We start from the raw sequence: 144,179 nt of genomic DNA, 5'->3' as shown, positions 1-144,179 counted from the left end.
TGTGTATAAATCCAGAAAACATTTTCGGAATATATTTTCAATGCTTATTGGAGTCATAAAGATATTCTTTAGGGGGGAAAAAACAACCTAAAAATTAATTGGAGTGCTTCAGTTTAGTGTCCATTCTGTATTTCACAACTTTATTTCATGCTAGTATAACACCTAAGAAATAATCAGCATTTTAAAATTTAATCTGTACATGTTATTCAGAGCACTTAGCATGCTTTTACTGACATGCAGATGCACTGTGAAGACCATGTTAGTGAACCCAGTAAGTTTTTTGTTTTTGTTCATTAAATATCAGTATAAAGTGATAGGTTACTTGATGTATTGAGATTATTGGTTGTAGTTTTTCAGCCAGGTTTCAGAGGTTGATAAATATCCCCCAAAACTCAGTTTTCTTTTAATCATTGAACCTATTTATATTTTTAGTCAGTACAACCTATCTCCCTTTGTTTTTTACCATCCCACCTCCTATTTCTAACGAGAGTATTTTATTAAGATCTGTGAAGCTGTATCTGACTTAACTCATTTTCTCCCCCTTGGTTCACCCTTAGGATTTTGTATTTCTTATAATTCTTATTGTATAATCTTATTTTCTATACGAAGAATTACTTTAAAGTTTTTTTGAACCGCCGGTGCTTCATCAGTAATTGTTCAAGTGGACTCACATCTCACTTAAGCTTTGTGAGGGGATTTCATTATAATTAACGATATGTGCTAATAGGACACTGAGGCACAGAGATCCTCAGTGACTTACCAGGATCACATAATTGGTAAGTGAAAGATTGGAGTTTCTTATCCTCGACTTGTGACTTCAAATCTTGTATTTTTTCCACCTAAATTGTGAGGGTTGGTTTTTGGGTTTTTTTTTTGTTTACATTGACATTAACATGAAAAGAGATGGTGGTAGAAGTTCTGGACCCAGGTATATAGGGAGGACACATTAAAAAGTTGTGTAATAAGATTTTTTTAATTATATAAGTTTACTAGATGTCTGTATAAATTTTTTTTACTTTATTTTCAGATGTGGAAATGTAAACTTTGCTAGAAGAACTAGCTGTAATAGATGTGGTCGAGGTAAGCATTTAAGGAAGCTTCCTTTAAGACTGTGTATACAGATCATTTCTTTATTTTCCCAGATTCATACTTCATTTTTCTATTCTTCAGAGAAAACAACTGAGGCTAAGATGATGAAAGCTGGAGGCACTGAAATAGGAAAGACACTTGCAGAAAAGAGCCGAGGCTTGTTTAGTGCTAATGACTGGCAGTGTAAAACGTATGTGTTTCAAATTATCGTCCTCACTTTTTCCCATAATAATATATATCTAGCCACTACTTGTTAATATTACCTACTCTTACTAGTCACATTGACAAGCCAAAGTAACCTTTAAATTAAAGGTCTGTTGATTATTATTAAGTATATATCTGACATAGTTTAAAGAACTTTTAAATTCTGTTTTTTAATGGTAATATTAGTTGTTACTAAGATGAATTATGTATACCAGTAAACAGATGCTTAAGGTGAGCTAACATTCAAAAAAAAGAGAGAAGGGTATTTAAAAGCACTAAAACCTATTTCTGTTAAAAAAAATCTCAAAAACTTTTAGCCTGTATCATTAATGTGAAATATACCACAAAATTTATTTTTCCTGTTTGCACAGTAATTTTAGAATCATAAGTTGCATACCGTAGATAATTATTCCTAATTAGGTAGGTTTCTTAATATTTCTGGTTTTCACATGCTGTATTGATTTTTCCAATATCCATCTTTTCTGTTAAGCAGATGAATCAAATACACATGAAAGGAGACTGAATCAGAAGAGGGTCTTACACAAATTTCTGGTCTTACAGATACTAAGTTAGTATTAGATAACTTTCCAGCAAGATTAGTTGCTGAATTTGGGATCCAGTGCTTGAACTGATTCTGCAAAACAAATTTTTTTTAACATTATTTGGAAGGTATAACCTCACTCTTGAGGTGAATTTGGAGACTGGGAAATTAGTAGAACCTTTCGTTTAAAGTGGTATCTTTTCCCCCCTATGATGGCAGACTCTCTATAGATATAATTTGTCATTGATTTCTCATAAAATGACAAAGGCAGTCTTCATGCTGTATAGGTTTTGCTTCTCTGCTTAAGTAGTTCAGTCTGTTGGAACCATACTCTCTCCAGAATACGTACATTGGTACATATTCTTTGTAGCATCCTTAGTACACATTCCTTTATGATAGTTTACTCTACTTTTTATTTTAAAATTTTAAAAATTTACTATTTGTCTTACGTTATAGTCTACTAATTTGATATTTTTCACTTTTAAAGTTGCAGTAATGTTAATTGGGCCAGAAGATCAGAGTGTAACATGTGTAATACTCCAAAGTATGCTAAGCTGGAAGAAAGAACAGGTAATATTCAAACACAGTCCAACTAAATGATTTTAAAAGAACTAAACATTGAAATTAATAATTGTACCACTTCATAAGAGCACAGTAAATGAAGATTGTTTATTCTGCCCTTTTTTTTGTGAGGGGGGGCCGCCACGTTGGGTCTTCGTTGCTGCACGCAGGCTTTCTCTAGTTGCAGCGAGCGGGGTCTACTCTTTGTTGCGGCGCATGGGCTTCTCATTGCGGTGGCTTCTCTTGTTGCAGAGCACAGACTCTAGGCACACGGGCTTCAGTAGTTGCTGAGCATAGGCTCAGTGCTTGCCGCACGCAGGCCCTAGAGTGTGCAAGCTTCAGTAGTTGCAGAGCATGGGCTCAGTAGTTGTGGCTCACGGGCTCTAGAGCGCAGGCTCAGTAGTTGTGGCGCACGGGCTCAGTTGCTCGGCATGTGAGATCTTCCTGGATCAGGGATCAAACCCGTGTCCCCTGCATTGGCAGGCAGATTCTTAACCACTGCGCTAGCAGGGAAGTCCCTGCCCTTTTTTTTTTTACCTTGTTTTTTTTCCCCTCATCCACAAAGTCATCTTTTGTTTGATAATTTCACAATTTACAAAGTACAGCATCAGGAGGCCTTATCCTTACAAGTAGTCAACATTAAGATAGTTTTAGAAATGTTTTATTCCTCACTCTTTCCTCTGCTGGTCTAAATGTTTGTTATTAGTAATGATAGAGTAGTACCATTTTTTTTAATTCATTTGATATCCTAGTATGACAAAAAAGAGCATGGGGCACCATTTAAAGTAATTGTCTAAAGTTTAGGCAATAATTATCAAATTTGGCTATACATTAGAATCATTTGAGAAACTCTAAAAATCCAGATTCCAAAACAGAACTATCAAAGCTCTTTCCGGGTGAGTCCCAAAAATCTTCAGGTGATTCAGATAGTGTTTGGTAATCATTGGCCTAAATAATAACCTATCATCTGTGTGTTGTCAGTAGTGGGGTGAAAATATTTGCTAAATAGAATATAGTTAGTTTTCCCATTATCATCAGTTAGTGCAACCACATTATCAGTGTACTTCACATCTGATTTTATCATTCAGCAACTTGTACAATCAAAGGCTCCATTCTATATATAGTCACCTTGTCAGACCTAGACTTAGTAAACTATTTCCCTGTTTTATTTTCCTCTCTGACTTTAGACAATTCCATGCTCTGTATAGACTAAGACCTTTTAAATAAGAGTCTCCCTTTTTTTCCTTCCCTTACCTCTTTAAGGTTTACATTTTTTCCCCTGTATTTTTAATCTATCCCCCCCACACCCCTCTGGTTGTTTTTTCTGTCTCCTTTTTGGTTTTATTTTCGTGGCCGCAGAATGTTGGGGTTCTTCAAGGTCCAATTCCTGAGGTCTCTTTTTTGCTCTATATTTTCTAGGCATTTTCTTCTAAGCCCTAAGTTTAAGTGAGCATTGGCACACCAATGAGAACCAAATTTATGTCTCTAGCTCAGACTTCTTTGACCTGTATATTCAGCTGCCTATTCAGCATCACCATGTAAATGTCGGACTCATTATATCCAAACTGAATTCATGATTTTCCCCCAGGACATGGCCCTCTTTTAGTGATCTCTTTCTCATGATTAGTACCACCCACCATATGCTTGTTACATAAACCAGAAACTTAGGTGTCCTTCTTAATAACTCCTTCACCTCTCCTGTACCCCCAAAAGTCCTTTCCATCATTACCCTGGGCAGAGATACCACTATATCTTGTTTCTTGGAAAAAGAGCCATCTTGTTGGTGTCTGTACATACTCCCCTCCTGCTCAGTTGCAGCCAGGGTTTTTTTTTTCCAAACTAAAAACTCCATTTGTGTAAAACCGTTTTGATTGCTTTTAGGATAAAGTCCAAAATCTTTTAACAGTTTTAAAAATTGTAATTCCTAAAAGCCTTTTATTTATTCACATTCTCTTTGACCTATTTTGTGACTCCTTTAAAAGTTTCACTAATGCAAGAGCTGTAGTCTAACAACTGAAGTTGTCAAAGTTTGTTTGATAACCTCACTTTCCTTTACTCATTATCTTTTTTCTGTCATTCCGGTGTCTTGACTCTTTCCCATCTCCCCATATATAAGTAGTTGTCTTTTGCTGGTCACTGTTGAAGATGTGAGCTAATACATACTGTTGCTCTCTAGTTTCTCTTTACTATTTGTTCTGTTTACTAATTAATCAAAATACAGAATCATAGAATTTTCAAGTTAGTGTATCAGTTCTTCCTTTGAAGTACATGTTATATTCATCCCCTTTTCTCTCTTCATTTCCATTGTCACAACCCTAATTCAGGCCAGTTTTAAATCTGTGTTTGATCGTTTACTGGTCCTTGCTCATATTTTTCATTTTTTGAGACAAATTTTAAGATATGATTTTTATTTTAACACTTGCTAAAAACATACAGAGGTTCTTGGTAGCTTGTGTCATCTAAATAGTATTATAAAGCCTTTTAAAAAAAACAGCAAAACTCATTCTTTAAATGGTACCAGAATTGTGGCATTTCCTATACTAATATATTGAAGAAGTATTTTTTGGCCATTGGGCATGTGCTGGGGATACTTGAGTGAGCAAAACAGACATGTAAAGGCAAGGATCAATGAAGTCTTCTTTGAGAGAGCAATGTTTAAGCTAAGAAGTGAAAGTAGCAAGTTGAGAGATCACTTGTAAGCAAGAACAAACAGTTTGTGTGAATCAGGCCCTGAGACTTGAAAGAATTTAGCATATTGGATGAATTCCTAGGAGCTCCAGAAATCACTTCAGAAATAGGCAAAGGCCATGTAAATCATGGTAAGGAGTTTTATTTTATTCTAAATATAATGGGAAGTAACTGAAGGATTTTTAGCAGGGAGTGACACGTCTAATTTTCTTTAAACATTACTGGTTTATGGAAAAAGAATTAGGGGGTAGGAGTGGCAAGAGTGGAAGCAAGAAGACCAATTTTTACAATATTCCCTGAAGAGCTTCAAACCAGTAGAATGAAGGAAACACACATAAATAAGCCAGTTATTCCTCTAACTCACTGATCCTGAAGTTTTTTTTATGATAGAGCTATATTTCCCACGTATAGAGAAAGAGTTTGTGAGGTGTATTTGTTGTATGGGTTCAAACAGCATACCTTAATAATCTCTTTATTGTTAGCAGATTGTTTAGGTTCTTTTTTATGGCCTATGTGAGTGAACATGAAAATAGCTTTGTATTTGCTATCAAACTCACTTTAAAGTAATTTTACTTACATACCTATGCAAAATCTACCTATATGAGTTACAGTTCACTTTCTAAATCTTGGTATAATTGATTCTTTAGCTCCCCATATTTGCCATACCATTTTTTAGCTTTAGATTACTGACTAAACAAAGATCTCTACTAAAAGCCTTTTAAATAGGATTTTAATATAGGATTGTTTTAATATGTTTACATTTCCACATATAAACAGTCCAGTTTATCAGGCATTTTTCTGCACTGGCCTTAAAAACAATCATTCTGTTGTATCGTATTTTTTCTTTCTTTTTCTTATGTGAATCATTTTCCATCTAGATCCCGTGAATATTTTTGTCTTAATTTTTCACCAACTTCAAAGTATTTTAAGGTTTAGGCCTTTACTATTAGTCATCTCTTACAATTTGTTTATCAAACAACTCGTACCTTAGTCTCAGGACATACTGATATAATATTAAACATATATGTAGAGACAGGAAGTTGTATTGTTGAATTATAACTTTCTACAGTGTTTATATTCCAGAATTAACTTTGAATTTGAGCTGTTTTGAGGTGAATATATACCCAGTTGTACTTGTTTCTGTTTCTTTATATTTGATACTCTGAAAAACTAGAGCCAAGAGTTTACTAAGGAAAAGTTGTTATTGGTATTTAAGACACTTTTCACTTTTGTATCATATTCATAAAAACAAAAGGAAATTCTTGTGTATTACAGTTGGAGTCTGTTTTGTGTCCAGAACAAGGGTGGAGGAGGAGGAAAAAAGGGATGATATAAAGTGATATCCAAGGATAAACACTGATACATTGCAGTTTTCACTGGTACAAAGTACAGTGAAGAAAGGAAGGATTTTGTATTAATGTGATTTTTTTTTTTTTAAGAAAGTTAATTTTATTACATTATTTTGTTGGGGCAATTACATGCTCTCTACTATTTGTTTGTGGCTCTTTTATGAAATGATGAGAGGGTAAATGATGAGTTTTTTTTTTTTTTTTAATGTCCGTGATTGACAGATTTAAAGTCACAAATCTTGAATTTTTAAAAAATACTTTTTTATCTATAAGTTTATTTAACGTTTTGCTGGTTCATTAAATCCAGGAATCACTCTGTGTGCTGGTACTGTTCTGAAATATGAGGTAGTTAGATTATGTTACTTTTAACCACATCTCCATCTGTCAGTCTAAATTGTAGATATTAGTTGTGACAGCAAACAATAATGGTTTGCTGATCCTGATTGCTTTTTAGTAGCGTATTTTCAGTTGGGAAGTTACTGGCTTCTTCAGAAAACCTGAGTGACTTTTAACTGTATTTAAAACCAATTTGGATGTCCTTTATTGTGTCATTATATTTGTCTATATAATTAAAAATTTTCCAAGCTCTAGCTACATTTTAGCCCAGCAAAATTTCAGTTATCAAAAGATTTCAGACCATTTTCAACTAGTAAACAGTAAAATTTGATAGTTGGTTCTTATTGAACCCACTTCTCCCAGAAGAATTAGGATAAACTACAGAGGAAAGTCCTTTTAAAAGTTGGTTATAGCAGAGGTTTAAGGAGCTGTTTTCCACTCATATTACATGCATTACTAAAATCATATAGGACATTTTGAAATTGAGAAGAGCTGTAAGTGTAGCCACGGGACTTTTCCAGCTATGGTATATAACTTGGAGACTTCTCTATAGTGATTTGGTGGTTTTTTTTTTTTAAACCAGTAATTTATTAAAGGGATAGACAAATGTCTTTGATAAGATTTTCTTTTTTTCTATTGCTTGTAAGTGATTCTGACATGTTTTTGTTACTTTGATGAATTCTTATAACAGCATATGCCCCCCCTTTTTTAGGATATGGTGGTGGTTTTAATGAAAGAGAAAATGTTGAATATATAGAAAGAGAAGAATCTGATGGTGAATATGATGAGGTAAGCTATACATTAGTGTGCAGGTTGAAAGCAGCTTAGAGAAACATGTTAGAAAATACCTTGCAAAAGGAAACTGTTAAATGTATCTCATTTTTGTAAGTACACTTTGAGTCTTTTACAGCAGCTTACCATTTTGTAGGAAATCCTAATGGATTTAAAACATATAACTGACATAAAAATGTATGTTAACCAACATAAAAATGTACATTAACCTAAATATATAAAAGTAATTTGTTTGAAAAAAAGTATTTATATTAACAGTTTCAGCTAACAGAAGTGTTATGAAACTTTTTCTATAGTTTGGACGTAAAAAGAAAAAATACAGAGGGAAGGCAGTTGGTCCTGCATCTATTTTAAAGGAAGTTGAAGATAAAGAATCTGAGGGAGAAGAAGAGGATGAGGATGAAGATCTTTCTAAATATAAATTAGATGAGGTAAATTATTTCCTTATATTTCCCCTTTGTCTTATTCAGGCTATGGGATAACATGTGAATGTCTTTGACAACCTTTGGCCCATGGTGAAGATGCGTTCTCCAATGTAATCATTTGTTTTCACAAAGATTTTGAGCTTCTGCTCTGCCAAGCATTATTCTGACTCCGGAGATACAAAGTGACTGAGACACAACCACCCTTCTCTTAAGGGAACTTAAATTCCAGAGGGGGAAAGGCATAAATGAAAGATAATTTAAATAGCAATACTGTGGTGTAGACACATGTTGTGATAGCAGAGCATTAGAAGAGCTACTTTGTTTTTAGTGGTTGGGGGATTTCTGAGGCAGTGGAATGTGAGCTGAAATTTGAGTGACAGAATGATATGAAGGAGCCTGCTGTAAGAGCTGGGGTCGGAGCACTTTTAAGGCAGGGAGGACAGCAAATAAAGTTTCCCCTAGCAGGAAACAAGCCAGCACCATCCAAAAAATCATACATAGGCTAGTGTGGTTAGAGCAGAGGGAAGAATGTAATGGGGGGGTCAGCAGCCACATTAGGTCTGGTGATGTTTTTTCTGTGGGGCCTGAGTGTAAAATGTTATGGATGAATAGATCCAGATTAAGGGTACTTTGGGGACTGAGCATTAGGATGCCCTTGAATGCAGCTGAACAAATCAATGCAAAACAAGTTTTAAAAACAAACAAATAAGGTATATTTATCTGATCTGTGTTTTAGAGTGATGACTGTCAACATATTGAGATACTTGGGAGGCAGAATGGATTCGCGGTTAGGGAGACTACCTAAAAGGTTATGGTAGTATACTAAAGAATGAAGTTCTGAACTAAGACTGAGGGAGCTGGATTCAAGAACTTTTAAGGGAGTAAAACTGAAAATTCTTGACAGCTCATTTGGAAATACATTGTGATGAAAAAGAAAATAAGTATGACTTCTACATTTACTTCTTTAACTGTCTGAGACAGTCATTAAGTCTCTTTAGCTGAGGTGAGGAATGTAGTAGTCAGATTTCAGGACTGAGAATGAATTTGCTGAGGTGTTAGCTATATAATAAATCCATATGGAGATGTCCAGTACATAGAACTATCCATCATTCCTAGATAGCATGGATATCTAAATGTCTAAATATAATTGACTCTGAGTTTTCGTTAGGATGAGGATGAAGATGATGCTGATCTCTCAAAGTATAATCTTGATGCCAGTGAAGAAGAAGATAGTAATAAAAAGAAATCTAATAGACGAAGTCGCTCAAAGTCTCGGTCTTCACATTCACGATCTTCATCACGCTCATCCTCCCCCTCCAGTTCAAGGTCTAGGTCCAGGTAAACGGGTACAGGTCAAGGGTAACACCAGTCAAAATGTCAGTATCTAACTTCTTTACTTATAAATTTTGTTTTTCTTGACTAAATAAGCTTTCCTTTTATTTCAGAGTTTTCATTCAAGTCATCTTTTATAAGATAATTTTTTCTGTCTTAGTGCCATGAAGTTATTGTCCAGTATTTTCAGAAATACAAAATTTTAATATGAAACTTCCTTAGTTCCATTTTAACACCATGCCTTTTATTAAAATAGACTTTAAAAATTCAATTAAATCATTATATATAGTGATACTGAGTTATCTAAGGAGATGGTTTACATTTAGAAATTTTAACGTAAATAAAGTGAAGATTTACATTTCCACTGATGATTTTAAACACTAGTACAAAAATTTTCTAGGCATTTAAGTTGTTGCTTACTATTACTACACAGTGTTTTATTTGGTATATGTGTTCTGAATAAAGAAGCAAATTCATCTGTATTCTATTATCTTAATGCTTATACTTTAGAGCTGTCCAGGAATAAATCAGAAGATTTAATTTGTGTTGTACTTGAATATTATTTTGTTAGTAATGTAAAGTTTTAATTGAAAAGTCCCTCATTGTGCAGTCGACAATAAAAATGAAGTTTTGGTTGAGAAAAAGCAATACCTTATGTAAGCAATCTTCCCTTGAAGAACTATTTAGTTGAGTGAAACTATGTGCAATGAATTTTAACTGTATTGGGGAATAAAATATTAGCTAATTGAGTAATTAATAATTAGATAATTGTTAATTGAGTACTGTAAAGCCTGAAAATTTAAAAGAGTGATTATAAAGATAATTTTAAGGTAAAAATTATTGTTTTTCTGCAGATTATTATTTTCAGGGACAAATTAAGTATATAAATTAAATGAAATTTATTTCATTTCTTGACTTTTTAAATTCAAATGGACCATATCTCCCCTATGTCATTTTTCAGTAATATAATTACGTAAAACAGTGACAGGATTGTCAATGTAGTTTCTCTTTAATTCTCTAACCTTTGAGTAGACAGAAAAACCTGTGGATTTAAAAATGTACACATATCAACATTTAAGCTTTATGCTAGATAGTGACTAAGAAAATAGAAGGATTTTTAAATTGGAAAAGGGAAATTGATGGAAATATTTCACAGAAGTTAAATGTAAACTGCAACATCCAGTATTTCTGGATGTGTAAGTCCCGGGATACTTCTAAATATGTGTGAACATATAAAGTATTCAGTGTTAATAAAGTGATAATGCTGGACGTTTTTATTTGTACAATCTCGAATGATTTTTAGAGAAGTTTTGTCAAACTTGGAAAGTAATAGTTGATTATTTTCAAAAATTATTACCTTAAGTTTAGACATAAGTATTAATACAGAATAAAAGTTTAAAATAAACCTTAAAATACTGTATTTTGAAAATATATGTCCCAAATAGTATTCTTACTATATGAAAATGAATTCTAATACATATTTTTCTTTCAGTGTTCGTATCACAAAGCTTAATTAAATGGTCCTGGAAAAAAAAAATCCTTCCATGTTGTTCCAGGTCCCGTTCAAGAAGTTCTTCCAGTTCGCAGTCAAGATCTCGTTCCAGTTCCAGAGAACGTTCGAGATCTCGTGGGTCGAAATCAAGGTGAATGAGGTAGCTTCTCTCTGTAAAGCAGAGAGAAAAAATATTTAAAGGCTGCAGAAGGCGTTGCTTTTTTTCCTCTTATTTTGCTTCTACTTGTCAATTTTATTTTAGCATTAGAAAACTAATGCACTTGCCTCAGCTTAATTTTCTCACCGTGAGACGTTTCCATTGCCAGCAGTGTGCCAAGACATTCCCATGATTGAATTAACATGGTTATTTTGCATTATGCAAGGTTTGCTATTTTTGTGCTAAACTGTGATGAAGTAGGAAGATGGAGCCAAGTTTTATCACCAAATGTCTGTTCATTAAAGTTATTTTGCAGTGGTAGTTAAAATAAATTGAGATATGCAAATAAAAAGTTTACTCCATATTTTAAAAGGAAGAAAAAGAACTGCCTCAAAACAAATTTTGTTTTGCATGGCAATTGTTTAAATATTTATAGAAACAATTTTTTCATTTATATTAGATGAAGTTTCTGGAGGGTTTTATTTTCATTTATCTGTAATATAACACAGAATATTGTACACAGTATGTATAGTATGTAAGAAATATAGACACTTCTTAAATTCCACAAATTAAATCAAGAAGTTTGGTTGGTTAGTCTAAGTAGGATGTGATCTTAAAGTAAGCATTCTTGTTAACTTCAGGTTGCATTTAGTTAGACCTGCAGAGGGAAAAAAATTTGTAGAGAAGCAAGTGAGAAGCTAGTTTTTAGTCTCTTGAAGTTTTTTCTAGTCTTGGTCAAAATATACTGCCTTTCTTTTTAATTTAATTTGTTTATCTATTAAAGGCAGCTAACATGAATAAGAGAACAACGAAAATTCCACTTGTGTGGAAAACACTGAAGTGTAGTGGTAGCTATTTTGGTAAAAATAATTGTTTAATAGCTTATTTTAGAGCCAATCTGTAGCATTAGAGGGCAACTGTAATTTGAGAACATTAAGGAGAAAAGAATGATATGCACACTTGTATTAAGCCAATACAAAATAGAGAGTAAGTGAGATTATTGTTATTATTATGTATTATCAATGTTTCATTTCTTTTATTTGAGTGCTTCTTAGGTGAAGATCCTTAAGTCCTAGTTCCCTTTGGGAAGCACTTTAATTAAGGTTTACAGAACAGCCTTCATAATTCTTTTCAAACATTTTTTTCATTGCTTATAACTTTCCAAAGAATTCTCCTTTTGGGCTTTCTGATTTTATTTTAAGCCCAAAGGTGAATTTTTTGGGAAGTTTGAGCTAAATTACTTCAACCAAAAAATGTAAATGAAGAAAAAAATTGTATTTAAACATTTGTGCATTTACCTCTGCCTGAAACATGTGAATGTCAACACTTCATACTTCATGGATAGTAATCCTTCATAAAAATAAATATTGTTAATATAAATCAAGTTTTAAAGTTATTCATTTTATTTTCCTTTGAATACTTAGCAATTTAATAGCTACTGTTCTTTGTCATTTTGTTCCCCTATCCCTGCTTTTTCTACAGCAGCTTAACTAATAAGTTGCATAATTCCACAGCAAATTGTTATGCTTACTTTCCTCAGGAAGTTGTATGATACATATTTTTTCCCCAAATGGAAGGATGTAGTTTCTAGACATAAAGTCATGCAAATGCCCACCTGTTAGCTTTGCTATTTATGTATACTTTAAAATGAAAGCCTTAAATTTTAAAAGAAGTATTTAATTCTACTTTAATACATTAAGCTGGTTTTTAATTGTAAGTAATGAGCACTTATCTTAGAATTTTTTAAAGTGATGAAATTAAAGTAAATTGTTTAAGTAGAATTATTTCATGGTTGAACCAGAGGTCTTCTGTTGAGTAAGCAGTAAGTATTCTTCCTTATAAAATTTTTATAGTTATAAATTCTGTTTGTTTATTTTTGGAGCTATTAACTAAACCGTCTGCCTGACTTCTTCTTTTAATGAAATGTTTGATTTGTTTCTCAATCAATGAAGATCCAGCTCCAGGTCCCACAGGGGCTCTTCTTCCCCACGAAAAAGATCTTACTCAAGTTCATCATCTTCTCCTGAGAGGAACAGAAAGAGAAGTCGTTCTAGATCTTCTTCATCTGGTGATCGCAAAAAAAGACGAACAAGATCACGGTCACCTGAAAGGTTTGGGTTTCTGTAGAAATAAGAATGGGTGTTCTTAAGTGTGTTTAATAGAGTAACTGAACTTCTCAGTCAAGGATTAGATTTTCGTTATCTCCTTCGTTCCCACTTCAAATTATTCTTTTCAACTTTGGACTTCAAAAAACAGATAATTACTTTGTTTATCCTTTGTTCTTTGATCAGGTTGTTTAGAAAAGATCAAACCACTCTCTTCCACTATTTGATCATTTTGTTTAAATTTTTATTTTCATATATAATTATTATAGCCAACTCTCGGTTATTTCTGTCTCTTCAGATTTTAATTCAGAAGCTGTGTGTTGACGTAATTTAGAGGTTGATTTTTATCGGTATTAGTTTATGCTCTTGATTTTACATTAAATATTAGAAACCGTAGGATTCTAGGGCATCTAATAAAAAAATTAACTATTACAGATCATTGGAAATCTGTCCTAATTTAAATATGTATCAATGCATTTCCACAACAAATTATTGTTTCATGCCCTTTATAAGGAAATTGTTCTTGTAGCTAATACATTTTTCATCTTTCAGTCCAAATCCTTTTTTTTTTGTAGAGAAAGACCTTTACTAGATTACTTTATCTGTGTTGACATTTTTAAAAGTGGGAAAGTGTGTCATCTGTCAGCCTTTTCTGCAGCAGGCTAATTATTCGGATTTATTATTTTTCTCTTGGTTCTCAATGTCTACATAGTCATTTTAATGGCTTCCTTAATAATCTTTACAAATTTTTATATCCTTTCAGCTTGTGAAAGTAAGGATTAGATAAAATCTGATTTTTGCTGTGTTCAGTGCTAGGATTACCTCTCCTTGTACATAATGACTGGTTTTGCATCTTCCCATTTTGGAGTTTAGATGTTAAGGTTACACACAAGTAGTCTCATTTCTGTGCATTTGTTCCTTTGTAAGAAAATTACTCCATACTTCAATGAAACTCATTCTGTTGCTTTTTTTCCACGTCTGCAAATTTTTATCTTAGCCACATATAATCCCCCTAGTTTGTTGTCATCTAAACTTAATGAACATGTTCTCTATTCCATAAGCCAGGTGATTGGTGAAAACACTAAACAACCCTGAGCCCAGGGCCAACCCCTCGGAACACCACTACTTTACCCAGGTTGATATATTGCCTTATTCATATTAGCTGCATGAATATAATCCTGTAACTAATTGTACAATCATCTTGTGTGACCTAGATTTCCAAAACATAATTATTTATGGATATATATTTGCATACACAGAAGCCTTGCTATATCTATTTTACATATAGACTTACCACATTATATACAGTGTATCACAGAGAACGATTAAGTCACGCTGCCATCACCAAGTTTATATGTCTTTGTTGTATTAATCTGTAGTTTTATACAATTTTGCAAGGCTTTCTTTCATTACCTTAAATAATTGAGAGGTGGCTATATCGAGAGATTTTTAAATTATGATTGCACTGCTACTGGGCTCATATCCAAGGTCTAAGTACTAGTTAATTTTATATGTATAAGTTTATATCTCAGATTTTAATTATTCCTCTTACCAGTGTAATGAGGTTTAATTTTTCATATTCTCAAAGTTTTACAAATGCTGATATTCAGCTCCAGCTTACCAGATTACCTGCTTTCTCCATTATGTCTTACAGGCACCACAGGTCACCTTCTGGATCATCCCATTCTGGTTCCCGTTCAAGTTCAAAAAAGAAATAATGAATTAAAATTTACATCTTAAAAAAAAAAAAAAGTACAGTGCATGAAGCATATTTTTTAAGAAGTTGGTGTCTTACTTGGTCAGAAGTGCTAAATCTGCTAGTAGAGGTGCATGCCTTTCATTGCTTTTCAGAACAATACAGCTGTGTTTATTTGTGAAATTAAAAGTAAATGGTATTTTAAGCCATAATGTCCCAAAATAGATGCTTTGTTTATCATTCGTTATTTACAACCATTTGCTTCATTTAAAACCATCTCAGCTATAACAAAGTACTTTGTTTTTTAATTTGAACTCTTGTTTTTCTCATCTCCAAATATGAGCATTACCTAGGCTTGTCTGGACTTTGGGCATGGAAGCAAGACTGTGGTAAAGTAGTTGGAAACAATCTGTTTATGTTAATCCGGGAAAAAGAGTCAACCTGTTTATGTTAACCTATGTCGAAGTGATTCTTATTAACTAGTTGTAAAACAGTCAACTGGAAATTTCTTTATTTTAAAATTCCCTATTTTAAGGGTGCCTTAGAATCGTTGTTTCTCTTTTATCCAGTTTTACTTTTTGCACCACCAAGTTTAATACAGAAAAGTTTTGTGAATTGGAGAGGAGAAAGGTGTTTATTTCTCCTTTCCTGACACGTAATTTGGAGCAAGAATGCCAAACAGTTCATCTCTACTAATATGGTTGATGAGAAAAACATCTTACTTTAAAATGTTTAATATTTTTAGGAGCTTTGTGTGATATCCTTTAAAAATCTAGTTATCACATTATAGGGTAGACAGTTAAATCATAGTTAATGAGGGACAAATTGAAGAAAGTTTTTGAAGTATATTTCTCTTTGGGTGAAAGACCAACAGACATTGTGAATTTAAGTGAACATTTGCTTTGAGATGTTTAATTTTAAACACATTGCATAAAATTTTCTTCTGAGTTAAAGATGAATGCTTATTTCCTCATGACATAAGCAGAAATAATTGTTCCTATTCACTTGAAATTACTTATGGCTTAAAATACTTTCAAGGTTTATTTCTCAAAATTAAAATCTGGTCATTTGAGCTCTGTTCTGTCTTCTGGTTTTAAAAATGGTTTCTCTTAACAGTATCTTCAGTGACAATGCAAGGTAAGTATATTAAGGGAAGTTGACAATTGTGCTTGGGAACTTTTTGTCATGGGGATCAGTATCCACATTTTTTGTTTTGGGTAGGGGGTTTGTTTGTGTTTCCATAATATTAATGTCTACTGCAACTAAAAATTAAAATGTTTTAAGGTACTTAGTAGACAGAGCAAAATGATATTTGTTTTTTTATTTTGAAACGAGTGATTTTTCTCTTCAACTCATCTAAAGATGAAAGCGAAATAGCTTAAGTAGAAATATTTTGATAATATTTTTACAATGAACTTCCCCTGCTTTTTTTATGTCTTAAAATTTTCTTTGCTACATTTACTGTAGGTTGCACAAGAACTTTACTCTCTTGTAATTGTGCCTCAGACTTCTTGAAAGTCCACCTTCTAAATTGCCCATATGATCTTCTAGATTCTACATGTTATCGTTGGTTTATTCTTGTGCTTTCTGTATTTAAAACTTTGGCTGTACTAATAAGTAAATGCAAGGTTATAAATTTAGCTAATAGTAGTTTACAGACAATTCAAATGATTATGATTTTATTTGGTTTAACTAAGCTGTACTAGTTCATTTCGTAAGGAAATGATGCTGTAGACAAATGTAAATAAAGCTTGTGAGTCGAGCATCAAGTGGTGTTTGTTAGAAATAAATTAGAATTTTTAAGCTCTGATTTAATGTTCATTTTTAAGCTATTTACAGTCTGGTTTGTTTTTTGATTGTGCATCTTAAACTCCCTATATTCACTTACCCTTTATGTAAGGTCACCTTATTTTTATATATGAATGCTTGGTTTAAAACATTCCAAAGCCATGATCACTATAACCTTGGGCACTGAACAATTTTTGTGACTTTTTTAAACAGAAGAGTACCCAAATTAGTTGAATATTTTATACCAGAACATAACCTTATTCCATGTGGCAAAAAACATGGCATAGTGTGCTTCCATTAAAACTGTCACTTTATAGCACTCAACAAGTATCCCTTTTAACTGCCAAGGGTTCTTAAATTTCCATGTAGAATCCTTCATCTAAACAACATTGAATGGTTGGTATCTGATAACAAATGTTCAAGTTCAGAGCAAGCTCTAAGCATAAGACCATCTCTAGGCATACTTACCAAGGTAAAACTAATCTTTGATTTTTTTTTTTTTTTTTTTCTCATGTCTTCTTGATATTTGGCATCCACAGCTAGTGTTGTAGATGCTGGTGAGAAGGTAGGGAATTTCTCCCTTCTGCCCCACCTAACAATTTTGACATAATCGTTAGTTGTTTTGTTTTGTTTTTTAATAGAAATAGCATTATAGCTTTCCTGAACTGGAAATAGTTTTATTTCTGGAAAACAGTGGAGAGTTTTAATTTAAAGACAATTTAAGGTATATAATAGTGATTTGCAGGCTAATTCTTCCTGTCACCTTTATACACTATAGTATATCATCCCCTGTTTTACAAAAAGGAAGATTACAGTTTAAGGAAATTAAAAACTTGCCCAAGGGAGCCATAGGAGTAGCATAATGGGGATTCAACCCCAAGTCTGATGGCAGATTTCAGTATTACCTCTAGTAACAACCAAATAGCATGTTTGAGAAGATAAATGTTAAGCCAAAATGGTCAGATGTTTTTTAATCTGATTTAGTAAGAAGGTGTTAATTTCAGTCATTTATAGGTAGGTAGATTGGTAGACAGGCATACTATTTTGAAATATCTTTAAATATACAGGAAAGTTGCAAAGGTTGTATGGAGAGTTCCCATATACTCCCACCGAGTTTCCACCATGGTTAGCGTATTACCCTGTGATTTTTGTCAAAACTAAGAAACCAACATTCATGTATTACTGTTACTTACAATCCAGATTTTGTTTGAATATCAGCATTTTTCTATTACTCTAATCCAGGATACCATATTACACTTTTTTGTCACGTTTCTCCAGTCTCCTCTGGTCTGACAGTTTTTCATTCTTTCCTTGCTTTTGATGACTTTGACAGTGATGAGGAGTACTGGCTGGGTATACTTTAGAATGTCCCTCATTCTGAGTTTGTCTGGTTTTTCTTGTGATTAGACTGGAGTTGTTGGTTTTTAAAGCAAATACCACAGAGGAAAAGTGCCCTTCTCACTACATCATGTCAGGGATACATGATATTCATATGACATCACCGGGGATGTTAACCTTCATCACTTGATTAAGGTAGGAATTGCCTGAAATCACCGTTGTAGTTCATTTTTTTCCCTTAATTTATTCCATTCTTTGGAAGCAAGTTACTAAGTATAGCCCACCTTCAGAGTAGGGATAGGGAGAATTCAACTCTACCTCCTGTGGGGGAAGGCTGTCTACTCATATTTGTAATTCCTCTGTTACAAAGATTTGTCTCCTATTTATTTACATCTGTATGGACTTCCACATATTTATCCTTTAAGTGAAAGTTCAATGCTATGTTGTTTTATTGCTCAAACTGTTCCCAGCTTTGGCCGTTGAGAGTCCTTTGACATGCCTCCATTCTCCAATAGAATGGAAGGAAGAAAAGGAAGAATTGTTGAAGAGGGAGGTTTATCATCAAGTAGGTGAGGGAATAGAATCTAGACCTGTGGTGGTGGTAGTAATGATAGCTTTGACCTTATAGTATCAGGAAGGATGAATCCAGGTAGCATTAGAGCCAAGTTTATAGTCACTGAGAGTGACCAGTAAACACAGTTGTTTTTATTTCCCCAGCCACATTGAACCACATGGATACTTACAGGAGGGTAGAGGGTGTTGAAGCATTGCACACAGATAAAAGATGAACGTGTGATAACTCATAGTTCCCAAATGCCTGTATTTAGCAAAATAAAAGGTACTAGCATAAGAAAAATATTTACAATAACTGGTAAATTCCTAAATACATAAATGAATGATTAAAGTGTATCTAAGATGAAGAATGCTATACAGCATTATCCAAGAGAATAAGAAGACCTGGGGTTTGAAGCTAAAATAAATATATGACAACCCCTTGTGGGGGAGTGCTCTTATAAAAATACTTCATGGTAGAAATGAAGTCTGCTAAAGTGGGAAAAAAAATCAGTCTTGTCTGAATGAAGAGGCAAACTCTTAAGGAATTGACTTGAGCAGTCTTGAAGGACAAGTTTATTGATGAATAAGGTGAGCTTTAATTTCTTTGACTCCCCTGGAGTCAAAGAACCAGATTTGAATTTTTACATCATGGTACCTGTATGACCTTGGACATCGTTATGCCTTGCACACAAGTATACAGCAAATATTGGCTATTAATTTCACTCCCTACTTAATGTTTTCAGTTATTTCATATATACTAATACTCAAATGTTTATTTCCTACTTACTCCTTTCTACAGCACCAGATCCATTTCTCTCACTGCCTACTGTGTATCTCCTTTTAAATATCAAACAATTCCACCATACCTAAATTCTCCCCATGCAATCTCTCCATCAAAACTAGTATATTTCACATCGATAAACACCATTATCAGTGACTTTGGGGATCCTCTTAGATTTCTCTTTTGCCTCCCAACTCCATACCAAATAAATCTGAGTTACCCCAGAATCGATAGTTCTTAACCCTCAAGCCTGCACTGCTCCATTACTACTATCACTGCTTTGGTTTATGGGCTAAGATAACTACAGTTGCCTCCTAAATGGTCATTTGGCCTCCAGTCCTGTCTGGCATATATAGTAGGTTTTCCACAGTATTTGCTAAATGCTATTTAACCAAGCAGTGATCCTTTCATTACTCATACCAGAGTGGTCTTATTAACAAGCAGTTTCTGTTCATGTAATTTCCTTGCTTAACATCTTTCCTATGGGTTTCAGGATTAAACTGAAATCCTTTGTGTCACCGTCCCTTCCCCCAGCCCTGTCAATTCCAGCAAGCTTGGGCACATAGCCTATATAGCTAGCCACATGAGCCATGCTGAACTACTTGTGATAGATTTTCATCCACGTACAGGCTTCCTATGCCTGAAATGCCCTGCACACTCCTCATTACCATCCCTTTTTCACTTGGCCTTCATGACAATTCAGAACACTAGGATGCCGTCCCTGGTTCCTGAGTTTCCATAGGAATTAGGTGAATTTCTTGAAAGGCCTTACCCAGTATTTCTGGCCCTTTCAGTGTTCTCTCACAGCAAGCACTTGGTGTTTGGCAAGGGTGTCAATATCTGTCATGTTTCTTACAAGGTTTTAGTAATTTGTTTTCATCCAATGCTACTAATGAATGCTTATTCTTTACTGGAAAACATTTGATTGCAGGAGTTTTTTCCTGAAGTTGTATCATGACAGCCAGTTACCAAACAGGTCTCAATTTTTTTTTTCTATTAAAGTTTAATAGGTCCATTTCTTCACAAGCTGATAAGGTTTGAATTTACTTATCCAGCTATGCTTCAGTGTAGTATAGAATCTAGAAATTGCATGTAAACACTGTTCATTGTCCTCAATGTTCTATTTAAAGTATGCCAACTTACGTTTATTGTAAACAGCTTAGGTAAGGTTGGAAACAAAGCCTCACTGGTATACATTTTGAAATCTGTTTTAGTTTCTTTTTATATCACCAAGGACAGAAGCACTAAAAATTTTTCTGGAAGTAAGATTTTTTTTGTCAATTATTGGTTTTTTCCTAACATGTCTCTGCAAAAATACTAACCTAAGCAACTTTGCTTATGAATTGGTAAATTGAGTTCCTTTAGAATGTATGACTCTTGAACTAAGTGCATTGGGGTGCGTCATATGCAAAATAAGCAGTGAATTTAAAAATTAGCCTTAGTGTTCTGGTGTAGGACCAGATAATAGAGGTCAAAATGGTTTAGTGTGTATTAAAATAATGTCATAAATGTACTTGGGTATTTAGAACAGTAAACGTATTACGTACTACTTATAACCATGTTTAATAAGTATGGCTTTAAGGCCTTAAAAACTTTTAGTAGAAGAAAATAGTGTAAAATATTATTCATTGATAACTACACCAGTGAAGTTCAATTTACTGGCAAAAATGATTTGGACATTTATTATTAGAAAAGTAAATTATGAGTTATTTGCTCATTAGTGAAATGAAAACCTGAAAATCAAAAATGGAAGTGGTTTGGATGAAACGAGTGTGACAAATTAGTCTTTAATTATATTAATCCTCTTAGTGACATTATTATCTCTGTATACAATCTACCTGTTGACTTCAAGCCTGCTGAAAATGTTGCCTTTTCAATGATTAGATACTTCACATCAGAATTCTGAGCAGGAGGATAAATCATCTGCATTCTTGTAATTTGGAATCTGCGGCTATTAGAGCTTAAGAATTTTAATGTGATTCTAGTGACCATGATCAGAGAAAATGAAATATTTGCAACTCTGTAAATGGTGTGGTTGGAATCACAAAATTGCGTTGCCCTATATTACACTGTTCTTAATACATTGGAATCACCAAAAAGGAAAGGTCAAAAAGTGTTTAGTTCATTTTCTACCAGAAATGAAGACCACATAAGTACTTCTCAGGCTACGTATTCAGTGCTGCAGTACCTGTAGTACTAAAACCCTACAATGGAAAAAATGCTGAGAGAAGATTGGGACGTTTCACTTGCAGTAGTTATGTTTTAATATTTTCCCCAAATTAATAAATGAGTTTAAATCCTTTCAATTAAGTTAAATCCTTGAGTTTAAATGCTTCTCACAAAGCATTCCATATCAAGGTCTAAGCATAGACATGAAGAAAATTAGAGCAGAACTATTCATAATCAAATTGTTCAAAGCCTGTGATAAAGATGAAAAGCAGCCAGAGAAAAAGATGTTTATACAGAAATGGTAAGAATGACAACCAACATTGTCAGAGCAATGCAAACCAGATCGTGCAATTATCAGCCTATTCTATATTTACTCCTTCAAGAATATAAAAACACAAACTTTTCAGCTACTCAAAAGCTTTATCTCTAATACAAAGTATTGAGATTCTTTTGGCAGAAGAAAACTGGTATCAGATGGGAATTGGGTCTACACAAATAGCACAGAAAGTGCTATGTGGCTAAATATAGTTATGGGGTTTTTTCCCACTTACTATTTAAGTCTCTTTAAAAGGTAATTGTTTAAAGCAAATACACTGTGAGACTTCTATGTACGAGTAAAATATACAGCAAAAATTGCTCGCAGGTCCAGAGGGGAGAAATGGAAGTGAGCTATTGTAAGGTTATATACAAAGTTGCAGACATCTTGAAGGTAGTCTGGTTAAGAGAGATGCTATAAAAGCAACCACTGAACATAACGAAGAGTTATACATAATACACTTATAAAGGAAGGAAAAAGTGGAATCACAAATACTCAATGCAAAAGGAGGTAGAAAACAAATAGGCTTGTAGGTTTAAACCCAACCACATCAATGATTGCATTAAATATAAATGATCAAACACCCTCAATTATAAAGTATTGATTGTCAAACTGGATAAATGAAGCAAGACCTACATGATCTTACAAGAAACCCACTGTAAACAAAGACAAATAGGTTAAAAGTGGAAGGGTGGAAAATACTATAATTCTACTAAAAACTGAGAGCAAAGAATAGAGGTAAAGAATGTCACGTCATATTAAAGTCAATCACAAAAGCATAGCAATCTTAAACGTTTATGAATGTTGTAGTCTTAAAAAAATATATGAAGCAAAAATTGATAGAACTGAATGGCAAAAATAGGGAAATCCACAATTACAGATTTCTACACTTCTCAGTAATTGATAAAACAAGCAGGAAAGTCAGGATATAGAAAATGACAAACTATCAATCAACTTGACCTAGTTGATATTTATAGAACACACTACCCAATAACAGAAATCATTCTTCTCAAATACACGTGGGACATTTATGGAGATAAACTATCTAGAGCACAAACAAGTATATACATACTGTATGATTCCATTTATATGAAGCCCAAGAACAGACATTTAACTGTTGTGATGGAAGTCAAAATAGTGATTACCTTGTGGGGCATTGTGCTGGTTATTGATTGGGTCGGGGCACAAGAAACCTAGGTTGCTGGAATTGTGTATAAATCTGGATGGTGGTTACAACTGTGTATATATGTTTTTAACAATCACTGATCTATAGAGTTAAGATTTTTGCACTTCGTGTATGAATGTTATACCTCAAAATAGTATTCACCTAGAAATACAAATAGCAGAATAGAATAAGGAATTACAGAGAAGAATACACACGTATATAGGAATTTTAAATATATTTGGGGAATAATTTTAGATATATAGAAAACGTACATACCCTTACAGTGTTAATATTTTACATTACCATAATACATTTGCAAAAACCAAGAAATCAATATTCAAACATTACTGTTAACTCCAGATTTTTTTTGAATTCCTCCAGTTTTTCCACTAATGTCCTCTTTCTATTCCAGGATCCAATAGAGGGTGGTACACTGCATATAGTTATGTCCCCCATTTTCTTCTGGTTGGTGACATTTTCTCATTCTTGTTTTTCATGACATTAACAATCTTAAGGAGTACTGGCCAGGTATCCTGTAGAATGACCCTCATTTGGGATTAATCTGTTACTTTTCGTGATTAGACTGGAAAGATTACTACAGGAGTGAAGTGCCCTCTCCTCATCACATATCAGGAGGTGCATAATATCCACATGACATTACTGGTGATGTTAACCATCACTTGGTTAAGATAGTGTTTGCCAGACTTCTCCATTGTAAAGATACTATTTTTTTCTTTTCATACTATATCATTTAGAAGTACAGGCATACCTTGGAGATGCTGCAGGTTCGATTGCAGACCACCACAATAAAGCGAATATCACAGTAAAGTCAGTCACACTAATTTTTTGGTTTGCCAGTACATATAAAAGTTATGTTTATGCTATACTATAGTCTATTAAGTGTGTGGTATCATTATATCTAAAATAAAATGTACATACCTTAATTTTAAAATACTATATTGCTAAAAAATACTAACCATTCTCTGACAATGCAGGATTGCCACCAACCTTCAATCTGTAAAAAATGCAGTATCTGCAAAGCTGAATAAAACAAAGTACAATAAATTCCTGAAAGTCATGAAAGTCAAGCATACCCTCAAGGCACAAGGGGAATTATACCTCAGTTCTGGAGGGGGGAATATCTACATATATTAAGGAGGTTTGCCTCCTCTTTCCCATTTATTTAATAAATCAGTATGGACTTAATGTATATTTATTTTATATCTGGATTACATTCAATATTACATTATATATTTTGTTGCTCAAATTGTTCCAGTTGGCCTTTGGGAATTCTTTCAGGTTGGCTTCTGTGTCCCTTGCACATGTCCCCATCCTTTTGTCTTTTGAGCACTTCTTTAATTTTTGGTAATACAAGATGCTCTAGGCTCATGTTATATTTTCCCTGCCACAGCCATAAGTCAGCCATTTCTCCAAGGAGCCCTGGTTGTTCTTACTGGAGAATGATATTTAGAAAGCAAGATCTAGATTCTAGGCTATATGGAAATGTATTATTTGATAAAATGGTATTTCAATTAAGAGAAGAATTATGATTTAGCTAATAAATGGTGCTAGCTATTCATATAACCCATCAAAAAAATTAAGCTTCTTATTGTAAGAATTTAAATCTATCTGATTAAAAGGTATGACTATTAAAGCAATATTTTACAAAATGTAACTTGAGTGTAGAAATTAAGAAGGAGAAACTTTCTTTCTTAAGCAGTAATTCTAAAAATCATAAAGGAAAAGATGAACATTTTTCTGAATAAATTTTTTAAATATGGTAATAGACAAAAAGTAAAAAAGGAAATGATAAGGTAGGAAAATGAGAAACAGGCGGTGTCTAACTATCCAAGGAGCTCCTGCAAATTAATAGCATAATGATAATCCAATAGGAAATGCACAAAGATCAATTAGTCGAAGAGGAAGTTAATAGACATGTGAAAATGGATTTACCTTCACTAGTTAGGGAGATCCAAATTAACCGTAAAATATATTTCATTCAGATTGTAAGTATTTCAGACAGCAATAATATACAGAGCTGGCAAACAGAGAAGCAGAAACCCATGTATTTTGAGTGGATATATCTTTGTATGAGCATGAAGAAAAATCTGAAGGAATATACCCCAACCTGTTTATATCGGTTAATTTGGGAGTGAAAATGAGGACGAAGTAGAAGATATCATTAACCTTTAAAAATGTAATCTACATGCTGTTTAAACTTTTTTTGGTTAGCTTATTTTGTTAAAATTTAAAATGATAAAATCAAGGTAATTAAAAAAAAAAAAAAAGATTGCAGTAGATTAGGTAAACGATGGTAGTGACCTGAACCAGGATAGTAGCTGTGGAGATGGAGACAAGTGAATGTACCTGAGATATATTTTGGAATTAGAATTAATATTACTGGATGATGGATTGGAAGACAGTGATAATGGAAAACAGACTCAAGGATGGCCATTGGATTTCTGGCTTGAGTAAGTGGATGGTATTATTATATACTGCAGTGGGGAATCCTCAGGTAGAACCAGGAGTGGGGAAGAAAATTTGAAGTTCCGTTTGAACATATTGAGGTGTCAATGGGCTATCCAAATGGGATGACAAATAGTCAGTTGGATATATGAGGCTGGAATTCAAAGGAGAAGTACAGGCTGCAGATATAAACTTGGGACACATCAGTCCTCTTCTAAGGATTTATCATGTAAAAATAAGCCCCACAGATATATACACCAATATATACAAAAATGTTATTGTACCATTGCTGCTTATAGCAAAAATTATAAATAACCCAAACATTCAGAAAAAATTTGTTAGACTATTCTTGGTATTTAAAAAGATTATGAAGAATTTCTATACAAACTGACCAAAGAGATAATCACATTTTGTTAAATTTTTAAAAGCAAAGGACAAAAAGTAAGTTGTAGAGTACTTCCAGTAACAATGGGTAGGTAAAGAAATCACAAGGATTTTTCTCCTGTTTTAATCTAGAAGATTTATAATTTTAAAATTAAATGTAATTACACTTAATGTATAACCCATTTTGTGTGTGGTGTAAAATAAGGATTGTATTCATTTTTACTTGCATATAGGTACTGTATCCAGTTTTTCCAGCACCATTTGTTGAAAACATTTTTCTGTGTTGAATTACCTTAATACTTTGCTGAAAATTAATTGAATTTGTATTTACATATGTGTGTATACATATCTTTGTATCAATATCTCTGTATATATTTATGTATCTATAAAAACATATACTAAGAAACAGCAGCAGCTGTCTATCACAGGAGAGAAAATGTTGGCATTTTGAATCCAGGCACTGCCAGAAGAAGCCCCCCAAATCAATAATCCTCAGAAGAAAAAAAGTGGAATCCACGGTCACTACAGTATACGAACTTCAATGTCCAGTTTTCAATTAAAAATTACTAGGCATGTAAAGAAACAGGAAGAAAAGTTTGGAGAAAAGGCAGTCAATAGAAAAGGACTCAGGGTACCCAGATGTTTGATTTAGAAAAGACTTAAAGCATCTCCTTTATTTTGTTGAAGTGCTAATTATATTGATTAATGTTTGAGTGCTACATCTACCTTGGGTTCCTGAGATAAATCTTATTTGATCATGAAAACTACATATTTTTTCCACTTTTTCATGAAAACTGTACATTGTTTTTAAAATTGTGTTTCATATAAGATCCTACCTCCATGGCAAATCACAAAAGCCACTGAGATTAGCATTCTTTCTTCTGTTATTTTGGGTAAAAAAAAAAAAATCAAGAGTTTTGCACTAAAATATCAGCTCCATAAATGTAGAGACTTTTGTGTTTTGTATCCCTAATGACTAGTATAGTGTCTGACATAAGAGTAGGTGCTCAATATTTATTGAATAAATGACTTAAAAACATGCTGAAATTAGTAGTTGGCTCTGTGGAGTAAGAATTGCAGAAAAGGGCCTGATTGTATGAAACTAGTTATTAATTTTTTATCTATATTTTAAGATTTCTTAATAGAAGTTCAGTAGAAGTAAATAGAATAAATTCATCAACACTAGCTAAATATTGACATATGTCGTGAATTTTTAAATTTATTTATTTATGGCTGTGTTGGGTCTTCGTTTCTGTGTGAGGGCTTTCTTTAGTTGTGGCAAGCGGGGGCCACTCTTCATCGCGATGCACGGGCCTCTCACTATCGCGGCCTCTCTTGTTGCGGAGCACAGGCTCCAGACGCGCAGGCTCAGTAATTGTGGCTCACAGGTCCAGTTGCTCCACGGCATGTGGGATCTTCCCAGACCAGGGCTCGAACCCATGTTCCCTTCATTGGCAGGCAGATTCTCAACCACTGCGGCACCAGGGAAGCCCTGTCGTGAATTTTTAAATGTAAGATACAAGAGGGGATTTAAATTTATGGATTAAAATTACTTCTAGGGCATAATATCAGTTAAAAATATATAATGGGTGACTACATGGCTTTAAAATATTTTTTAAAGTTTTTGAATATGTGGTCTTTCACTTATCTGACTCTATAACTTTATAGTTATAGTCTATTGATATTATAGTTATAGTCTATTGATTAAGCAGACACTCAAAGGAAAACAATGACCACAGTTACGTATTAATGATTTAGGCCCCTGCGAAAGATATCAGAGGTTGCTAAGCAAAGCATATATTTGTTATTTACAGATTGCATAGCATGTTATTAACCTTTTGGTCACTAGAGGGTACTGGTGTTTCAGACCAACAATTCAGACTTTTTCTACTCTGACACCAAAAAAATGCCAATCAGAATCCAACTGCCAGCATTCTATTGTGTGACTCTTCAGATCCCCCATTACTTGTTTCCAAAGTGAATAGCTACAACTTAGGATGGGATGAAGCAAAAAGGAGGAAAGTGTTACACAAAAGATCTTAAATGCAACACATTTAAAGCATTGGTGTAGAGGTGAGTTAAGAGAGGCTAACATTAATTCTTCGATAACTGTATGTTCTTATGCTTGTATCTCTTATGAAATCTAATTTGTGTATACTGCAATGGGGGAAACAAGTTTCAAAGAAGTCAAATATTCATAAAAATGAGAATAATTTTTGATGTAACTGGCTTTGCTTTCTTTGATGTATGAATCATAAAAAGGTCTTAAATTTTAAAATAAAATACATAGTCACACTAGAATTTTATTGCTGTAACATTAAATTTTGACATGTACTTTCATCCCATTGTTTTGGATAAAGCTTGTACCTAAAAATACCATCAAAATTATTTTACTTTTCAAAGGACATTTTAGAAAAACATTTTCCCAAGTATGGGTTTGAGAGTAATTGAAATTAATAAGACAAAAGTTTGGGGAAAGATTTAAAAGGCAAACCACTTCATTCCTTCCTAGCTATTGTTTTCATTAGAAACATGACATTTTAAAAGAGAAATAAATTTCAAAAGTGTAAAAAAATTTTAACAGTAAAACACAAAGTGAAATTAGTGATATGATTAATGTATGTTGTTAAAATAGAGTTTACATTACATTTTTGCTTTTTTCTCCTTTAAAAACTATATAGCCCTATAATGATTTTTTCTTTTTTCAAACTCTCATAAAGAATCAAAACAACAGCACAGAAGGAAAGAATGCAGGTGAACATATTCCATTCTCATTTCCTACCACTGATTTACACCCAATAAGAATATCAACATGAAGAACTGAACTGACCGGGGCTTGCTCTGAAAGTCAAGCTGAAGTCTGAGTAATGGTCTTCATAGTGCTATATGATTAGGTCTAATTTCTTAAATATGAGGAAAAATGAAGTTTGTAAATTTTAAGATCTTTTCATTTCCCGGTCAAGAGGCAGAAAAACCAGGCTTTCCCTAGATTTGAGAACAGCTGGTCTTACCACTGATTTTCACCTGTTAAGAGTGGTTATGGTACCTATGTAAAGAAAACTGTGCTTCAAATAAGAAGATGGAGAATGGAGAATTGCTGAAAGACTTGGGCACATCCTTTAACTTCATGGAGCCTCAGTTACCTCACCTTAAAAGGGGAATAATAATAATAGCAACAGGACCTTGGAGGATGTCTGAAAAAGAATGGGAAAATGGTTGTGAAACATAAAATATTGGCTTAGTAAAAGATGTTACTAGGCGATTATGCCCACTTTCACTAAATGTGAAGGCCTACATAACATCTAAATGCAGTTTCCAGTCCTAATTGCATAGGAATGGGCCAGGGGTGGAGAAAGATAGTTGGAGACTTTGTAAGAACTCGCCTTTTCCCTCCGCCCCACCCTGCCTTCACTCCCAAGGGCAAGCAACCTTTGATTTCAATATCTCAGATGCACTGAGATAGTGGAAGAGTGAGGTAGTGAGTGGCTGCCACCTGCCTCTAGTCACTTTTGCCCTAGCTAACTTTTTTTTTTTTTTTTTTTTTTTAATGAAGGGGAAGAATTTAGGCGGGGGATGGGGGTAGGTTTGTAGTTGGGATTTCTTTATTTTTGAATTCGACCATCTGATTTTATTTTGTTTTCCTGTACCTATCCCCTTAAATCTCAAGGCACTATTAGTTTTATAGTTTCAGTGTGCCCCTGGGGACAGAGCAGCTTGGTCCGCTCATGATCATGCTAGAGTCCCGAAGCAGAAAGGGAAAAATGTTCAGGCTCATCTATGCAACGGGAGAGTGTTCTGCTTAGATTGCTCAGCGTCAGGTGAATGACACTTGCCAGGGTTACAAAAGAGCTTCAGGAGGAAGACCTGGTCCTTGCACAAGCTTCTGTGGATGGAGAAGGGGGAGGGCCGGCGCTCAGGTCCGCCTTGGCAACTTGGCTGAGGTGGGGTAGACCAGGGAGACACTGTAGCCCCCGCCGCCCACGGACGCTCCTCTGGCAGAGAACCGGAGGAGGCGCGGAGCCGGGCACGGCGGCCTGGCTGGGCGTCCGCTCTGGCCAGGAGTTGGAACATTTCGAGAGGAGTCCTTCGGGGGATTTGCCGAGCCCAGGCGGCCAAGGCATTGGTCGCGCAGCAGCCGAGAGAGGCGCTCAGTTTCTGCCGCATCCCCTCCCACAGCACTTTGGCCTACACCCACGGGCGCCCCGCCCCACTCGGGCTTATAGGACCGGCCGGGCACCTCCACACGCCTGGGAGCCGGACGCATCCCGGAGCCGACTGCGCGGCTGCCTGTGTCTCCGGAAAGACCCGCCGCCGCTGCCGAAGTGGCGAAGTGAGGCGGCGGCTGAGCCCCGCATCATGGAGGGCAGCTCCGCCGCGGCCCCAGCCCCAGCCCCAGTCTCCACCGACAACCGCCGCCTCCCGCGTCCGGTCTGCCGGCTCTCGTCGCTGCTCTCAGGGCTCCGTTCCTTCCTCACCTCGAAGACAGTATGAAGGAGACGCGGGGCCATGAGAGTTCCCCTTCCTGCACGCGCCTCAACCAATCCTACCCCGGCATCTGGGCGGCGCAGCGCTCCGCTGAGACGCGGAGCAACCTAACGCGTCCCGTGGGGCCCGGCGAGGATTTCGGCTCGGTGTCTGTAGCCTTCCCGATGACCATGCTGATCACTGGCTTCGTGGGCAACGCGTTGGCCATGCTGCTCGTGTCTCAGAGCTACCGGCGCCGGGAGAGCAAGCGCAAGAAGTCGTTCCTGCTATGCATCGGCTGGCTGGCGCTCACCGACCTGGTCGGGCAGCTGCTCACCAGCCCGGTCGTCATCGTCCTGTACCTGTCCCACCAGCGCTGGGAGCAGCTTGACCCGTCTGGGAGGCTGTGCACCTTCTTCGGACTCATCATGACCGTCTTTGGGCTCTCTTCGCTCTTCATCGCCAGCGCCATGGCCGTCGAGCGGGCGCTGGCCACCCGGGCGCCGCACTGGTACTCGAGCCACATGAAGACGAGCTCCACCCGCGCCGTGCTGCTCGGCGTGTGGCTGGCGGTGCTCGCCTTCGCCCTATTGCCGGTGCTGGGCGTGGGTCAGTACACCATCCAGTGCCCCGGGACGTGGTGCTTCATTAACACCGGGGCAGGGGGCAATGGGACTAGCCCTTCGCACAACCGGGGCAACATTTTCTTCGCTTCTTCCTTTGCTTTCCTGGGGCTGTCAGCGCTGGCAGTCACCTTCGCCTGCAACTTGGCCACCATTAAGGCCCTAGTGTCCCGCTGCCGGGCCAAGGCCACGGCGTCGCAGTCCAGCGCCCAGTGGGGCCGGATCACGACCGAGACGGCTATCCAGCTCATGGGGATCATGTGCGTGCTGTCGGTCTGCTGGTCGCCGTTGCTGGTAGGTAGTTGCAGGGCGTGGGGAGTTCGGGGTGGGAGCGTGCGCGCCGGCGGGCAATGGAGACTTTTGGAAATGGCAGCACCTGCAGGGATGTGTTTGCAAGCACAGAAGTTTGGAGAGGGCTCTGCCTGTGCCATCTTGGTCGCGGGTTCAGAGCTGAGCTCCTCACTTACTTGCTGAGCCCCTTCCAAGTGCCAGGCATCGCATTAGGCTCTGATTGTACACGCATGGGGACCACAGGGCTGCTCACGTTCTAACCGGAGAGAGTAAGAGGATACCCAGGTATCATTTCAGTGCTTGTGCAGAAATAGAGGTTTCTCCCGGGTGCATTGGGAGCAGGATGGCGATGACAACGGTAGCTCGGTGCTCTGGGTGTTCTCCTATTTCAAATACCTCTCGCAGGTTGAGTCGATTTTCAGTCTGCAGAAGTACTTTACCTGCGACCCACTGCAGACAGGCACAGCCGTCTTGCAGTCTCTGAGCCACTGCTTGCCCTCCCGGAGCAGCCAGCGCTCACGTTGCTTACAGGCTCACTCCTGAAGGGAGGCAGGACAGTGAAGAAGCATCCTGCCGCTCAGGCAGCCTCAGCCCCTTCGAATTGTGCTGCATCCTCTCCCTCTAGGAAATGCTTGAACCGACAGTCAGCCAGTGGGCCCTGAGACTTGGTAACTCCCCCTGACCAGCCTTTGCTTGTCCTTGTGGCTACCGCGCAGGGCTGATGGCAAGGCCAATCCTGGGATAGGAAGTAGAGGTTCCTGCACTTCTTGGCTCCCCACGAGGGCCACAGCTCGGGAGCAAGTGAGTTTCCACATGCTCCTAGTCTAACGCTTTCTCTTACATTCGTACTTTCCATGTTTTCCTCTGGGATACTTTTAGCTAGACATTTTGTGTAAGTGCTGTTTACTAATTCCTGATGAATGGTTGCTTTTTTAGGCCCCAAGCAGCCTGGTTTAGTAGATGTTCCTGAAAGAGCGATCTGGTCACTGTGACAGGGTTATAACAGGTGATATATTGGACCTGGAAATTTATTAGACAGTTGTGAAAAACTCCTGAATCCCATGGCACGGTTTTCAGAACCCACCCATGTATATTTTTTCTTTTTGTTTTCTTTTCTTTTCTTCTGTGTTTTAAATTGTTTGGACAGGCACAGCGGCACCCAAGATCTTACTTCCCCCCACCAGGGATGGAACCCGTGCCCCCTTCATTGGCACCATGGAGTCTTAACCACTGGACTGCCAGGGAAATCCCATAGTTTTCTTTTTTTAATTGTGATAAAATACACATAACATGAAATTTGCCATTTTAATCACTTTTAAGTGTACAGTTAAATGGTATTAAGTATATTAACATTGTTGTGCACCATGTATAGTTTTAAATCCCTGCTATTTTATAAGAGAACTGTAGTTCCTTTTCCCTCTCACCCTCCCCTGCATTTGACAACAAAGATATTATAAAATACCTGTATTTAACTGGTGTAATATATCTAGAGCAGGAGTCTTGGCTCCCAATCAGTAATAGATGGTGACAAGGAGAGTTATGTTGGAACCTCATAGCCCACAAATCGCTGTAAGGTCTCAGTTCTGCATTCCGGGAGCTAGAACCTAGGCTGATGTCATCACCATGGCTTATCAAAGCCAGCACCAATTTTAGACATATTTACTTCTGTAGTGTGTAGGTGGCCAAATAGAAGGAAAAAAAGTTCTAAATAATAAGCACTTTGCTAAAGTTGATAATTAACATAACTTTAAAGGCAAACAGAGTATTTGAATTTTTCACAACAGTCATTTGAGGCCGACATATCTGAGTTTGTTCTATCACACTCTTTATATCTGTACTCTATATATCCAAGAAAAAAGGTAAATGATACAAATAAAATGCTTACTCATACAGTTAACCAGACTTATAGTTGATTTTTTTTTTAAGTAGAAGAGAAACTATGTAGTGTGGTTTTTATTTCAAAACTTTTGATCCTAATATGATAAGCATAGCAACCTTAGGAAGACTTTAGATAAGTTCTGAAAATTGCAATCTAGGATGGCCAAACTCACTCTCTTAAGAAAGACTGTATTTGGAATTCATCTTATTTAATTTCAATTAATAGCTGCAATTAAAATATTTGTTGGTTTGCTGCATTTTATCAGATACTTTATTCATTCAGTTCTCATAAAAACATTAAACTTAAATTCAACATGTCATCGTATCAAAGAGAAGAAATTCGTGGTTTCCAAAATAGGTATTTTTTAAACTAAAGGAAATTATTCTATCTTCTGTTTTGTGCACCATTGAAATTAAATCTCCAACTATCTTCAGAAAGATATACAGTACAAAGTTGGAATTATTTCAAAGGAAAGAAGCTGGCAAAACTGCTTTCTTAATAGGTTAGGGAATTATAAGAATGAAAACACTAGAATTTAGTGAATTGAATTTTCAGTGTATTAATGTTGAAGTGAGAGATTGTCTTTTATACTTTTTTCTAACTATAAAACATAGATTCCCTATTAGCTTTCTCTGAATTGGGCATAGGATACTAATCTAATTATCCAAACTCCTTACTTAAAAAGACCCTGAGTATATCTTATCTTGGAAAACTATCATGACTATAATAATATTCAGTTGTCATTGCTGAAAAACTTAGCAGAGTAGAGATACCATAATAAGAAAACATCCCAACTGCTACAAGTTCCTGCTATGCAAATACTTAAATTGAGGGTTTATCTACGGTGCAAACAAAAGCTTTTTTACCTTTTTTTTTTTCCAGAAACTTTACAAAGTACAATAGAAAATGTGAAATTAAGTGAGACTACAGTGGGAAATGATGTCACCGTTGGTAGATGGACTACAGTTCTTAGTCGATATTTATATGAGGCATCAAATTCTGTTGGAATCAGACAGTTGACTCAGCAATGCAATCTGTTTGACTTATTATTTTCGTTACATTTTTTGATGAACTCACCAAATAGTCCAGCTGTTTGACTTGAAGCCAAGTTTCCAGAAGCAGGAATAACCTGAGGCTGTTGTTTAGAGGAAGCCATGACTACATTTTATACTTTTGTACACCTGGTACTCCTCAAACAGGTAGAACGTGGGCTGTAGCTGTCTTAAAAATAGTAGATGTAAAGCTAACTATCAACATTGTGAAAAGAGAGGTATGAGGAAGAGTTTCTTGTCTACAACTTTGGAACTGGATAAAAGCAGTCTTAGAAACTTTTGCCTTTAATCTTGAACTAGCAAATTCCCTGCTCAACATCCACAGATGCCGACAGGGATGCTTTGATTCAAGGAGATGTTTTGCAATATAGATGTAAGTTTTCTTTTAATTTAAGGTTATATTTTGACAAAGGAAATTTGTCTTAAATATACTTCATGTGATAAATAGATGCAATACATTATTTTACAGAAGTAATGCTATTTTATAGTATTAAAAATATTATCAAATTGCTAATTTTCTCTGCCTATTAATTTCTGCCATGTTCAGGATGTTGCTTCAGGGAAAATGATTAAACACGTGAATCGACATTATAGGAAAAAACTTCTATAATTTGTTTTTATAAGAATTGAGATTACTCAGACTTTTTTTTTTTTTTTTGAGTTTACTACAATACATTTTAAGCACTATGGAAGGGATATTAAGTAGACTTATTAACAACTGGTCAAAGCGTTATAATCTGTTCAGAGAAGTAGAATTCCTACATTTATGAGTGAAAAACTTAGAGAACAATACAAGATTGGATGTAATTAATAGTGCCTTTGGCTCTGGGAAGAAAGTCTCTCTGAATTTGCCAGAGTAGGCTTCCAGGAAGAACTGGGATGGCATAGCTTGACCTCATGGCTGAGAATGTGTGTGTCTGTGGACCCAGCCCATGAATACAGAGGGTGCACACTGGAACCACGGGAGGAATGGTTTGAAAAGGTTCCTGTGGCCGGATTGAGGTAGTTAGGATGAACACAGGATGAGGACTGTGTTCTCTTGCCAGTAGGCCATAGAACCTTTATTTTGGGTTTTTGAATAGGGGGATGAGTTTTGAAAACATTGGCAGGGCTGTAGTGTGTGGATAGATTTGGACTGGAAGATGGGAAAGTGAGATCAGTTACAACTTGCTTCTGCAGGTGGGTTAGGCTCTAAGAGTAGATACTGTGGGAAGAGATAAGTCAGAGAAAGAAAGGTAAGAGAGAACTAATGCTGTTAGAAATGGTCAATTTAAGGAGTGATTGATTCACCAAACATTTCTTACACATCTACTGTGTCCTATTCTTTGAGGTGAATATTTTCACATATATTACCTCATTTAACTGCATGCTGTGAGATTGCCACTATTTTCTACATCATTCAGATGAAGAACTCAAGTATAAAGAATATTAGAACCAGATTTCTAATTCAAGATATCTGACTCTGAGTTTATTTTTAATTTTTTATTGTTGTCGTTGATCTGTTTGTTTAGCTTAGATAAAGGCCAAGAATTCTGATCCTAATAGTAGTACTGGGCAAGTTATGTATCCTCTTATCTGTAAAGTGCAAAAGTAGAGCTAATATCTAAGGTCTTTTTCCATTTGTTATGCTCAGGAGAATTATGAGAGATTTGGGAGAATCATAGTTTAATGATCCAGAATGAGAAGTTTGGGAAGGAGACTGCTTGGTCAATTGTTTTTTTATAAGAATGGGGGCTTCTAGGGTTTTGGGACACCATGCATATGGAGATGGCAGATTATCTAAATGATATGTCCAGAAGCAAGTATAACTTGAAAATTAATGGCATAAATCAGGGCTTAAAAATGTAGATTTTTTAAATTTTGAGTTTGTCAGAGAGAGCCAAGAATTAAACAAATTCTTAAGCCATCATATTTGAAGAAATTCAGATGGTCTAGAGTTGTAGCATAATTGTGACTCCCTGGCCTTTCTCTTTTGAAAAAGCTGTAAAGGTCAATAACTCAATTATGAAAGTTTCCATAGGATCAGTTTTCTGGGAATAACACTCAGGAATATGCACTACAGGCATTTGTAACAGAGGATGATTGATGATTCGTCTGGGGGAGCCGAGAGGTAGTAGTGAGGGGTACTGGGTGTCGTGTTTCAGTTTTTAGTCCTTGCCTTACAGTGTGGGAAAGCAGGGAGGGAAGTCCTCCCTCAAACTCCTCACATACGGGTAGCATTTTTATAATCCACCAGGATTCGACATGCATCTCATTCTTGCCTTGCAACTCTTAAGATCTACAACTGTAGCATGTCACATTCTGAATCCCCCTTTTCCCCTCAATTCCTTATCATAGAGGTAAGTAAGAAGTTTGTATTTCAACTCCTACCATGCTTCTTGAGGATTATTAGATGGCCTCTCAAGTCCCCATTTTCCCTAGAATATTCCAGTTTTCATAGATTAATGAAAGTAACCAAAGAAGGAACCTAATTTTGGGGATTCCTCTTATATCTTGTCTCTTGAGTATATGTCAACTTTTTAGAGTAAACATAGTAATTCATTCTTACATAGAAATGACAGTTGAACAATGTGTGACTTTTTTCATGAGAGGGACACATGCACACGGAAGTAGCACTATGGAATGATGAATCTGTTCCCTTTACTCAGAACACTTTTGTCTCCATTTTCCCACTTTACACTTCACCCCTCAATCATTCAGCTATTGCTGCCGAGCAGTCACCCATCTTGGACTGGTTAAGTTCCCAAGTTAGCAGTCACTTTGTTAGAGGAGCCTTGATTGATCCTCTCTAGAGGATCTTATTAACTGAATATCTGAGCACGTAAATCAAAAGACAGCGTCTGGTCCCAGTGACATACGTAATTCATTGTGTGACCTTAGACAGTTTACTTGATATCTTTGGGAACTATTTTCCTTTTTTTTTTGTAAAATAAGAGTAAAAACACCTACTCAGCCTATTTCACAAGATTGTAATGAAAACCAAAATAAATGTATGTGAAAATAATAGGGAATATTTCTTCCATATTAGGAATACTACTATGATGTTTTACTGGATGATAATGTTGACTTCTTGTCTTCAGATAGAACTTCCCCCCAGGAAACTGGAGAAAAGAGACAAGTGATGTTTCATAGCTTGATTAGTTATAGTTAACTGGTGGGGAAATGTGGTGGAGAATGTGACTTTTGAGAAAAAATAGAGAAATGCAAATCAAAACTACAATGAGATATCATCTCACACCAGTCAGAATGGCCATCATCAAAAAATCTAGAAACAATAAATGCTGGAGAGAATGTGGAGAAAAGGGAACCCTCTTGCACTGTTGGTGGGAATGTAAATTGATACAGCCACTGTGGAGAACAGTATGGAGGTTCCTTAAAAAACTAGAAATAGAACTACCATATGACCCAGCAATCCCACTACTGGGCATATACCCTGAGAAAACCATAATTCAAAAAGAGTCATGTACCAAAATGTTCATTGCAGCTCTATTTACAATAGCCCGGAGATGGAAACAACCTAAGTGTCCATCATCGGATGAATGGAGAAAGAAGATGTGGCACATATATACAATGGAATATTACTCAGCCATAAAAAGAAACGAAATTGAACTATTTGTAATGAGGTGGATAGACCTAGAGTCTGTCATACAGAGTGAAGTAAGTCAGAAAGAGAGAGACAAATACCATATGCTAACACATATATATGGAATTTAAGAGAAAAAAAAAATGTCATGAAGAACCTAGGGGTAAGACAGGAATAAAGACTCAGACCTACTAGAGAATGTACTTGAGGATATGCGGAGGGGGAAGGGTAAGCTGTGACAAAGTGAGAGAGAGGCATGGACATATATACACTGCCAAACGTAAGGTAGATAGCTAGTGGGAAGCAGCCGCATAGCACAGGGAGATCAGCTCGTTGCTTTGTGACCACCTAGAGGGGTGGAATAGGGAGCGTGGGAGGGAGGGAGACGCAAGAAGGAAGAGATATGGGAACATATGTATATATATAACTGATTCATTTTGTTGTAAAGCAGAAACTAACACACCATTGTAAAGCAATTATACTCCAATAAAGAAAAAAAAAAGAAAAAAAGAAAATAAGAAAAATGGTGCATAAATTTTTACAAGGTACTGTAATTCATTCCTCCTCTTCTCCCCCTGTCGCCATCAATCTTCTGCATTCTCTCAGCTCTGGAATGCTTTCGCCCACACAGCTGCCAGGTAACCCTCTAAATCTAAAACATGCTGGATCCCATCTCACCCTTCCCTTGAATGTGGAGGAGTGCCCACTACCTCGTGCTCTGAAGGCCTCTGTCTAGAATGTGTCTCTTGTCTTTCCAGTCAGGGACGTGGTGTGCTCAGACCTGTCCTCATGTAAATGAGTCAAATTAATTGTGCATCTAGTTGCTGTCGTAGGTCAGATTACTCTGCAGACCTCTTAAGGATAGAACCTGTGCCTTGGTTGTCCTCATCTCTTCACAGGTGATCAGGAATGTTGGGACTGCACAGAATCTCCACCACTGACTCACAGCCCAGAACTGTGTTCACACAAGCCTTAAATCGGACCACAGCATGAGAAACACAAAGTTGTAAACTGCCTCACAGTTAGACCAGGTCCTGACAAGACATTAATATTATTTGCAATCTGCAAGTAGCACAAAGTGTAATTTTCCCATCCAATGGCCCTCCCAGACTCTTGGGCAACATTTATAAAGAGGACATTTCAGTGGCTGATCTTGTCACTTATTCAAAATCTATATATTATTTTACCATACTGATTTTTATGATAGGTGTTTGAGGACTGTAAATCTAAAAATGAAAGATGCTGGCAGAGACAGAAGAGGAGGTTTGATTTTTCACACTTTAATTCTGTTAGAAAGAAGGAAATTAGATACTAATTAAGGTAAGAGTCATGTAATATACGTATAGGATAAATTCTACACCAAATAGCATTACTATTTTTAAAAATCTTGATAATACAAAGACAGAAGGCCAAATTGGAACTGGAAGCCTATTTATTTTAAGCAATTATTTAATAAAAATAAAGTATAATTTTAAAAATACACTTTTTACTAATCTTTTATTTCCTAAAAGTAAATTTGATTTTTCTGTCCCTCTTTCTGAATACTCAGTGTGTCATTTTCTGTGGTTGAGAATATGCTGCTCTTGGTGAAATTCATGAAAATTTGGAAAAAGGAGTATGTTGTTAATGCTGAAAGAGAGATTCTGAAAGATAGGGCATGTCTTGAAAAATTCACCAGACAGTAGAGTGGAGCTTTCATTGTGGTCTTGATGTATGACATTTCCCTGATAACATCCTGCTACCAACCACCTTGTTTGGGTCAAGTAGAGCACACACATCCATATTTCCCCAAATAGACTATTGCCTCAGCAGTCAAAGGCACAAACAGCAGTTAGTGACCTCTGCCTGTGTTTCGTAAGAAGAGCAAGAGAAAGTGGTTGCTTCCATGTCCTGGCTATTGTAAATAGAGCTGCATGGACCTAGAGTCTGTCATACAGAATGAAGTAATTCAGAAAGAGAAAAACAAATACTGTATGCTAACACATATGTATGGAATCCAAAAAAAAAAAAAAAAGGTTCTGAAGAACCTATGGTCAGGACAGGAATAAAGACACAGATGTAGAGAATGGACTTGAGGACATGGGGAGGGGGAAGGGTAAGCTGGAGCTGGGACGAAGTGAGAGAGTGGCATGGACATATACACACTACCAAATGTAAAATAGATAGCTAGTGGGAAGCAGCCACATAGCACAGGGATCACCTCGGTGCTTTGTGACCACCTAGACGGGTAGGATAGGGAGAGTGGGAGGGAAGGAGATGCAAGAGGGAGGAGATATGGAGATATATGTATATGTATAACTGATTCACTTTGTCATACAGCAGAAACTAACACACCATTGTAAAGCAATTATACTCCAATAAAGATGTTTAAAAAAAAAAAGAGAAAGTGATGGAAGAAGCAGGTGAGGGCCATAGAATAAGGCACTGGAAGGCAAGAGCCCAGGGTTCTCATCTTGGCTTCTTTACCACAGGATAAAAGTCACTGTATCTTTCTGGTTTTCCCTTTCCTCATCAGTAAGATAAAACAGTTACCACTCTAACCTTCCTTCCGGTTCTGACTTCCTGTGGCTCGAAATAAATAAAATTGTTCCTTTTGGACATACTATATTAAATATGTGGGGGAACATACCCAAAGACTTCTTAAGAAAAATCATAGAAATGTATGCAAATGGACAGAGTAGATCATGCATTCTGTTATACAATTATTCTGTGAATATTTACTGCTTGCTACGTGCCTGCCACTCTGGTGATACGGTGGTGACCAGGGCTGACGCCTACGGTTGTAGGTGCTGAACGGTTACATGGCTCTAGGGGGCACTCTTCATATCATGTTCTATGTGCATGACAGTCCTTGTGGAGCAGGGTGCCATCTGTGCTGTACTTGGTAGCCCTGAGAGTGAGCCAAGCAGACATGTTAGCTTCTTCCATGAAGCTTTCAATCCACTAAGGTAGACCGACAGTGAATAAACAATCCTTCCAATAAACAAATGTAACCAGTCTGATGGGTCATTACCCTGGTTGCTTTCACTGCCACGTGGTTCAGCTTTTGCAGGTTGGCCTTGTCTGGGCTGAAGGGCAGTGCTGGTCCACTGCTGCTGTGAGGCCCTGATGGATCACGTCCCTGTCCAGGCTGTAGTGGGTCCGTGCTTGGGCGCAATCATTAGAGAGCACATTAATTCACACCCATAACTTCAGCCCCGAAGCTCACCAGCAATTCCCTGGAGCGCAACCACTGTGCTACAGGGTAAGGACCCAGAGAGTAGCTGACCTCAGGCCACATACTGCCTGGAACCAACCTTCCCTCTTGGATCCTTAGGCTCTGGGTTGTACTCAGATCATCCCCACACAAGTTTGTCTTTCTCTTCCAGTAAATTTTCTTTTAAGGCTTTCCATGTCTTTTCCCTCTACTGAATGTAGCCAAAGTTACTGTGCTTTAAGTTTCTTGGCTTCAGATATTGGGAGAGGAGGTTAGATTTCTCAGCCTTTTTTTTCCAGAAAATATGATGGTCTACGTCTTCCCAAGTGATCAGCAGTTTATACCATGTGTGTTGCATGGATTTTCCTTTGTTGTACCACACAAGTTTCCACTGTGTAAATCTACTCATTCTACATTTACCAAAGTAAATGTTTCTTACTTCTGTAACATCTGCTCCAATGTGACTTGCTCTGCCCACCTGAACAGAGAAGAGGGGGCAGCTTCTGACATTCCCTTACATACATCATTAAAACAATGGGTGTGTTATGAAGGCAAGAAAAAGGTGCTTTGGGAAAGTGTCAAAGAGGACCTTCTCTTGATGTATTGGTGGATGCAGTGGTGGTTAAGGAGGGCTTCCCTAAGAAAATGTCATTTATGGTGAATCTTGAAAGATGTTACTTGAGGAAGAAAGAGCAGCTTGCAAAGCCATCAGTGTAGGAAAGAGCTGGAAACATTAGAGTAACTTAAAGAGGGCCAGATGGGTACATTAGAGTGAGTAAAATGGGCGGTGCCTTTAAGGTGAAGCCAGGGAGGTAGACAGGGCCAAACCATGTAGAACCCTGTCATTTTTGTTTGGGAGTTTATAGATTTTTATCTCAAGTATGATGGAAAACAACTAGCTTTGAGTAAGGGAGTGATTTGTTCTGTTTTGTGTATTAAGAAGATCACTCAGGTTGCCTTATGAATTAGAAAAGTGAGGCATCAGAGCCCTTGAGTACTGAGGTCAGTTGAAGATGTAGAGACATTAATAAGGATAAACTTTTTTTCCTTAAGTGTTGCTTTGAAAGGAGAGACATAGCTTGGTATAGAATTGGCAGTGGGAGTGAGAGTCGGTGCAGAAGCATAGAGGGAAAAATTGAGCCAGGTGTGCTGGAAATGGTAAGCAAATCTGTTTTTGTTGAAGTATGCTTGAGAAAGTCAAGAAATATTATGAGTCAAATAGGGACTGAGGGATAAGGGAGGGAGGAGTGTGTTGGTAGATTGCCTTGAAAATTAGAAATAGGAATTTGTATTTCATCTTGCACAAGCTGTATTTCTTGTCTATACTTCTGTTGTATGTTTGTAAAATAAGAAGGTTGACCTTATAAAATCTCTTGGTTTATAAAAGGTCATTTAGTAAAACAAATGTTTTGTTTGATCTCTTTCTAGAATATTCTTGATGAAATTGTCCAAGCTTTGTTTGAATACTTTACTTGTAGGAAATTTATTGCTTTTTAAGGGGCACAAAAAATTTTCTTAGAGGCAAGCATTGTGCTAGTTTCTTTCTTTCCTTCTTTCTTTCTTTTCCTTTCTCTCTCTCTCTCTCTCTCTCTTTCTTTTATGATCAAATGTAATAATATATGTAAAACACTTAAACATCATATCACACTAATAAGCACTTAATAAATGTTAGCTTCATTATCCCACTTCCGACTTGTGACAGATACTTCTTCTCCTCAGTTTCCAGAAGTCATCACTATTATGATTTTCCAGAACACTGTTTTAGTATTGTTTGTGTGTATATTACAAAATGGTGTCATATTATACATATTATTCTGCAGTTTTCCTTTTTTCAATTAACAGTGATGTTTTGTGATTTATCCATGTTGACACAAATGAATCTAGTATATTCATTTTAAGTGTTTTTAATATATTATATAAAATATAAATACTATATATTTATTGTATAATACAATATATACAATATAAAATACTACTGTGTATCATTTCTTTTTTAATTCTATTTTTAAATTTTATTTATTTATTTATCTATCTATTTATTTATTTTTGAGGATCTGGAAACAACATTAGGCACACAGTAAATTCTCACCCTCTAACATATTCTTTTATTATTATTATTAATTTTTTTCTTTTTACCTTTTGACCCATTTCTCTCACCCTCACCCTCACCTCTGTTAACCACCCATCTGTTCTGTCTGTCTCTGAGCTTGGTTGTTGTTATTTTTTTAGATTTTACATGTAAGTGAGAACATATGATATTTGTCTTTCTCCGACTTATTTCACATGGCATAATGCCTTGGAAGCCCATGCATTTTGTCACAATTGGCAAGTTTTATTCTTTTTTCATGACTGAGTAACTGAGTAATACTCCATTGTGTGTGTGGGTGTATCTTCTTTATTCATTCATCCATCAGTGGGCACTTTGTTTCCGTATCTTGGCTATTGTAAATAACACTGCAGTGAACATGAGCATGCATATATCTTTCCAAGTTATTGTTTTTGTTTTCTTCAATAACTACCCAGAAGTGGAATTGCTGGATTGTATGGTAGCTCTATTTTTAATTTTTTGAAGAACCTCCATACCATTTTCCACAGTGGTTGCACCAATTTACATTCCCACCAACAGTGCACAAGGGTCTCCTTTTCTTCACATCCTCACTAGCTCTTGTTAATTCTTATCTTTTTGATAATAGCCATTCTAAGAGGTGTGAGGTAATATCTCATTGTAACTTTGGTTTGCATTTTCCTGATGATTAGTGATGTCGAGCGTCTTTTCATGTGCTTTTTGGCCATCTGTATGTCTTCTTTGGAAAAATGTCTATTCAGATCCTCTGCCCATTTTTAAATGATTGTTTATTTGCTATTTAGTTGTATGAGTTCTTTATGTATTTTGGTTATTAGTCCCTTATCAGATATACAGAATTACAGAATTCTGTAATCAGAATTACAATTTTTTTTTTCCATTCAGTTGGTTGCCTTTTCATTGTGTTGATGGTTTCCTTTGCTGTGAAGAACTTTATAATTTGATGTAATCCCACTTGTTCATTTTTGCTTTGGATGTCAGATTCAAAAAATCATCACGAAGGCTTATGTCAAACAGCTTACCACCTATGTTTTCCTCTAGGAGCTTTATGGTTTCAGGCCTTACATTCATGTTCTGGGCTCTTTCTCACAAATAATTTTCTTTATTTCTTACAACAACCCTATGAGGTTCCAATATACAGATAACGAAGAAACCAAAGCTAAAAGAGGTTGAGTGATTCATTCAAGGTAACACTCAACGTAAGTAGTCAAACTGGGAATCAATGGCCAAGCTCTTTTCTCCAAGCCATGGTGACTCAATGTAGCCCAATTCATCTTGAGCTGTTCTTTCTATTAGAAAAATTTAATTTCCCTTATATTGGTTGAATTGGAGTATTGCTAATTCTTGTCCTTGGTTTATGTGGAACAATACTAAATTTAATTAGAGATATCTTTTATTTTTAAAGTTATATGACACTATACTTCTAAGTTAGGTATCAAGGAGTTCTACTAAATCAATGTAAATAAACAGTAAAATAACATGAAGTTATCTTGACAATGTCAGGGGCAGGAGCCATGATGTGTTAATTCATTTAAGTGACACTTTATTGAATATCAGTTGTGTGCGAGGCACTGTGCTACAACCTGACAGAACAATGGCATGGTCCTTGTCCTCAAGGAATGTGTTGTTTATTGAATGATTCCCTGGAGAAACTTGAGGTTGTGACTCAAAAAAGCAACATTATTTTCCATGTCAATTTTGAATATAGGAAAAAAGCTGGGGACCATTCAGAATTTATCCATTCATGCATTCAGTGATTGTTTATTGAGTAACTACTATGTGTTAGGCACAGTTCTAGGTGCTGGAAATATAGTAGTTAAATAGGCAGACTAGTTTCCTGCTCTCGGGGAACATGCATTCTAGTGGAAGGAGAAAGTCAATCACTAAATTAGATGAAAGCCAGATTGTGATAAATACTGTTGAGAAAATAAAGCAATGTGATGTGATAGAGGGAGCCTGGGAAACTTTTGTAGATGGGGTCTTGAGAGAAAGGTGCCTCTTAAATGAGAGGTAACATTTAAGCTGAGATCTGAGAGAAAGGAAAGAACCAGGTATGAATGATCTCCAGGAAGAACATTCTAAGCAGAAGGAACAGCAAAGGCCCTCACCTCAAGGTGGGCTCAAGGGATAGAAAGAAGTCCAGTGTGGCTGAAGTGAGATGAACATGGAGAGAGTAGAGTACCATGAATTGAGGTCAGAGACCGTGTTGGGATCCAGATTGTGTGAGGCCATGCAGAGGAGTTTTGATATGATTTTAAGAGAACACTGGAAGACTTGAAGCAAGGGAGTGACATTATTGGATTTACATTTTTAAAAGACCCTTCTCAAAGCTGTGTGAAGACTGGATTGCAGAAAGGCCAGAGTGGGAGCAGGGAGACCAGATAGAAGGTGTTGAAGTTCTCCATGTGAGGGTCGATGACAGCTGAGGCTGGAGTGGAGAAGTGGATATATTCACATAGAGCATTTTGGAGATAAGAGTTTATAAGACATTCTGTGATTTCTCTAACCCTTGTCCTGTAACTATGACAAGAAATAGGGTCCTGTCTTCCTCTCTGAGCCTCTGGTAGGGAGGTGGCTATCTGTCCACAAATGACTTTCCTTGTGACTCCTTAAAATGGAAGTGACCGCGCTAGGCTTACACAGCTAGCAATGGGCAGATTTAGGATTAAGTTCTATCTAATGGGCGCTATTTTTTTTTTGTTTTCTGAGATGTGAATTGGAATAGTCAGAGAGAAAGGGAAATGAGCAAAGTTTGCTTATACAATAGTAGGATGTTATAAGAATCATCATCCCCAAAGAAGATCCAGACCAAGCTAAAGCAAGCTAGTTTAAGAAAAAAAAAAAGGGTGGGGGGAGGATTTCTTGATTTACATAAATTGCTGGGGGTGCCCAGAGTGGAGGTGGCCTTGTGGAAGACAGAAGCCAGGACTCTCTCTTTCTGTATCTCTCACTTTGACTTCTTGCCTGTGTCAGAATCTCCAATTCAGGCTCTGCTTCTAAGGAACCAACCTAAAATATAGCTTTGCAGCTCATTGGCCAAGTCCCATATACTTTTTTTCAGAGCTTTAGGTTAATAGGTTTATATTTACAGCCTGCATGTAGGGGTTTAATTTTGCCTTTGTAGCAATACAGTATTTCAGTGACAATGTCTTCTTGAAGGGCTGTTTCAACAAATTTCTTTTCCTTCCTTCCTTCCTTCCTTCCTTCCTTCTTTCCTTCCTTCCTTCCTTCCTTCCTTCTTTCCTCCCTCCCTCCCTCCCTCCCTCCCTCCCTTCCTGCCTCTCTTCCTCTCTTCCTCCCTTTGGCCCTCCCTCCCTCCCTCCTTCTTTCTTCTTTATTATTATTTTTTTTTTGTAAGTACAAGAAACAGTTATACATGACATAAAGTTTCAGGACCGCACTTCATCTTCAAAGACTATTGTGAGTTTTGTTAAGCTATGATAAAAGATTTAGGCTCAGAGAATTGTCCAGAAGTGAGCTAATAGTGTAATGTGAAGTTTCCAATGGAACAGAGGTAGCTGTATAAGGCTCTGAAAGCTCACAAATATGCCATCAACACCACAGTGAGGCAACAGGAGAAGAAAAAGGAAGCTCTTTCTTGATTTTTCCATGAAGGGTGAATTGCAGTCTGGGTTTGATGTTAATCTGTGACTTCCTCTTTATAAATCAGTGGATGTGCTAACAGCCCACAGGCTGGGTGGCATATTTTTGAATTTACTTAATGGTAATAATTTCCTCCAGAATAGATTAAGGATTTGCCTGGATCCAGAAGTAAATTTCTTAATTTCTTCTCTTTTGTTCTATAAAAGATATTAGGGAACACCTTGATTTTTTTTTCTTTAGCATCTATTTGTAATTAAATTCTGCTGTAGATCAATTTCAGGAAGTGTGGAAATATCCTCTGACATCAGATCTCTTGTCTTCTCCCTCAACTTGATTCTTGCTTGCAAACAGCAGAATCTGACTCCAAGCACAAAGGGCCTATGTGAAAAGGATATCGGAGGGAAAGCTGGCAGGCCAGGTTTAGAAGAGGCAGGACACAGATTATTCTAGATACTGAGCATGAGGCCACACTGCCAAGATCTTGCTGCAAAACAGTTTGCTGCGTGCTGCTAGGATGAACTACAAACTCCATTGCTTTTTGTGTCTCTGTGTCCTGGGGGCAAACCTGACTGCTTCCCCCCCCACCCCGCCCCGGCTATATGAAGGGGTTACTAGAAGAAGGATTAGGCACGTGCAGCAACTTGTTTTTGAAGTAGGAACTGATAGTGAGAGGTATATGCTGAGATTTCTCTCCCACCCAGAATATATAGAAAAAGTTTGTCAAAATTGGGGCATTAATAATAAAAGATGGGAGTTCACTGTTATCATCTAATTCATCCTTAGAAACATTATGACAGTAATGTTGTATCTTTCAACACCTGTGTGTGTTGTGTGTATGTGTGTGTTCATGCCATTTATTGGGGAGTTGGAGTGTAGTGAGACTGGTGGAGAGGAAGCTGAAGAAACCCACAAAACAAAAGGACATATTTATTGAATGCCTACTATATGCAAGTACTTGAGAATTAGTTTATTATCTCATTTAATCTTCACAAGTTTATCAGTTTGGTATTTTTATCCTCATCTTTCAGTTGCACATACTAAAATTTAAACAATTAAAAAATTCTCCCCAATCCTACCCCTAGAAATTGGTAGCAGCTAGATTTTTTATGCTGTAAAAATCTCTTTCACGTTGGTTGTCTTTTCTTTATTAGTTTACTAAAACGTTTTCAAGTTACTTCATTGAAAATGTCACACAAAAAAGAACAGATTGATTGAGAATAGTCAATAATCACAGAAACTGGATGGGTCATATAATTACAGTGATTAAAGGTTTCCTGCAGTATCTTCGTTCATTCATTAATTGATTGCCCTTCTTAGGAGCTTGGGTTTCTAGAGAACATACTGTCAAAATCCCTGTAGAAATGACAAGAAATTTTGCTTGTCCTACAACAGACAGTTAAAGGATTCCATTCAACATGATACCTACTATTTAGGAGTTTTTTTCTGTTAAGGGGCGCCATCAATTTCATCCTGTCTGTCTCTTCAGGTTTAGAACACTCATATACAGTGGTAAAGTTTTACTAGGCAAATATTTTTCAGCTAGTACAATTCACAAATATTATTCTTTTTACTAAACTATTTATAAAACAAATAAAACTGTTTATTGAGTTCTCATTGCTTAGTGGGGAAGTGTTTGACTAAAGTCAAAATTAGAAAATTTGTTTTGACAGTCTTAAAACTTCTAACATGATACAGTACAATTGGGACTCTTGCAAACCTGCTTTCATCTTTTTTTTTTTTTTTCTTATAATTATAGAGAAGAAAAAGAGCCTGAACCTTACTGAAACTTAGTGTGTTCACAGTGACTCTCTAACATGGAATTCAGGCATGTTTCCATCCAGCACCGTCTCACCCAGATTAAAAAGCTTCAGATTCCTTAGTTTAATCCTTAAGATCTTGGATTTGGCCACATTTACCTCTCATTTTCCATTCCTCCCCCAGCATCCCTATCTTCAGTCATAGAAATCAATCTGAAGTTCCTAGAATGACTCGCACAATTTCACACTTAAAAGTGTGAACTCGGTATTTCAAAACTCTCCAGAAGCTTCTGCTGTTTTAGGGGACAGAGCTTCCCTAATCCTGGAGACTGATTCAAATGCTCTGCTTCTATACTCCATAGTGCATGCACATACCCTTTTTACTTAATTATGCACAGTTATATTTACAATTGTCATAGTGTTTATTATGACAGTGAGGATGATTGCCCACAGTAGACAAGTGCTTGCTTTACAACAGGCACTGAGCTTAGCATTTCACAGACATAATCTCATTTTCTTCTGTCAACAGCACTACAAGAGGATACTCTTATTTCCTTTTTTCAGATGAGGAAATTGGTTTTGAGATGTTAAGTAACTTTCCCAAGGTCACAAAGTTAACAAAAAGCAGACCTGACCTTCAAATCTAGATTTGTCTGACTTTATAGCCTATGTAATGAACCGCTAAATGAAATGGCCTCCCTCTTGTTAATATCCATTTATTCGTCTGATGTACTATAAACTGTAAACTGCTAAAGAGCAGAGACCTTGCCATATTTGTCTATAAATCTTCGTAGCCCATAGCAGGCGCTCAATAAATGATTGTGGAATGAATGAAGAAATGAAGTTGCAATAAACTGAAGAGGATGCTAGATTTGGAATCAGAAAATTGAGATTTAAATTTGGCCTTAAGAGTTTTACATATGTTACATGGTTTTTAATCTTCACATAAATTTTCCAAGGTAGAAAATATTTATCTATTTTATTTTATTATATTACTTTTTCATTTACTGGGTAAGAAACTTGCTTTAAGTCCCACAGTTGGTAAATGGTATTGAGCAAATCAAACCCAACTCTTTTTTATTCCAAAGCCACCAGTACAGCTTGTATCTAATGAAAAATGGTACTAATTTATGCAGTAAAACTGTGAGCATTTTTTAAAAAACTTTACACCTTTCCTTTTATTTGTTAACTTTTATTGTTTCCACATTGTTCTTAGTAATAAAAATTCTTAGAAACACTGAAAAATACAAGGATGGGAGAAACGGCATTGTTTTTGTAAAACAAGAGAGAAGTTATTTAGAAGCAGTGGGTAGAAAACAGCTGTTCCAATGCCTGGTATCCAAAGAAGAAAAAAACAAAATGGATATTTGGAAAGGTGCCCTGGGGATAACACTTAAACAACGAGGAATTTTAGCAACAATAGGGAAACAATAAAACTAACAAAGGAGGGGAAAAACATGCTTCAAAATATGCTCAAAAGTTTCAGTATATTTATGTTGCCCTCAGTTGTTATTAGAGATGGTATAATATGGTATCTTCAGAATAAAAAACATAACTGCAAACCCAGAGTTGGGGCAGCCTTCAGAGTTGATTAATCCAGAAGCTCAGCATTGTCATCCAGCTTGCCCCTTCTTTTGCAGTCTGGCCTCATCCTATGGCTTGTTCCCCTCAGGTAGTAGGATGGTTGCTAGTACATGCTTCCTAGTTCACCTCTAGCAGGAGAGAGAAGCTGTGTTTTTTTCTATGGCTCTCCCCTAAAAATGAAGAAACTTTTCCCCAGATGTCCTTAGGGAACCTCCTCCTAGGACTCATTTCCTAGTATGGGGTCATATCATCATCCCTGATGCAGACACTTCCAGTAGCTAGGGATGGGGTCAGCCCTGAAGCACTTAGTCTTCAAAAAAAAAAAATAGATGTGATGGGAGAAGCAGAGATGGGAGACTGGATGTTGAACAGGCAACCAATAATGGACACTATAGTGATGACATCTATGCAGTTTAATTGAGAGAATACAGGTGGAAGGCCGTCAAAAAGTATAAAGCACTAGACATGCACTGTCCCATATGGTAGCCCGGAGCACTTGGTTATTGGACACTTGAATATGAATACTCCAAATTGAGATATAAGTGTAAAATACATATCAGATTTTGAAGATTAAGTACAAAAAGAAAGTAAAATGTCTCATAATTTTTATATTGATTACATGTTGAAATAATATTTCAGATATATTTGATAAATTAAAAATATTATTAAAATCAATTCTACATGTTTCTTTTTACTTTTTAAATGTGGTTACTATAAAACTTAAAAGTATACATGTGGCTCACATTTGTGGCTTGAATTATTTTCTTTTGGACAGAGCTGCATTAGACCAATGATCTTCCAATTGATTTATCTGGGAAAACTACTTCAATAAGTATCTTTAGAGTAATACATACAAACAAAGCTGTTCTGGTTCAATGGGGTGGGGAGCTGGATATTTCCAAGTCCCAATAATATCTGTTCACTAATTCCTGCAAAATTATTCTTGAAAATATTTACATCAAATATAGGTTTTTAAATGAAATCAACAAAAGTCCCTAAGATAATAACAGGAATAATTTTACAATTACTCCTATTAATTTTTAAGATCTCACCTGGGAAATTAGTACTGCAATAAAATTCCTCTCGGAACTCACAGGTTAAAGAGAGAGGGAGCTAATGGAGGATCTGTTTATCTTCCATAGAAGCGTATAATTCTCATAAGAGTTTGGTATTTGAGTCATGGGAAAAATAGATTTCTTCTTCATGTTTGCTTAATTCTGGTTCCTATTATTTACTTTGCTGTTGGACCAAATGGTATGAATCCAACTAAATCAACAGATGAGAAAAAAGCAGCTGAATGGGGGAAAACATAGAAAATGAACAGGTTACAAGTTCCATGTTCCTGCATTACATATAATATGAATTTAATCTTCCTCAAACTTTGCTCAAATCTGGTAAAAAATTGTAAGTGTTAACTATAATTTATGTGATTTTGTAAAGTCTGATTTCCTGAAAATGGAAAGGAGAATCTTTTCAGAAGAGCATTTTGAAAAATAAAGTTTATCATTTGTAATGCAAATATCACATGGTACTTGATGGTGTTCATCTGCCATCTACATAGTGCCTGAAAGGAAAGAGTGATTGTGAAGATGTATTAAAAGGCTGCTACATAAACCTTAATGGATGATGGAGTCAAAAAGGGACTTGTACCTCTACTGGACATGGCAAGTTACCATTCTGTCGTGTGTCATAGCCACATTCTTCTTCATTGGAATTCATGTACTAGCTAAGAGGTGACAGTGAAGGGACCTTTTTTGCTTCCTTTTATTATATTTAACATCTGAATGTTAATAATACCACAACAATAACAACTAATACTTACACAGTACTTACTATAAGTCAGGTTACAATATATGTCCATATCTGTTAACACAGCAAACCTGGAAGGTGAATGGGTTGCAGGAATCAATGTCTTCAGTGCTGCTACTTGGAAACCCAAAAGGATAGTCATCAAAAATTTTGGTTGTCACTTTCCCCCCTCACAAAGGCCAAGCAATAAAAGTGGAAGTTAAACCCAGTTAACACAGTTCTCTTTAAAAAGGTTGAGGCATTGGAGGCTGAGCTTCCTGTCACAGTCAGGAAATCATAGAAAGTTCTTCTTAATGTCAAAGAAAAAAGGATGCCACTGTGTGACACTTTACTCCCCTCAAGTTGTGGATCTGGCATTGCACAATTACCTAGCCCCTATTTATAGTCAACAACAGAATGAGAATTAACTATAAAGAAAGCTGGTAAATTTTATGAAGGAGTGTTTTATGTTGGGAAAAAGAAAATAATGTCAGGAAGTTCCCATGCTAATACTAAAAGAATATATATATTCTTTTTCAGATTCTTTTCTGTTATAGGTTATTACAAAATTTTGAGTATAGTTCCCTGTGCTATACAGTAAGTACTTGATGGTTATCCATTTTATATATAGTAGTGTGTATATGCTAATCCCAACCTAATTTATCCTGCCCCTACCCCTTTGGTAACCATAAATTTGTTTTCTATGTCTGTGGGTCTATTTCTGTTTTGCTTTTTTTAATCTTTTTATTTTATATTGGAGTATAGCCAGTTAACAATGTTGTGATAGTTTCAGGTGCACAGCAAAGGGACTTAGCCATATGTTACATGTATCCATTCTCCCCCAAACTCCCCTTCCATCCAGGCTGGCCCACAACATTGAGCAGAGTTCCCTGTGCTATACAGTAGGTCCTTGTTGTTTATCCATTTTAAGTATAGCAGTGTGTACATGTTGATCCCAAACTCCCTCACTATCCCTTCCCCCCATCTTCCCCCGCTAGTAACCGTAAGTTCATTCTCTAAATCTGTGAGTCTGTTTCTGTTTTATAAATAAGTTCATTTGTATCTTTTTTTTTTTCAGATTCCACATATCAGTGATATCACATGATATTTGTCTTTGGCTTACTTCACTTAGTATGATAATCTCTAGGTCCATCCATGTTGCTACAAATGGAATTATTTCATTCTTTTTTATGGCTGAGTAATACTCCTTTGTATGTACATATATACCACATCTTCTTTATCCATTCATCTGTCTTTGGACATTTAGGTTGCTTCCATGTCTTGGCTATTGTAAATAGTGCTGCAATGAACATTGGGGCACATGTATCTTTTCAAATTATAGTTTTCTCCAGATATATGCCCAATATTGGGGCTGCAGGATCACACGGTAACTCTGTTTTTAGTTTTTTAAGGAACCTCCATACTGTGCTCCATAGTGGCTATACCAATTTACATTCCCACCAACAGTGTAAGAGGGTTTTCTCCACACCCTCTCCAGAATTTAATACTTGTAGACTTCTTTGATTTTTATTTTTTATTGAAATGTAGTTGACATACAATATTATGTTAGTTTTAGGTGCACTATATAATGATTTGACATTTGCATACATTAGTAACCATCTGTCGCATACAAAGTTATTACAATATTATTGACCATATTCCTTATGCTGTATATTACATCCCTGTTACTATTTATTATATAACTGAAGGTTTGTACCTCTTAATCCCCTTCAACTATTTTGTGCTCCCACCTCCCTCCCTTCTGGCAACCAATTTTTCTCTGTATCGATGAGTCTGTTTTCTATTGTTTTTTTAGTCTCCATTTCATTTATTTCTTCTCTAATCTTTATTATTTCTTTCCTCCTAATAACTTTGGGTTTTGTTTGTTCTTTACTTTCTACTTCCTTTAGGTGTAAGGTTAGATTGTTTATTTTAGATTTCCGTTTGTTTGTTTCCTGAGATAGAATTGCATTGCTATAAACTTCCTTCTTAGAGTTACTTTTACTATGTCCCACAGATTTTGAATTGTTGTATTTCCATTTTTATTTGTCTCCAGGAATTTAATTTCCTCTTTAATGCTTCAGTCCCCCATTGGTTGTTTAGTAGCATTTGTTTAGCCTCCATGTGTTTGTGTTTTTTGCAGCTTTTTTCTCTTAGTTGATTTCTAGTGTCATTGTGTTGTGGTCAGAAAAAATTCTTGATATAATTTGTTTTCCTAAATTTATAGAGACTTGTTTTTTGGCTAGCATGAGATCTATCCTGGAAAATTTTCCAGGTGCACTTGAAAAGAATGTGTATTCTGTGTTTTTTAGATGGAATGATCTATATATATTTATTAAGACCACCTGGTATAATGTGTCATTTAAGGCCAGTGCTTTCTTATCAGTATTCTGTCTGGCTGTTCTATACATTGATATAAGTGGGGTGTTAAAGTTCCCTACTATTATTGTGTTACTGCAAATTTTTCCCTTTATTTTTGTTAATATATGCTTTATGTAGTTAGGTGCTCCTATGTTGGGTGCATATACATTTTCAATTGTTATATCAATCTCTTTATCATTATGTAATGTCCTTCTATGTCTCTGCTACAGTCTTTGTTTTTAAGTCTATTTTGTCCCTTTTATAAGTATTGCTACCCCACATTTCTTTTTGTTTCCATTTGCATGGGATGCCTTTTCCCATCCCCTCACTTACAGTCTGTGTGTCTTTAGATCTGAAGTGACTCTTTTACAGGCAGCATATGTATGGGTCTTTTTTTCTTTTTTTAATTCATTCAGTCACTATATGTCTTTTGATTGGAGCATTTAGTCCATATACATTTAAATTAATTATTGATAGATATACTTGTTAATTGTTTTCTGGTCATTTTTATAGTTTTTTCTTTCTTTCTTCTTCTTTTGCTCTCTTCTGTTTTTATTTGATAACTATCTTTAGTGTTATGTTTAAATCGCTTTCTCTTTTTTGTGAGTGTATCCATTATAGGTTTTTGGTTTGTGATAGCCACAAGGTTCATGTTTATTATGTTATACATGATTATTTTAAGTTGATGATCTCTTAAGTTCAAACATATTTTAACAGCCCTGTACTTTTACTACCCTCTACCACTTTTAATGTTTTTGACATCATATTTTACATCTTTTTGTTTTGTATATACCGTAACTACTTATTGTGGATATAGATGATTTTACTACTTTTGTCTTTTAACCTTCCTACTAGCTTTATAAGTAGTTGATCTACTACCTTTGCTGTATATTTGCCTTTACCAATGAGATTTTTCCTTTTGTAATTTTCATGTTTCTAATTGTGATTTTTTCTTTTCTTCTTAGAGAAGTCTCTTTAACATTTCTTGTAAAACCAGTTTAGTGGTGCTGAACTCTTTTAGCACCAATAAACTCTTTATCTCTCCTTCAAATCTGAATGATAGCCTTTCAGGGTGTAAGTTTTTTCCTGTCATCATTTTGAATATATCATGCCACTCCCTTCTGGCCTGAAAATTTTCTACTGAAAAGACAACTGATAGTCTGATGGGAGTTTCCTTGTACATACCTGGTTGCTTTTCTCTTGTTACTTTTAAGATTCTCTCTTTATATTTAATTTTTGCCATTTTAATTATAATGTGTCCTCATGTGGACCTCTTTGGATTCATCTTGTTTGGGACTCTCTGTGCTTTTTGGACCTGAATGTCTGTTTCTTTTCCCAGTTTAGGAATGTTTTCAGCTATTATTTCTTTAAATAAGTTTTCTGTCTTTTTCTCTCTCTCTCCTTCTTGGACCTTTATAATGTGAATGTTGGGATGCTTGATGTTGTCCCAAAGGTCTCTTAAACTATCTTCATTTTTTAAACTTCTTTTTTCTTTTTTATGTTCAGCTTGAGTGATTTCCACTACTCTGTCTTCCAGTCCACTGATCCTTTCCTCTGTGTCATCTACTCTACTCTTGATGCTTTCTAGTGTATTTTTTTTTTCAGTCATTGTATTCTTCACCACTGTTTGGTTCTTCTCTGTATTTTCTAACTCTTTGTTAAAATTCTCACCGTGTTCATCCATCCTTCTGAGTTTGTTGAGCATCTTTATGATCATTATCTTGAACTCTTTATTGGGTACCTTGCTTGTGTCCACTTCTTTCAGTTTTTTTTTTTTTTTTTTTGAAGTTTTGTCTTGTTCCTTTGTTTGGAATATATTCTTCTATCTTCTCATTTTGCTTAACTCTCTGTGTTTATTTCTAAATATTAAGTTGGTCGGTTACATTCCCTGATCTTGGAGAAGTGGCCTTATGGAGGAGATGTCCTATGGGGCCCAGCAGCACACTCCCATCTGCTCACCAGAGCTATATGCTCTAGGGGTACCCTCTCTGTGGGCTGTGTAGGCTCTTCCGTTGTGGCAGGGCCCACTACCATGGGTACACTGGTAGGCAAGGCTGGCTCTGACCCAGGTGGCTGCTAGACTGCTGGTGGCAGGACCAGGTCCTGGGGCTGCTGGCTGTGGGGAACTGGGGTTGGGGGGGGTTGGGTCTGGGCTGGTGCAACACACTGGTGGGCAGATAAACCGCTGGCATTAATAGGCCAAGAGAGGATTCCAAAATGGCACTTTTCAGCACCAGTTTCCTTGTGGTAGAACAAGCTCCCCAAAATGGCTGCTGCCAGAATCTGCTGCTGTCCCCAGAGGGTGTCCCAGTTGCCTCCTCCCTCTCTGGGAGGCTCTCCAAGATCAGCAAATGGGTATGACCCAGGCTCTTTTCAAATGCCTGCCTCTGAGCTGGGATTTGGAGAGTGTGAGATTTTGCATGCACTCTTTTAGAGTGGAGTCCCTGTTTCCTACAGCCCTGTAGCTCTCCCATACACAAGCCCTGCTGGCCTTCAAAGCCAAACATCTGGGTGCTCATCCTCCCAGTGCAGGACCCCTGGGCTGAGGAGCCCTATGTGGGGCTTGGACCCCTCAGTCCTTGGGGAGAACTTCTGCAGTTGTAATTATCCTCCTGTTTATGGATCACCTACTCAGGGGTATGAGTCTTGACTATACTGCATCTCCATCCCTCCTACTTGTCTTGTTGTGGTTCCTTCTTTATCTCTTTAGTTGTGGAAAATCTTTTCTCTAGTCTTCAGGCAATTCTCATAGATAGCGTTCTGTAAAAAGCTGTAATTTTGGTGTGCCTATCAGAGGAGGTGAGCTCAGCGTCTTCCTACTCCATCATCTTACCCACACCTCTGTTTTATTTTAAATATTTGCTTCTCCTGTTGATTTTATAGCCCAACCCTCCAGCCTCTTCCAGGTTACTTCTGTAGCTATGAACATTCTAGTTAAAATTATGAGTAATAAGGTGTGCTTAGTTCTATTAATACCTAAATTGAAGCTGTCATCTTGGCTAATTATAATAACAGAAAGGAAAAAAAAGAGACCAGAGTCTTGAATAAGGATAAATATTAATGAATTTGTTCATTAAGTGAAACTAAAATCTGTTACCCACAAATGGGTACTAATAATAGTAGGATACACTCTACTATTATTATTCATTCATTTGTTAATTCAAAACTATTGATTTATTTTTTAAAGATTTATTTACTTATTATTTATTTATTTATTTTTGGCTGTGTCGGGTCTTAGTTGCGGCATGCAGGATCTTTGTTGAGGCATGCAAGATCTCTCATTGTGGCACGCAGTTTCTTTGTTGTGGTACACGGGCTTCTTTCTAGTTGTGGCGTGTGGGTTTTCTCTTCCCTAGCTGTGGCACACAGGCTCCAGGGCACGTGGGCTCTGTAGTTGTGGTGTGCGGGTTCCAGAGTGCATGGGCTCTGTAGTTTGTGAAATGTGGACTCTAGTTGAGGTATGCAAGCTCAGTAGTTGTGGCATGTAGGCTTAGTTGCCCTGCGGCATGTGGGATCTTAGTTCCCTAACCAGGAATCGAACCCGCATCCCCTGCATTGCAAGGCAGATTCTTTACTGCTGGACCACCAGGGAAGTCCCTCAAAACTATTTATAAATCTACAGTGTAATATATTCTGGGCTAGGTCTGTCCTGAGATATACCTAAAAGGATAGAAGTAAGCCCTACTCTTGTAACAATTTTCATCTACTAGAAGAGGCTGGCAATTAAGCAACAATATAAAGTGTGTAGGAGTGATAAAAGTAGTCAAGAATTTTGGGAGTACATATTACGAATTATCTGCTAGGCTTTTGGCAGGGGAAACAGCAGATAAATTGATTTTTCAAATATACACAAAAAATAAGTTGGACTTAGTCAAGTAAAGAAGAGGAGAGTGAGAGTTATAGGACCTAGGGATCCACATTTATAAAAGTCTAGAAGAAAGAAGAACTGGCACTTTTAAAGAACTCAAAGAAGTTCAAAGTAATTGGAATATAGGTGTGGGAGTAACAAATGGTGAGAATTTAGGCTAGAAAGCTCTACAGGGGCCAAAAGATAATGAGCCTTCAATGCCCATTTTAAAGGGTTTAGACTTTATACTCAGGGCAATTAAAAGCCATTGAAAAAATTTTTCAAAGTGGAATAACACAGTCACATTTTCATTTCAGGAACATCTTGTAAACAGCACGGAGGGGCCCAGAATGGAGGCTAACGAATCATGTAATAGACTACTGTGGTACTTTATATAAGAGATGATGATGGTCTGAATTTAGGGTCAATGGGAGTGAAAATGAAAGAAGTGATAGATTTTAAAAGTATTAGGAAGTTCATTGGAGAATTTGTGATTGATTGGATGTGAGGAATATGACTAATGAGGTGGAATGAGAGAGAAAAAGCTAGACAGAGAGGAACATATGGAGATAAATAAATCAAGATGAAGCAAGGATAACTCTTCAGTTTCTGTTTCAGGGGACTGGGTTTACTGAGACAGAGAAGATTAGTGGAGGAGCAGCTTTGAAGAAGATAATGATTTCAGTTTGAACCTCTGCTGAATTTGATGTCAGACATCTAGGAAGATCTGGGCTTTAGGCAGCTAAATCAATCAATCTGGAGCTCAGAGAAGAGGTACAGCCTAGAGCACATAGATGGGTTTTGAAGTCATTGGGCTAGAAGAAATCGCACAATGAGTTTATGCGTAGTAGCTCCCTCCCATTGTATGATATAGGACTGAAAAATGCTAACACTTTCAGGATGGATGGAGAAATAGGAGCCATAAAGGAGACTGCAAAGGGGCACTCAGAGAGGTACCAGGAAAATTAGTAAGAAAATCAGAACAAATGGTAATCTGAATATTTGAGAATATTTGGGTAATGGCAACCTGAACTTATTTGGCAACTTGAATCTTAGGGAAGAGAATGTTTCAAGAAAGCCTGGTAAGTGTCTGGTGGATTTCAAAAAGCCCTTCTTGAGGATTTATGGGCACTGAGGTCAGGCTATAGTAGGTTTAGAAATAAATTTGAAGATAAAGAGGATAGACGACTCTTTGGAGAAGTTCAGCTGTAGCTTCTGGAGCAATATGTGTAGGGAGGTAAGAATTCCACAGGACGTTTTATTTTCTCAAGGTAGGATAAATTTAGATATGTTAAAATGATAATGGAAAAAAGCCAAAAGTTAAAGATAAAAGAGGAAGGAGATAATTGAGAAAATAAGGCTTCTAACATTCATGAAAGATAGGATCCAGGGCACAGACAGAGGCTGGTCTTAGCTAGGAGACAGGACACGGGTTTTGTTTGAACAAGAGGAAAGGAGGAATGGAGAGCTACAATGCTGAATTTGGTCCTAAGAAGGTGAAAAGACCCTAAACAGCTTTTTTTTTTTTCTGTGATGTGAATTAGAACAGTAGAAAATGTGTAAAATAGCCACTGTGGTGAATGAAAGCGAGAGAGAGAGAGAGAGAGAGAGAGAGAGAGAGAGAGAGATGAGCTAACTAGGGAATGAGATAAGGAGGCTGGGGATCATGGATTCAAAAAGAGATCCCAGTGCGCCCATATTTACCCAGTGCCCATCCCAAGTACATCATGTGTCTATTTGGATCCCCCTATGAGGTAAAGTTCTCCCACAGCACAGATCTAAAACTGAGTGTCATTTTGACACGAAACAAAGTTAAATAAGAAGTTATATCAGGTTAGAATCACAGTATTAGCCTGTGTTGTATACTTACTCTGGCACAAGAGGGGATTCTTTTGCATATCATGGCTGTACTGTCCGTGAATCTCAGATGCCAGTACTTTACCAATAAACATCACATTCCCTTTAATAAATCAAACTGAATTTGTCTATTAAGTTAAATGTTTTGACCCATTGTAAGAGTGTCAGACTGTTTACCTATTAGTTGTTAAATTAGTCACACATTGACTACCTAAGAATTCAACTTAAAATGACCACGTGATGGTTCTAGGATGGATTGTGGCGCTAAAATTTTGCCAATAAATTATATAGGAGGTTATTTTTTATACCTAAGCTTTCAAGTACTCTAATATTAATGCTTCTTTTCAAAGTGTGAAAGTAACACATTTGTTGTGGAGAATTTGGAAAACAAAGAAAAATATAGATAAGAAAATAGAAATCACCCTAATTTCCTACTCAGAGTTAACTGCTTCTAGTATTTTTCTATATATACACACAGAATTGTTTTTTAATTGGATTATATTATGTAATAAACATTTGTTTTCACTTTTCACATCCTGAACATTTCTTCACGTTATTAAATATTCTTCAAAAACGTGATTTTAAATGTTAACATTGGAAAGCATACTACATATTATGCACATTGAGAGATGTTCCGTAATTTGAACATTGTCCTTTTGTTGGCCATTTAAGTTTTTAATTTTCTTTCATATTGAGGAGAATATCCCTGCACACAAAACTTAGCCCACATCTCTGATTCCTTCCTTAACCATTTAGCTGCTCTTAATTGTCACTAATACTGTGGTTCTCTCTGAGTGTAAGATAGTAGGATAGAGCATTTGGGGTTTAAATGAAACTATATTTTGGAAGAAAACAAAACTATCCTAATTCTAAACATTTGTAAACATCAATGTTCCTTAAACCTTGACAAAGACATATTGTCTAGACTCTCTTGATACCTGAGATACAAAAATTTGAAATATAATAAAGATACCTCTTCTGACATGAGTATTACAAAGCTAATCTATCATCCATAATCCAAGGAATGAATGTTTTTATAGAGTAGATTTTGCCTTCCCCCTTTCAGCCAGAATTTGAATACTTGTTACTGACATTTTTTGACTATTCTAATAGAAAGATAAATATCTATCTAGACATATGTACTGAGCTATACTGAGCCACACAGATTTCACAGTTCATACTAATTGAGAGAAGAAAGTAATTCCTAGGTACCAAATAATGTGGTGGCAGGCTGCAGCCTTCTTTACAATTTTGAGTTCCCCTGTGTAGTGATTGGATAATTCTGCATTACCAAATATTTTTAAAGTGCAAATTTGAAGGTTTTTTTTTAAATAACTCTACTAGGTAGAAATTTAAGTAAAGCAGACTTATAGATCATACATTCATTTCCTTGCACTATTCCCCTAAGTGTCCCCTATTCTTTCTTTGAACCTCAAAGCATTCTGTTTCTAGAAACCTATACAATAGTGCAGTAGCCTGGGGTTTGGGGAGAGGTATGCTGTGTAGATTGAAGGTGTTAATTATCCTTACCTCATTTTAATTTTCACAACTGCACTACTAGATGGAGAAGATGCTTAGTAAGCATGTATTAATCATGTTTTAGAGAAGAAGAGAAATCAAGATTCAAAGTTAGGTAACTTGTCCCCAAACTAGAAGCAGAGTTGAGTCAGATTTATGGCAGGTCTTTAACTCTTGATCAGTGTGTTTGCCTAAGCCTGAACTTCTAAAATATCTCCTCCTAAAGTTTCATGAATTCTTGTCCCTTGTTTTCTTACACTGTCCACTTTCTAACTTTGTAGTTTTCCTCTCTCTTCCATTTCCCAAAAGACACATTTGGGGTTTTCCTGCAGAAGAGTTTTGTCTTTTGTTCCACATTTTTTACTTTTCGGTTTCTTTTCTTTTTCAAATTAAATCCTTATTCATTTTCCAGTTTTGCCCCAGAATTCATCAGAAAAAAATTTAACCATAGAAGTATATGTAAGAGACCATCCAGTCCAACCCCATGGTTTACTAGTAAATTTAATAAAGCACAGAGAGTAAATGACTTGCTTAAAGTCATAATTGGTGGCAGAGCCAGGGTAGGATTTGCTTCTTCTGATTCTTAGTCCATTGTTGTTTTGAAACATTTAATAAAATTGCATAATAGTAAAGATGAAGTAATGCAACTTCTAGTAACTTTTCTTAATGTGTATGAACTGTTTATTTCCAACTTTTCCAGATTAGATAAAGAGGAGAAGCTTCTGAAACAAAGTCTAGAATGCTGAGATGATTTGGCAATCTGAGAACAGATTTGTAACCAGATTGAAAAGACTACAATTATTTCTTAAATCTGCAGTGAAACTTCTTCTCATGAAAGTCCTTCAAATTATGTAATTAAGTGGTTCAAAGCTCCCAGACTGGTTTCAATGTACTATAATGTAGCACATTTATCAAACTATACAGGGAGTTTCCAGTGGAGCAGGTTATTCTCCCATAACCTGACAACCGGAGATTACGGAAAACAAAACATCATAAATAAAAATTGGCTGTGAGGAAAGTTCTCTTACACATTATATTAGGAATAATTTAGAAATGCATAAAAACCACGTAATGGAGCCTAAGGGAAAATAAAAATTTTATTCCCTCCCCACAAATTAATTTTTCTGGGTTTTCTCATTTATCATCTTCAATAGATATATGTAGCCTATAGCCCAAGGCATATTTGAACCAAGAAGTAAAGTACTGAAGGTTTTTAAATGTGTACTTTTAAATCCTACTGTAGTAAAATAAAGTCCAAATGCAGAATATTAAAAACAATCTTCTGGGGATTCCCTGGTGGTTCAGTGGTTAGGACTCCACACTTTCACTTCCAGGGCCCGGGTTCAGTCCCTGGTCGGGGAACTAAGATCCCACAAGCTGTGCAGTGTGACCAAAAAAAAAAAAAAAAAGGTCTCCCTGGTTAGTGTTTTGTACATTTAAAAGATCATTATCACTGTGGAAGGGACAAATCGGACAAATCTTCCTTTAAGATGGAGAAAAGTAATTGCCCTTGACACTAGGCAGGGATGGAGAATTTAGGGGTTACTGATGTAGTTGTGTTCCTCGCTATCACGGTACAAAAAGAACTCTCTCTTCCTGCTGATAACCGGAGGAGAGGCAAGAGGCCTGGGAGAGTCACATGGAGCCTGGAGAAGATGCTGACAGAAGAGCGGCAGCTCTGTTTAACCACAGCTGGTCTCACGGCTCCCTTGACCAGATTGTTATATGAGGCTGTTTAGAAGGAGCAATTGTGCAGCGTGTTTGCTGAAAAAATAGCTTCAGTGGTGGCCAAGCATCCTGGTTTTTGTTTGTCCCTTCTCCCTTGTAGAATGAGACTAATAGGAATAATCTACCAGAAGTCTATATATTGATGCCAAAGTTTTTCTCCCAAAGTCTCATCGTCTAAAATATATTTGCAAAAATTCTCATCACTGTTCAGCTCCTTAAATAGAGGGATGTCTAATATAGGACACCTAATATCAAGGTGTCCACAGGGCTCTATTCACTGCTGGAAGCTCTGCAGGAGCATCGGAGACTCCTTTCCTTGCTTTTTTCATGGATGTTAACTTGCATTTATGTTTAAAATTAAACAGGGAATTAAGAGTTCTACTTCCATCCCTGCTGCCATTTGGAAATGGCGATATCATGCTCACTGCCTCTAATTCCAATTATCTTCATGCTGCACATCTCATGAGTTCTGGGAAAGCTCGAGTGTCTCTTCCCATGTGCCAGCTATTGCTTACAGAGCTTGGTTTCATAATTTCATAATCAGTGCATTGTCATTAGAAAATTATGGGAAATTACAGTGGACTAGCCAATGTAAGGCATATGAAACCTGTATTAGCCTAATAAAAATAATTTTAAATTATTAGCCTCATAAAAATTAATTTTTAAATAATCAAGGAGGACTGTGTAAAATGACTGAAATTCCATTTTAATAAGTAATTTTATGAATTTTCCTGATTATAAAAAGTTGGAGAAATCCAACACTTTATTTTGTAAAAGAAAATGAAAATGTAACTTAAGTGAGTTTTTGAATCATTCTAGATGAGGCTCAGAACACTTCCTGAAAGATGGTAAGTGGTCAAATATATTTAATTATTGGATGAGGTGAGGGACTGAAAGAGTTAGCACCAATAGCTTATAAAAAGAAGACAAAAGAATTAATAACCACGTGTTTTTCTTAAAGGCAACTGAACTGAAAATACAGTTTTATACCTTTTAGTCAAAGACTGAGATCTAACTGCTGTAACTTGAATAACAGGAATGCATTTTTACATGTTGCAAATATAGAAATTGAGATAATTTATATAAGAGTTAGGATGAAGTTTACTTTTACTTTATGTTAAAAAAAAAGTTTCCTAACAAAGTGTACAAAGTAAGGAAAATTGCTAGGATGTTTTATCTGTGAGAGAGAATAAATTGTTTTCAAGCTCATACCTCCCCATCCCCTTTCAGCATTTGTTGAGAACTCACTCTGTGGGAGTATTAATTTTCTACTGTAGCTCTTTAACAAATTACAAACTTGGTGGCTTAAAACAATACAAATGTATCTTACAGTTCCGTAGGTTGGAAGCCTGACATGGGTCTCACTGGGCTAATATCAAGGTATGCACAGGGCTGCATTACTTTCTGGAAGCTCTGAAGAAGAATCAGACTTGTTTCCTTGCTTTTTTTTTTCTTTTCCTTTCAATTTCTAGAGGTCGTCTATAATTCCTTAACTCATGGCTCCCTTCCTTCATCTTCAAAACCAGCAACACTGCATCTCTCTGACCGTTCTTCTGTGGACCCATCTCCCTCTGACCACAGCTGGAAAGGTTCTCAGATTTTAAGAACCCGTGTGATTACATTAAGCCTACCCAGATAATTCAGGATAATCGCCCCATCTTGAGGCCCTTAACATTCATCACATGTGGGAGGCAGTGTTCAGTTCACAGGGCTCTGAGCCAGCATCAGAAGATACTAATGTAGATATATTTATTTTAAATAATTTTGGTGTATTTGGTGTATTCATATTTATTAATGAAGGGAATAATCAACTCCCTTTAAACAAAAGACTTTCCTAAATTGCTTGAAATGTTTTTATGTACATAAAAAATTTAAAATAATTTAATAATTGTTTAATAATAATTCCATTGCCTTCTGCAAGTCTACATATTTTACATAATTTAATTGTAATAACAATACAATTATATATACATGATAGTATCTTACATTCTGTTCTTTTCACTTACTTCATATATATATTATTAAGCAAACAGGCTGTATTTTATTAAACTTTACTCCTGATACTAGAGATTTATTTGTTTGCAGTTTCTTACTAGATTAGATAATTCTTCACTGAACATTCACTTATTTGTCCAGCTTTTTCCTTTTATTGAATAAATCCCTTGGAAAAAAATTCTTTGAAAGGAATTACAGAGTCAGAATGTATGCCTACCCATTTTTCTCTTCTTATTTGTCTATAGAGCCATAATTTTGTTCAGGTATTAGGTGGTAAATTGGTCAAGGACCAGAGTGTAAGCCCCAGAGAATGTATTTGTCTTATAAGCCAAACCTGGAAATTTCCATCTCCTGTGCCAGTGATTGGTTTAAGAATTACCTGTGACTTAATTCTGTCCAGTAAGACCAAGCTGACATTTTCATAGCTGGTGAGGATTTGATCAGAGCCGAGATTTAGAACACCGAATCTGTGTAGTGCTGACATCTATTTGCACCATCGGGGTGTTTGTTATCACTATAATTCAGATGAGAGGAGGAGCTGAATGGGGATGAGACTGGAACAAGAGCAAATGGCAGTGCAGAGGACAAGGCAAAAGAAGGATTCGAAGGTGACTCTGACGTGTTGAGCCAGGGTGACTGTGTAAGAAAGAAAGTGCCATTGTTGGGATGGTAGGTTTGTGGGTGTTTGGGATGCCCAGGGATATTGGGACCCCTTCAATTTGGGATGTGTGACCTGAGGACAGAACATCCAAATAAATGTGAGCCTTAAGAGAGAGACATTTTGGGTTCAGTAGAAATGTACCGTGAGCAACACATACAAATCACATATATAATTTTAAATTTTCTAGTAATGTCGTTTTTTAAAAAGTAACAAGTGAGGCTAATTTTAATAGTGTACTTTATTTAACACACTACATCAAAGATAGTATCATTTCATTAGTCATTACATATCCCAGCATCTCAATTTTCTCCAGCCACGTTTCAAGTGCTTAATAGTCATGTACGTCTAGAAAGACCAGTTTAGGAGCTGGTAATAAAGTCAGCACCTTTCTTTGTTTGCAGGTGTGAACCCATGTTCGAGTTGTTCCTGCTTTTTTTCTGCTGTTACGAACAATGCTGTAATGAACAGTCATACACACAACTTCTGGTGCAGCAGTTAGGGGCAGTGTACTCTTGGGAGTGGGACTTGTGCACAGCAGCAGCAGAGACAGGCCTCACTGTCTTCCCAGGTGGCTGCTGCAGCTCACGCCCCTGCTAGTAGGATGCAAAAGCACCCACATGGCTCCACACCCCAAAGTCACGTTTCATTTTTGTCAAGCTAGTGGGTGTAAAATGGTTTCTTACTCTGTCATAATATTCATTTCTCTGATGATTAATGAGTTTGAATACCTTTCCAGATCCATTTGAATCTTCATTTTGTTCTCTTCTGTGGTAATCACAAATATTTATTCATTCAAATATAAGTATATTTATATTATGTATGTTATAGATGTCATATATTATATTTGTATATGGATCATATATTCATTTACAAATGGTTGTTGAACACCCTCTGCTAAATACTGGTCTAGGTACTGGGAATGAACTAGTGAGGAAAAAATGATATAGTCCCAAATTCTGCCTTCATGGAGTTTACATTCTAGTGTGTGTGCAGTGACCAGGGAGAGACCAAAAAGAGGTAAAATGCTGTCTGACGTATGTCAGTGAACCTGGGTTTAAGTCTGGCTCAGCCATTTTACGTCATTAAACCTTGGTTTCTGCAATTGTAAAAAGGAGATGGCAATAATATTTATCTTCTGTTGTTTATTAAATACATATGAAGAACTTGACACAGTGTCAGGCAAATTGTAAGGATTTGGCAAATGCTAATGACAAGAAGAAGAAGAAGGAGAAGAAGAAGAGGAAGAAGAAGAAGAAAAAGAAAATATAACTACTATTTTCCCCTTTCTTGCTTCTATTTTTTCTTCTAGGTTTTTTTTTCTTTTTTTCCAGTTACAACTACTGAAGTTTCAGATTACATATGTTTTGTTTTTTTTTTGAAGCATTGGCTCTCATTTAGGTGTCAACCTCCTGGTATTTTCTGCAGCAAGACAGACGACTTTGGCTAATTTTGAGATGTGTTGTTTTCCAACTTCTTAAATCCCAAGAACAAAGAGCCTGAGTACATGTACTTTTAAAAAATCTGCATCACGTTGAATAGGCAAAAATGTGGGAAAATCCAGAGGAATATCTTATATAATTCAGGGCTGTGTTCTGTGAGTATAAGTGTTGCTTGAATTGATCATTTCAATCCAATAACCAATTGATTGTTAATTTATGTGCAAAGTACCGTGTAGGGAGATGCATATGACTTTATTAATCTTTGGAATAATAATTTGTCCCTTTTTCTTAGATAATGATGTTGAAAATGATCTTCAATCATACATCAGTTGAGCACTGCAAGTCGTCCACAGAAAAGCAGAAAGAGTGCAGCAGCTTCTTAACAGCTGTTCGCCTGGCTTCACTGAACCAGATCTTGGATCCCTGGGTTTATCTGCTGCTAAGAAAGATCCTTCTTCAAAAGTTTTGCCAGGTAGCAAATGCTGTCTCCAGCTGCTGTAATAATGGAAAGAAAGTACAGATGATCTCACTATCCAATGAAATAACACAGACAGAGGCATGAAAGAGAACTCTTAATCAACTTGCATGTTCACAGCTTTTGGCAACAAATAGCCCTAAACCTTACTGTGAATTTAGGCATATCTGGCATGCCACTGTTTATGCGTTGAAGTAGAATTTTTGATATAAGGCTAAATGGTCTCAGAAGCATAGATAATCCCCTATGTGCCAGAAGTATTCAAACACAAACAAAGGAAAATAGATTAATAATAGTCTAGTGTTTGGGGGACTCTGTCATTTGTAGCTGAATATGTGATTATTTATTAGGTGAAGACTTTTTCTTCTATATAAATGATCTTGGTCTGTGATGGGGGTGGGATGGGAATAGTTAATATTCTAGTATTCTGAATACATGGGGAATTTAACGCACAGATCGTTGAAGACAAGGTTTATTTTTGCTCAAAACCTTGGCCTTCTGCTTTCTCTTTTACTCTCTCTTTCTCTCTGTGTCACTCTTATTCCCCTTACATTTTTTTAAAAAGTTGAGTTAGGAGTAAAAAAACATCTATAATGTATCCACAAGTGTTCATTGGTACTGATGTTATTTAAATACTGCTCAATTTGTAAATTAGCTGCTAACCTTACAAAGTTTAAGTTTTGGTTGGGTTGGTAATTAGGTTTATTCATTATCTGAATAAGAGTCAGTTCCATTTATTTCAAAAATGACAGAGTTTGTGACCATCCAAATTGCTAAATGTTCTTCCTTTTGATTACATTTTTAATTCCTACAAGCCTGCAGAAGATTCGTAAAACTGTGCTTGGGAGTCAGTGAAGTGATTTTTCAAAATGCTATTTAAGGACTGATTTGAGCACTAAATATACGTACTCTGGCTAATTATCTTCCCTGATTTTCCACCAAAAGTATTCTCTTCAGTATTTTGGGTATTTAAATACTAACTCTGATTCTAACACCAATAAATATTTTGAAGCTTCCATAAAGACTTTCCATAGTTTGGCCTATTTATAGGATTAGGAAATTAATAATATTGATCCCTCACAGCACTTTCTCTGCCCTCTTCTCAAAGTAGCTCTATCTAAATATTTATTCTTAAAATGTTTCTCTCAGGGTCTACATGTGTACAAACCTTGATAACTAAGCTTGATATCTTTTTGGCACAAGTAGGTCACTACGTTAAGTTTTGAGAATTACACTTAAACAGAAGATTTCCCCAACAAACACAACAATCTTTCAAATCAGACCTACATAATATGTTCTTCATACTCTTTAGAGCATTCATTTTGCAGACTTACTAACATTTTCTCATGAAGATTTTAATTTGTTTTTTCCTTTATTGCCTTCCTAGTTTTAAGAAACTTGAGATTTATTTATACTCCTTTATAGTAACTACATTTGTGTTTGTGTTCAGTAAGCATTTGGGGAAGAATTAATTTTAAGAGGTACAAAATATCTATTAGATTAATAAGTACACCACTCTAAGTCAATCAGGAGGAATCAATTTAAATGACCATGTCAAATTGAGTGAGACAGCAAGATCTGCTGGGAGCAGAAATAGAGACACAGATGTAGAGAACAAATGTATGGACACCAAGGGGGGAAAGTGGCGGAGATGCGGGGTTGGTGGTGGGATGAACTGGGAGATTGGGATTGACATATATACACCAATATGTATAAAATAGATAACTAATAAGAACCTGCTGTATAAAAAAATAAATGAATAAATATAATTCAAAAATTCAAATAAAAGAAAAAAATCTGCTGGGAGCACTTTTGTAACTCATGATCATTCCACTAGTCTAGGTTTTGGAAAAAATGATGATAAATAACCTATACTAAAACCCCATTATAAAATCTCTCTATGCCATAGAATTGGATTATCCTACAGGTCACCTCATGGAGGATGAAACAAAACTACATACTTTTTTTTTCAGGAAAAAAGTGCACTTAAATGATCTTATAGTGAAGAGGTTTTACCTCTTGAGTGGTCCTCAGACCCTAGGTTTAGATATACACATAGTATAGATCCAAGTGGTATGAGCTTGATTGGGTTATTTCTTCCAGCACCTAGTACAGCACTTGGAATATAGAAAGTGTTCAATGACTGTTTGCTCAGGGAATGAATGAATCATTATCTGCCAAAACCAAGTGCACATTGGTGGGGCCCCACAATATGGTTGAAGCTCTTCATGCCATTACAGACCATCAAGCTGATACAGTGAATGATCTCTGCTTGTTTAATTACAGAAACACAAATTTATCTTCAGATGTGCAGTGTCATATTGTTGCATAACAAAGAGCGTTATTTGTATTAATAATTTAAGAGACTGCTACTCCCAAGTGGTAATTGAGATTATTGTCAAAGAAATAGCACTTTTCATCAAACCACAGAAATGCATAAAGACAAAACAGCCTAAAACTCATGCTTAACTACAAAACAAATCTTAACTACAAAACCATGTATCCCTGCCCAGGGATACATGGTAGTTGTGGATGATGGCAGTTTTTGAACAAGCTTGAAAAGGAATCTAAAAAAAAAAAAAAAAGAGGTTCTGAAGAAGCTAGGGTCAGGACAGGAATAAAGACGCAGACATAGAGAATGGACTTGAGGACATGGGGAGGGGGAAGGGTAAGCTGGGACGAAGTGAGAGAGTGGCATGGACATACATACACTACCAAATGTAAAATAGATAGCTAGTGGGAAGCAGCTGCATAGCACAGGGAGATCAGCTCAGTGCTTTGTGAACACCTAGAGGGGTAGGATAGGGAGGATGGGAGGGAGACGCAAGAGGGAAGGGATATGGGGACATATGTATGCATATGGCTGATTCACTCTGTTGTACAACAGAAAGTAACACAACATTGTAAAGCAATTATACTCTAATAAAGATGTTTAAAAAAAGAAGAATTAATGAATAGGTAAATAATTGAAACAAGTAATTCTGGAAGAAGGATCTGGACATAAGAGGCTATCTTTTTAGTAGAGACTTTAAAATATAATATTATTGTCAAAAAAAAAAAGGAGATGGAAAAGGAAGAATTATGTAAACAGCATGTGAGTTTTGTTATGTAGGCAGCCATTTGTTAGTACATGGAAAACCTGATAAGAAATATAAGTCCTAAATGATATCAGTCTTTGGATGATAGCTGAAGTTAGATTTCAGAGATGTTGTTCAGAGGCCCTAGATGTGGTTAGGAAGTAAACATCTAAAGTCACTGCAGAAGAGTATGTCAGTTTCCACGTTTAAGTTCATTGGCCTTTAAATTCACTCGCATATACTTAGTTTAGCCATGCATATATCTGAGCAGGAAAAAAATGCATGCATAAATTATGAGAATTACAAAACTTCTCAGTATTGGTTAAAAAAAAAAATAGAGACCTAGGAAACTAAATAGAAAGTAGTGAGTGAATGCAATGTAGAAGTATATGTAATGTCAGCTGTCGTAGATTTTACGAAACAGTTTTGATTTTCCAAACAGTGAATTTATACCACTATGTTGTGTCACAGAAGAGAATGATGACACGTCAACCAATTAGAACAGTTTACTTTTCAAATAAAATAAGTATGGTGGATATCTTTAAAATATTTTAAATTGAAGAAACAAAATGTGTTATCCCAAGATTTATCAAATTTACCTAATGCTATATATGAAGTTATTTTAAATCATGCCAGATTTAAATGATTGTCAATTTTAAAGTGCACATATATACTGAACACTTCTTTATTATATAAAAGACCTTTTGACCATGTTATGGAATAAAATTGTGGAAGCTCATGTAAAAGTTAACTATAAAAGACCCTGTGACCACACTGGCATTGAGTAATAGACAAACTAAAAACTTTGACAAAACAGTATTTTAATAAGGTGGACAATCTGTGGCAATATTCTAATATTAAATTTTCAAGAATTAGGAATTTTATTTATTTAATACTTTATATGTTTTTGTTGGTTTTGACCCCAGATTAGTGATCTGCTTTCAGTCTTCCCCATGTCAGTTATCATAGTTCTTTGTATTGGGATTAAGTCAGCTACAGAAAATAGAAAAATTTTGTTTTATGAAATTTTAGGCACATATATTACCCATTTATTCTCATATTTTAACCCCAAAGCTTCTCTTGAAATATACAGATTACTAGAAGATGAGTGACACAGAGAGACTTTATTACTACAGAGAGTATTTATTACTACAAACATATAAAAAGCTTAGTATGGAATAATTAAAATTTCCATGATTTACCTCTGTAAAAATTTAGGTCGCCAACCATGCCCAATCTTCATAACTGCTTGTTTATTGCTAGCTTTGTGATTGTGTTATGTCTCAAATCTGCAAAAATTGAGGTCTAAATAAATGAAAAGAATTGTTCAATGAATGAGATTATAACATTTTTTAAATGAAGAGTAATATTGTGGCTAAACCGACAGAACTGTTTTCTGAGTTGCAATACAATGCTAATAAGAGGTGACATAATCTGTGATGTTTCCTAACATAGGTTATGATAGAGTCTATTTACAAAATTTGGAAATCAGTCTAAAACTCACATGCAGATTTGTTAAGAAGCTGCTATCTGTTCAGAATTCTAAGACTACTGACAGGTGGTGATTACGTATGAAGCATGAAACAGAGAATTAGGAAAAATTCAAAAATTAAACTCCATTATACTGGTATCATTAATATAGTTACTAATTACATGTAAAAGTTCATTTCCCCTAGATTTCTCTCATGCAAAAGGTTTCAATTTTATAATGATTCATGTTGTAGTTATTAAGTAAAATTTTTCACATGCCTTCCCTGAATGCCTTTTTTGGATTGAGTCCACCTATAAAACTGAAGAAAGTAAAAAGAATAGTACAAGGTGACTTTGTTCTCAAAGTGACAAAGGGAAAACTGAAACTATACATATTTATGAAAGACTTCAACAAGTCTAGAAGTGAGGCATTTTTTTTTTCTAAAAGAGGTCAACAATTATTTTTTTGTACGCGGGCCTCTCACCGCTGTGGCCTCTCCCTCTGCGGAGCACAGGCTCCAGACGCGCAGGCTCCAGACGCGCAGGCTCAGCGGCCATGGCTCACGGGCCCAGCCGCTCCACGGCATGTGGGATCCTCCCGGACCGGGGCACGAGCCCGTGACCCCTGCATCGGCAGGCGAACTCCCAACCACTGCGCCACCAGGGAAGCCCCCATATAGTCTCTATTTTATAATTCCTAAAGTGAGGATTCTATTTAAAGGCTTATAATTTATACAAGTTGAGTTGTAAACCATTACATTATGATACCACAAGACAAGTACATTTTGATTCTCTAGAAATGCAGTTCAATCAGACATATACCATATTTATTCATATATAAATCACACTATCTATTGAGAATGAAAATTATTTTATTTTCAGAAGTTTTACATCAATCTATTTCAAAGCATAACTCAAATATCCACTGGAATGCTTATTTCCTCATTAGGAACGAGACTGTTTCCCCAGTGCCCTTGCCTCCAGCCTGTTTTTCCATTTTCTCACGGAGAAAAAGTAACAGAAATATTTACTATGATGAAGCTGGGATTGTTTTTAAGAGAGAGAATGGTTTCACATTTCTAATATGCTAATGTCCTAATATATGAAACATCTGAGTCTGCTTTTTAATATCTGCTTTGATGAAATAATTTTATTATGGGAGTAAAGATAAGAAGGAAAGAGATTACCATCAGATACAAATTAGCCTTTTCAGGCTTTCTGAGCATTTTAGAGATGATAGCACTTCTAAATTTTTTTAGAACAGATCTTAAATCCTTTTGTTAATTGTTTTAGAATTAGAATATTTTGACTTTTTAATTAAAGTGAATCAGATATCTAGCCAAAAGCTAGCTAATCACCAGACTTTAATAGTTATTTGAAAATAGTTTCTTTCTATGGTTTTCAGTTTCTGTAGAAATCAAAGCTGTAATGTTCAGCAGGAGAAAATGTGTATGACTTACTGATGGACTTCAATGTTCTTTCAGCTTTTGAAACGACACTCATATGGAACAGGCATGGAGGGTGGGACAGAGAACAAAGAGAAAGAGGTGAAGGAAAACCTGTGTATTTCTAACTTGTCAAGATTCTTCATCCTTTTAGGCCATTTCACAGAAGCAAGGAGAGGAAGAGGCCACATTTATCTTTTCATAATTGAGCATCAGTAGGACAAAGCGAGGAGTGGCCAGTGTTCTTTTCTGTAAGAGTGAATGTTAAATTCACTCAACTCATCACTGACTGCTAAACTCTTTTTCTTCCCAATCTTCCTGCATATATATGAAATATCTTACCTTCTCCCTCTTCTTTAACCAAACAATTTTGTACAAATAGCATAAAGTTGAACATTTCTTTAAGGAAACAAATTAAAAATAGGCACTGATTATTTTGATCTGTTTACAACAAATGAATATATTATTTTCAAAATGTATCTAAGTAAGAATTGAAATCATTGGCACTTTAATCAATCATGTAAAGCTCAGTATAGAAAGTGTACATTTCTCCACCTCGCCTACTCAGCACCCCATCCCTACACACTTGGTTAAATGGGAAGGTATACTGTTGTCACCTTTATGTAGTTAGTTATCTTAAGTGTATTTAAACATATCTTCCAGTATGTTTTAAAGGGTAGTTTTCAATATGGTGGAGACGAAAAATAAAAGAGACTATGAAAAGTACATCAGAATTTTGACGGCATTCTAGTCAGAGCCAGTCTGTGTACTTAACAAATGTACGTTATTTATGTTGTGCTTGTCAATGGAAAATAAAGTCGAATATTCTGAAATGTCCCTGTCTTTCTTTCCTGATGCCAACTCATGTCAGGAATGTTTTACTTATAATCACATTAAGCATTTTGCTAAAATCCTATTTGATGTGCTCTGCCAAGATAACAGCACAATGTAATGCAATAGCATCATCCTATCTGTAACATTTAAATCATTTTGTTTTATATTCCATAATAACATGTAGTACAAATTATCACTGATGTGTTATAAACTTGAGAGGTGCTTTTCAATATGATACCTAGTCATGTTATAATCTCAGAATTTTTGTTTTTAATACAAAAGCACATTTATAAATTATTCTAAACTTAGTTCTCCTACTTTCTTGTGGATTTGAGTATAATCTACAGGCAGCCAACATAAGAATTGCCCTTGTTTATAGTCAGCTCCTTCAGCAGACTTGTACCTGTGTATTGGTGTGAGCTGATTACTGGTAGAGATGTGTTGGGCTACCCAACTACCCTATTCCATGTGCTTATTTAGCTCAACTCTACTTCTTCCTCCCTCAGTGATGGGAGAAGTTCTGTAGAACATAGACTGCAAAGCCAAGCTCATTATAAGTAACACGCCGAGCTCGCCCTCCTTCCTCCTAAGAAAAGGCATTTAGGGAGAGTTCTGCCGTAAATCGCTGACCAAATCTTTTTTTTTTTTTTTTTTTTTTTTGGCTGCACTGGGTCTTTATCGCTGCGCACGGGCTCTTTGTTGTTGTGGTACGTGGACTTCTCTGGTTGTGGCGCACAGGCTGCAGTGCGCATGGCCTCAGTAGTCTGAATAGTTGCCCCATGGCATGTGGGATCTTAGTTCCCCAACCAAGGATCAGACCCACATCCCCTGCATTGGAAGGTGGGTTCTTAACCACTGGACCACCAGGGAAGCCCCTGACCAGATCTTATGATCTCTACAGTCTTGTAGCATTTGAGGTAAACATCATTATGGCTATCTTCCGGTACACCAAGAATTTCCACTACAACGCTGATGAACCTACATGCCATGGAATGACATTGCCCAGTTTCATGTTCTCAGAGGACAAGGAGTCAGGCATCTTTAGATATCTTGGAGGTTGTTGTGCTCACCTAAAAGTCTTGAGTAGACCTATTTTGGAGGAAGGTACTCAGAATCCAAGCCAGTCCTCCAGACTTGTTCTTTTCTTCAACATATATTTGTTGTGTACCAATTATGGCCTAAGCATTCTGGTAGGCACTAAGACACAGGGATTTAAAAAACAAACAAAAATACCCAGCTTTCAATGAATTTATAATCTAGTAGGGGAATAGCAAATCATTTGAACAGAGCTGCTATTGGGGTAAGCCTATGGTAATGAAAGCATATGGGGGAGGTGATGCTGAAATAAGAAATAGTTTCCTGTAGGAGTTGACATTTAATCTGCATTTTGGAGAAAGGAGTTGCTATTAACCAGGAAGATGGAGGCACATTTTAAGATACTTTTTCACTCCACTCTGCCCAAAGCAGTACAATTTCCAAGGCATTCAAACTGACTAAATTCTAGTGGCCCTGTAAAAAGTGTGGGTCTGAATCGTGCATACCTCTGTAATCTCACAGAGTGGGGAAAAGTGACTTGGCCTTAGGGCAGGATTTCTGAAACATGGAACTCTTTTCGTTTTTTGTTTTTTGTTTTTTGGGGGTTTTTTGTGGTACGCGGGCCTCTCACTGCTGTGGCCTCTCCCGTTGCGGAGCACAGGCTCCGGACGCGCACGCTCAGTGGCCATGGCTCACGGGCCCAGCCGCTCCGCGGCATGTGGGATCTTCCCAGACCGGGGCACGAACCTGCGTCCTCCGCATCGGCAGACGGACTCTCAACCACTGCGCCGCCAGGGAAGCCCTGAACCATGGAACTCTTGACACATTGGGGCAGATAATTCTTTGCTGTGGGGTGTTGTCCTGTACATTGTAAGCTGTTTAGCAGCTACCCTGGCCTCTACTCACTGGATGCCAGTAATATCACCCTAGTTGTGACAATCAAAAATGTCCCCAGACATTGCCAAACGCAGCATGGAGGACATATTGGCCCCTAGTTGGGACCCTCTGCCTTAGGGCAAGGGCCATGGCCACTAAGAGGAAGCTATGTGTGAGGGTTTTCAGGACAAGGCCATCTGTGGGATCTTGGTCCTGACAGGCACCATTCTGGCATTTCTCAAGGAAGCAGGCATTAAAATGCCAGTTTGTGTCTGACTGCACAAAAATGTGGCACTACCACTACAGCAGTGCCCTGATCACCGTGGGCCCTGATCCACTTCCGTAATCACATAAATCTATTCACAGACAAAGAGGTACAATTTCTTAGAAACTATCATCTTTCTATTGATGCCTCCAATCCCTATTTTGTTCTTGATAAGAGGCCCTAGGATTATATGTCTCTCAAAGGGATATCTAAAGATGGTCCATTTCTCTCAGGACCTCGAAAATCTGTTATAATTCCTCTTAATTAAGTTCACATTTCCAGGCAAGGTGCGTTAGTAAGAGAGAACTAATTTACCAAATTCTGTCTTTAATGGAATTTTTGCATGTCTGATCTGTGTTACAGAGTTGTAAGAGCTTTATTTAATCTGAGACATAATCTTTATCAAAGAGCAGTCAAATCTGGGGCAAATGTCTCTTTATCAGCCTGTGCCTTTCTGAGTTTGTGCCAGTCTGCAGTACCTCAGGTATAGAGCTATTACCATACATTTTGCTGACAGAGTTCAAGTCATGATCTCTATAACTGACATTTAAACTCTAGTTTGCATGAAATGGGAATTTGAAAAACTTAAACCACAAATCTGACCCAAAATTAAAATGAAAACAAAGGTACTCATTAGTTTACTGTAAATTTCTGAGGCAAAGTAGGGAAGGTCTATGGATAATCAGTGCTTATGCCTAATATTATTATGCAATCCTTTAAAAAGAAGTCTTTGAATATAACATGCAAGGTTGTTTGAATTCAATTTTGAAAAGAACATTGGAAGAAAATAATTCTGAAACCACTACAACCCATTGAGGCCTTTTAAAATTAGATTTAACTAGAAGTACCCAGTGGAACACTGGTTCTTAAACACTGTGGGGTCAGAGACCCCTCTGATAATCTGGTGAAAGTTTAGGATCCCCTTCTCACAAAAAGCACAGAGAATTTTTTTTACAGTGTCAGAGATTGTGCAGTCCTCCTAAAGTCTGTCTACAGATGTCTTGGAAATTTATACACATAGGTTAAGAATTCTCAATGTGAGAAAATCTTTGTGATTCAAGGAACCTCACAAGTGTCCATGTTTGGTTTGAAAATTAAAATCGAAAACTGCAGCTAAATCAACATAATTACTTCCCTGTGAATGCCAAAATTCCTTGACATCTCATGTCAAGGAACGACATGCCCATAATAGTCAATCAGAATGATGCCCATAATAGTAAATCAACATAATGGGGGCAGAATTATTAAAAGGAACTGCAATCATTTTTTTTTTTTTTTTTTGCGGTACGCGGGCCTCTCACTGTTGTGGCCTCTCCCGTTGCGGAGCACAGGCTCCGGACGCGCAGGCTCAGCGGCCATGGCTCACGGGCCCAGCCACTCCGCGGCATGTGGGATCCTTCGGGACCGGGGCACGAACCCGCATCCCCTGCATCGGCAGGCGGACTCTCAACCACTGCGCCACCAGGGAAGCCCAGAACTGCAATCATTTTTTAAAACTGCCATAATGCGGGGAAAAGAAACAACACCATCCCAAACAGAAGAGGAGCAATATAGGTTACTTGCCAAAAACAGGTTGAAAAATGAAAGGACCATTTTTTGGAAAAGAATTACAAGTTATCCAATGACACATTTGCCTTACACAGAGTTTTAGTTTTGCCTTGTGTTGATCCAGCAAGAGAGATTTAAAACCAACTATTAAAAAAAAAAATCAGTTAAAATAAATATCACCTCACCTGAAAAATGCAATCTCTAAAATGGTTAGAATCTAACTTCCAGTTATTTTCTGTTAAGTGACTTTATGTTATGTTATGTATATGGATAAATATATTTTTACACTTCTGCCTGTACTATAGTTTTGTGTTGCTATTTAGAATGAAAGCAGCAAGGAGGACCTATTGATTGAAACTTCCAGTAAAATGCAAGGCATACACTTGCAGACCTTACAAATGTAAAATTAATGATACTTTAAGCCAATGCTTGAAGCTATTAGTGGAATGCAGTATTGATGTTTATAGTTTGCACTTCTCTAGAGGGAAACATCTGGAGCAATTAATGACATTTATCTTTGCATTTTTCTTGTCTTATTGAGGAAAAAAGTGCCATCTTAGAGCACTGAAATATTTATATTTTGGAAACCCTACACTTTGATACCAGAGCATCCTACATTCTGGATGTGTGTATGTGAATTGGACAGCTGTACATAGTATGCATGAAATTGCAAGTTGATTTTCATAAGTCAGTGGTTTGGAGTCTTCTCCTTAGAAGATCCATGAAAAGCCATTTTTAGAGGAAGAACAATTGCTCTTTGTTACTTATTTTCAACATTCCTTGACCATTATTATTATTATTATTTTTGCCTGGCCTCTTTATTTTAAGAATTGCAGTGACAGAATTAATATTTACTAGAAAAATTTTGGAGAAGTAATATTCATTTATTGCCAAGCTCTGAAGAGGAACTGCTACCTTAAATGTTTTGCAGCCCTAGTTAGACATGCATGGCTCCTCTCCTTATGACAGATTTTCTCCCACCATAGCCATTTTGCATATTTCTGCTACTATCCCTTCAGCAGAATTGTCATTGAAACCTAAAATAATTCATTTATTAATTTAATTAATTAATATTTGACCACTACTGAGAGATTGCATGTTTAAAGTATTTTAAAGCATTTTTAAAGCAACATCATTTCTCTAAAATGTTCTCTAAATTGTAGTGGGTCATAATGAAAAAGAAAAACTCCCAGTGTTGGACAAGGAGTCAGAACACTTAAGTCTGTTTATCTAATTTGCTATTCAGTGGTTGTTTGCCCTTGACAATTTACTAAACCTCTCTGAACTTGAATTTTCTTATCAGCACAGGATTATTAGGATTAAATAAGAATGAAGATAAGGACACTTTTGAAAGCACTATACAAGTAGGTAATGGTTAATATTATTTTATTATCTGGATTTCATCAATGGAACATTAAATTTAATTATGATTTTTCTCATCTCAAACCACTATAGTACAGTCTGGCTAACTTAGTATTGGGCTTTCACCAGAACACACAAGTGATATTAGAAGTCTAGTTCTGGTCCCACATAGGGAAAGATACATAGCTTTTTTTAAGTTTATTTGCCTCATCTGTACAATCAGAGGTTGGTTGATCTATGTGTTATCCTGTAGCTGAAAAAACATGATTTTCCCTTCTCTCTGGAATGTCATGAAGCTCATCTTGTCAGCTAAACACAGACAAGTTTTTCTCTTTTGAATTTTGAAAAACAGCTCATAGGAAATCTCTAGGCGACATAGACAGAAATGCCTATAAAAGGTTTCTGTTCCTTTTCTCCCTAAAAAGAACTTTTAGTTTTCCAGCCTCCTTCTCCTATGAGATTGTCCTCTTACCAGACTGGAGGATCATTGAATTCAGGGGCCATGCCTTCCATTTCTTAAGTTTTTCTGCCTCCTTTCCTTTTCCTCCTCATCCAAACTACCAAATCCTATAATATTGATTGTTAGATGACAGATCTCATTTACTTCTTTATTTTTGGCTCAGGAAATATTACAAAGATTAGGTTGTGTAGATTTTCATACACTTGGGCTTATCAATGGGTGTGTGTGTCTGTGTATGGGATGTCCATTATATCTCAAATGTGTATTTCTTTTCTTCAGTGTTTCATTTTTAATCACAATATTTTATGTTCATGCCTTTAAAAAGTCAAGTGGCACTAAATGTTTATTATGACAGCTGAATAGATAAAGAAGATGTGATACACACATGCGCGCGCACACACACACACACACACACACACACACACACACACACACTGGAATACTACTCAGCCATGAAAAGAATGAAATTTTGCCATTTGCAGCAACATGGATAGACTTGGAAGGCATTATTCTGAGTGAAATAAGTTGGACAGAGAAAGACAAATACTGTCTGATATCACTTATATGTGGAATCTGAAAAATACAACAAACTAGTGAATAAAACAAAAGGGAAACAGACTCACAGATATAGAGAACAAACTAGTGGTTACTAGTGGGGGGATGGGGGCAATATAGGGTTAGGGGATAAATAAAAGGGTTATGGGATTACATGAAATCATGTATGTGAAACTTTTGAAAATTGTAAAGCACTATAGAATTTAAAGAATCTTTCATTCAGTTATAAAAAGCTAATGATACCCACACTCCTCATTCTAACCCTCCCCCCACCAGCCTGCTCTCCAGCTTTTTTTCAACATTTCTTCTGAAATATACCATCATATTTCTAAATAACATATTTATGTTTTTGTATCCTGCATAATCAACTTTGGACCTTGTAGGCTAATTTTCTATTTTGCTGGATTTAACTCTCTCCTCACGCATTGTCCCATTATGGTTCTAACATAATTTTATTAAATCAGAATTCAGTGTTTGCGTTTTTATGACAATGTAAATATTCTTAACTGCAGAATCAGTAGAATTGTCATCATGTTTCTTTTCTTGGACACATTTTTTTATTTTCTAGAGTTAAGAAATTATCAAGTTAAATTTGCTTAACTTTCTTTGTGCTAATGACCAAATCTTAACAGTTTTCCAAGTGCTCAAACCTATCAGATAATCTGTACCTCCTTTAGAGCCTAAGATTTTTTTTAAAGTTTCTCTTCTATTCAGCCTATTGCCTTTTTTTTATTAGATACCCTGTTTCCTAGATTCCATGTTTTGATGTATTTCTTGAATAATTCACTCTTTTGATCACACCGGCTTTAAAATGGGCTTTTTAATAGAAAAGAAAAATGTAAGGAACCAAAATTCTAGAAAAGAAAATGATTTTAAATATACATGAACACTAACAACAATAGTGATAATAACAATAGTGGCAGATATCATTTTATGAGCACCTATATTTTACATATGTTATCAAATTCTCATGTCAATGCCACAAGGTAGGTGTTATTACCACTACTTTCCAGATGAGAAGTCTGAGGCTCGGGGAGGGTAAATCACGTGGCCAAGTCCACAGAGTTAGTGAGAAGTGTTAGCTGCGATTCTCACCTGATTTCAGGTTAGAATGTAATTGCTGTGAATTCACTTAGTGAAGAACTACTACTATGATTATTTTCTGAAGCAGCAAGTTTATCTTGGAGAAATCCTCTAAGGCCCCATGAAAGAAAGGCTTTGACTCTGTTCTGATGCCTGGGCATTTTTTCTGCAGCCAGAAATAATCTTGGGCAGCAGTGGTAAGGTGGTTTTTCCAACAGTACTGATTAGATTCAACAAACAAGATTTTCAGCAAAAATGTAGTCCTTATGTCCAATCTAGGCGTGCACACTACTGAGAACATTCAGACCTTCCCTGTTGGATGCAGAGCCGCTTCTGCAGTGGAGAGAATATCACCGCTGGCAGCAGATGGCTGCACAAAAAGAGGGCACTTCTGCTTGCTGCCCAGGCCTGTGAGTTTTGCTAAAAACTAAGAGCTTATCATGATCTGGGTTACTAAGTATGCATCTTTTTCAGTCCTTTTTTTTGTTTCTTTTTTTGTTTTTCCTTTCATACTTTCTCTCCTGCTTGTAAGGTAACTTAGGATTGGGCTTAATGAGAAGGTGTTTTTGCTTCCTAATGACACAGGGACTCCTGGGAGAATTTGTAAAATTCAGGACCGGCCAGAGGGAGAGCCGGTCATTTGTCTGCAGTGAAACCATTCTGTTTATCACCTCCTCCTGTTTAATTTTGAAATTTGCTCTAGCTTCTTCCTGCAAAATACAATGCAGTTTCAGAGCGGAGCATATTTTATCTTTGAGAAAGAGAAAAGCTGTCCCCAATTTTTGAGTCTTTCTTCCCTTGTTGCTAGCAAGCAAAATCTATTTGGTATATTTGACATTTTATCCCTTCACCAGTTTTCTCTTCAACTGGCTGCTCTGTTTTCTTCAGAACTGGTCAGGCTGATTAGAACAGTGCAGAACATTTTGCTCAAGGGAATAAAATCTCAACATCTCCAAAACTTGAATTCTATGTTTTCAGATGAATGCAAATGGAAACCCACCTATAGCAGTTTAACTTGAAAAATCGAAAAAAAATCAGTGCATCTTGGAATTTATCTTTGGTCTAATTTTGCACATTATCTCTATTATTTCAATTGCAACAATAGCCAGCAATTCTCAGGCATCTCAGGGGTCGATTAGCATCTATTCAGAACAGGCTTAACCCAATTACACATAAACATTTATTAAAATATATATTTTTTATTATTTTTTATTAGTCATCTCAGCACTGTTTCAGCTTCCTTCTTGATCTCCCTTATAATGCCTTAAACTGGAAAACAAAGGCCCATAGTCACAGATTTAAAAGGTGGTCACTATATTTATTTGGTGCTATTTGCATTTTTTTAGCTCTTGGAGTCTCTACTTTTGCTAAAGGCTAAGGTGATAATTGTACAGTCTAAACTTAGTATTTTTTAAATGTCTTTAAAAATCTTCTATACAGAACAAAACTTCCTTACAAGTCTATGTTCTCTGCTGGCTGGGTCAGGGGCTGGGAGGTGGAACAGTAGAGGGTAGGTTCTTAAACTTACAGTTGAAGGTATGTTGTCCATCTGTTTTCTCAGTTTGCATTAACTCAGTCTCTTTGAGCGATGTGTTCTTTCTTCATGGTTTCTCCCAGCTCCTTCTTTCCTTAGCCAAGATGGCATCTGTGTGAAGGAATAAACTTATATTCCCTCATGGCAATGGGGGCAGATAGAGAGGCAGCTTGTCCACACAGAGGACCTGGTTCTGTCCGCTGAGTCCTCCCTACCCTCTCTAGAATTGATTTTGGTCTTCCTGGTTGCTGGGTAGCTGCTGGCATCCCCCGTTGATTCAGGACTGCTGAAGCCTGTGAACTATTTCCTCAGCACACTTAAGCCCTGTGGTCCTACTTTGCTGACGGCCCTATTGCTGTCTCACTGGCACAGCAGATCCTCAAGGCTCTGCCACTTCCTTCCTCTGGAAACTGCTTTGGGCTGTCCAACCCATAGGAACTGCTATCTCTGCCAGGGTGTCACTCTGGTCCTGAACATAGCAGCTCCATGGCAGCTCTTCTGGCGCTTAGCTTTCTTCTCTTTTCCATGAACCCCAGGGAGACTCTGGGGGACCTTCTCTACCATGTGAGGGCTGGGAGCACCCAGACAATCATCATGGCCTCTCTCTGCTATTCCCCTTCCCCAGAAGTATCCATACATATGTGCCAGGGCACACTCTGAGACTGTGTCCTCAAAGACTTGTAACCATCCCTTCTTTCTACTTGAGGTTTCTATTCTTTTGTCACCCTCCCACTTGTGGGGTTTGATGCTGAGGCAGTTGTGGTGGAGAAGTAAAGACATCTCTCCTGCTTCTCTTCCTATATCATCCCCACCTCCTAGCACTAGAAAGGCTTTTGACTGCCTCCATGCCATTTCCTCCTTCTTAAATTGGTCTCATTTGCCTGGGACTATGATGATGGAATGGTTCCCATGGCTGTGGGGAGGAAATGGGAAACAATACTTTTACTGATCCAAAAAATAATTAGGAGGTATTTAAAGCTTCAAAGAATATTGTTGTTGTTTCCTCAAAATACTTCCCCTATTTTTCTGAACTGCACAACTTCCTTTTTTCCCATCTTTGAAAAAATAAGTTTAAAAAATATTTTCCCTTTCAATTGGCGAGTAGGTTGTGAGTTCCTAGGTTACCTTTATTTTCTCAGTAATTTTGAAAAGTTAAAATAATTTTGTTATTTTGATCAATCTAAATAATGTTATTATTTAAATGAATTAGCAACATAACAGATAGCTACAATAGCTAGGCCATACAGTACTGTATACCCAGTAACAACAAGTTTTCATTATTCAAACCGACAGTTATGGACATTAATAGGCCTCTGGCCAGCTCAAGTTCTCCATGACAATAAATCCCTGCAGGCCAGGATTTTTCAGGAACCAAGCTCAGATTAAAGTCTATGTCTGGGTATAGGGCTATATCCTCCTGGTTCTGAGAACCAGAAAACTCCAGATGTGGAACAAACCAACCAAATTCAGTGAATCAGAGAGCAGCAAGGATGGTGTAGGAAAGGGTTAGTCTCTAGTCTACTATCTTGTTGATGCCAATCAATTGTTCTTCCTTTTGCATGGTTTACCTTTATAGACCTGGGGAGTGCATACAAGATAAGGCAGGTTGTGAATTTGACCAGGTGTGCATGGTTATCACCAAGCTTAAAGAAAAAAAATCTCCCTTATACATACATAGTGCATCATAAGTCAGCCAGCAAATACTAACTAGTGCCACTCTGTGTCATACATCATGCTGGGCTCTTTGGAGTTAGTTAGAGAGTATTTTATAGTACAGGCCCTGCTTTTAAAGAACTAGAATCTTAATGAAAAGATCATGCATGCGTTCATTCACTCAGCAAATATTTATTGAGTTCATCCTTTGTTCCAGGCGCTGTGATATGTGGGCATGATGCAGAAACAAAATAGATGTGAACCCTGCTTCCATGGAACTTACAATCAGGAGATACTTATACTTCTAAGTGACTTTGGCTATGTCCGAATAACCCCAATTCTAGCCAAATGGAAGGAAGAATGTTGCAGCCCACTCACAACTGATGTTCCCAAAGTGGGAGGCCAGGTGTAAGACTGTAATAATTTATCTAACAGCTCTGTGTGATTATACATATTGCTGTAAATGTACCTGGTAGAATAATCTCACTGAGGAAAAGTTCCTCCTGAGTTGGTACCAGAGGCAGATATATGGTTAAGCTAATGAAGCTCAGGCCTCAAAGCCCCTCATTTCACAGGCCTTTTCCGAGGTCTGGTTTTATATTCATTTCATTAAAGAAAGTTGTATATTCTTCAGGTTCTGCAAGCCTGGATCCAGTTCTGTCTGGTATGGTACCCAGGTATGCATGGAGAAAGTGGGATTTGACCTAGCTCTTGAAAGAAAAGTAGGCTTTGCATATTCCCCCAAAGAATGAGAGCCCAACATATATACAATGGAATATTACTCAGCCATAAAAAGAAACAAAATTGAGTTATTTGCAGTGAGGTGGATGGACCTAGAAACTGTCATACAGAGTGAGGTAAGTCAGAAAGAGAAAAACAAATACCATGTGCTAACACATATATATGGAATCTAAAAAAAAAAAACAATGGTTCTGAAGGACCTAAGGGCAGGACAGGAATAAAGATGCAGACCTAGAGAATGGACTTGAGGACACAGGGAGGGAGAAGGGTAAGCTGGGACGAAGTGAGAGAGTGGCATGGACATATATAGGGCAGGACAGGAATAAAGATGCAGACCTAGAGAATGGGCTTGAGGACACAGGGAGGGAGAAGGGTAAGCTGGGACGAAGTGAGAGAGTGGCATGGACATATATACACTACCAAACATAAAATAGATAGCTAGTGGGAAGCAGCTGCATAGCACAGGGAGATCAGCTCGGTGCTCTGTGACCACCTAGAGAGGTGGGATAGGGAGGGGAGGTGGGATAGGAAGGGAGGGTGGGAGGGAGATGCAAGAGGGAGGAGATATGGGGATATATGCATACGTACAGCTGATTCACCTTGTTATAAAGCAGAAACTAACATCACTGTAAAGCAATTATATCCAATAAAGATGTTAAAAAAAAAAAAAAGAGGGCTTCCCTTGTGGCGCAGTGGTTGAGAGTCTGCCTGCCGATGCAGGGGACACGGGTTCGTGCCCCGGTCCGGGAAGATCCCACATGCTGCGGAGCGGCTAGGCCCGTGAGCCATGGCCACTGAGCCTGCACGTCCAGAGCCTGTGCTCCGCAACGGGAGAGGCCACAACAGGGAGAGGCCCGCGTACCGCAAAAAAAAAAAAAAAAAAAGACCCAACGCAGCCAAAAATAATAAATAGAAATTAAAAAAAAAAAAGAATGGGAGCCCATTCAGGATGAGGAGAATTGTAGGGACAGTGTACAGGGTGAATTGGAGGGCAGTGAGTTGATTTATGGGCAGTAAGAATTGCTAAAGTAGGGATCCAATTACCAACTCATCAACTAAGGTGTCTGCAATGGCCAATGTTGTTATTTAGTCTCTTTGCGATGTAAGAAATGGAGCACCACTCAGGTTAGCTCAAGCAAGGGAGGTTTATTATAATGGAATAGCATGGCCTGGAGTTGGAGGATCCAGAGAATCAACTGTTGGAATAAATGAGTTCCTTGCTAATCCTCCAGCATCATTGGACCTAGCTATTTTCTACCTGTTTGATCGTGTTTCCATTACCAACTGCCAAGTCTTTCTCTCCACTGTCAATATAATTTCTTAACTTTATAATTTTCTTTACTTACAATATCTGCTTCCTCATGGCACTGGTCCTGCTGCTAACCGCCTTATCTTTTCAACATTTTCAAATTCAGATTCTCAAGAGAGGAAATATCTGCCTTGTCAGCTCATTGTTCCTTGACTGGCAAGGCTATGTCTTAGGTTTGTATACCTTGTCCAACTGGGTATTCCTGGGATATGCAGAATCCTTGTACAAAATATGGTAGCCTGTGGATGTGGATACCCCTTCAGTGGGGCTGTGAGCAGAGGAACTTCCCTTATAAGGGTCTGTAGGTGCAGGTGTTATAACGAATGACATGTCCAATGTAGCTGAAATAGCTAATACTTCCTGAGAGCTTACTCCGTGTCAATTTCTGTTTTAAGCACTTCCTATACATTCTCCCTTTTAATCCTACTGATAATATTATGGGGTAGAACTACTGCTGTTCCCATTTAACTGAGGAGGAAACTGATGCCATGCAAATTCAACTAACTTCCTCAAGGTCACACAGCTGATAACTATTGGAACCAGGATTCTAACCAGGTATATTTTAGAATCCATTTTTTTTCGATGCCATAGGCTGAATGTGGGATTTTATGAGGGCTGGGTTATGGCAGACGCTAGAGGCAGAGAAATCACTTAGGGGACTAAAGAAGGTTGCAGTGACACTGTGGGTGGGTAATAAAGGAGGAACTAAGAAAGATGCAGAATGGTTAGGGAAGAAAGGATTTCCCAGATACATTAAAAAAAAAACCCCAAGAATCACTTGGATTTGGTGATAAGTTGGAATTGGAATTTTGAAATAAATATTCAAGTAAAATGCATTATAAGTGCCCTCCTAATGAAAAAAATCTAGTTGGAAAAGAGATTTAAATTTTCTTAGCAGTGGAAAAATGACTAAATTGGCTCTTGGGAAGTATAGTATCCAAAGATTTTATCGAATGCTGTGGAAGAAACTATTATATTCTTCTTACAGAGAAGTAGTATTCAGTCAAAATTTCCCCACCTCTGGATATTACCCACAAAAGGCTGGCTAGATTTCAGGGTATTGAGAAACTCTCGTATTTCATTTATATAATGTAAGCCAGATTTCTGAAGGGAAAACTCCCCCCCCCACTTACTTTGTAGCATGAAATAAAGAAAATTTCGGGGGTGAGGTACAACCTCAGTGTTGATCCAGCTTCTCCGAGTCTCCTGAGAAGCCAGATGTGAGAGCAGATGTTGCAGGCACTGTAACAGGTATGGCAGAGGGGTGGATAGTATTCCCTGGGAGCCAGAGGCTAGAGCAACCATTGCTCCCTGTAGAGTCTGGGATGCTCCTCCCAGAATGGGATTTTTTTTTTTTTGAATTTTTGAATTTCACTTTATTTTTTTATACAGCAGGTTCTTATTAGTTATCCATTTCATACATATTAGTGTATACATGTCAATCCCAATCTCCCAGTTCATCACACCACTACCATCCCCCTTGACCACTTTCCCCCCGGCCACTTTCCCTCCTTGGAGTCCATATGTTTGTTCTCTACATCTGTGTCTCAATTTCTGCCCTGTAAACCAGTTCATCTGTACCATTTTTCTAGGTTCCACATATATGCGTTAATATACGATATTTGTTTTTCTCTTTTTGACTTACTTCACTCTGTATGACAGTCTCTAGATCCACTCACGTCTCTACAAATGAGCCAATTTCGTTCCTTTTTATGGCTGAGTAATACAGAATGGGATTTTTAACATTTAGCCTTCCTTCCTGCTTCTGGCTACCAGTTATCAGTCTGTAATCCCTCAAATTGTGTCAAAGTCTTAGACTTCTCTGAGGTGGGAAGCCGTTCTGCCTCCTCAGCTGCTGCCCAGCTTCACCCAGTCTTAGTCCCAAAGTGAAGTGCCCATTACTGCCAGCTGCACTTGTGCTTTTCTTTCTTTCTTTTTCTTTCTTTTTTTTTTTTTTTAAATTTACTTATTTATTTAACTTTGGCTGTGTTGGGTCTTCGTTGCTGCACGCGGGCTTTCTCTAGTTGCGGCGAGCGGGGGCTACTCTTCGTTGCGGTGCGCAGGCTTCTCACTGCGGTGGCTTCTCTTGTTGCGGAGCACGGGCTCTAGGCGCGCGGGCCTCAGTAGTTGTGGCACGCGGGCTCTAGAGCGCAGGCGCAGTAGTTGTGGCGCACGGGCTTAGTTGCTCCACGGCATGTGGGATCTTCCCTGACCAGGGCTCGAGCCCGTGTCCCCAGCATTGGCAGGCCGATTCTTAACCACTGCGCCACCAGGGAAGCCCACTTGTGCTTTTCTGACTCTTGTACATTCAAGCATGTGTCTTTGTTCAAGCTTTCCCCCTCCTCCCTACCAATTCTTTTCACACCTTATACCTCTTGATGAAACCTCAACCCCCCAAATAAAAGCCACTTTTATTTCCCTTTCTCTGAATTCTTAGGGTTTCTACAATCTGTACTATTGTGAGGAAAGCAGTGTGAATTACATTTAAGGTCTATTCTCTTTAGAACACATTTTAATGTTTTAGAAGGAGAAAAAGGCAGAACGTCTTTAAAAGACTAGGTTAAAACAGAAGCATTGGAAGTCACATAGCCGAGTTTCAGTGTAATATTTTTGGACTGTAAGGCTGTAAAAACCTGAAGATGAAGTTCTACTGAGGAGGAGATTGTCAGACATTAGAGCCTTTATGTAGCCTTTATGTATGTGCAGATGTATGCTCAGTCTCAGGGAGAGCATGAGGACCATCGTTAGAAAAAAGGCGCTGCACCTACCTCTTTCATCTCTCTGAGAAGAGAAAGATGAAGGGAAGGAAAGCTTTGAAGAGTAAGAAGCAAAACTGTTTCTTTTTTTTTTTTTTTTGCGGTACGCGGGCCTCTCATGTTGTGGCCTCTCCCGTTGTGGAGCACAGGCTCCGGACGCGCACGCTCAGTGGCCATGGCTCACGGGCCCAGCCGCTCCGCGGCATGTGGGATCTTCCCGGTCCGGGAAACGAACCCATGTCCCCTACATCGGCAGGCGGACCCTCAACCACTGCGCCACCAGGGAAGCCCTGTTTCTTCTTCTTGCTAGTGTGGAATAGGAGGACCCAGAGTAGAAGCGATGCCTCACTCCGAGACCAGCAAGTGCATAATGACGGTAGATAAAGCGGTACGCATTGCCTTAGAATGTTGCTGAAGCTTCCATATCTATCTTTATCCCTTATACAGAATAATTAACTGATTTTTTAAAAATCAGAAAGCAATATTTTTACTGTTAGGTAATGAACTAGGAGCAAAAGGCCTAGTTTCTAGTCCTGGATCTAGGTCTAGACTTGAGCAAGTTACTTAACTTTGTTGAGCTTTTATTTATTTTTTTTCATCTATAAAATGGAAACAATATCCACCCACTTGCAGGCACTCTATGTAAAAACACATAGAAACCATTTAAACATTAAACAGTAATTAAGCTGCATTGTGGCAGGCTCTGGTCTAGTCACTGGGGGTGCATCAGTGAACAAAAACAGATAAAAATCTCTGTCCTTGTGGGGTTCACTGACTAGTATAATTGGCCAGGTCACATTTTAGTTTTTCACACTGCTCAGTTATCCACCTCTTCCTTTTTTTATGAAACAAGTGTTTGCTGAATAACTGTTATCCTCTGGGGGTCTTTACAAGTGAATCAAATCTATAGATTGATTATGGGGCCTTATGATGGAACAGAAATAAGGAGACTGAATTCCAGGCAAGACTTTGCTGCAAGCTAGCTAGCTCTATTTTTTAGTTATAAAAAATAACTTTGTCACATATTTGCACTTCAATATTCTAAAATTATCTATATTTTTTCTCCTGGAGTAGGTCAAATTCTGCCCCTACTGACTTACATGCTTTACTTATTTCTTTGATCGATTAACCCCTTTTAAAAAAAAATTATTTATTTATTTATTTTTGGCTGTGTTGGGTCTTCATCGCTGAGTGCAGACTTTCTCTAGTTGCGGTGAGTGGGGGCTACTCTTTGTTGCAGTGCGTGGGCTTCTCTTGTTGCGGAGCACGGGCTCTAGGCACACGGGCTTCGGTAGTTGTGGCATATGGGCTCAGCAGTTGCGGCTCACGGGCTTAGTTGCTCTGCAGCATGTGAGATCTTCCCGGACCAGGACTCGAACCCGTGTCCCCTGCATTGGCAGACAGATTCTTAACCACTGCACCACCAGGAAAGTCCCCAATTAACCCCTTTTTATTCATCATGAAAATACAACATTTAGTTCAGCCCTCATCAGAACAATTTGTTCATTCCAAATTAATGAAGTTTCATTATACTTGTATAAAAAGAGGACAATCTTGTAAATATTAGATCTTAGTATGCAGCATAGGTGTATCTAGCTCAAGTACTACAATACCAGAGATGATAGTAAATTCCAAAGTTTCCAAGAGACTAGTTTTACTGTCACTGGGATGAAATCCAATTATAGAGGACGTGTAGAATGTAGTTAGCATGTATTCTGGAACCAGACTGTCTGCATTTGAATCCAAGCTCTTCCACTTACCTGTGGGTGACCCTAGACAAGTTATTTTACCTTTCTTTTCCTCAGTTTCCTCATCTGTCAAGTGGAGAGAAGATAGTAGTGCAAACTTCAAAGAATAAACACTTGTCAAATGTTTAGAACAGTGTCCGACAAAGGGAAAGAACTTTATAATTTGGGGCTGTCTTTTAGGAGGGAGTTGAAGGGAGAGGAAATAAGAGTAGCGGATATATCATGTAGAGAAGCTGGTGGTAAAGGGAGCGAGAGATTGGACCACACTTACAGAAAGGGGAAGGGACAAGCATTCAAGAACAGGTGTTTGTGTGTATTTTATTTCCCAAGATAAGGGAAGCCTATGACTTTTGAAGGCAGTGGAATAGAGCCAGTGAACAGAAAGTTGGAAGAGGGAGGTGCAGGGTGATCTATAACAAGGACACAGGTAGTTAGAGATGATGGAAGGTAAGTAATCATCAAATAGGTTTCTCTGTGTTCCTCAGGAATTCAGCTAGCCTTTATAATATATTACACATCTGGCATTGAAATTCTGAAGACAATAGATCAGACCATACACCTCAGCTGTTCAGGGTCAAACAGTGGATGGGGAGAAATTAGTGAGATGATGCGAAGTAAACAGAGAGAACTTTAGCAACAGGCTGAAGAGTAGTCTGAACTCTGTGGTGCAGCTGGGTCATTCTGAAAGGAACCTCACAGACAGACTAATGCAGGGTTCACTAGACAGAGGCAGGGTGGCTCCAGGAACACAGGCATACGGCACCCTCAGCCAAACCACTAACAGCCAGGGTCCACCCACAAGCCATGGCAGCAGACCCAACAACTGGGTTGTGCTCAGGTGACTGGAGTGGCCACTCATACATCAATCTTTTTATCGCAATTGCCAAGGGAAAATAATTTGGTCCAAGAGTCAAATTCAAAGTGAAGATCACACACACACACACACACACACACACACAGATAGTCTTTTCTATCTTAACAGGAATCTTTAAAAATATCCTGTAATAAGGCTGAGTAAATAAAGCTGCTTTAACTGAAAATTTTTGGGTTCTCATATCCAGAGAGAGGACCAGCTATGCTAGCAGCTTGGGTATTATACATATTTGGTAATTTGGGAAGAAGACACAAAGCTATAAGCTTAGCTAAAACAAGAGGAAGAGGACTTATTTTGAGCTGGACAGTATCTTCATGGTGGTAAGAACTAAGATGTCTAAGAGAGGCCCATTAGCGCCTGTAAATCCTACACTCTCAGGAAAGACTCATACTTTGATGTGGATGAAATTCAGTTTCTTAAAGGGGTAAAGCATTAAATGGATTAAACGTAAAAGAGTTTGGCATTGCCTGACATAAATATTTCTACCTTTTCTTCCTTCCACCCAAGGTAATTCCCTTTTAAGTATTGCTTCTCAATATAGATTAAGAAGTTTTATCGCTAGCTAAAGGGAGTCCAGGCATCAGTAGCAGGAGTGAAGAAAATTATTTTCAACAGGACACCCCACTGAAAAGAGCTCCCCAGTCTACACACATAGGCAGTCTCCTCCACTACCAGCTAAGCTTAACTTGCCAAATATTTGCTTGGAGTGTATCCCACATGACTGGATCCCTACGCAGAACCTGTCGGATCCCGTACACCAGTTCTATACCCAACCCCAGCTTCTGCTTGTTTTGCTGTTAATTGTTCACACCAGTACCTTCAGAGGCTCACCCACAGGCTCTGTTATGCTCACAGAACCAGCATAACCTATGAGTTTTACTCCTCCCCAAAGCAGCAATGACTTATAGGTATGGGAGTAGGAAAGCCCAGACCCTTTGTCTAGAGATGGGATAAACGCTGAAGTGTAGTTTACACTCCAGAGTTTCCCAAAGCTTCAGACTGAGACTGGAATTACCTAAAATCTCACCACATCATGGCTTCTTCTCCTTCTCTGTCCTACTTTCCCACTTCCTTACTGTTTCTCCTGGGAGTACATCCTTAATAAGTCACTTGCATACAAGCCCTTGGCTCAGGCTCTGCTTCTGGGAATGCTCAGCACAAGACAGTCCTTACTTATTATTCATTGATTCATTTAAAAAGTGCACTGAGTGTCTAAGTGCTTTCATCCCAGTCCAGTGAATTAGAGAGATATATAGTTAGGTGAAATGTAACCATGGATATTCTCAAGTATTATATGGGACATACAGAGACTACACATTTCTAGAGTCAAAAGAAACTTAAAATATGAACATATCATCATGCCTGATAAGGTGATTTCTACCTAGTAGGTTCTTATGTGTGCCAAAAGATTTGCTTAGCCCTTGGCCTCATAATGTTGACCACTGAGGAGAGCCAATCATTTCTTAGAATGCTGTATTACTCAAAAACATTTATTGGGCTCCTGCTATGAATCAGAAAGTGAGAAATCGACACACTCATAAGTATTGGGTTTGCCAAAAAGTTTGTTCGGGTTTTTCTGTGAGATGTTAAGGAAAAACCCAAACGAACGTTTTGGCCAATTCAGTACAATATAATGAGATAATTACATCTTGAATAATGTATACAATGCCATGGTAATATGATAGAAGGAAAGATACTTTTCCGAGAAAACAAAAGACTGGATCTTGGAGGAAAAGTACAATTGATTCTGGACAGAAGTAGAGAGAGGCATTTTAGAAAGGGAATAGCAAACTCCAGAGTAATTAGGTGTAAAAGAGCATTGGCAGGTTTCTGGAAGTGTGAGTAGTTTACAGGATTGAATCAAGGGTCACACGAAGAGGAGAAGCAGGAGATAAACCCAGAAGTGGAGGTTGGAACCACTCAGTGGTACACCTTAGGTACTTCAGAACTTTATCCTGTAGCAGTGGGGAACCTTCAAAAATGTTTAGGATTTGCCAAGGTTTGCCTTGGAAACAATACAAAGGATGTGTTAGAGAAAAGAAAGACTCCAGTCAGAAACACTAGTTAGTTAGAAGGCTGTTATTAGGTTAAATCAGGTATAAATTCCAATATACAACCATTTTTGATCCAACAAAAATGTGAATTTCATATAGTTCAGATGGATACACTGGACAAGAAGAATGAGGGTGAGAATCTGAACAATGACGTGAAGACTGGAGAGAAGGAGTGAAATAAAACAGACACACAGGAGAGAAAATTGGCATGAAATGCAGGGGCAGAGTAAGCTGCAGAATTAGGTGTGACCGTGAAGCAAAATTTTGTAATGTGAATGACAGAGTGAATCACGGAGAATGTCCATAAGGGAGATGGGTTCCACCAGGGGAGTGGATTAGGGAGTGGAACAGGGCACAATACCATGCTTCAGAACTCACGGCTCTTCACCTATTACCTTGCAGCGCCTCATTTCTCTTTAGTTCCTTCTTTTCCTGCTACTTGACATTGGACAGGCATATGATACCCAAATGCCTACTGTTATATTTGCTCTTAAAGTTGGGCCAACAAATAATGCAATCCCAAGTGTATTTACTTAGTTAAAGCAGTCCTCTAAATGAGAACCTAAGCAGCATGACAGCAGGAAGAGAAACTTAGCGGTCCTCTAGTGAAGGGACCCAACCTAACCAGATTGCTCTTTAACATATGAAGGGTCTTCTCATACATAGGCACACAGGCGATTCTGAAAATCTCAGAGAATGAAGAGGAAAATCTGTTTTGTTTTTCTTTTCTATTTTGACCTCGACTCTGACCATTCTTCCAGACCCACAATGTTTCTATAAAAAGTGTCCCTGAACATCTTGTGTTTGCTCTGAAATAAATATTGGCCAAATTATATTTTTTTTGTTGCAATGAAGACATGTCATTTTATTGTCCTTCAAGTAACACTGCCTTCCTAAAATAAAAAATTGTCTATTTGTTTAACACAGTCAAGAACTGGAGAATCACATGTCTGTCTGGACATTTTATATAATGTCACGCCACTTGGGTTGGACATGCTATTTAAAATGATCTTAACTATACTCTTGAGAACAAAAGGACTCTAGCAATCTGATAAAAAAGACTGACTAAGGATACATTGAATTCAATTTCTTTTTGTTCTTTCTTGTAACAATTTCTTATAAGAATTTCATTTCATTTTGCTAGTTGTAGGAGAATTACTAAGAAATGTATAAAAAGGAAACATTTTTCAGGTATATTTTCTTTTTATGTATTTCAACTTTGTCGAAATGTGTATATTTCAATATTTTATTGCATCGAATTAATTTAAGCGATTATTTGTAGAATGCTGTTGAGGGATGGGCCTCAGGACAAATTATGCAGCATTGTTCATTCAGACCACAAATGCTTACAGACCGTCACCTATGTGCTAGGCACTGTGGTAGCTGTTGGAGATGCAGTGATAAGCTAAACCAGGCATGGTTTCTGCTCTCAGGAAGCTTGTAGCCTAGAGATAATAACTCGTGTTAAACAAATAATCACACAAGTAACTAGTCGTTACAAACTACAATGAATTCTTGAAAAGAAAATAGTGGGTCACACAGTGGGAGACCAGTCCTGGTCAACGGGGTATTCTCTGAGGAAGTGATTTTCCAAGTTAAGACCTGAAGGACAAGTAGTAGTCAGCCAGGTGATGAGGGAATGGAAGAGCACTCTGGGTAGGGGAAGCTTCAAGTGCAAAGGCCCTGAGGTAGGCAGGAGGATGACCCTGTTTGTGATGTTCCTGGACGGCTAGAGTGGCCTGAGCACACGGTAGCAAAAGGTTCAAAACAAAGCTGGAGTTGCAGCTGGAGGCTAGATCAAGCAGATAATGTTAGGAATTTTGATCTGTACCCTAAGAGCAACAGGAAGCCACTGAAAGCTGGAGAATGGTAGAATTAGATTTACGTATAAAGACCATTTGAAGTCAGTGAGCTTTCATTCAGCATTTAACAAATGCTGTGATAAATGTTCTAGGGCTCCTGAAGTCATATTAGACCCGATTTCTGCTCTCAAGTGTGGTGTGCTCTCTGGTGTGCTCTCTGGTGTGCTCTCTGGTGTGTCAGTGTGGGAAGAAATAGAGTGTGGGTCAAAGCACAGAGGCAGGAATGAGACAGTCTCGGGGAGATGATATCTAAAACATCTTTGTTTTACTCGGTCATAACCGATGGGCATTGATGTATGGATTGGGGCTCTGCTGTTTTTTTTAAAATGTTCAGGGAAGTGTCATCTGATGAAAGGAGTCATAATCAATAATTCGTCCACTGAAACCCTCTGTCTGTTCACAGATCAGGCACCACACAAACAACTATGCATCCAGCTCCACCTCTTTACCCCACCAGTGCTCCTCAACCTTGATGTGGAGTGACAACTTGGAAAGGTGAGATGTAGAAGCGGTCTGGATCTACAGCTTAGCCCTCCCCCATCTCTCTGTTCTGATCCGAGTTCATGTTACAAAGGTAGAATACCTCTAAGAATTAAAATGCAAGCTAAGCACACACATCTGATTAAGGAGGACTAGATTCCCCAGAGGAGCTACTGTTGTTTTTTACAACTTCACTTACATTTCCTCCAATTAAGCTTTCTGAGACTGGCTCCAGGCTGCTCTTGGAACTGACCAACTCTCATGTAGTGAAAGAGCCTGCACATCACTTTTCATAGTAAGAACAGTCTCCAGGAGTATTTCTTAAATTTTTTAAAAATTGAAGTATAGGTGATTTACAATGTCATGTTATTTTCAGGTCTACAGCACAGAAATTCAGTTATACATACATATATAATATATATATATATATATATATATATATAAAAATACATATATATAATATATATATATTATTTTTCAAATTCCTTTCCCTTATAGGTTATTACAAAATACTGAGTATAGTTCCCTGTGCTATACAGTAGGTCCTTATTGGTTACCTATTTTGTACGTAGTATTGTGTACATGTTAATCCCATCCTTCCAGGAGTATTTTAAAGCTAAGTAACCCCTGTTTTGCTTAGGCACCAGAACTCAGCATGCTCACCATGTGTTTAGCACACTCTTACTTGCTCTTTCGATTATATCTGTTTTGTATAAAACATATATTTCAATGAATGCACATTGCAGAAAGCAGAACATAATGCCAAATGTGATGCACGTTTGGTCAGACTAAATTTCGAGCATTAATTTCCTCCCTCAAACATTTCCTTTCAATATTTTTGTTACTGACTGTAGGGTTAACTGAATGAATAGTCTTCTGTGTATCATTGCATTGTGTGATCTTTTTTGTTTTAATGAGAGCATGTAAAAAGTTTTAATTTATTTTCAAAGATAGCACATGTCTTTTCAAATAAGTTGAACCCTTCATTTTTAATGGAAAGTCAGCATGTTCGTTTTATTTCATTCCCTGGGTGCAGCTGGGTACAATAGCTCCTCTACTCAATATAAGTTGTTATAACGGATGTGGACATTCAAGCAGCTCAATTTCTTTGACCATTTGTTCTCCCATAGTGGCAGTAACTGAGAGATAATCACTTCTGTTCTTCAGGGCAAGATCTAAATGTGTTTTTCAATAAATACTGTGCAACAATGCCCAAAGGATAAGAATAAGCTGGTTGCTTCTGGAACATACCTCAAAAATCACAAGGCCAATAAAGTTTTTACTCAACTCACTTTTACGATCTTATATCCTTCCCCTGGATATCTGCCTGTAATATACATATTACAGGCACTGTTTTGCTATGAACACAGATCCCTTGGAAAACAAAAGAAGGGAAAAGAAGGGAGATACCCAGCTCCCATCTCATTATTGGTAGGTTCATGCTAATTCCACCTTTAATTTTTTAAAGTAAATCTTATTGTACTTCCTCTCATTATATAAATAAGCCAGGCTCTCTATAGGAACTTTGGAAAATAAAGAAAATTAGAAAGAAAGGCAACTTACTAAACTTTACTTCCACTACTCAAGAAAAACCCACCATCATTTTAGTGTATTTCTCTCTTCATTTTCCCCTACACTTTCCTTGATTTAGTTTTACATACTTATGATAATATATATTCATTATTGTGTCTTGTTTTTTTACTTCATTTAACATAAAATAAGCATTCCTCAGATTATTTACAAATTATTTTTAAACTAACTTTAATATTTATGTAATAGCCTATTAAAAGAATATACTATAGTTTACTTAATCATTATGTATGTTCAAATTTGGCACCATGACAAATAGAGTTGTATCTATTACCCAAAGACTGAAATGCAGAATTAAAAAAAAATTTGTGATTGTTTTTACCAAAAGTATACTTTAAGGAATAAATAATATATAAATATTTAATATTCTTGAAAGATGCCTATAGTCTGTCTGCTTTCAAAAAGAATTACTAGAGATTTAAAATTTCTTCAGCAATATGTGAGAGTTTCTACTTTGCTTTTATTCTAACCAGCACTGTATGTTATCTTAAAACACACAAACAATACTCTGTTGGTTTGATAGGAGAAAAATTATATTTCATGGCTCTTTTAATCAGTACTCTTCTTGATGTTTTTAGAGTGTGGTTATATACTGATTAGGGCTTGTTTTTAAGGCAAGATTATTTGACCATTCAATGTTTATACAATTGATATAGTTTTATAATTTGATTATTCTTCTGGATTACAATCTTGGAAACCAGAAAAATTGCTCAGAATGAAAGCATACACTTAGTGTAATTAAATGAGCCGGAGGCTTACATGATCCCAAATCCAGAATTATTTAAATTGCTTTTATTTACAAAACACAGATGTAATTACTTCAAACAAGAATGTTTTGATGTCTAGGACATTATATTTCACACTTACATCTTAGTCCTCACACCATACAAAAACAAAAGTATTCCTATCCATGCTTACTATATCTTTTTCTCTTTATTCTAACAGATAATGAAAGAACGGAGTTGGACTTTTTATTGCAATTCCTGCTTCCCTGAGTTTGTGTATTTCTTCCTACTTGAGAAGGAGAATTTTATATTTTGATTTGGATTTTTTCTTCTTTTTCATCTTTTAAAAAATTTTAATGTTTTTTCTTGTCAGTAATATCCACTGAGACCAAGTTTATTACTGTAATATGTGTCTTTGAGTATTAAAAATTGGTTTCTGGGACTGGATTTTGGGTATATATTTAAGAAGCTGGGCACAATTGCACAGGTGGTGACTGATGAAAAAATGAGAAAAAGAAAACCCCATCCTTCATGAGTTTTACCCCAACTTCAAACCCTTATGTGAATCTCAACTGATGTGGATATCTTTACATTTTATGGTAGTTTTGATTTTACAATATGAGTTTGTAAAATCAGTAAAAGATTTTGTCAGTGAAAAGTCAACTTACTGAGAGCAAGAATTCAATTAATAAGACATAAACTTCACGAGATAGAAAAAGATGCCAAATGAAGGCAGGAGGGTACCATGACCAAAGATATTTATGCAAAATGTGTGATTAATGTTTTGGAGATGTGTTCTTCTGGGCTAAGCTGGGAACTAAAAGTCCTTAAGTCTGTATTCTGGTTATATGTCATTTAGTAATTCAGGAATCAGCATAATTGTTATTTCTCTGTCTTTGAAGACTGAAAGGTGTGATGCAACGGAGAGCTGTCTTGAAATGTCATAGAAAATAATAATGAAACTAAGGGGTGAACTGTTGAGTTGGAGCATTAAAAAATCCAGGTGCAGCCTCTGATCCACCACTATCAATTCAGCATTTCTTACAATTTCTTCTTGGGTGGCATACAAAAGACAAAATTAATAAATGACATAGTTATCAACTATCAAGTTTTGTTACTTTTTTTTTTTTTTTTTTTTTTTCCGGTACGCAGGCCTCTCCCGCTGCGGAGCACAGGCTCCGGACGCGCAGGCTCAGCAGCCATGGCTCACGGGCCCAGCCGCTCCGCGGCATGTGGGATCTTCCCAGACCGGGGCACGAACCCGTGTTCCCTGCATTGGCAGACGGACTCTCAACCACTGAGCCACCAGGGAAGCCCAAGTTGTGTTACTTTTTTATGAAATAAAAGGGTCTAGTTTGTCTGAAATAAGAAATTCTGTGAACTTTAAAAAAATACTTTGAGTCATCTACTATCTCTCAGCTAATGTACACTTACCTGCTCATAAATTCAACCAACATTTCTTTCTCTTGTCTTTCTTTCCCACTCCTTTCCTCCTTCTTTTCCCTCACCCCATTCACTTAATTCAACACATATTTATTGAGTGTCCCTTCTTTAGGCACTTAAGGGTCATGCTGTCACCTACGAGGATATCTTAGAAAGAGATGATAATATGGTATCAGTAGTTTTGCAATAGGAGCCTATACTGTGACTCTATTGTCATTTCTGTCAATGAGATGAAACCAAAATAGTTGAATCATTCCTTCTGGCTAGTTGAACCAGTGTGAATTAGCTTCAAACTACAATTATTTTCATTAAATATGTATTGAAATTCAAGCACCATGTAACTGGCACGAAACTGATGCTGTACACAATCCCTTTATTCAGGTTTAAATTCAACATATTTTATTGAGCAAGTAGAATTTACAGACCATCAATAGGAATACCCATACTCCTGTTACCTATCTGTCCATCATCTAGCTATGTGGTTGTCTAGCTGTCATCTATTTACTATTTTATTTTTACAAAAGAGGGTAAGGTTTACAGAGGGCTTGCCCAATGTCACTTAGCTAACATAAGTAGGAATTCAGATCCAAGTTTAAGTTTTTTGATTCCAGGTTTACTGTTCTCCCTACAGCACAGTGGGATGTGAGACTTATTACAATGATATTCCATTTATAAGACAATGTGATCTAGTAATAAAAGCAAGGGTTTTGGAATCAAACTTGGATTTAAATCTGGCTGTGCCACTCATTAGCTCTGTGAACTTGAGAAAATTAATTAATTTCATTGAGTCTCAATGAATTAAACTGTAAACTAAAGACAATAATACTTACCTGTGGGGTTATTGTGAAAAGGTACGTAAAGTGAGTGTAACACAATAGGTACTCAATAAGTAACTCAGTAATTAACTGTGATTAATTCTTTATCTAGACTTACCTCCAACTGTATAATATGAGTTCTCACTTTCAACTATAAACTGGCTTCCTGACTGTAGGTTGAAATGTCATGGACAGAATCAACGTTATGTAACAACAGATCCCTGGATGCTATTCTTCTTGATTCTAAAACCTCATGGTTACTTTTGCCCACACAAAACCTACTCATCTCCCATATGTTCGAATTTCACCTTGTCCTTAGGCCTTGGACAATTTAAGTACAGAAGCCCCTCCTTATCTGTGATTTCAGTTACCAGTGGTCAAGCGCAACCTGAAAATATTAAGTGGAAATTTCCAGAAAAAAACAATTCATAAGTGTTAAATTGCATGTCACTCTGAGTAGGCGTGATGAAATCTCCTAGGGTTCCGCTCTGTCTTACCTGGGATGTGAATCATTACTTTGCCCCCTGTATCCCACTCATTAGTCACATGGTAGCCCACTCAGTTATCAGATCCACTGTTGAGGTTTTGCAGTGCCTGGGTTCAAGCACTTAATATGCTTTTTACTTAATAATGGCCCCAGGGAATTCCCTGGTGCTCCAGTGGTTAGGACTCCGCGCTTTCTGCCACCAGCCTGGGGTTCAATCCCTGGTCAGGTATCTAAGATCCCCCAAGCTGTGAGGTGTGGCCAAAAATAATAATAACAATAATAATAATAGCCCCAAAGCCCAAGAGTAGTGATGCTTAGTCATTCGGATATGCCAAAGAGAAATTGTAAAGTGCTTCTTTAAGTGTAAGATGTTTCCTTTAAGTGAAAGTTCTCAATTTAATAAGGAAAGAAAAAAAAATATGCTGAGGTTGCTAAAATCTACATAAGAAGAACTCTTCTATTCTTGAAATTGTGAAGAAGGAAAAAAAGCTAGTACAATAACGATTGGTTATTATCGTTAATCTCTTACTGTACCTAATTTATAAATTAAACTTTAAAAGAGGTACTTAGGTATAGGAAAAAACATACTATATATAGGATGCAGTACTATCTGTGGTTTCAGTCATCCACTAGGGTCTTGGAATGTATTCCCTGAAAATAAGGGAGGACTACTATGTTTTTGTTATCTGCTTACTTCTCTCCCCAGCTCTGAAGTTATATAGTGCTCATTTCGATAATTACTGTATTATTCCTTAAATATTTTCATTATGCCTGTCTTTTTTCCCTTGACAAAATTCTATTTCATGGTTGACAGACACATTTCTTATATTTTCTTCATGGGTCTCATAGCTCTAGTACAACAGTATTTGACACCACAAAAAATGGGCTGTATAGACCTGGTTCCTGACTACATATAGACCTATGACTTTTGCATTGGAAGAAATAAACTCCTGCCTACTTCTAATAACATTCTATTGCAGAGCCAGTGATTTCATTCAGCACCACTGCAACCCAGTGTGAAACAAAATAAAAAAAAGCAAAAAAAAATCCAGCTATGCTGTTCCCAAACGAGGTTGGGACAGGGTAATGTGAAGAGGCATGCCAAGCCATGCTGAGATCTCAGAGCCAGGGCAAGGAAAGGAAACAGGGAATATTAGAGTTCGAAGACTGAGCTTCCATCAGAAGTTATATTTATCCAAATTCTCCCAAGGAAGGAGGAGTTAAAGTCATTATCTTTTGTATGTAAATGTGTATACGTATCTTATAAGGGGACCTTGGTCCACGAAATATATGAAAATTCAGACAGTGTTGAATTGGTCTACATTTTTAGTGTCTACAAGAACGACTTTTAAAAGTTAAATAAATAATGAAAACTAGGTTATAAGGAAACCATATAAGCTACTTAAGAGAACAAAATTTTTTTTCAACATCTTCAGTAGTTGGAAGCACATTTAAAAGAAATCTATTGTTAAGATAATTGTAATTATTCAGACACCTTAAGGATCTGAATAAAATATACCTTGCTTGATATGCTTTTAATTAATTACTATGAATACTTAAATGTTTAACAGCTGTCTTAAAAAATATTTGTACTTATGTGTTTCATTAATCCAGGCTTTTACTAAATATTTTAATTCAAAATATGCCTAGGCTTACCCCATGGATTAAAATGTTTCTCTCTTTATTCATGTTCTAAGACTTTATTTTATTGTCATTATCTGAAATGCTTTTTTATATAAAAATAATTTGTACAATATGCATTTTTAAGAGCTTTTGTAGTTTTTTTTTTTTTTTTTAATACTCAACCATATTGTAAGCCCCTTGTGAGCAGGACCTCTGCTTTTGTACCTACAGAGCCTAGCACTGTGGTAAGCACAGAGAAATTGCTCAATAAAAATTTGATGGCAAGTCTAAGTGGCCAGACTGCAATCTGAGTGATGCTTAAGACACTAGGTATGCACAATATGGGGAAAGGTAGCATTTAGTTGATAGTTGATTCTTTATTCACTTTTCCTCTTTGATGTGCTGTTTTGGTCAGTCTTTAAATCTGAGTGGTGCAGAGAGTCTTCTTTAGACTTCTTGAAGAAAACAACTGCAAATATTTGTTGAATATGGGGTGATTGCTGTTAGAAAAAAAATAAGTGAGATAGAAACTACATATAAAACTAACTTGTCTTTTGGTTAGCTATTTCTTACATTGGTATATGAGCTGAATTTTACTACACTTAGAAGTAAATGAAGGTATTGCTGAAGATATATAGGCTGTGGAATAAAATGAACATAATTTGCACATATGAGGGCAGTAGAAAATTTTCATTTTATTACTTTTTTGAGCAAAGTATAGTGTTTTCCTTTTCGAAATAAGTATACCAGAGCCATAGTAAATGAATAAGAGTCATTAGCTGATTTCTTAAAGAAAGTTAGTGGTTGCTGATCATGTTTTTTTATCAGTGTATTTAACTTATAATTGAAATATTAAATCTTTTTAAATGCTTTGGAAATAGACAAGAAGTACTTATTCAGAATTACTTAGAGAAAATAATAAAGAATAAAATTGCAGGTATACATAGAAAACATGAGAACTTAAGTAATAAGCACTAAAATACTATGGCACAGGAAGGGAAGAAGAGATTATACACTAAAAAACCACAATGCCATGTAAAATACAGGGTTAAACCAAACAGAGACTACCAATAGAAATTCAGGATTAAAACAAAGGGATGTAAATTTGTTATAAAACTAGACAAAGTATGATTTAGTAATAAGTGCTCCATAACTACTTGCTGATTGTTGTGGTGGTGGTGGGAGAGGCTCCTGCTTCTTCTGGTAAAGAAATAGATGTTCGGGCCTCGTCCCTGAAGGGGCTGGATGGGCGAGTTGGGCGCAATGGCTCGATCCTGGGTGGCGGCGGCGGCGGCTGGAGGCGGTGGCGCGTCCTCCTCCTTGCCCCGGCGCCGGCGGTGATCCGAGCGAGTGGCCGCGGCCCCCGATGAGACTGCTCGCGGGCTGGCTGTGTCTGAGCCTGGCGTCCGTGTGGCTGGCGCAGAGGATGTGGACCCTGCGGAGCCCGCTCACTCGCTCCCTGTACGTGAACATGACGAGCGGCCCCGGCGGGCCGGCGGCGGCCGCCGCGCGCGGCGGGAAGAAGAACCACCAGTAGTATGCGTGCAACAGAGAGAAATTATGTGAATCACTCCAGGCTGTCTTTGTTCAGAGTTACCTTGATCAAGCAACACAGATCTTCATAAACAACAGCACTGAGAAACCGGGCTGGCCATTTATCCAATTATATCACTCTTTTGTGTCATCTGTTTTTAGCCTGTTTATGTCTAGAACATCTATCAATGGGTTGCTAGGAAGAGGCTCAATGTTTGTCTTTTCACCAGATCAGTTTCAGAGACTGCTTAAAATTAATCCAGACTGGAAAACGCATAGACTTCTTGATTGAGGTGCTGGAGATGGAGAAGTCACAAAAATAATGAGCCCTCATTTTGAAGAAATTTACGCCACTGAGCTGTCTGAAACTATGATATGGCAGCTTCAGAAGAAGAAATACAGAGTACTTGGTATAAATGAATGGCAGAATACAGGGTTCCAGTATAATGTCATCAGCTGCTTGAATTTGCTGGACCGCTGTGATCAGCCCCTGACTTTGCTAAAAGATATCAGAAGTGTCTTGGAGCCAACTAGAGGCAGGGTCATCCTTGCTCTGGTCTTACCTTTTCATCCCTATGTGGAAAACGGTGGCAAGTGAGATAAACCATCAGAAATTTTGGAAATCAAGGGACAGAACTGGGAAGAACAAGTGAATAGTCTGCCTGAAGTTTTCAGAAAAGCTGGTTTTGTTATCAAAGCTTTCACTAGACTGCCATACCTGTGTGAAGGTGACATGTATAATGACTACTACGTTCTGGATGATGCTGTCTTTGTTCTCAAACCAGTATAAACATGTGGAGGTTGAAGTCTTCAGAGTCCACCCCAAGAATGTATGCTCCGGAAGAGGGTCTGTGTTCTCAATTATGTGAAGGGAGGACCTTTGGGGACTGCCATTCTAAATATCATGTAGGAATTTTAAAAGCCAAAATACTAATTATTTCTTTGTAGTGTGTAAAAGGAATGTTTTTAAAAATCAAAAACCCAACTCTTTGAGGATTTTTATAAACTCTTTACTCAGTAATGCAGGTCACACTCCGATTATGGAAGATATTTTTTATACTTAATTGCAGTAGGGACTCATTCCCAGGCAAAGCAATAGTCATGACTTCACATGAAACCAATAAATATGGATTGTTTTTAATAAAATGAAGACTGGCAATAAAGCTGTCCATCCAGTTGCAAATATTGGTTATAGGATATAGCCACTGATACTCTTTCATGTTTAGAATTTCTATCATTATTCAAGAAAATGTTTTTAATCATGCTAATAAACTTTTTTGGAGATAAAAAAAAGAAATAGATGTTCAAGCAAAATTAAGTAAATGTCATACTAAGAGAATTTGGAGGGAATAGGGAAAACAGTAATATTTCTAAATATGACTTTGGAAAAAAATTAAAGATTGAGTTAATCTTCTTTCTATATATCTAACCTTCCTTTAAGTTCTATTAATCCTACCAGTATTTCTCAATTCTCTACATTATCACTGCCATGTTTTAAATCTATGCCTCCATCATTTCCCATCTGAATTATCCCAGTAACCCATGTCCTGATTCTGGTCTTGGGCCCTTTAATCATCCTCCATATCTGCTGTCAGAGTAATACTTTGTTAATAAAATGAAAATCTGTTTATGCTATTTTCCTTCACAACATCTTTAATCTTTTCCTATAACCTTAGGGATAAAGTTAAAACAACCTAACTTAGTCTATGGGGCTTTCTACAATCTAGTCTCTGCTGAGCCTTTGGTCTCCTCTTCCACATCCACCTTGTTTTCCAGCAATGCCAAACTGCTGTCCAACCCTTTTGTACTTTCCTCATAATGTACCTTCTCGGCTGGATACTCCCTTCTCCTCTTCTGTACATGATTAATCCTAACTCATCTTCCATGAGTTTCAACTCAAGTACCACTTCTATCAGGAAACCTTCTTCTTGATAAAACGTCCATCTGTGTTGTAATTTGTTGGTGTATTTGCCCATCTTCTCTGCTAGCCAAGGCAGGGATATGTTTTTCATCCCTGAGTCTGGTGTATGGCATAGAACTGGTATTCAATAAGTCCTTGCTGGTGAAAAAAAAGAACAGAAAGAAGATGTGAAACAATCAGCAATGAGACTTTGAGCAAAAGCAAAAGTTCAAGATAAATCAAAGTCCAAACTGTCTTTATGTTACTTAAAGCAGGTAATTAGCCACACTTTCTGAATAACCATCCAATTGTTGACTTTCCAGTCACGGAACTAGGTTTGTATTTACACTTGAAGTTGGCAGAGATTCTGTGGAAGTAACTGACAAAACTGAGAGAGTGCTACAACCTTATCTCACTCGACTGCAGTTTAGATGCAATCTCAGAAACTCAAGAAAAAAATAACAAATTGAAATATTGCTCTCCAACTTGATCCTGAATTTCTTCAAAGGCAGAATACTGTAGTCTTGCAGAGACAGCTCAGGCTTTGAAGTTGTATAGTTGGCCTTGAATCCTGACTGACACTAGCTAGTCATGTGACCTTGAAGATTCTATATTTAATCTCATTTAGCCCCAGTTTCTTTGTTTGTAAAAGAGTAGCAAACACATTTTAGGGTTGCTGAAAAGATTAGATATGATATGTTTGAGGTCACTATTCTTAAGATCACTTTAAATCCCCAGAGGTAAAAGATGGTCCAAAGAAAGCCATTTACAGGATGCCTCACTTTTGAGTAAGTGGCTGCAATTTGGATTTGAGGAATTATATGTGTACCAAAGCAGCACATAGGCATAGTTGGGCCCCAATCAATTTTACTACAAGCTCTTTGCAAATCCCCAACCACCCTTTAATCAGTTAACTTGAATTACCATCAACCAGCTGCCGAGCCAGTGAGATTTCCTCTGCAGGTGACAGCAAGGATGTTCCTGCCAAAAAAAAGAGAAAATGGTTTTGAAATAAAACTCCTAGAGTATAACTCACACTAAGTACTTGTGAAGTTAAAGAGGAAACAACCTGAGGCTAGAGACCCCATTAATATTGGAAGCAAGGCATGGTTATGGAATAATAAGGAGAAAAAAGAGAAGTATTAGAGTCGCCAGCAAAAGCTACATCACCTGGGCCTATTTCAGTGTGGGCTCTGGACTACATCACAGTACCAGGGCCAGTTGGTATTAAGAAAGACTTCTCCCAGGGCATCTGTCTGTGAAGAGAAGTGCAGTTCTATGGTTGGCCTATAGACAGTATCAACAGATTAGGCTTAACAGAACTCAGTGATTGTGCTATTCTTAACTGCTCGTACAACTATTGCCATATTGCAAAACCCACCCGTTGGTACCATGTGGGAAAATGACAGATGCAAAAAGGGAATTCATGAAGACTTGGTGCAGTGTTTCTCAAACTTGCCTAATCATACTAATCACTCAAAGTTTATTAAAATAGAAAATATTGGTCCCTTCCCTGGAGGTTATGAGTCAGAAAGTTTGGCATGGGACCTAGGATTTTGTATTTTTAAAACAAGCTTCTCCTAGGTGATTCTTCTCAACAAGCAGATGCGACAACATTGATGTGGTCCAGTGGTTCTCAAAGTACAATGCTAGACCAGTGCATTAGCATCACCTGGGAATTTATGAGAAATGCAAATTATTTGGCTGCATCTGACCTACTGAATCAGAAACCCCAGGGCTGGAACCCAGCAATCTGTGTTTTAGAAGCCCTCCGAGTGATTCTCACACACACTAAAATTTGAGAACTCCATATGTCAAATGTGGTCCAGAGAGCTGGAAGTTGGGAGTGTAGCTGCAGTTTAGGAAACTCACTTGATCCAAATTCTCCTAGGACTAGGAAAGTCATGACTTCAATCCAGGTGCTGACTGCTGCTTTTCCCTTGACATCAGTCCTCCTTTTCTATTTTCTAAAGAGTAGCTTGGTTTTGTGGACTCCTTGGTTTTCCAAATGATCAGGGTAGTGCTCCTCTCTCTTTCCTGATTACAAATATACTTTGTTATTTATTTTCCTACTTGAAATCCTCCTGTTGCTTAGCTCCCCCCTTAAAAACACTGGCTGAATGCCCAGCTGGCTCTAACTATTTATGACTGAGGCTCACACTTCTATCAAAATGCTTTTCAGTGTTAGTATGTACCCAGCCAGGGGCTACGATATTTTTTCGGAGGAGGGTGTAAGCAGATAAAAAACTGTCTTCTTCTCTCTTCTAAGTCTCATCTTTTTTCACCTTATGGAAGGCCAGGGCAATGCTGAAAGACAATGTCCTTTTTTCAAACATGTCCATCATTTTGAAGGCTAACTGAGAACACCACTAATGTGCAAAATATTCTCATTTAATGTGTAGGAACAGAGATAAAAAGAGAATCACTAATCAGTCAAGGAGACTATTTGCTGCCGCAGCAGTGAAAAATGTGTATTAGTTTGCTAGGGTTGCCATAACAAAGTACCACAGACTGGGAGGCTTAAACAACAGGATTTATTTCTCACAGTTCTGGAGGCTGATAGCCCAAGATCAAGGAGTTGGCAGTGTTGGTTCCCTCCATGGACTGTGAGGGAGATTCTGTTCCATGTTACTCTCCTAGTTTCTGGTGGTTTGCTGGCAATCTTTGAATCCCTTGGCTTGTAGACATATTGCCCCACATAACATTCTCCTTGTGTGTGTGTCTCATGTCCAAATTTCCCTTTTTTATAAGAACACCAGTCATATTGGATTAGGGGCCCGTTCTACTCTAGCAGGACCTCATCTTAACTAATTGCATCTGCAATGACCCCATTTTCAAATAAGGTCACATTGTGAGGTGCTGGGGGTTAGGACTTCAACATATGGATTTGATTGGGGCAGGGGAACAATTCAACCATAACAGAATGGTTGGTTGATTCAGGGAGGAAGCCAAATCTAAACTCCAAGATCACAAGACCTAAATCATGATGCTTTGGGGATTTAATGGGTTAGGATTAAATATCTCAATGACACATGCCAGCCCTGGATCCAATTAAGAAAGACAATTCAAACGTGATCATATTTCTGACACTGAAATATCTGGAAGTTTTTCCAGATATAAATTAAAAAACCAGTAAAAAGCTCATAAAACAAGTGGTGGGAAAGATATTTGTGTTTGTACCAGGTTTTAAATGAACAAATTAGATGAAAGTCAAATTGCTCTATTTATTTTGGGAAGAGTGGGAGCTTGTAAGAATTCCTGCACTTATGTTATCAACTCAGATTGATTCCACTGCTTAGAATAGTCACATTTTTACTCTGGTAAGTTCCAAATCAGAGCAATATACTTATCTAGAGGTTGAAGTTTGAAGGGAAACCAAATGCTACTCATTTAAAAGAGGATAATTAAGGATTTACAAAGTCATTTGAACAAGTGGGCATTCAAACAGGTATATGATATTATTACTGAGCCCAGAGGGTAACGGTGGTCCAGCTACTGCCTTCTTGAGTCAGCTTACTTATTTGGAGATTTTTATTTATGATTTCATGCCTGTGCAGAGATAAACCTTCAAAAGAGCATCACAAGCAGTGGTACCTCTGTTTTATCTGCTAATTGAAGTCTCATCTTGGGTAGACTGTCAAGTGCCTGTCCTAGTCTCTTTGATGTGTAGGTCTGACTGTTGACACCAGGTCATGTGGGTGCTCTGGAGGTGTCTAAAAGCTATTCATGATCACACAGAACATTGTTCAGTGTTAATCTAATCCTGATTTACAGGTTGTTCCAGTAAAATTCCATTGGCTGTACTTTTTCATTTCATTGCTGTATTTATGTACGCCCCAAATAGTCTAAAAAAAGAAAAATAATGATTGAAAAGATGTGGACTTATGCTTCTGGGAAGTGATGCAATAGTTTTTGGAAAAATAATGAAACTTTCAGCATATTTCTAAAGTTCTTTTTTGTATCAACACTTCTTGCTGTGTTTTCACAGTCACAGTGGAAGATTCTGCCAACACCCAACTGTGTTACTAATCTAGTACACAGCTGAACAAATCATTTTCTTGAAATGGTTCCCAGTAAAACCTAATTGTAAATGCCTGTAATTACCTAGGGTATCTGTCTATATACCAATGATTGTTGGAAATAGAGGGAACACATTGATATGATCCATTTGACAACACTCACCACGTACTTAACTATTTCACATTTCACATTTCAGACTCTGAAACTGTATGAGAAACTAAGCCTTCTTTATGGTGGAGATAACTGCCCAAACCCATAGAGGTTCTCCTATTAGGTGAAGATGGAAATAGCTACCTGAGGTGGCATAAACAGCAAAATTTCAGCTAAGACCAGTCCTAGACTGGGTACTGGGAAATTCCTCTGTCTCATATGTTTACGTTAGGTATCTGGTCAGTTGTCTGAAAGACAAATGTATAATTGTGTATAGTGATGAGATTAGCAGCCCTAAAATATATTTCTGAGAAAATTTAATCCATTAATAAATGACAAAATCAAACAGGGCTAAAAGTCTTTCAAGAAGAAGGTTCCGCTTTTGGAACAAATGACCAGTTTCTAGTGATATTGTCAGAAATGTTATAAAGAGGTTATATATCTCTTATGTCTCTCCTGGGGAAAGAGGCCAAGGGCAGAATAACTCCAGGGTCTTCCAATCTCTGCTGATAGAAAAATATCAGGTCATTCAGAGAAGGAAAAGTATCTCTACCCTATTTTTGAATTGTTTTTCTTAATAGGGATTTTTCTTTCATTCCCTCCCTCTCTCCCTCCCTTCCTCTTTCCTTCCTATATTTATTAAGTTAATAAAATCTTGACTGTGTGTTACTTCGGAATAGGAATCAGAGAACAATGTGAATCTATATGATGCAAAGGGAAAAGAGAAGTAACATTTTCTAAAATTTACAAAATGCTTTCTCTTCACTATTTCATACAATACTCACTACCGTCCTATGAGAATGTTAATGTAAACTTCCATTTTAAAGATGAAAAACTTGAGGCCCATCTCTAAATTAGGATTTAATTACCTTGCTTTCCCAACATATTAGATGATCAAACCAGTGTTCAAACCCAGACTTGCCTGGCTACAAATCTTGTATTTTCATTGTATCTTTCAAGATGTTTCCAGTGTTTAAAATTGATTGGGAAGAGAAAGAATATTAGAAATTATATTAGCCACAAGAAAATAATTATAGTTTCTTTTTTTAATATAAATTTATTGATTTTATTTATTTATTTTTGGCTGCATTGGGTCTTTGTTGCTGTACACAGGCTTTCTCTAGTTGGGGTGAGCGGGGGCTACTCTTCATTGTGGTGTGCGGGCTTTTCACTGCATTGGCTTCCTTGTTGCAGAGCACGGGCTCTAGAGCGCAGGCTCAGTAGTTGTGGCACACAGGCTTAGTTGCTTCACTGCATGTGGGATCTTCCCTGACCAGGGACCGAACCCATATCCCTTGCATTGGCAGATGATTTTTAACCCCTGCACCACCAGGGAAGTCCCTATAGTTTCTTAAAGAAATGACAGGACTTAAAAATTTTGCATCCTTCCTCATTTCCTTCTCTTTTCATTAATGTAGGAAGAGATGAAAATTCTCTGAAACTATGGGTATTATTCTCAGCCAGAACAAATTGCTATACAGGATACCTCACTTTAATTTTATTTTCAAGAGCATGTTTATAGTTTTTTTTAACCCTGATGTATCTTCTTTCAGTTACTTTATAAATGTAGAAAGCATAATTTCACATTCCCAAATATATGACTTAAAAGAAAGATCTTCATTTTATAATAGCATGTGCTCTTAAAGTCAAGAGACATTATCGAATTTGCTCCTCCAGGGACAGAAAAAAAAAAAAACTGTGATAGTAAAAAGGAGAAAGTGTGTTAGAATTGAAATCAGAGGTACTGGTTTTGGATATATACTCCTCTGCTTCCCATCTATGTGAATTTGGTAAATGATTGAAAAGCTTTAAGTTTTAGTTCTATCATCTGCAATGAGGCTTAATGTGGAGATAGTGTGTAAAGTCACTGTGAATTTTCAAGTCATGCAAATACACAGTACTAGTCCTGCCAGTCCCACTTTTGAGACCATGGAAGACCCTGCCAAACTATCATGGTACTTTTTCCAGCAGGTTCTAGACAGACTTATAAATGGAAGCCTTATCAAAGTCTTCTCTAAAGACTACCCAGGAGACCTACCTGGCTTAGTGGATCTAACAGTTTGGGGAATCCTCTTTGCCATCCTGGGTTTGGGTGAAAGGTAGTACCCCACTGCTTTTCACCTGAATACCATGAGATGAATACCGTGCTGGAGCTTTAGTTTATTAACTCAAGTTATTTCCTGTTAAAATGCAGCTATTTTAATGAATGATTTAATGAGTGATACATGCCTTCCTGGGAGCAGTTTGTAACAGCAGAGTTGGAAGAGGGCAAAGAAAGCATCAGGGTACACAGAGGGAGAGAAAGGCATGCTCATGACTAGGAAGAAACTTGCAGGGGGAGAAGGGGAAGCGAGGGGATAAATGGCAATTTCCCCCCCATTTCTGCAGTCTCTTCAGATTCAGTCCTGCCTACATGGATATATCCTTCTAGACCGTTAGTCTATTTACCATTACTCCTCCCAAAAATAGCTATTTTCATTGAACATTATCTATGGTTTGGCAAGCTGCTAGGCACTTGACATATTAAGTTGTCATAGCACAACTATGCTATTATCTCTTTTTTACAGCTGAGAAAAAGAAGTCTCAAAGAGCAAGTAAGGTACAGAGACTGGATTAAAACCAGGTCCATTTCAATCCAAACCTCCTCATTTTCTGCCAACTGAACTGTCTGTCATGCTTCTCTAATTTGGAAATTTGTATTTTCCTTCATGTCAAGAATGTGAGGAAACCTATAGCAGTCAAAGAGATGAGGTTATGTAGCAGCAGCAACAACAACAATACACCTCTAAATCTTAGTGTCTTAAAACAGCAAAGTTCTTTTGCCCTCATACAACATGTCTGTTGAGGGTTAGTTGGGGAGACTCTCTGCAGGTCATCCTCATCAGGGATTCGGGCTAACAAAGGCTCTGAACATCACTAGACCCTGCAGTGAGGGAGGGGAGAACTGTATAGCAGCTCCTAACTACTTCCAGAGCAAGGACTACGTCATGCCAACCCAAGAGGATGAGGAAGTACAAGCCTATCATGCACAGAGAAAAAGAAGAAATGGAAGTACTGGTGAGCAGAATCTCAACAGTAAAGATAGAATAATAATAAAAAACAAAACTGCAGAAGCACTGAGCTTATGAGAGCAAGGTCCTTTCCAGCTTAGCTTTTGAACCCAAACCTGCTTATTTCAAGCCTTATTCACGTGTTGATTTACTTGGCGACGTGAGAGATTATCAGCAACCAGTCATTTTAAATATGGACAGAGACAGGCCTATTTTTAGCAAAGCTGAAAAAACAGTTTGGTCACTCAAATTACCCAATTAAGACTTATGGTAAGAACAACATATGGTTCAGAATTGCTACAGATTGCTGCTTTAGTCAATAGAAAATTTTCCACATGTATGGGGATAACTCAGCACATCCTTGGAAGAAATGCAAGAGTATTTTCACATTTTGTACAGAAAATATATATTGGAGTGCTCATAGAATGTGGTGCCCCTTTCAGATGAAATGAAGTTTTGGATTTGCAAACTGAAAATCTGTAAACTGTCCAGGTAATTAAAGAATATTCTAGTTCAAAATCATTTGACTGGCAAATGCTTCTACTTTTAGGACTCTATAAAACCTACATTGACCTTGAATTAATAAAGCAAAGAAGTGTGATGTAGTGGAAAGGGCTTTAAAGAAAGTAGGGTTCATAACCCCATCCTGAAGTTACTATAAGAGTTTAGTTAATCTCCTATTCTTTTAGGCTATTTATCATCTGTTATGTGGGGGATATTAATAAATAAACGTGGCAAGTACTACCACAAAATATATCTCTACCTCCAAAATACATCTTGATACTGTCCACTTCTTTTCATCTTTAATACTCCTAATTCAGGAGAAACTCATCTCTCAGCTAAATCACCACCAATAGCCTCCTAATGATTTTTCCGTTTCTGCTTTTGCCTCCAACTCAGTAGACATAAGAATCTTTCTTATCCCAGGGCCTTTGCACATGCTACCCCACTCTTTTTGCTATTTCCTATCTGGACAGCTCTATTTCTTCCTTTGATTAGCAATTAAATCCTTTCTTAAAGCAGTCTTTCTTGATTTTCCTATCTGTTGTTGTTTCCTCTTATTACTTGTTACTTCTGCTCATTTGCTTCCTTCATGGTGTGCCCGTCCTAATTTGTCATTTGTTTTTGTTTGTCTGTTTACTTCCTTGTTTTCTGTACTAGAATGTGAGTTTCACAAGGGCAGAGACTAGCTTGTTCTTGTTCAGCCTTGTCTCTACCAAGCACAGTGCCTGCCACATTGCAGGTGTTCAAGAAATATACGTGCAATAATATAAGGGGCTGTTGTGAAGAGTGAGATAATTCAGTGCATAATTAAGTACCTAGGTGGCGCTCAGTAAATATTCGTATTCCCTCCCTTTTCTTTACTAGTGCTGTCCGATCAATCTCCACCTTTTCTAACCTATACATTTCCCTGCTGAAGGTACACTAGCATGTCTCCCCATCACCTATGAACGTCCTAGAACTCTAACTGAATGCAAATGATACTGAAGTACAGAGAACAGAAAAGGTTACTCTTGGCTTTGATACATTTGTCTTTAAATACATCTGTGTTTTTGTGAATTATGCACTTACATCCTTACATGACCTTTTCTATACCAAATTTGGAGATTAGTAATCAGCTAGCAAACATTTATTTCTTACTATCTCTTCCTATAGGTGCTACAGTATCTCTAAATTTGTCTTGATCAATGGTAAGGCAAAATTATTTGAATCTTTTGTTGCCATTTTCTCTTATTTAAAAGTGGAAATGAAAATATAAACATGCATAAACTACTGATTAAAAAGTCAGGGTAAGAATACAATTAAGACAAAGGTGAAAAAAAGGACAAAGGTGAAAATAATTAAACATAATGAATGGTTAACATTTAGATTTTATTGGACACATTGAAATTAAAATGATTAATACTGCATTTTAAAAGGAAAAGTATAAATTTAAAGAACAACATGAAATGCTAGAACTTATTTTCAGATATTATGTCTGAAAGGTGAGGCATAATTATGAAATTTACATCAGTTTAGCTCTGTGTGGAACAGAATCTCACTCTAAAATACACTTCTTGCATGTTTGGCTTTAATTTATGTTTTTAGTCTGGTTTTGTCTGAAAGTAGTAGTTTGCTAATGGAGTGTGCTCCTTTTTCTCCCTGAAAGATGGACAAACCCACTCCCTCAGTTTACTTATGAGGAATTTATGACTCAGTAAGGTGAAGGAATTAGTCCTACAGGCCTGTCTTAATTCTTCTTGATCAGTTGCCTGAATTACTTTAGAGTCGAGTTCTGCAGGTAGAGAGACCAGTATTTATTTAAAAGAAACTCCTCATAGTTCTGGACTAATATTCATTTATAAATGGTGTCCATGCACAGCAAAGGAAACCATAAACAAGACCAAAAGACAACCCTCAGAATGGGAGAAAATATTTGCAAATGAAACAACCGACAAAAGATTAATCTCCAAAATTTACAAGCAGCTCATGCAGCTCAATAACAAAAAAACAAACAGCCCAATCCAAAAATGGGCAGAAGAGTTTAGTTAAAGACCTAAATAGACATTTCTCCAAAGAAGATATACAGATGGCCAACAAACACATGAAAGAATGCTCAACATCACTAATCATTAGAGAAATGCAAATCAAAACTACAATGAGATATCATCTCACACTGGTCAGAATGGCCATCATCAAAAAATCTAGAAACAATAAATGTTGGAGAGGATGTTGAGAAAAGGGAACCCTCTTGCCCTGCTGGTGGGAATGTGAATTGGTACAGCCACTATGGAGAACAGTATGGAGGTTCCTTAAAAAACTATAAATAGAACTACCATATGACCCAGCAATCACACTGCTGGGCATATACCCTGAGGAAACCATAATTCAAAAAGAGTCATGTACCAAAATGTTCATTGCAGCTCTATTTACAATAGCCAGGAGATGGAAGCAACCTAAGTGTCCATCATTGGATGAATGGATAAAGAAGATGTGGCACATATATACAGTGGAACATTACTCAGCCATAAAAAGAAACGAAATTGAGTTATTTGTAGTGAGGTGGTTGGACCTAGAGTCTGTCATACAGAGTGAAGTAAATCAGAAAGAGAAAGACAAATACCGTATGCTAACACATATATATGGAATCTAAAAGAAAAAAACAAAAATGTCATGAAGAACCTAGGGGTAAGATGGGAATAAAGACACAGACTTACTAGAGAATGGACTTGAAGATATGGGGAGGGGGAAGGGTAATCTGGGACAAAGTGAGAGAGTGGCATGGACATGTATACACTACCAAACGTAAAATAGCTAGCTAGTGGGAAGAAGCTGCATAGCACAGGGAGATCAGCTCGGTGCTTCGTGACCACCTAGAGGGGTGGGATAGGGAGGGTGGGAGGGAGGGAGACACAAGAGGAAAGAGATATGGGAATATATGTATATGTTTAACTGATTCACTTTGTTATAAAGCAGAAACTAACCATTGTAAAGCAATTATACTCCAATAAAGATGTAAAAAAAAAAATGGTGTCCATTTTGGAGTAGGAAATATTTACCAGTGTACAACCAACTCTTCTAGATGCACAAAACGAAAGACCCTCAAGGTATCTTCTTCACTTGTTTTCTTGGTTGATCGCTTCATAGGCAATAGGATGTTTACTTCCATCTGTTCTCCTTTAAGATTGATGAAGGTCAACCTGTGGGGACCACGTCTTGTGTTTCTAAAACAATTCTTCAATGAATCAGGTCTAGAAGAATGTTTGTGACTTTCCTACAAGCCTGCTGTGCTCCCTAACTTTTGCTAGATTCTGCGGGAATCTGCCTCTTGACTGTGATTCATTCACTCTCTAGATTTGGCTTGTCCTGCAGTCACCAAAATTGGCCACATTCTTAATATTACTCTGGATATGCAGAATGGGTTTTGGAATTATGCCCATATTTCCTAGAATTTGATCCTCAAAAAGCCTATTTTTCCTTCACTGAAATTACCATCCTCATTGCAGTAGCCTCATTCCAAGTTCTCAATGGATTTGTGAACTGCTAGAATTTATTATCAGGTATTGTGTCTAAAAGGTACAGAAAGCTATACTGAACAGAGCTGCTCTGGAGTACACAGAGCTTCACTTATCTGTGCCATGTGTGTCTCTTAACATATGACAACCTGACCAAAATGTGAACAGCCCCGACTGGAATGCATCAGTGACCACACAACTCTTAGCAAGCTAAATCTCAGTACAAATGTCCTTGACATTTTTCTCTTTTCAGTTAATGATGCATATCACTGCTTTCCAAACTCTTTCACAAAGCTTACAAAATCCATCCTGACCTTTACCATTTGTCTAACTTTACCATCCCTCCTTCCCTTAAAGTGTACTCTTCTGAACTACTTTTCAATCCTTGACTCCAATTTTAAACATGCCATTCCTTTTGTTAGGACTGTTCTTCCGTTCCCACTCAGTATCTCAAGTATACTCTGGTGTTGTGGGACACCTGAAGAGGAGGTCCTCCATCTCTCTGGACAGTTTAGAGATGTGGGGTTAATTTGATGTTGCTTGACTACTCATTTCATTAAACATCAGAAAGTGATTTAGGGCTTAGGGAGAAAATGGAACTGTATTTCACACATAGAAAATGATGAAATACTAAACTTCTTAAGGGAAAATATCTTAACTCTAGGGACTTAAACTGTTCTAAGCATTCTGCACAGAAACAAACATTTTGTGTCTTTATACCTGTAGGCATGTCCATGCGTGTACATGTGTTTATGTGTGTGTGTGTGTGTGTGACTCCCTCCCCATCACTAAAAACTTTTCTCTTAAACCCTTTACTCCACACATGAAGAGACATGTGGAGTTCTGTGGATAAGGTATAAATTATGTCTGAATCTATTCCAATATTTATTTAACTCTAAGAACGTATTCTAATACTGGCAGAGCCTTTGAGAAACACTCTGTAATTCATCTTTTTTTTTTTTTTTCTTTACGATAGCTATAGATAGAGAAAACATTTCAGCAAGAGAACCATCCACAACAAGAGCAGAATTCTCAGGAGTAGCTCAGCTCCCATCTGGGCTCTGGTTCTTCCTTTAATTCACACCTGACCTCTTTCTAGTTAGCAGCATTTAAAGATGAGGTTAAATTGTAGCAAAGCATGCAGAGAGTTGTAATACCCCCACTGAAGATACTTTCTGATTAGTAATCTTAAATAGATTAGTACTGGCAGAGGAGACACCGCTGCAGTTGCCGCCACCTCCGGGATTTCTGGCTCTTTTCTCTTCGCCTTAAATTCGTGTGTCTTTTATGAATAATCAAAAGCAGCAAAAGCCAATGCTATCAGGCCAGCATTTTAAAACCAGAAAAAGAGATGAAAAAGAAAGGTTTGACCCTACTCAGTTTCAAGACTGCATTATTCAAGGCTTAACTGAAACTGGTACTGATTTGGAAGCAGTAGCAAAGTTTCCTGATGCTTCTGGAGCAAAACTTGATTACCGCTGATATGCAGAAACACTCTTTGACATTCTGGTGGCCGGTGGAATGCTGGCCCCAGGTGGTACACTGGCAGATGACATGATGCGTACAGATGTCTGTGTGTTCGCAGCACAAGAAGACCTAGAGACCATGCAAGCATTTGCTCAGGTTTTTAACAAGTTAATCAGGCGCTACAAATACCTGGAGAAGGGTTTTGAAGATGAAGTTAAAAAGCTGCTGCTGTTCTTAAAGGGTTTTTCAGAGTCGGAGAGGAACAAGCTGGCTATGTTGACTGGTGTTCTTCTGGCTAATGGAACACTTAACGCATCCATTCTTAATAGCCTTTATAATGAGAATTTGGTTAAAGAAGGGGTTTCAGCAGCTTTTGCTGTAAAGCTCTTTAAATCATGGGTAAATGAAAAAGATATCAATGCAGTAGCTTCAAGTCTTTGGAAAGTGAGCATGGATAACAGACTTATGGAACTGTTTCCTGCCGATAAACAAAGTGTTGAACGCTTCACAAAGTATTTTACTGAGGCAGGCTTGAAAGAATTTTCACAGTATGTTCGGAATCAGCAAACCATAGGAACTCGTAAGGAACTCCAGAAAGAACTTCAAGAACAGATGTCCCATGGTGTTCCATTTAAGGATATAATTTTGTATGTCAAGGAGGAGATGAAAAAAAAATCCCAGAACCAGCTGTCATCGGAATAGTATGGTCCAGTGCAATGAGCACTGTGGAATGGAACAAAAAAGAGGAGCTTGTAGCAGAGCAAGCCATCAAGCACTTGAAGCAATACAGCCCTCTACTTGCTGCCTTTACAACTCAAGGTCAGTCTGAGATGACTCTGTTACTGAAGATTCAGGAGTATTGCTATGACAACATTCATTTCATGAAAGCCTTCCAGAAAATAGTGGTGCTTTTTTATAAAACTGAAGTTCTGAGTGAAGAACCCATCTGAAGTGGTATAAAGATACACATGTTGCCAAGGGGAAAAGTGTCTTCCTTGAGCAAATGAAAAATTTTGTATAGTGGCTCAAAAATGCTGAAGAAGAATCTGAGTCTGAAGCTGAAGAACGTGACTGAATTTGAAACTACACCCTCAGTAAAGCAAACAGGAATTGTAGATAAAATGTCATGTCTCATGTGTCCTGGATCTTACATCTTCCTACCTCCCTATATCAAGCATGATATAAGGGCTTTCATGGCAAATTTTATTTTAACTGTTTCTATGGTTACTGGAAATGTTGGATTTAGTTTCTAAAACCATGTTTTAAGTAGCTACAGGAGCTATAGATTTGAATCTAATGTTGCATTAGTCTTTTCAGTTATCTTCTACCTCCTGTATTTTCTAATGTAATAATGTAATTTAAGGCCTTCCACAATGAACAGTTCACTTTTTCCCTGGGTTTTCTATATAAAGAGTTTTCAAGATATGATTTGGTTAAAAATAATTTGTTATAAAAATTCTGTTTGCAAATTAAACTGTAAAAGTATCCAGAGTCTCAGAAGGCAGTGATTTGTGTGATGATTTGGTATGCCCAAAGCCCTGCTCATCAAAGAAAATCTCATATACAATAATTAGATTCATTAACATAAATCTCGAGTATTTGGACCACTGCTTGCATGTTGATATTTTCTTGCCTTTTTAACCTCAGATGTACTTGAGCTCAATTGTTGGCTCTCTGATTTTCATTCCTTAAAATGAAGCCATGGAGAACAAACTTGAAAGTGAGGTGTTTGGGAAATTGTATGTGGCGGTGGTGGGAAGAAAAAAGTTGAGCTTTTACCCAATGAGAAACCTCTGCATTCAGTTTGCTTCTTTCTAGACAAAACAAATGAATATTCTTTTCATACCGCCATTTTCAAACATACCTTGGAAAAACCTTGTCATTTAAAGTATTTTACAGTTGTCATACACTTAGATTGGTAAGAAAGGACTCATAAAACAGTATAAGTAAAGCAAATGACTGTACTAAACCCAGAAAATTGTTGAAAGAAAAGTGGTTAGCATGTTCTAATTGGGATTCTAAATATAACTCAGATTTCCTGTTGGCTTAGAGTATTTGTTGCAAAGAATGAAGTGCAGTGATAATGATTATCCTACTTGGTCATACTGGGCCAGCTTCATCCTCTTCACAGATTCATACATGACTCAAGCATCTGCCTGTTAATTTACCCCAGTTGCCAATATTTTAAATTGCCATGAGCCAAATCTCTCTTCTGTACAGTTGATCCATTTATTTTAATGGCTGCCTTTTAATTTCCATCTTAATTTTCTTGCTGCTACCCAGCTTTATATGTAGTCATTAGAAAACAAAATGTGGCCACACTTTTTGGTGGAAAGATTTCATGTTAAAAGTGAACATTTTGAAAGCTTTTTTGATTGGTGAAAGAAATGAGCTTGGAATAATGCTGCTGCCAGAGACCAAGTGGGAATTGCCCCTTTCAGAGGTGCCATTCTTAGGAGCTAAAAATTAGGCATTTAAAAGTTTATCTTGAGGGAATAACATGTAATATAGTTTGAAATAAAGGTATAATAACCTTATGAGGAAGAGCATTATAACTGATACCGTTGTGAAGGGGGTGAAATTGTTAAATGAATGACTTTGATAAAACTTTCATGCACAGACAAAATGTATTCACTAGGTTTCTACATAGTGATCTGCTTTTACTTTGTAATTTGTAGTCCTTAAAATACTTTTATAAAAAAATAAAGTCCATCCTTACACTTAAAAAAATAATAAAATAGATTAGTACTAATATATTTGTGTGGATATTAAACATGAGCTGGCACCTCACCCACACTGCTTCTTCATTGGCTTTCCCTGGTCACCCTGTCTCCATCTTTGAGGTACAGAGACTGAGGACAAAGGTCTCTGCAGGAAAGGTCTCTGCAGGAAATGTGTTTACTTTGTGACAAACATACAAGACATTTTTACTCAAAAATTGAGAACTGAACCTGATGTGCATGTCTCAGGTTGGTAAGAAAATGGAGAGAAAACTTAGATTTTATAACACATCTGTAGTTGCAATATCATCCTGAAAATGCAGTGACTATAACAAAGATTTTACAAATCCCATTCAAAGGATCCCAATTTGACCAAGATCAGAATATTCACCTAAATTTTCAGGCACTTGGACCAGGAACTCATAATCTTGATTAAGCCAAGCAGGTGGATCGACTTGAGAAATTCTTTACAATTCAAGTTAAATGCAGCTGATCATTTTTTTTTCTCGGTTCATGCAAGGCCCATTTCAGAAAAGCATGCTTATCTGTTTCTATATAATTAAAAAATATCTTGTTCAAGAAATGAAGTATATAAAAGAATAATCAGACACACTTGCTAAACTAATTGCATGTGGAACTGTGCCGGTCTCCAGTCTCTGTGATTAGATCATGTCCCTCCACTTTCTTTAAATGTTACAAAAACGAGTGTAAATTAGTATGCAGCTATTTTCAGATTAATGGCAACATGTAAAGCTCAAAGGTTCATGTTCTGTTTTGCAGGGAGTGTTGGTTTTGTATGATAGCATTTACTTGTTCCCCCCAGCAGTGAGGGGTCATCAGGCTCTTTCTCAGGCATTACAGGAAAACTCTACTGTTCCATTACATTCACTACATCTTTAGTCCCAATGAAACCCATGATTGTGTTCTCTGGTACTTAGATTATGTTTTGATTACTATGGACATTAAAAAACATATAATTTGGTTCTCTTAGGATTCCCAAGCACAAACAATCATGCATCCTATCAAAACAAGACAAACCACAGCATGTAAAAGTATAAATTTTTAGAACCCTTATACACAGATAATTAAACAAAAGTGTATGGAGTGTGACTGTTTCTAAATGATATCATGCTGCTTATTTGAGGTGCAAGTACTCAACACTAATGAAGCCATGTGTGACCCCGTCAGCTTTGGTAAGTCCCAGCAATGCAAACTGAAGCTCGATAATCCCAGTCTACAGCAGTGTGAGAACCTGAGTTTGTGTGTGGTCTGATGCAAAAGTTAACTTGTGTTAATTTTCTAGACATATGGAGCTCTCCTTTACTTTTGGAAGCTGAGAGAAAGTAAGTTTGTTGAGCACCTGCTTTAGCCTAAACATGGTGCTAGATATATTCACATATGATACCATGTTTAATTCTAACAATCACCCTAACTGTACAAATTCGTATCCCTATTTTACCAGTGAGAACTAAGTCACTCAGCAGATAACTGACTTCTCAAGAACATGCCACTGAGGCTAAGATTTAAACCCAGGTCTGAGCCCCTCGAGTTTATTCCTGTTCTAATTTATCATGCTACTTCACGTCACCAAAAACCTTCTTACATGGTTATACCTGGAATGATATAAACCTGCCCAAGGACATACAGGACCAAATAAACAAGGGAAAGTAAAGTGTAGCAGTACGTGAAACATAAGAGCTGTGACTAGGCACACATGATTCCTGGAGCAAAACTAGTCAGGACCCCAGCCAAACGATCTGGGGGTCAGATTTGGGCCACAGTCACATTGCAAACAGGAATGTCAAACAGGAAAACTACAGCAGAAGTCCAGGTATGCAGACTGTGCAAGCAGGGTGGGCTGTTGGGGAGAGCTCATGAACAGTCAGGGCCTTCCAGACATACCAGCTTTATAGCAACAGGCTAGTTTCAGAACCCACAGACTGACTGTGGATCTATGCCTGCTATTGCATGATGTTTTGTGTGGATTATCTTAATTAAACCTCACCACAACCATGAAGAAGAAAAATTATTTGCCACAGTTTACCCTGGCCAGTTGAGTAGAGGTAAAGAGCATGGACTCTGGAACCAAACTGCCTGGGTCTGATTTCTGGCTCTTAACTGACCTGTACTCTCTAGCTGGGGAAACTTACTTTTTCTGTTACCTAGTTTCTTCATTTGTAAACTAGGACTGATAACGGTGCTCACCTTTTTGGGTTAAGAGTCTAAAAAGCCTCAAATAGTGCCGGGCTCAGTGTAATTGCTAGACAAGTGTTTGGTAAATAAAGGAGGGGACTGAGTAACTTGCATAAATTCATAAAAGTAATTTGTGGTGGAGCAGCGACTCAAGTCCAGATGGCATGAGCCCAGAGCCCAGGTCATAGTCCATGGTATCAAAGTATGGGTTCTGATGGGTACACTCAGACAGCGGTGTCTGCTCATGCGAATGTGGGACCTCAGCAACTTCACCCGTGAGGGGTCTAGGGAAAGCAGATGCCAGCACGATCCTAAGATTACTTCTCATTTCTCTCTCATCCCATATTGGCTACCATCTCTATGGAAATCATGACATATCTGAAAGTCATTTCAAAATCTCCTTTACCTAAGACGCTTTCTGGTGTTGAATGTACACTTGAGGTATTTAACTTTGCCTTACTGAATCCATCTCATCTAAATTCAACAATATTTAGTACTCTCTACCTTCTGAGTCCACAATGGTGGACTCTGGAGAGAGGTTTCATGGCAAAATATAAGGAATCTTACTGAGTCTGTGTACACCAATAATTCCTTCTCCACGATAAGAAACATGCCAGACGTTTACATCATGCAATGAGATTTTCAAAGGGCCGTTGGGTGTTTTTTTTCATGCACTTCTATGAATCATGTATTTTAAAGATAAATATAGCTTTTCCTGTGAGGAAGGAATTGCTGTTTTGTGAATATTTTCTTGTTAATTTGACATGAAGCAAACAATAGCAATACATAGCTACATCTGTACAGTCTCAGCACTACATGAGAATGTAAACTTTTGGTAAAAAAACATTCGCACCTATGCCAAATCAAGTCAGATTAGGTTGTATAAGATCTATTGCCCTATGACTCCAAGTCCTTGGACAACATCCCAATTTACTCTATTGGAGTCCTTTTCTCTGGATTTCATATGCATAGACACACCTGGTAGGCAGAGACACAGTCTGAATTTGAGAGCAAGCATTTTGTAATAAAGACCATGTCCCACAGCTCTAAGTGATAGCAAAATCTCTCATGTGTCGCTTTTCACAAAACTGCAAAGCTATAAGGACAACATTAAGTGAAGGGTCTGCAGTAGGGTGTTGGGGTACATTTTCTTGGACCAGATTTTGTGTCTCCCTGTTGTCAGTTTCTCTGAGTTAAAAGGGGCCATGTTTAGTTTGTTTACCAGCTCAGAAAATATAAGAATTACAGAGAGGACCTTCAAGATGGCGGAGGAGTAAAACGTGGAGATCACCTTCCTCCCCACAGATACACCAGAAATACATCTACACGTGGAACAACTCCTACAGAACACCTACTGAATGCTGGCAGAAGACCTCAGACCTCCCAAAAGGCAAGAAACTCCCCACGTACCTGGGTAGGGAAAAAGAAAAAAGGAAAAACAGGGACAAAAGAATAGGGATGGGACCTGCACCAGTGGGAGGGAGCTGTGAAGGAGGAAAAGTTTCCACACATTAGGAAGCCCCTTCGCAGGTGGAGACGAGGGGTGGCGAGAGGGAAGCTTCAGAGCCATGGAGGAGAGCACAGCAACAGGGGTGCGGAGGGCAAAGCGGAGAGATTCCCGCACAGAGGATCGATGCCGACCAGCACTCACCAGCCCGAGAGGTTTGTCTGCTCACCCGCCGCGAGGGCGGGAGCCGGGAGCTGAGACTCGGGCTTCGGTCAGAGCGCAGGGAGAGGACTGGGGTTGGCTGCATGAACACAGCCTGAAGGGGTTAGTGCACCACGGCTAGCCGGGAGGGGGTCTGGGAAAAGGTCTGGAGCTGCCGAAGAGGCAAGAGACCATTGTTTTGTGGTGCGCGAGGAGAGGGCATTCAGAGCACCGCCTAAATGAGCTCTAGAGACGGGCGTGAGCCGCAACTATCAGTGCGGACCCCAGAGACGGGCATGGGACGCGAAGGCTGCTGCTGCCACCACCAAGAAGCCTGTGTGCGAGCACAGGTCACTATCCACACCCCCCTTCCGGGAGCCTGTGCAGCCCGCCACTCCCAGGGTCCCGTGATCCAGGGACAACTTCCCCGGGAGAACACACGGCGCACCTCAGGCTGGCGCAACATCATGCTGGCTCTGCTGCCGCAGGCTCGCCCCGCACTCCGTGCCCCTCCCTCCCCCCGGCCTGAGGGAGCCAGAGCCCCCGAATCAGCTGCTCCTTTAACCCTGTCCTGTCTGAGCGAAGAACAGACGCCCTCAGGTGACCTACACGCAGAGGCGAGGCCAAAATCCAAAGCTGAACCCCGGGATCTGTGTGAACAAAGAAGAGAAAGGGAAATTTCTCCCAGCAGCCTCAGGAGCAGTGGATAAAATCTCCTCAATCAGCTTGATGTACCCTGCATAGGTGGAATACCTCAATAGACAACGAATCATCCCAAAATTGAGGCAGTAGACTTTGAGACCAGATATAGACTTGGGGTTTGCTTTCTGCATCTAACTTGTTTCTGGTTTTATGTTTATCTTAGTTTACTATTTAGAGTTTATTATCATTGGTAGATTTATTTATTGATTTGGTTGCTCTCTTCCTTATATATATATATATATATTTTTTTTCCTTTTCTCTTTTTGTGAGTGTGTATGTGTATGCTTCTTTGTGTGATTTTGTCTGATAGCTTTGCTTTTACCATTTGTCCTAGGGTTCTGTCTGTGTTTTTTTAAATTACTTTTTAATTTTTTATAATTTTTTATTTTAATAACTATTTTATTTTATTTTTTTCTTCTTTTCTCCCTTTCCTTCTGAGCCATGTGACTGACAGGGTCTTGGTGCTCCAGCCAGGTGCCAGGCCTGTGCCTCTGAGGTGGGAGAGCCAAGTTCAGGACATTAGTCCACCAGACACCTCCCAGCTCCACGTAATATCAATGGTGTAAGCTCTCACAGAGACCTTCATCTCAACACTTAGACCCAGCTCCACTCAACGATGAGCAAGCTACAGTGCTGGACACCCTATGCCAAACAACTAGCAAGACAGGAACACAACCCCACCCATTAGCAGACAGGCTGCCTAAAATCATAAGGTCACAGACACCCCACAGCACACCACTGGACACGGTCCTGCCCACCAGAAAGACAAGCTCCAGACTCATCTACCAAAACACAGGCACCAGTCCCCTCCACCAGGAAGCCTACCCAACCCACGGAACCAACCATAGCCACTGGGGGCAGACAATAAAAACAACAGGAACTACGAACCTGCAGCCTGTGAAAAGGAGACCCCAAACACACTAAGTTAAGCAAAATGAGAAGTCAGAGAAACACACAGCAGATGAAGGAGCAACGTAAAAACCCACCAGACCAAACAAATGAAGAGGAAATAGGCAGTCTACCTGAAAAAGAATTCAGAGTAATGATAGTAAAGATGAAGATGATCCAAAATCTGGGAAATAGAATGGAGAAAACACAAGAAACGTTTAACAAAGACCTAGAAGAACTAAAGAGCAAACAAACAATGATAAACAACAAAATAATTGAAATTAAAAATTCTCTAGAAGGAATCAATAGCAGAATAACTGAGGCAAAAGAATGGATAAGTGACCTGGAAGATAAAATAGTGGAAATAACTACCACAGAGCAGAATAAAGAAAAAGAAAAAGAAAAAAATTGAGGATAATCTCAAAGACATCTGGGACAACATTAAATGCACTAGCATTCGAATTATAGGGGTACCAGAAGAAAAAGAGAAAAAGAAAGGGATTGAGAAAATATTTGAAGAGATTATAGTTGAAAATGTCTTTAATATGGGAAAGGGAATAGTCAATCAAGTCCAGGAAGTGCAGAGTCCCATAGAGGATAAATCCAAGGAGAAACACGCCAAGACACATATTAATGAAACTAAAGAAAATTAAATACAAAGGGAAAATATTAAAAGCAGCAAGGGAAAAACAAAAATAAACACACAAGGGAATCCCCATAAGGTTACCAGCTGATGTTTCAGCAGAAACTCTGCAATCCAGAAGGGAGTGGCAGGAAATAATTAAAGTGGTGAAAGGGAAAAATGTACAGCCAAGATTACTTTACCAAGAAAGGATCTCATTCAGATTTGATGGAGAAATCAAAACCTTTACAGACAAGCAAAAGCTAAGAGAATTCAGCACCACCAAACCAGCTTTGTAACAAATGCTAAAGGAAATTCTCTAGGCAGGAAACACAAGAGAAGGAAAAGACCTACAATAACAAACCCAAAACAACTAAGAAAATGGGAATAGGAACATACATATCGATAAGTACCTTAAATGTAAATGGATTAAATGCTACAACCAAAATACATAGACTGGCTGAATGGATACAAAAACAAGACCCCTATATAGGCTGTCTACAAGAGACCCACTTCAGACCTAGGGACACATACAGACTGAGAGTGAGGGAATGGAAAAAGATATTCCATGCAAATGGAAATGAAAAGAAAGCTAGAGTAGCAGTTCTCATATCAAAAAAAATAGACTTTAAAATAAAGACTATCATAAGAGACAAAGAAGGACACTACATAATGATCAAGGGATCAATCCAAGAAGAAGGTATAACAATTGTAAATATTTATGCACCCAACATAGGAGCATCTCATAAGGTACATTTACATAAGGCAAACGCTAACAGCCATAAAAGGAGAAATAGACAGTAGCACAATCATAGTAGGGGACTTTAACACCCCACTTTCACCAATGGACAGATCATCGAAAAGGAAAATAAATAAGGAAACACAAGTTTTAAATGACACATTAAACAAGATGGACTTAATTGATATATATAGGACATTCCATCCAAAAACAACAGAATACACTTTCTTCTCAAGTGTTCATGGAATATTTTCCAGGATAGATCATATCTTGGATTGCAAACCAAGCCTTGGTAAATATAAGAAAATTGAAATTATATCAACTATCTTTTCTGCCCACAACACTATGAGACTAGAAATCAATTACAGGAAAAAATCAGTAAAAACTACAAACACATGGAGGCTAAACAATACGTTACTAAATAACAAAGAGATCACTGAAGAAATCAAGAGGAAATCAAAATATACCTAGAAACAAATGACAATGAAAACACGACGACTCAAAACATATGGGATGCAGCAAAAGCAGTTCTAAGAAGGAAGTTTATAGCAATACAATCCTACCTCAAGAAATAAGAAAAAGCTCAAATAAAAAACCTAACTTTACACCTAAAGCAATTAGAGAAAGAAGAACAGGAAAAAAACCAAAGTTAGCAGAAGGAAAGAAATCATAAAGAGCAGATCAGAAATAAATGAAAAAGAAATGAAGGAAACAGTAGCAAAGATCAATAAAACTAAAAGCTGCTTCTTTGAGAAGATAAACAAAATTGATAAACCATTAGCCAGACTCATCAAGAAAAAAAGAGAGAAGACCCAGATCAACAGAATTAGAAATGAAACAGGAGAAGTAACAATTGACACTGCAGAAATACCAAGGATCATGAGAGATTACTACAAGCACCTCTATGCCAGTAAAATGGACAACCTGCAAGAAATAGACAAATTCTTAGAAAAGCACAACCTTCTGAGACTGAGCCAGGAAGAAATAGAAAATATAAACAGACCAATCACAAGCACTGACATTGAGACTGTGATTAAAAATCTTCCAAAAAGAAAAAAAAGCCCAGGACCAGATGGCGAATTCTATCAAACATTTAGAGAAGACCTAACATCTATCCTTCTCAAACTCTTCCAAAATAGAGCAGAGGGAGGAATACTCCCAAACTCATTCTACGAGACCACCATTACCCTGATACAAAAACCAGAAAAGGATGGCACAAAGAAAGAAAACCACAGGCCAATATCACTGATGAACATAGATACAAAAATCCTCAACAAAATACTAGCAAACAGAATTCAACAACAGATTAAAAGGACATTATAACATGATCAAGTGGGGTTTATCTCAGGAATGCAAGGATTCTTCAATATATGCAAATCAATCAATGTGATACACCATCCTAACAAACTGAAGGAGAAAAACCATATGATCATCTCAATAGATGCAGAAAAAGCTTCTGACAAACTTCAACACCCATTTATGATAAAAACCCTCCATAAAGTAGGCATAGAGGTAACTTTCCTCAACATAATAAAGGCCATATATGACAAATGCACAGCCAACATCGTTCTCGATGTTTAAAAACTGAAACCATTTCCTCTAAGATCATGAGAAGATAAGGTTGTCCACTTTCACCACTATTATTCAATATAGTTTTGGAAGTTTAAGCCACAGCCATCAGAGAAGAAAAAGAAATAAAAGGAATCCAAATCGGAAAAGAAGTAACGCTGTCACTGTTTGCAGATGACATGATACTATACATAGAGAATCCTAAAGATGCTACCAGAAAACTACTAGGGCTAATCAGTGAATTTGGTAAAGTAGCAGGATACAAAATTAATGCACAGAAATCTCTGGCATTCTTACACATTAAGGATGAAAAATCTGAAAGAGAAATTGAGGAAACACTCCCATTTACCATTGCAACAAAAAGAATAAAATACCTAGGAATAAACCACCTAAGGAGACAAAAGACCTGTATGCAGAAAACTATAAGACACTGATGAAAGATATTAAAGATGGTAGAAACAGATGGAGAGATATACCATGTTCTTGGATTGGAAGAATCAACATTGTGAAAATGACTATACTACACAAAGCAATCTACAGATTCAATGCAATACCTATCAAACTACCAATGACATTTTTCACAGAACTAGAACAAGAAAATTCACATTTTGTATGGAAACACAAAAGACCCCAAATAGCCAAAGCAATCTTGGGAAAGAAAAACAGAGCTGGAGGAATCAGGCTCCTGGACTTTAGACCATACTCCAAAGCTACAGTAATCAAGACAGTATGGTACTGGCACAAAAACAGAAATATAGATTAATGGAACAGGATAGAAAGCCCAGAGATAAACGCACGCAAATATAGTCACCTTATCTTTGATAAAGGACGTAAGAATATACAATGGAGAAAAGACAGCCTCTTCAGTACGTAGTGCTGGGCAAACTAGACAGCTACATGTAAAAGAATGAAATTAGAACACTCCCTAACACCATACACAAAAATAAGCTCAAAATGGATTAAAGATCTAAATGTAAGGCCAGACACTATCAAACTCTTAGAGGAAAACATAGGCATAACACTCTATGACATAAATCACGGCAAGATCCTTTTTGACCCACCTCCTAGATAAATGGAAATAAAAACATAAATAAACAAATGGGACCTAATGAAACTTAAAAGTTTTTACACAGCCAAGGAAACCATAAACAAGACGAAAAGACAACCCTCAGAATGGGAGAAAATATTTGCAAATGAAGCAAGTGACAAAGGATTAATCTCCAAAATTTACAAGCAGCTCATGCAGCTCAATATCAGAAAAACAAACAACCCAATTCAAAAATGGGCAGAAGACCTAAATAGATTTTTCTCCAAAGAAGATGCACAGATTGCCATCAAACACATGAAAGGATGCTCAACATCACTAATAATTAGAGAAACGCAAATCAAATCTACAATGAGTTATCACCTCACACCAGTCAGAATGGCCATCATTAAAAAATCTATAAACAGTAAATGCTGGAGAGGGTGTAGAGAAAAGGGAACCCTCTTGCACTGTTGGTGTGAATGTAAATTGATACAGCCACTGTGGAGAACAGTATGGAGGTTCCTTAAAAAACCAAAACTAGAACTACCATACGACCCAGCAATCCCACTACTGGGCATATACCCTGAGAAAACCATAATTCAAAAAGAGTCATGTACCACAATGTTCATTGCAGCTCTAATTACAATAGCCAGGACATAGAAGCAACCCAATTGTCCATCAACAGATGAATGGATAAAGAAGATGTGGCACATATATACAATGAAATATTACTGAGCCCTAAAAAGAAATGAAATTGAGTTATTTGTAGTGAAGTGGATGGGCCTAGAGTCTGTCATACAGAGTGAATTATGTCAGAAAGAGAAAAACAAATACCGTATGCTAACACATATATATGGAATCTAAAATAAAAATGGTTCTGAAGAACCTAGGGTCAGGAAAGGAATAAAGATGTAGACATAGAGAATTGACTTGAGGACACGGGGGGGGGGGAAGGGTAAGCTGGGACAAAGTGAGAGAGTGGTATGGACATATATACACTTCCAGATGTAAAATAGCTAGTGGGAGGCAGCCAAATAGCACAGGGAGATCAGTTCGGTGCTTTGTGACCACCTACAGGGGTGAGATAGTGAGGATGGGAGGGAGATGCAAGATGGAGGAGATATGGAGATATATGTATATGTATAGCTGATTCACTTTGTTATACAGCAGAAACTAACACACCATTGTAAAGCAATTATACTCCAATTAAGATGTTAAAAAAAAAAGTGATACATCAGCCCTTTCACATCCTCTCTGGCACTTGCACTCTCCCTAGCTCTCTTTGTGTTGCAAGAATGACTGTGTCTGTTCATAAGCCTACAAAACGGATATTTGTTTTGATTTAGATGGAGACTCACTGCACTAATTTATTTATGGTTAGCTGAGTTTTGTACTTTTTGTGGTTCTGGACCACTATAATCCAGTTTGTCAGTGAACAGAGTCTCTAGCCACATCAACAGGTCTTTTTTTTTTTTTTTTTGTGGTACGCTGGCCTCTCACTGTTGTGGCCTCTCCGATCACGGAGCACAGGCTCCGGACACACAGGATCAGCGGCCATGGGCCACGGGCCCAGCCGCTCCGCGGCATGTGGGATCCTCCTAGACCGGGGCACAAACCCACGTCCCCTGCATCGGCAGGCAGACTCTCAACCACTGCGCCACCAGGGAAGCCCCCAACAGGTCATTTTTGATAAGGAAGGTGCTCCAGGCACACTTGTATGCCTACTCTGCACACAGCAGTACCAGGGATAGAAATATGAGAAAGATATGGCCTTTTCCATTAAAAAGGTCCCCATTCTATGGACTTCCCTGGTGGTGCAGTAGTTAAGAACCCGCCTGCCAGTGTAGGGGACATGGGTTTGATCCCTGGTCCGGGAAGATCCCACATGCTGTGGAGCAACTAAGCCCATGTGCTATAACTACTGAGCCTGTGTTGTAGAGCCTGTGAGCTACAACTACTGAGCCCCTGTACCACAACTACTGAAGCTCACGTGCCCAGAGCCTGTGCTCCACAACAAGAGAAGGCACCAACATGAGAAGCCCATGCACTGCAATGAAGAGTAGCTACCACTCACTGCAACTAGAAAAAGCCCGCATGCATCAATGAAGATGCAACGCAGCCAAAATAAATTAATTAATTTGAAAAAAAAAAAGCTCTCCATTCTAAAAGGAAGACTGCAGTCGAAGATAACGTGTACAACAATAGCATGAATAAGGATTCACAGAGGAGAAATTCATTCATTCATTCATTTATTCATTCATTAATATTTCATGAGGGCTAACTATGTGTCAAACAAAATGATGTTTTGCCCAGATGTGGGATCAGGAAAGATTTTGAAGACAGAAGTGCAAGTGAGCAGTGTTTTAAAGGGTGAAGAGAACTTTACTAGTTGGACTCTGTGGTAGATAATTGGCGAAGATGTCTGCAGTTGTTCCTTTCTTTGTATCTGAGACTGTTTGAAATGAATTCTGTATCTCTTCTCATGAAGAAGTAAAGTCTACATTTTTTCCTACCTTGTTCTTCCCTCCATGGATCTGGGATGGCCACCTGATCTTGCTTTGGCCAAGCGACTACAGGAGAAGTAATGTTGTATCAGTTCTAAGTTTCAACCTCAAGAGGACTTACATGCTTCCACTCTCTCTTTGGAATCCTGAGACAACCGTACAAACAAGTGTAAGCTTGTCTGCTGGATGATAAAAGACATGTAGCTCAACCGCTCCAGATAATAGCCATCCACCTCCAGAAGCAGAGAGCCTAGCTGCAGAACTGCATCAATGATCCCAGCCGAGACGAGAGAGCCATCCAAGTTAGCTCGTTCCAAATTTCTACCACATAGAATCATGAAGCAAATAAATGAGTGCTGTTTCAAGCTGAAAAATTTTGGAAGGGGTTGTTATGTAGCAAAAACTTAATAATAAAACATCACCTGCTAGAGGGTAGAAATAACATATGCAAGGGCACTGAGGCAAGAATCATCAAGAGAGCTTCAAGGGTCTATGAGAGATTCAATGTCCCCATTAGCACCGTTCAAGTTACAAATGTTGGGAATCCAATTCAAGCCAGTTTGAGCCAATAAAGGAAATTTATTGGTTCTCATAGCTGGGAATTGCAAGGGAGTGGATCCAGCTTCAGAAATAATTGGGTATTTTTTTCTAAGTAATGCCATCAAGACCTGTTCTTCTACGCTCGATGCTGTTTTCATCTTTTCAACTAAATGATTATTAGATTCTCTTTTTGTAGTGAGAAGAGGACCATAGAGAAGTTTCAGTCTTCCATTGTCTTCCCTGCTAGTTAGTTCCAGGATGACCCTCTCACCTTCAGTGCTCATCTAGGACTTCTAAAAGTGCTCTGATTGTGAAGGAGGTGGCGCAAAATTCACAAGACCACAGGGAGAAGGAAGAGTTTCCAAAATGAAATGAGGTATTCTATCACCAGAAAGGATAGTTTGGAAGAATGACTGTGAAGAATTACAAATAATAGCCTTCTTCCATTAGTTAATAATTTTTCAATGTCAAGCAATAGAATGCTCATCTCCATCTGATTTATTTAATAAGTAAATTAAAGTAGTTTTTTTTTTGTTTGTTTGTTTGTTTGTTTGTTTTTTCTGTACGCGGGCCTCTCACTGTTGTGGCCTCTCCAGCTGCGGAGCACAGGCTCCAGACGCGCAGGCTCAGCGGCCATGGCTCACAGGCCCAGCCGCTCCGCGGCATGTGGGATCCTCCCGGACCGGGGCACGAACCCGCGTCCCCTGTATCGGCAGGCGGACTCCCAACCACCGCGCCTCCAGGGAAGCCCCTAAAGTAGTTTTTTTAATCATGTAACTTAATACAGGCATTTCTAGTTTTATTGTGCTTATTAGCTTTATTGTGCTTCACGGATACTATATTTTTTTACAAATAAAAATTTTGTGGCAACCCTGTTTTTAGCAAGTCTATCAGCACTATTTTTCCAACAGCATTTCCTCATTTCCTTTCTCTGTGTCATCTTTTGGTAATTCTTACAGTATTTCAAACATTTTCATCATTATTATATTTGTATGGTGATCTGTGATCAGCAATCTTTAGTGTTACTACTACGATGCACTGAAGCCTCAGATGACGGTTAGCATTTTTCAGCAATAAAGTATTTTTAATTAAAAAAAGAATTATAGACAGATGCAATAGATAATAGCAGGGAAATTAAGCAAAGATTTTGAAGTCAGGAACCCTGGGTTTGAATATAAACTCAGCAAATAGCTAAATTACATGACTATAGTCAAGTTATTTAAACTCTCAGAGCTTTGGGTTCTTCACCTGTAATAGTTCCTCAAAGAGTTAATGTAAAGGTAAATTAGCTAGAGTAAAGCACCAAATATATAGTCAGTACTTTTAAAAAACGTCCCCGTTAACATTCCTGTGCTATCTTCATAGTTGTGGAGATTTTAATATTAATTGACATGCCGTGCATAGTGTTAGTTCCCTTACATACATCATCTGTAATTTGTATGACAATCACAGCCAGAAACCATGGTTAGATAGAAGTCTCTCATTACATTGTGTTAAATTGGTTGGAGAAGAAAAGGTCTAGAGCCATGGGAATCCATCAAGAGGCTATCACACGTTCAGATGGGGAGTTCTCTTTAAGACGGTAGTAGTGAGATGGAGAAGGAAAAACTGCTTAGGATTTGGCATTTGGAGGACACATGTTGTAACTGATTGGCTATGGTGGTGAGGAGTAGTAAGGACTTAAATAATAACTCTTTTCATCTAATCCCTCTGACTAAAAACCACTCATGATAAAGCACTGATTTGGCAGAATATTCTAATGAAGAGGTAAGGCTGTAAAAAGACATACCCCAAAATGACATACTAGGCAGCATTTGACTTCACTCAGTACTAGCAGATATTCCTCAAGTATCTACTATTTCAGAGTCAATGCCAAGCATTAGGTAGATATACATAATAAAACTTTACCAACTGAAAGATGTACAGAGAAATGATATTGGTGCTTATCTCGGCTTTTTGGTTGTAAATAACAATAACAACAAAAAACCCACCCCAAATTGGTATTCAAAAAGGACTTTTATTGATGAAATAACTGAAGAGTATAAGGCTTTAGAAACAGATGAATCTTGGTACTCAAATGATGTATGAAAAATCTGGATTTTTATGTCTTTTGTCCAGCATCACTCTGCATTGGCTTCATTCTCAGAAAGGTTCTATTTTCATGATGGCAAGATGACCAGCAACAGCTCCAGGCTGTCATCCTACAAGCTAAGCAACCTCAGTAGGAAAAAAATGCTCCAACTTCTCATAACTTAATAGTTCCAGCAAATATTGCTGATGGAGATATTAGCCTAATGTGGATCATATTTCCCTTCTTGAACTAGTTACTATGGCCTGGGGTTGGCCCTAATGAACCTCATGAACTAGAATAAAGGAAAATGGCTCCAAAAAGTTTGATCAAAGTGTTATTTCAAGAATCAAGGGAGAAAGTATTTTTTTTAAACATCTTTATTGGAGTATAATTGCTTTACAATGGTGTGTTAGTTTCTGCTTTATAACAAAATGAATCAGCTTTACATATACATATATCCCCATATCTCCTCCCTCTTGCGTCTCCCTCCCATCCTCCCTATCCCACCCCTCTAGGTGGTCACAAAACCCCAAGCTGATCTCCAAGGAAGAATGTACTGAGTGACCAAAAATTACAGATGTCAACCATACTATCAAATTGATTCAAGCAAGGACAATTTTTGCTACAAATAGCAGAAATTAATTCAAACTAGCTTAAACCAAAATGGAATTTGTTATAAGAATCTCATGGAATCCAAGAACAGGAAGTGCAAGAGGACCTTACAAGGAACTGAAATGAGGAAATGAAAATTATTGGCATTACAGCTGCCTCTCTCTCTCTTTATCTTTATAGCTATGCGAAGTCTTTTTCTCTGCAAATCTTCTGTATTTTGGATATGTCCTGTCTCTGTTTCTCAAGGCACAAGACTGTCCCACAATTCTGGAGTTTATATCTCCCCCATCTCAGCCACTTGAAAGAGACCAAGATTACCTTCTCTCACTCTCAATTCAAAATTTAGGAGATAGCCTCTTATTAGTCAAACATGGATCTAGGGACCAATTTTCCAACCAAGTGTGGCATGCAGACTATGTTAAACCCAGTCCTGCGTAAGGGGGTAGCTCTTGGAAAAAGGAGGCTATTATAATGTGGATAAAATACCAAAAATAGTCCACTTATGACAACCACACCAACTGTGAGAGAAGACCTTGTCCTTGCTATGAAACCCCATCATCATCTTCTGGACCTTAGTAAATACACAAAGATACAGAAACTTCATTTTTAAGTAATGCCCATACAACAATATAAAAAATTCAAGGCAGAGCCTCTTAACAATGAAATCCAATATCAAAATCAATACTGCATGTTTAGCACCCTGGTCAGATATGTCAGGAGGCTAGACAACAAGGGAAAACTCACACCACTTGCTTACTTACCTATTGGCAAGTTGTGAACAAGAAATTAATTCATTCTAAAGAACATTTATTCATTTCTTACAAATTTTCAAACGAATTGTCAGAGGTTAATGAAACAGATGAATAAGACAGAATGATTTGCCTCAAAGGTTTATGGACTAGTTAGGGAGACAGACAACTAAACTGATGATTGGAAAGTAGCTATGATATGTGCTAAAATGGCACATGCTCAGAATGCTACTGGATTTCAGAGGAGCAAACATCCTGTCTCAAGGAGTGTATCAGTTTGCTAGGTCTGCCATAACAAAATACCACAGACTGGGTGACTTAACAGAAATTTATTTTTTCACAGTTCTTGAGGCCAGAAGTCTAAGATCAAGGTGTTGGCAAGTTTGGATTCTTCTGTGGCCTCTCTCCTTGGCTTGCAGATGGCTGTCTTCTTGCTTGGTCCTCACATGGTCTTTTCTCTGTGTGAGAGGAACCCTGATGCCTCTCTAGGTGCCCAAATTTCCTCTTCCTATAATGACACTAGTTGGATTGGATTAAGGCCCACCCTAAAGACCTCATTTATCCTTAATCACTTCTTTAAAGTCTGTATCTCCAAATACAGTCACATTCTAAGGTACTGGGGGGTAGGGCTTCAATGTGTTAATTTGGGGGAGAGGGGACACAGTTCAGCCCTTACCAAAGAGAAAGAGAAATTTTCCAGAAGGGTGATACCTGACTCAGCCTTACATGATAAGGCAGGAGAGGGTCTAACCTTGCAGGAACAAAGGCGTAAAAGCAAGAGTGAGCAGCATGACTTATCTATGGAATCTCAAGTAGTTTGGTATGGCTGAAACATAGGATACATATGAGAGGTTGGAATTTGGTAAAAGATAAAGTTAGAGAGGTAATTAGGGATTGAATTATAACAGGTTGGAATTTGGTAAAACATGAATTGGAGAGGTAACTAGGGATTGAATTATAAAAGGTTTGGTATTGGGGTGGGCTAAACCATGGTAACAAATATGCTTCAAAATGTAATAGATCAGGGCTTCCCTGGTGGCGCAGTGGTTGAGAGTCCGTCTGCCGATGCAGGGGGACACGGGTTTGTGCCCTGGTCCAGGAGGATCCCACATGCTGCGGAGCGGCTGGGCCCGTGGTCCATGGCCGCTGAGCCAGCGCATCCGGAGCCTGTTGCTCTGCAACGGGAGAGGCCACAACAGTGAGAGGCCTGCGTACCGCAAAAAACAAAATAAATTAATAGATCAAACACAACAGGTTTTTTTCCTCCCTCAAATAACAGTCCAGGGTGAGTGTTACTGATTCACCAGGAGCTCTCTTCCACACAGTGATTCAGGGACCAGATTTCCTTCATGTTAAGGCTCTCATCTCTGTGGTCAAGTTTGGGTTGCTATGTCCAGCACTTTCTCTTTAAGGTCTGAACCAGCAAGTGGCACACCTCACTCCTGCTATGTGTCCTTGGTGAGAACTAGTCATATGATATCCCCTGATTGCCTGGTTATGGATGTTATAATATCATAAGAGGGGTTAGCTGAATAAGCCTTTCATGGATGTAAATCTATTATGGAAAGCATTTTGTACATAGGAGCTGTCTCCATCAGTCTTGTAAGTCATACAAAAGAATTTAGACTTTTATACTGAGAAAGAGAGCATAACTCTGGGGATTTTAAAGCAAGAATGACATGATTAAATTTTAATTTTAAAATAAAAGAAAGAATTTGTGGGGCAATACTAGAAGCAAAGATATAACATTAAGGTTGTTTTGGAAATTCTGGCAGGTGGTTCTGAATTAAAGCAGTGCTGGTAGGTGAGGAGAAGATGAAGCAGATTCCAGTGATATTTCAGAAATATACTCATCATGACTCCTGACTGATTTCGTATGAAGAAAGAGGAAGAGGAGAATTCTAGATGTGTAGTGATTTCTGGCTTGGGTGAATGATGAGATTTTGGTAACATTAAATGAGGGGGAACAGGTTGAAAGAAAGTCTCATTTTGAAATGTACTGAGTTTGAGACTTTTGTGGGCTATCCAAATGGTAGTATCCAATGGGTTGTTGTATATGTGAATTATATTTTCAAGAGAGAAGATGAAGCTTAAAAATTGATTTTATAATTATTACAATAACAGTAAGAGGTAATTGAAATCACATGTGGATGAGGTCATCCACAGTAATCATAGATTTACATAATGACAGAAAAATGTTGATTTCCAATTTCCTTTTTAAACCCCCAAGAAAGATTTAAGTAAAAGGGGAAAGTTTAAATAATGCCAGATTATGAAAGCAGTGATTAGCTGTTTCATAAGTATTTAACAGCAAAAAGAAAACAAAAAATTCTCACCAAATATCAGAGATTCAAATACTTAAAGAAGATAATTATCATGAAACAGAAAACTGTTTCAATTAAGAGAGATTTTCTGAACTTGACAAGTCTTTACGCCTGAGTATTGCCATTATATATATTTAATCCATAACCCTATTCTCTTGCAAATATCCGTCAAGTATGTTCATAAAGCAAGAGGTGGCCAGTTTATTTTTCCATCCATCTTCCTGGCAAATAACCAGCCCCTTTATGGAAACCCTGAGTCACTTACATTTATATTTTCATTAACCTGTTCATTTAAGGATAGGCCCAGTGTAATTACTACTAGATTAAAGATGATCATGTGACCACTGAATTAGAAACATGAATCAAAGACTCCAGTGAAAGTTCCTATTCGGTGATAAAAAATGCCAAATAAACAACTAAATAATATCCAGATGTTAGAAAAATGCTTGAAATTTCTTCAGATGATGCTACTAAATTCAGAAAATAAAAATGTAAAATGTTTTTGAAATATGACACCATCATGGAATACTTCCCCAAATACTATTTCCTTTCAATTAGGAAATTATGATAAATTTTATAAATCATCATTATAATTTTAATAAGGGTCACTTACAAAATATATTTGAGTTAATTGCACTGAAAAACTCTACAGTGATCTGATTTTTGTCTGTCTAACGTGGTGCTCAGGCTAAGTGTGATGTTTGGGCTCTGATTTATATTTGATTTCTTAGATTTTCATCCTCTTTTGAGTTCCGATTTCTATTTTTATTTCTATGTCACAAAGTATTTTAAAGAAGTCTTCTGCTAAAATGCAGTATGATCTTCGCCTTCTTTTTTAAAAAAAGGATATAAATAGTATTTTTAAATAGATATCTGTAATCCATACTGCAGTGGTTTAGCTATAGGATTTGAGTTTGCCTCCTAAGTGCCATCTTTTATTTCAAAATTAAAGGTTGAATAAGAGTTAACTCTTACCCAATTTGATGAGTATGAAATTATAGAACAAACTTCCTATTCTCTGGGATAATATAAAAGTGAAATATACTTGAAAGCAAAACTAACCAATTGATTTAAATGATGCATAAATATAATAAAATATGATTAATTTTTATGTTCTTAAAAGTAACCTTCATTTTCATGTTTTATACTTAATTCACCATGTAAAATGATAAAAGAAGTATCGTGGATTTCTTTAATGGGCATAGACAGTCTGAGGCTATCTAAATAGGTTTTTTGGGGAGAGACCAACTTCAAATTGGATTGAAGATACCTAAAAAGCGGTCTCAGGTATATCTACATTTGCAGGGTGCTCTTCACCTAAATATTCCTAAATTCACCTAAATATTCTAAATATCTGCTCCCCAGAGATTTAACTGATTCTCTTTGGATAGCATACTCTTCGTGGATTGTGTAGCTTAAATTCACATCCACATGCTAATGGCTCCCATCTCTCTCCTATTCGGATCTCCCACCTGTATAACTAATGGCTGGCTGGACATCACATTCAACTTAACGCCACTCAAAACCTGCTTCCCAAAGCCTGCTCCTTCCCCAGGACTCCCGTGCCCTGGCCACCATCCCTAGAATCAACCTGAATGACCTCTATTCCCTCCTGTTGTTATAGCCATATATGTGCCAATTCTGTCTCTTTCATACCTGAATCTGTCCATTTGTCTCTTTCCCCACTGCAGCTAAATTAGTTCAAGTTGCCTGTGTTACTGCTTACACAAATGTTTTCTTGTTGCCCTCACCCAATCCTCAGTTTCCCTCACCAAAATCTATTCACTGTGTAGCCAAAGGACCTCTCTTCCACATCAATTCTCTGTGCGGCAGCCAGAGAAATATTTCTAAAGCATAAATATAACCTTGGCACTTTGTTGATCAGAAGTTTTAAGAGTTTCTCATTTCTCCCAGAATAAATTCCAAACTTTTTAGCACCACATATATGGTCCTTAATAATTGGGGCCCTTTAAACTACTATTCTTTGTTTAGTTCCTCAAATGTACCAGGCTCGTCTACAGCATCTTGGACTTGGAAGAAGTTTTTCCTCACCTCAAATTCTAACTTCCCCCTCTCAACGCCCCTAACCTGGTTGCTTTATCTCATACTCTTTTTCAAGACTTAGCTTTGATTTTACTTCCCTGGTGAATTTTTTTCTGACCAGTCGAGGTTGGATTTTATGTTCTTCTTGTGTATTTCTTCAGCACCCTGATCTTACTCCAGCATTCCACTCATCGTATCAAATTTCCTCTCTTTCTTCATAGATTGCAAGTTTCTTGAAGTCCTCCTTGATGGCAGGGACTATTCTTTTTTTTTTAACCCATGTCTCCTCAGTGTCTAGCACAGACCCTGAAATAAAGTAGGCACTCAGTTAATATTGGTTGATTAAATCAATGGATACCTATTAGATCCTCCTTACATAGATGTGACAGGTGTTTACATTTGATTATTACCTGCAAACATCATCTTATCTCAGAAAGGATTCTCTTATCAGTTTGTAATTAGTACCTAAATTTTTGACATAAGGGGAGCATTCATTTTGGTAAAAATAAATAAATGTATAGATAAATGAATAAACAAATATATACACTTTTAGTAGGAGGTGCAGAAATACATATCTCTGGAAGGAGGTGAGGAAACTGGTTTAAATCTTAAAACCTTTTGTTTAAGATTGATATGAAGGAATAAATACCTGGATTCCTTAAAAACTCAGCTTCTTCCAGTCCTACTTTCTTACAATTCAAATTATCACCTTTAAATAAATTAGGAATAAGTGGACTTTAAATAGAAACAATAACTGGGACAAACTAAGATAGGGATCAATACATTTAGTTTTTTACATTGTAGCAAATAGTGTGACTATTAGAAAATTGCTGGAGGGAGGAAGCAACTGGAGAATCTGACACCTAGGAAGTTTGAGAAAATAGAGGAAAAAAGGAAAGGCTTCGTCTGGTTCTTTTCAGTGCCAGTGTCTGGAAAAACAACAGCAGTGTTCTCCTGAGTACCCAGAGTAGAAGAAATGTGCAATGATGCGTAGAAGCCAGCTCTCACATCAGAACGAGTTGTTGGTTTTTCTTTGGGTTTTCAATGTGCATTTAGGAGTGTCTGGAAGTAAAGCATGGCCTGTGCTTTCTATACTCTGATGACCTAGTCTGAGCTTGTCTGAAATATAATGGCACAAATCATACTGTCCTAAACCCATGAGCAGTAAAGGAATCAGTGTATGGCCATTACACACAGAACATTTATTAGCTGTGCTCTATTGCTTAAAAAATCTATTATGCTGAGAGAAGATACATGTTGCGCTACAAACACTAACTTAAGTTACTGGAGTCAGGTACCTTACAATATACTTCACACCAAATAAGTGATGTTCTTTTAATAGTTTATTGAGAAATGTTACATGGTCGATCAAAAACACAGAGTTATAGGCATGTTTGGTGGCACTAAATAAAAACTACATCAGCTTACATCAAGTCCTGTTCTGAATTTCCAGTGGCCACAAATGATTTTTATCTGCTGTATTTCCTCACCCCAAACTCACCATGTTTATGTTCATAACATTCGTATCTTACTCTGAGACCAGCTGCAGTCTCTAATACTAATTTTCTTTTGTTTTTAAATAACATCCATCTTGTTTTGGGCCAAAGGAGCTCTCTTAAATGGGCAAAATGGGGAAAAATGTGTCTTGGGCAGGAACTCCTCCCCCTTTTGAGTATTTTTGTTGCTACTGCTCCTTCCCCTCTGACTGTAACATTCCTTTCAGCCAGCTGTCCATTTCCTCTTTTCCTAGATTTTAATTGATAAAGTATTTATTGTCCCAGAGGATTGGTGATAGAAAACCAAGCATAAAGTAGATATACTTGGGAGGTGGGGTCTTTCCTGACACTTTTAAATAATGCAGGTCTTGCCACAAACAAGCATGCCTTTCCAGTAAAG

General features: G+C 37.5%; 2 protein-coding genes and 2 pseudogenes across 8 annotated transcripts in view; all 4 read left to right on the top strand.

Moving 5' to 3' along the window:
• The window catches only part of ZRANB2 (zinc finger RANBP2-type containing 2), an 18,269-nt gene extending 1,699 nt beyond the window's left edge, over positions 1 to 16,570 (top strand). The window contains exons 2-10 of one of the 4 annotated variants that reach the window (XM_079904152.1): positions 1,028 to 1,080; positions 1,171 to 1,279; positions 2,322 to 2,404; positions 7,481 to 7,557; positions 7,857 to 7,991; positions 9,154 to 9,323; positions 10,874 to 10,960; positions 12,919 to 13,077; positions 14,726 to 16,570. In XM_079904152.1, coding sequence (XP_079760278.1) covers positions 1,028 to 1,080; positions 1,171 to 1,279; positions 2,322 to 2,404; positions 7,481 to 7,557; positions 7,857 to 7,991; positions 9,154 to 9,323; positions 10,874 to 10,960; positions 12,919 to 13,077; positions 14,726 to 14,789 — 937 coding nt within the window. In that variant the 3' untranslated portion in view covers positions 14,790 to 16,570. The other 3 variants (XM_079904151.1, XR_013825006.1, XR_013825007.1) reach the window with 3 other exon arrangements.
• Positions 16,571 to 29,775: 13,205 nt separating this feature from the next.
• Positions 29,776 to 100,130, top strand: PTGER3 (prostaglandin E receptor 3; the record flags this gene model as incomplete). 2 transcript variants are annotated; one of them, XM_079901917.1, is made up of 4 exons in its annotated part: positions 29,776 to 31,110; positions 67,331 to 67,510; positions 96,458 to 96,549; positions 99,070 to 100,130. In XM_079901917.1, exons 1-4 carry the CDS (start codon positions 30,217 to 30,219, stop codon positions 99,071 to 99,073), a joined length of 1,170 nt encoding a protein of 389 aa, XP_079758043.1. In that variant the 5' UTR covers positions 29,776 to 30,216. The 2 variants fall into 2 exon arrangements, with proteins under 2 accessions (XP_079758043.1, XP_079758044.1); XM_079901918.1 differs by lacking the exon at positions 99,070 to 100,130 and adding an exon at positions 81,803 to 81,933 and having other exon boundaries at positions 96,458 to 96,527.
• A 4,373-nt stretch (positions 100,131 to 104,503) lies between these two features.
• On the top strand, positions 104,504 to 105,603 carry LOC307189557 (protein-L-histidine N-pros-methyltransferase-like; annotated as a pseudogene). The gene has a single exon. The product of its transcript is annotated as a protein-L-histidine N-pros-methyltransferase-like (transcript).
• A 13,475-nt stretch (positions 105,604 to 119,078) lies between these two features.
• Positions 119,079 to 120,548, top strand: LOC307196461 (eIF5-mimic protein 2-like; annotated as a pseudogene). The gene has a single exon. The product of its transcript is annotated as an eIF5-mimic protein 2-like (transcript).
• Positions 120,549 to 144,179: the final 23,631 nt, after the last annotated feature.

The sequence above is a fragment of the Stenella coeruleoalba genome (genome assembly GCF_951394435.1).
Source record: "Stenella coeruleoalba genome assembly, chromosome: 1".
Classification (NCBI taxonomy): Eukaryota; Metazoa; Chordata; class Mammalia; order Artiodactyla; family Delphinidae; genus Stenella; species Stenella coeruleoalba.
The sequence above is the reverse complement of the archived record's forward strand: the minus strand, read 5'-3'. Positions and strand labels throughout refer to the sequence as shown.